The sequence below is a fragment of the Schistocerca serialis genome, chromosome 1, assembly GCF_023864345.2.
Source record: "Schistocerca serialis cubense isolate TAMUIC-IGC-003099 chromosome 1, iqSchSeri2.2, whole genome shotgun sequence".
Taxonomy (NCBI): Eukaryota; Metazoa; Arthropoda; class Insecta; order Orthoptera; family Acrididae; genus Schistocerca; species Schistocerca serialis.
Window position 1 is genome coordinate 714,533,681 of NC_064638.1, and position 144,179 is coordinate 714,677,859.

The following is a 144,179-nucleotide window of genomic DNA, read 5'->3' on the forward strand; positions in this document are numbered from 1 at the left end:
TAAGATCCCGAGCACAGCCACAATCGGAAGTACAGGACGTGGAGGACCGAGGCGCGCTAATTTTCCTTAGTTGGATAGCTGATGAGCTGAGCAGTTTTCCGAGGAGTCTCATCGGGGCCGCCAGAGAAAGAGGTCGGAAAGTATTAACTGGGCCGCCAGATAAAGAGGTCGGAGAGTGTCGTCTGGGCCGCCAGAGAGAGAGATCGTAAAATCTCTCGGACGACATAGAAGTGATTACGCTCACGGTGGCCCGGACAGAAAAGTTATCTTCCGAATCCATGTGGCTGCAGCTCGTAACGGAGGTCGGTAATCCTGTTTGCAGCCTACAGAACAACCCAGAGCTGAAAGCTGTCTACCCATTACCCGACTTTAAATTTTGCTAAAGTCTTCGCAGCACGAGCAAAGTAGGGACTGGTTTATTAATGCTGACGCTCTCAGCTACATGCACCATCACATTGTGGCCACACCAGGGATTTTTGCAAGTGTGAAACTGTAGATGAGTAATCATGCACCACCACATTGTGGCCACACCAGGGATTTTTGCAAGTGTGTAACTGTAGATGAGTAATCTTACTCAATCACTGTCCAGTTTTTAGTCCATTTGAAATTCCATCCTGTTCACAATAGAAAACAGGGAATGATAGTTACGTACTAGCTCGCCGTTTGACTTTACCTATAGCTCATTCTCAAATATCTTTTGTGGTCGATTATATTACAGAATTATTTAATTATCTATGTGGGCTGGTTACGAACTTCCAGCATGCTGGAATAATTGTAAATCAACAACAGATATTTGTATACGCTGTAACTCTTCGTATGCACTTCATAATACATATACATTTTGACGTGGTTTTTTGCATTTCCGGAAATACCAATCTGACTACGTGTTAGGATCATCTGAAAATGGGTCCCGGCCAGAAATTAGTCATCGAGTAAATAAAAAATGTGAAATTTGCAATTCTGACTGATATTACGTTGCACTGAAATCTCATAGTGATATCCAGCCTATCATTTCAGAAGTTAAGGTACCACGTTTAATATACTATCCCTGTACCACACATTTTTGGGAGACATTAATTAATCATTTTGTCACGAAAATAAATTATGACACAGTTTCTTGTAGCATTAATTATTATCCACTGCGTGATAGTTAAAGTGGTAGTCAAGGGGGAGGATGGGGGGAGAGGAGGGGAGGGTAGAGTGTACTTGACTTTCTGATACAGATATATATGAAATCAGGTAAACAACCCACCTCTCCTCCCTGGCACCTCGCAAGTTACAGTATTCTCTACATACATTCTTACAGTTCAATGTTACGTATGTTCTTGAGCCACTCTCTGGCGGAGTTGGATAGCCAATACATGTCCTTCAGATGACCCTCATAGCCATGCACGCCACACATGAGTAAATGGTCCAATGATTGGATTTCCATGTACTAACATTTAGAGCTGTCCAATAGTCCCCGTTTGTTCATTAGTTACTTATACTTACCAACACTCGTCATGGCACAGTACAAAATTGTCCACAGCTTCCTCGAGAGGCCTAATCTATCGATCTTCTTGTTGGGGTTGTCCACCAATTTCCGGTTCTTATGAGCACCTACAGCCCACATTCCTTCCAAAACTGTCTTCGAGTCGAAGCCTTGTATTTCTACCCCGATTTTCGATGAAAGTGACCTGGATTTAAATCTGTTTATAGGTGCCACGTCTTGGTGTATATAGAGTTCTGGGGCGTCTAGGATAATTCTGTATGGTCTTGTGGCTAGCTGTGATCGCCTAATCTGAGGATAATTTATGTTCGCTAGGACGGGGAGCCAGGCAGATGGGGTAGCCCTGTATGTTCCAGAGATTATCCGCATTGTCTCCTTCAGTTGGATGTCCACTTTAGTTACGTGTGCACTCCTCATCCAGACAGGCGAACACTGTTCAGCCACGCTAGAGCTGAAGCCCTCAGTGTGCTGGCTCCACAATCCCATATCATTCCAGATAGTTTACGGGATTTTAGTTTCTGTTTTGTATTTTCTAGATGTCAGCTATACGTTAGAGTGCGGCCTCCATTCATAGAGAGTAGCAATTTTTTACGTGTTTCTCTATTCTTAAGGTGCATTATGGCATTGGTGGTTTTGTTACGGATTGAATGTAGTTGCCACTTGGAGTAGTGGGTGTTCAGTACTTCCAAGTCTGAATTCAATATTTTGTCGAGATCGTTAAAATTTTTACTTTCATATGCGATGGCCAGGTCGTCCGCATGCACAGGTTAACGGGGTTTTGTGTCTGGCAAGAATGGTTGCTAGTGGCAGATCATGTGGCAGGCCATTATTTAGATCGCCGCTCTTGTTGTTCATGCCATGTAGTGAAGCCTTGATTTTTCCTGTTTTTAACATTGAGTAATGTGTAAGTCTGTTTCCATTTGATGATTCTAGTTAGCGTAAGCAGTAACTCCTCAATCCGTACTGTAACATAAGTAGATGTAGGACCTACGAAAACCAAGGCATTTTCATCTCGCTTTGGAAGCCTTCCTTAATGTAGGATGTGAGGGACAGCACTTCATCGTAACAATTTCTACCTGCTCGAAAACCGCTTGGTATGTAGGAAGGCTAATTTAGGTGTACAGTGTTGGTCAGTAACATTCACCTTACAGCGGGTGGCACAGTGTACTTAGTGTACCCTTGTCCCTTCTCCCTTTTCCTGTTCCAATACGTTTCTCGAGAAGATCGATTGTTAATAAGCCTCCACATGAGATCGCATCTCTCTGATTTCACCTACATGGTCCATTTGCGAGATATGCGTAGTGCGAAGGAATATTGGCTGACTGCTCTAGGAATGTGTACCCTCGGACCTTTAACAGTAATGCGCTCTCTGATGGTGAACACCTCCCGTGCAGCGTCTGACACTCGAGTTGGCTGAGAATCTACATGATCTACACCTACACCTATGTGATTACTCTGCAATTCACAATAAAGTGCCCGGCAGAGGTTTCAATGTACCACCTTCAAACTATCTCTCTACCGTTCCACTCTCGAACGGCGCGCGGGAAAAACGAGCAGTTAAATTTTTCTGTGCGAGCCCTGATTTCTCTTATTTTATCGCGATGATCATTTCTCCCATTGTAGGTGGGAGCTAACAGAATGTTTTCGCAATCGGAGCAGCAAACTGGTGATTAAAATTTCATGAGAAGATCCCGTCGCAACGAAAAACGCCTTTGTTTTAAAGATTGCCACTCCAGTTCACATATCATGTCTGTGGCACTATTCGTGATAGTACAAAACGAGCTGGCCCTCTTTTTACTTTTTCGATGTCATCCGCCAGTCCCACCTGATGTGGATCCCACACCGCACAGCAATACTCCAGAATAGGGTGGACAAGCGTGGTGGAAGCAGTCTCTTTAGTAGACCTGTTGCACCTTCCAAGTGTTCTGCCAATGAATCGCAGTCTTTGGCGTGCTCTAGCCACAATATTATCTATGTGATCGTTCCAATTTAGGTTATTTGTAATTGTAATCCCTAAGTATTTAGCTGAATTTACAGCCTTCAGATTTGTTTGACTTATCGCATAATCGAAATTTAGCGGATTTCTTTTAGTACTCATGTGAATAACTCCTCACTTTTCTTTATTCGGGGTTATTGGCACTTTTCGCACCATACAGGTATCTCATCTAAATAGTTTTGCAATTCGTTTTCGTCATCTGATGATTTAACAAGAAGGTAAATGACAGCATCATCTGCAAACAATCTACGACGGCTACTCACATTGTCTCCTACGCCGTTAATATAGACCAGGAACAATAGAGGGCCTAAAACACTTCCTTGGGGAACGCCGGATATTACTTCTGTTATACTCGATGAATTTCCTTCTATTACTACGAACTGTGAACTTTCTGACAGGAAACCACGAATCCAGTCGCACAACTGAGGCGATATTCCATAGGCACACAGTGAAGAACGGTGTCGAAAGCATTCTGGAAATCTAAAAATATGGAATCATTTTGACATCCCCTTTCGATAGCACTCATTACTTCGTGATTGTAAAGAGATAGTTGTGTTTCGCAAGAAAGATATTTTCTGAATCCGTGCTATGTGTCAATAAATCGTTTTCTTGGAGCTACTTCATAATGTTCGAATACAATATATGTTCCAAACCCCTACTGCAAATCGCCATAGTGATATGGGCCTGTAATTCAGCGGATTACTCCTACTTCCCTTTTGGGTATTGGTGTGACTTGAGCAATTTTCCAGTCTTTAGGTACGGATCTTTCTGTGAGCGAGTGGTTGTATATAATTGCTAAATATGGACCTATTGTATCAGCATACTCTGAGACGAACCTGACTGGTATACAGTCTGGACCGGAGGCCTTGCCTTCATTAAGTGATTTAAGCTGCTTTGTTACACCGAGGGGTACCTACTTCTATGTTTCTCAGCTTGGCAGTTGTTCTTGATTGGAATTCAGGAATATTTACTTCGTCTTCTTTGGTGAAGGAGTTTCGGAAAACCGTGTTTAATAACTCTGCTTTAGTGGCACTGTCATCAGGGACTTCACCGTTGTTATCGCGCAGTGAAGGTATTAATTGCGTCTTGCCACTGGTGTGGTTTATGTATGACCAGAATCTCTTTGGGTTTTCTGCCAGATTTCTAAACAGAATTTGGTTGTGGAAATTATTAAAAGCATCTCGCATTGAAGTACGCGCCATATTTCGAATTTCTGTAAAACTTTGCCAATCTTGGGGATTTTGCGTTCTTTTAAATTTGGCATGCTTTTTTCGTTGCTTCTGCAACGACGATCTGACACGTTTTGTGTACCATGGGGGATCAATACCATCACTTATTAATTTATGTGGTATATATCTCTCAACTGCTGTCGATACTATCTCTTTGAAAACATTCCACAACTTTTCTACACTTACATGATTAGATCGGAAGGAGTGAAGGCTGTCTTTTAAAAGGCGGTAAGCGCATTTTTACCAGCTTTTTTAAATATATATACTTCGCGTTTCTTTTTGATGATTGTAGGTATTTCGGTATTCAGCCTAGCAGCAACTGCCTTTGATTGCTAATCCCTGTATATGTCACGATACTCACTATTTGTCCAGGATTATTTGTTGCTATGAGCTCAAGTATGCTTTCACAATCATTTACGCTTCGAGTGGGCTCATGAACTAATTGTTCAAACTAATTTTCTGAGAAAGCATTCAGTACAATTTCTGATGATATTTTATGCCTGCTGCCGGCTTTAAACGTATAATTTTTCCAGCACATCTAGGGTAGATTGCAGCCGCCACCGACTATGATTGTCCGAGTGGGGTACCTATTTGAAATGAAACTCAAGTTTTCTTTGAACTTTTCAGCAACTTTATCTTATGAGTCGGGCAGTCGGTAAAACGATCCAATTAATGGTGTAGCACTATTGTCAGGTATAACCTCTAACCATACTATTACGGTATATTAATAATTTTTACTTTATGGACCGTCTGACTACAACTAAATGAAACACAATTTTCGTGGCATACGCTTTTCGCCTTTATTTTCTGCAAGGCATCTTCAGTGTCTTAGAATATGTACATATTTTTGCTATTTAGTTTACATTTTGGTCAATGTACCTATAGGTTATAAACAGTTCTGGTGGTTGGTTTTTGCTATTATGTAGTAATATTTTGAGCTGTACTTACATGTTGCATGGACGATTTTTTACATCTTACGCTCCTGTTGCATTTTTGGTGTTGTTCCTCTTCTTATAAATGACAATTTGCGTTTTTTCGCACATTTCACAGCACTAGGAACTGAACACATATTTTGATGCAATGTTTTTTGTTGTGTTGCCGACTGTCAGATGTTAGTGCCAAGGATCGAATGTTACTGCCAACCGTCGGAATGTAATTATTGAAGTATTTGTGATCTGTTTGTGTATGCATTGTGTGTGTGCGTGTGTGTGTGTGTGTGTGTGTGTGTGTGTGTGTGTGTGTGTGTTCAGAAGATGTTTGTCATGGTTGCCTATTCTCGTTATTTTCATTTCTCGTTGCATGTGGTTATGGTGTTTTAAATGTTCTACAAATGGGGAGTGGTCTGTTTCGTACTTCCAACACCTGAGCTGTTCTTTGTATCGTGTTTTAAAATTCCTGCATGTCATGTCAATGCATACTGCATCACAACTTTGACATTCAAGTTTATATATTCCTCATTGTTGGAATTTGTCCCTCTTGGTAGCTGGTTTGCTTAGGTGTAATTAGGTTTTTGCCCAGTCTTATATGCTATTTGGAAGCCGTGTCTCTCTAGGATGTGTTTGTTGAGCGTGTTTATAAGTTTGCAGCTTGTGAGTTCTCTTGTATTCTGGAAATGTTGTGTTTGATTTGTATTTGTGTTTTTGTTTTTTTTTTTCTTTGGATTGTATCTGTCTACCACATATGTGTCATACCCATTGTTCAAAGCTATTTGTATGATTGTAGTCATTTCTTTTTCATAGTTTCTCTTGTTGAGTGGGATTCTGTTTAATCTATGCAACATATGTTTTAATGCTGCAAGTTTCTGGTTGTGAGGATGGTTAGATGTAGAGTGTATCATTGTGTCTGTAGCTGTTGGTTTTCTAAAGATGTTAGATGTAGGTTTGCCGTTTTCATTTTTATTGTAATGTCAAGAATATTTATTTGATTTTCTTTTTCTTTTTCAAGTGTGAATTTTACCTTCTGATGAGCTTTGTTGATTTCCGAGTGGAGTTCATTAGTTTTTTCACTTGGCTCATCTACCAGACAAATAATGTCATCCACTTATCTGTGCCAATATATAATTTTGACACTTTCATTAGTGGTTATCTTTTCAAATATCTGATTTTCTAGATGACTGATGAAAATGTTTGCTAATGTTCTTGCCATTGGGGTCCCATGGGCAGTCCATCACTTTGTAGATAATATTCATTCTAGAACTGAAAGTAGTTTTTGGTTTGTAGAAAAATATCCGCTACCAGTCACAATAAAAGGTTGTTTATTTGTCACACGATCGGTTTCGGGCTTGCGCCCATCTTCAGGTGTTTATACATTCATGTACATGTGTGTACTGTTGGAGATCACTGTATAAATACAAGAAAAATTATTTGCTGGTGACTACACAGATACAAGTGGGACAATTGTAAGTGGCAAGGCAACATTTGGCGAAAATATATCTGTACTTAGAAAAAGATGAAGCACCATTATTACAGTTGTGCTGTGGTGATAGTTTTGCCACTTAGTTACACACTTATGGTCATTTTCACGTACATATATCAGTTTTACCAAGTATAGCTTCATATTACACTATTATGATGTGCACTCGTGAAATACACTATGTTTACATACAAACATGTGGGCTGTGGTCAAAGAACTTAGATGTAGCAGATGTAAAGATGCTGCTCACACACAAACTTGTACGTTCTGGTCAAAGAACTTAGCCACAGGGAGTGCAAAGGTGCTGCATATATAGAAATTTAAAAAGCTATTATATACTGCAACGTTTCTTGACACACATTATTAAATTTTTTGATTCACATTTTTGATGGAGAACTTAGATCTAGGAAGTACAATGTTGTTATATATATGAAATTACTTAAAGCTATCATAAATTAAAAAATGACAGCTAGAACTGTTTTGAGCCACACTGTTGTCAGAGAACTTAGTTCTAGGAGGTACAATAATATTACACATATGAAATTTTTGAAAGCTATTACACATTATAGAATGCCAGTCACAGCTTGTGTTTACAATATGACTATTAAAAATTATGATAATGACACTTGGACTGTTGTGACTGCTACATCGAATTTCCATAGAGTATTACTTTGTTATTATATTAGAGGATAATTATTTTCTGTTTTTGAATATTTCATGAAATATGTGAAGATAGGATTTGTTTGCAAGTTCCACTTGTTCATTCATAACAAGGTCTGGTGAGTTAGAGCTGTGGATATAAATTTCTAGCTCTTCAAGCAGATTCATTTTCTTTCCTTTGGTCACAGTATGTAGTGTTTGTAGGTGTTTCTGTAATGGCTGTGGCTGAGTGACCATGGTCTTTTAGGTGCATTGCAAAGGTGGATTTATCAAAATTATTTAGCTGGAAGGCATCCAGATGCTCACGGTATCTTATAGTGAAACTCCTTCCAGTTTGGCCTATGTAGAACTATGGGCAATTGTCACATAAAAGTTTGTAAATACCTTATTTGTGGTGGCATTGGTTGTTTGTCTTACTGTTGTGGATGATGTGCTGTTGTAGCTTGTTGTTAGTGCTGAAAGAAATTTGAATACCAGTTTTCCGGAAGAGGTTGCCAGTTTGGTATGAAATTTTACCTATAAATGGTACGCAGGCGAATGTGTTTTTTCCTTCTTGTGAATCTGATTTAGTAGGCGTGCATTGTTTCTTTTTGATTTTGTTGTTAAAGTTTTCAATTACATATGGGTTGTATCCATTTCTCCATGCAATTTCTTTTATAATGTTAATTTCTTTTTGTTCATCATGGGGGCTGAGTGGGACTTTGTGTATAGATTAAGTGTGAATCTGAAGAATGCCATTTTGTATTGTGCTGGATGACAAGAGGAGTTCAGTTGTCAGTCTGAGCATATTTGTTATTTCTTTTATTGCTTCTGTGGTGAGGTTGCTGTGGGATGAAAGATTTTGTTCTATGATTTCTGTTGTTTCTGTGGTAGGGATGGAAGTATACTTATTGTCTATGTCGAGTGAATTCAGTGATGCTGCGTGTGGTACCTGTATGTTTTGTGTGTGTTCTATTAGGTTTCCTGTGTTTATCACTGTGCTGTTGTTTTCTACTTTATAATGTTTTGTAACTAACTTTTGGAGGTGTTTGGCTATGTGGTATGTTGGGGCTTTCTTGAAGTTGGTAACAGCTCTCATTGGCATTCCATCTTTATGTACCTTTGGTTGACTACAGAGTGTTGGTGCTTGTGAGTTTTTCTGTGTTATGTAGTATTTCTGTTTGTATGTGAGTGTGTGTTCAATGTTTTTCAGTGTTCGTTTCAGGTTTGCCTTGAATCGTGTAGTTGAATCTTACTTCAGTTTTTGTATGGCGTTGGTGTTTATGTATTCCTTGGTTGTTGTGATGTTTTGTTCTTCGTCCATGAGTACTGTTACATTTCCCTTGTCTGCTCTTGTTATTAATATATTATCGTTTGCTAAAATTCGTTTTAACCTTTTCATGGTGGCTGCTCCTGTTTGATTGTCCTTATTGTAAGTCTGCTGTGTTTGTTTTATTACGCCTTTTATTTCTTTTTTTACTAGTTCTCTTGTCAGTCCTATGTTTATTTCACTATTATTTTGTTGTTCTTCACTTGTAAGGATGTGTTCAGTTTCTACTGTGAGATTTTCTATTTATTTGTGGTTATTTTGCTATTGGGACAGCGTTTCAACCGTTTTTCCAAGAACATTTTTTCTTTTTCGTGTATTTCAGCTCTGTTAGGTTAACTAAACGTGGCTGGAATGTGTGTTGGTGTTCTTGTGGTTTCAAGGATAAAATGTAAATATCTTTTTGTGTCTTTTTTAGTGTAAGTTTCATTATTTTCTGTTTATGCTTGTTTTGTAAGCGTTTCGCTGCTTTGTGTGTGTTGCGTTGTTTTTTCTATTAGTTGTAAGAAAATTCGAAGAAACTCGTGGAAGGACTGCCACTTATGGTTTAGTGGCTCACTGAGGTCGAAGTCATTAAAGAAGGAACGTTTTCCCAGTTGGATGAGAACCGGGAAAGAAGAATGCCGTGGCGTTTTCAAGGAACCAGCCTGGCATTCAGTTTAGAGAAATCACAGAAAACATAAATCAAAATAGCTTTTGAAGGGATCTGAACATTGCTCTTCCCAAACCCGAGTCCAGTGCGTTAAGCACCCCGTATCATTTATGGAATAGACGAAAGTTCTAAGGCAAATTTTGGTTGCATGGTAGGAAGAAAGGAAGATTAGTGTTTAGCGATGAAAAGTCAATTAGAAACCACTGAATATAGAGGTCTTCTTTGAGGCTGCAGTGAGACACTGTGAAAATCATCTGCAATACTGTTTTCTGTTATCTGATGCAGACCTCCAGATTATTTGATCCTTTTGCCCCACGAAGGTCTGATGCAGACCTCCAGATTATTTGATCCTTTTGCCCCACGAAGGTATTATTTGTGAGCTGTTGAGACTGACGTCTTTCATACCCCTGATTACTAAAATGATGAGAATCTCCGAGTTTTCTTCAGTTTTCTTTCCACTGTGAAGGTTTTACAACCATTTATCAGTAAGTCCTCACGATGATACAAATATAAATACATAAATACACTGACAGAAAACAATCCCAACACCAAGAACGAATTGTGCTAGATAAGCGAAAGTTGGTAATCGTGTTTCTACATTTGAAAGATGACATCTACTCAAACTTTGCTCCACTAGCATAAGAGTGGTGCTAGTAGCGTGTCTGGTTGGCTTTAAATACGCGCTCTGTGCGATAGTTACCTGTAAAACTGAACGTAGTGCGTTGATGTTGGTCAAGAATGCCTTTAAGGCGACAAAGACGCCATTATCAAAAGCTTACTGAGTTTGAACGACGTCATGTAACAGTGTCACGAGAAGCTGGTTGTTACTTCGCGATATTACAGAAAAACTTGGTGGGAATGTAGCCACTGTAAATTGTTGCTGGTGAGTTGTAGACACTTGTGAAAAGCGACACTTGTGAGAAACTGGAATGTGGCGACACTTGTGAGAAAGGGGACCGGTACAGGGTGTGTCGCAAATGCTGCACCACTACCTGCTGCCGCTTGGTGTGACTGAGCGCTCGGCTTGTGCCGGCCCGGGCAGCTGCCGTGGAACATTCACACTCCTCCAGTGCAGCCAGGTTACATTATTTCAGAATTTTTTTGGGCAAGTCAAATTAGAAATCGGAGCCGATTTTGTCCCCTCGATATACTGTCAACCATTAGTTGCAGCACAGTTATGCGTAAGGCCTTTTTCATTGGAATTTTTGTTCTGATTAACCTTACATGGGGCATAATTTTCGCTCAACCTCATAGTTAACGATGTATTTTAGAGAAACTATAGAAACCGAAAATGTTTTCCATCTTTCAACCCCTCACCCAAAATCTGATATGATAGGAGTGGCAACCTTTTACCATATATTAAGAGGAGCCAACTAAAGAATTTGGTTCTCGGCAGAAACATTTTTCTTTAATTAATTCGAAATAAACCTCAATTTTCCCATACCACGCAGGGAAGTCTACTGCGGTCTAATGTGAGTCCTGCTAGCAATTAGCGTTAAGGAATGCAATTTATGTATTGAAACAAGATGTATTCATCGTCCACTCAAACAGTCATTGTTGCTAACATTCTCTACACAAAAATGCTGATTGTGATTGTTAGAAAAGCTATGACTTTTCAGACTTCATTAGTGAATCTTTTACAATTTGCAAGAGACATTTAGCCGACTTTGTGTCGTTTCCAGGGAACACCACGACGAGGTAGTCTCTCTTCGTCTCCCATTATATTTATTTGCAATATTTACAGGATGATTATTTACAATTTTTACAATAGTGCGATCGGTGTGAACTGAACAACCCCTTTTCAATATTTACAAGTGTTGCTGTAGCTTCAGCCATTTCCTTTTCATTGTAATTTCTGTGCATTGGCCAGGCAAGTAAGAAATGATTTTATATTGCCGTCAACTTCGGAGTCTTGTAAGGGCCTTAGAAACTATCTCATCTGCCTTAATTGCGGACTTCTTTCTTCTTTTCCCACCTACATTTAAAACTAGTCGGCCAAATTGGTGCCCATGATATTCTGCGGCCTCTCAGAATTTTTACTAAGGAGTAAAAATTTGGATGAACCTTCGAAATTAATGTATTTATCCTCCGATCCCATCCTTCTGAAACGTTGTTGGTGCAGTGACGCCTTCCTGCACAGTTCCATATATCCGTTGGCATGTTTTCATTATCCAGCCATTGTTCAACAAAATAGTCGTAAAAATCCTACAGTTTTTCATTATCTGGCGTGTTCTCCTGAATGCATAGCTATCCATCATCTAACACGTCCAGGGGGATGTGAGCCAAAGGGGAACACAATTTTATGTGAAAACGAATTTCTTCGTTTTCCTTGTAGGCAGAAACAAGGCCGCAATCCTGCACTTGCATCCACAAGCACTAATTGAAATGGTAGTTGCAGCCATTAATCTTTGCATCAGGAAACAAATGTGTTACTAATTGGATGATTGCAGCGTCAAAATCCATCATCGTAGCTATAGGATTCCATCCAGGTACGTTGCTCTTAACAGCTGTGAAAAAGCGATCGTACCTTTCTCGCTTTTTATTGGGTAGCAAGGCTAACACGGCTGGAACTGCGTTTGTTTCCTCCTCAGAACTAGAAAACTCGGCGTGAACAATAAATAACTGTCCAAACTGCTTGCTGGAGTTTTTGAACGTTCCATCGACAAAGAACGAATTGCAGTCTGTTAAACAGAATTCTCCCCTTTCGCTGGCGAACACCAATATCCTATCATTTGGTCCTCTTCGTCATCTGCAAGTAATAATTTGCTCCAATCATTCATTAGCAAATGATGTTCTTGCAGAAATATTCCTGCAGCATCGGTCGGATCTTATGTAGATCACATGCTTTTTTGCCTAATGCGTTGCCGCGATCGTTTTGCACTCCTGTGTGACGGCAGTGACGTGACGATGTCGAGCCCTTGACTGAACAGCGGCCCTACTTCTTCAGTGCAAACAGAAGATATTGAAGTGTCCGTTCCTTTTGCACGCCTTTTGGCGTTTGCCACATGTTTACAACAGCAGTACTGAACTGCGGTGAGCTGCCTGTTTGGTGTCCCTGTAGACCGCCCGCTACCTGTTCGGCTGGGTCTCCTCACAACTGTCGCTCCTCACAACTGTCGCTCCTCACAAGTGTCCCAACGCCGTTGCTGGTGGCGGTGGTCACGGGACGGTGCGGTCAGAAGAAGACTGAGGATGCGGACGGCCACGTGGCACTACGGAGAGGGAAAACTGCCGTCTTCGGCGTCTGCAGCAGCAATTCGAGCAGTTGGCACCTCAGCGACGCAAGGAACTGTGACAAATCGGTTACTTTGGTGATAGCTCCGATCCAGACGCCCAGTAGTGTGCATTTCGCTGACCTCAAATCACCGCCATTGGCGCCTCGAGTGGTATCAAGCGAGCGATCATTGGATGGCAGGGTGGAAGCATGTTGTGTTTTCTGATGAAAGGTGATTCTGTCTCGGTGCCAGTGATGGCCGTGTGTTAGATAGGTGGGGTCAAGTAGAGAGTCAGCAACCAACAAACCAATCTGCGTGCTAGACTCACTGGACCAACACCTGGGGTTATGCTCTGGGGCGCGATTTCGTATGATAGCAGGAGCACTCTGGTGGTCATCCCCCGCACCCTCACTGCACATCTGAACGTGAGTGTAGTGATGCGACCTGTTGCGCTGCCAGTCAAGGAAAAGCATTCGAGGGGGTATTTTCCAACAGGATAACGCTCGCCCATGTACTGCTGTTGTAACGCAACATGTGCTACAGAGTGTCGACATGTTGCCTTGGTTGCCTCTGTTTCCAATCGAGCACATATGAGACATCATCGTACGACAACTCCAGCGCCATCTACAAACAGCATCAACCGTCCCTGTATTGACCGACCAAGTGCAGCAGGCATGAAACTCAATCCCACAAACTGATATCCGGCACCTGTACGATACAATGCATGCAGATCTGCATGCTGCTTTCTACATTCTGGCTATTACACAAGTTATTACTGTGCGAGCATTCACATTTGCGATGGCTTTTCTCGCTCTTACATTAAGCTGTGATCTTAACACGTTACTCACTTAAATATGTTACCTACACAAACTTATTCCAGAAATTTCATTAAAAAATGCGTCAAATGGCTCTAAGCGCTATGGGACTTAACATCTGAGGTCATCAGTACTCTAGACTTAGAACTACTTAAACCTAATTAACCTTGGGAAATCACACACATCCAGGCCCGGGGCAGGAATCGAACCAGCGACGTAGCGCCAGCGCGGTTCCCGACGGAAGCGCTTAGAACCGCTCGGCCACTGCGGCCGGCGAAATTTCATTACACTATGTCAATTATTTCTCGGTGTTGGGATTTTTGGTTGGCTCTGAGCACTATGCGACTAAACTTCTGAGGTCATCAGTCGCCTAGAACTTAGAACTAATTAAACCTAACTAACCTAAGGACATCACACACATCCATGCCCGAGGCAGGATTCGAACCTGCGACCGTAGCGGTCACGCGGTTCCAGACTGAAGCGCCTTTAACCGCACGGCCACACCGGACGGCTTGGGATTTTTCCATCGCTGTACACGAAAGATAAAACGCCAAGGAGAGTTAGAAAACACGTCTACAGAAAAATCTCCTGGGCACTATTGTTTACATAAGTTCCCCAATTTATACGAAAGAAACGGTTTACGAGTGCAACTCCAGAGCACGCCATCTCGACAACGGGGCTGTTGCTGCCACCCTGCACAGAGTGGAGCAAGGGAAGGAATGGAGTGTGTGGGTCTGCGGGCGCCGCCGTGGGGCGCTAATTGCCGCCCTTACCTGCTGCCTAATGCCAGCGCCGCCATTACGGCAGCCGCTAACCTTTGCCAGCGGCGCTTGTCGCCCAAAAAGCGCACGAGCCGCAGACACGGCTGCCGCCACCAGCTGTAAAGAGGCCCTGCAGGTCTGTAGCTCCGCACCATCCCAGCCACACTGCGTTCGTTCCCAACGCGGCTTGACTCGAGTTGTCCTCTGCAACCTTGGCCTTGCTGGTTGACTAAAATCATGGGTAATCAGCTGGCTAGAGGATCGAGCAGTAACATTCCAATAATTCCAGGGTTGGGTACTGGACGAGGTCGTAATTTGTTATTCTCCCGACCTCTCCCCAAATGAACCTTCCGTCATTCTCAGTTTTAACTTCTGCATCTGTACTGCATCAGTTACCTTATGGCGCGTGATGGAGAGTACTTCTCGTGGCCCCTTCGCTGTTCCACTTGTGAATGGCGCAGAGGATGAACTATTGTCGGTAAACCTTCGTTGTTCTTGTTGTTGTTTTTGTGGTCTTCAGTCCTGAGACTGGTCTGATGCAGCTCTCCATGCTATCCTATCCTGTGCCAGCTTCTTCATCTCCCAGTGCCTACTGCAACCTACATCCTTCTGAATCTGTTAGTGTATTCATCTCTTGGCCTCCCTCTACGATTTTTACCCTCCACGCTGCCCTCCAATACTAAGTTGGTGATCCCTTGATGCCTCAGAACATGTCCTATCAACCGATTCCTAAACGGTTCAAATGGCTCTGAGCACTATGGGACTCAACTGCTGTGGTCATCAGTCCCCTAGAACGTAGAACTACTTAAACCGAACTAACCTAAGGACATCAGACACATCCATGCCCGAGGCAGGATTCGAACCTGCAACCGTAGCAGTCACACGGTCCCGGACTGCGAGCCTAGAACCGCGAGACCACCGCGGCCATCCGATTCCTTCTTCTAGTCAAGTTGTGCCACAAACTCCTCTTCTTCCCAATTCCATTCAATACCTCCTCATTAGTTATGTGATCTACCCATCTAATCCTCAGAATTCTACCGTAGCACCACATTTCGAAAGCTTCTATTCTCTTCTTGTTCAAACTATTTATCACACATGTTCCACTTCCATACATGGCTACACTCCATACAAATACTTTCAGAAACGACTTCCTGACATTTAAACCTATACTCGATGTTAACAAATTTCTCTTCTTCAGAAACGCTTCGACCATCATCAGTTATTTTGCTCCCCAAATAGCAAAACTCCTTTACTACTTTAAGTGCCTCATTTCCAAATCTAATTCCCTCATCATCACCCGACTTAATTCGACTACGTTCCATTATCCTCGTTTTGCTTTTGTTGACGTTCATCTTATATTCTCCTTTCAAGACACTGTCCATTCCGTTCAACTGCTCTTCCAAGTCCTTTGCTGTCTCTGACAGAATTACAATGTCATCGGCGAACCTCAAAGTTTTTATTTCTTCTCAATGGATTTTAATACCCACTCCGAATTTTTCTTTTGTTTCCTTTACTGCTTGCTCAATATACAGATTGAATAACATCGGGGATAGGCTGCAGCCCTGTCTCACTCCCTTCCCAACCACTGCTTCCCTTTCATGCCTCTCGACTTTTATAACTGCCATCTGGTTTCTGTACAAATTGTAAATAGCCTTTCGTTCCCTGTATTTTACCCCTGCTACCATTAGAATTTGGAAGAGAGTATTCCAGTCAACATTGTCAAAAGCATTCTGTAAGTCTACAAATGCTAGAAACGTAGCTTTGCCTTTCCTTAATCTATTTTCTAAGATAAGTCGTAGGGTCAGTATTGCCTCACGTGTTCCAATATTTCTACAGAATCCAAACTGATCTTTCTCGAGGTCGGCTTCCACTAGTTTTTCCATTCGTCTGTAAAGAATTAGCTTAGTATTTTGCAGCCGTGACTTATTAAACTGATAGTTCGATAATTTAAACCTTCGTATTAACTCTAATTTCTCAGATTTTCTCGATACATATGAGCAAAGAGATGATACGTTTAGTTCCCTTTATATTTGCGCATAGATTTTACAATAGTATTAGACATGACTTGTTGCAAGTTTTATTCAGAGTAAATAACATTTTTTATGGTTTTATCTTTGATACAGATAAACAGTTTTTTAACATAATAATGCTAACAGGTAAGCAGCAGTAACCATGTATCGTACACTGCTATGTAAAACTTAAGAACGAGATAGATAAAGTAACATAACATATTAACTACTCCGTAGAGATGAATGAAAGTGCGTGAGCATGTTGCCAAAAGTCTCCCAGTCGTGCACAGAAAGCTGTGCGTTGTATAGTCAAGAGCGCCCATGCCCGGGGATCCAGGTCAGGCGGTAGCAGCCCCTCCCAAGCTCTCAGGGATAGGAAAAAAATATAGCGCAATCAAGCTTTTTTCTTCGAGAAAATAATTTAACAGTCATTATTAACTAGGTCTGAACTAGAACTTTTTTATGGCTACGCTCAAGTCACCATTGGTGTTCCAAAATATTAAAAATAGTCCATACGGTCAGGTCTTCTCCCCCCCCCCCCCCTCCACCCTCACACAAACTATTGTGAGGCCGCCCTTGCATATTGTGTGGAGTCAGTGTGACTATGGCGCCAAATGTGGCTGGCCCCGTAACACGAGGCAGCTCAAGGAACGGGAAAAGACTGTATGGTAACCAGCGAGCAGTTGCCGTGCAAAGTGGTGGTGTTCTTCGCTATATCATAGCTCAGAGACAGCATTTGAATGACTTCGCAAGGGAAAGAGTCATCGAGAAACTATCAGAAGAACAAATTGTGAAGAATGTACCCCCAAGAGCTTGCTACTGGTCACACAGTTGTATCATGTGCACGGTGAGCGTTCCGAACCTGTGGCACTGCTCCCCGAAGAAGAGGAGCTGGTCGACCAAGGTCAACTACGACAGCAGACGACCGCTGCTTTGTGCATTAGGCAAGAAGGAAGCCACGTACAACAACAGGTGCAACTGCAGCTACATTTAAGAGAACTGTAAGTCATGGAATCTCGCCTCCACAATGGCACAGCGACTGCATGTGGATGGTCTCTTTGCCTGACGATCAGTATGTTGTGTTCCATTGACACCAGCACACCGACAGCATCGTCTGCGATAGTGCCAGTAACATGGCGTCTCGACCAACGAGGAGTGAATTCGCGTGCTCTTTTCAGATTGGAGCGGATTCACTCTGAACAGTGATCCTGGGCGTATCCTCAAATGGCGACAGGCGGAAATACGTAATACGTCCAGAAATATTGTCCATCATGGTCGTTTTGGTGGTCCTGGTGTTATGGTGTGAGGAAATATAAAGCTGCATGGACGTATTGATCTCTACAACTTCGAACACGGTACACTCATCAGCAAACATTATTGTAAAACTGTACTCCTTCCCTAAGAGCGTCTTTTCAGATGTTCATTCGGACCTGACTTCATTTTTATAGATGATAAGTGCACCACCTGCTCTTGTGATTTTGAGGAGTGTATTCGCTATCACCAGCTGAAATTTATTCAAGGTTAATTGAAGTAGATCCTAGAAGTCTAAGATTTCCCATACCATTATGAAAAATGCTTCTGACAATAACAGTTTTAGATGTCTTCGTATCAAATAATGTATTGTGAAATGTCGTTAGCATTCCACTAATAAAGTTCACTTTATGTAGAATACTATCACCCCCAACCGTAACAAGAGATAGTATAGGGAAACATATTTATATACAGCCAGAAAAAGAGTATTTACTATTAGATAATTCTGAGAAGTTGTATTTTAAACTCTCGGTGGATCAGTAAAATGCAAAGACATTGTTAAGGTCAAATAGAGTGTTAATAAACCTTTGTAATCTTATTCACGTGTGACGGGAATGAGTGTAAAGTCCAACTATTGCAAAACAAATGCGTTTCAAAGAATTGAGCCTGAAAGTTAAATACGAACCTTACGAAACAGTTTCTGTACACATATTAGTAATAACAGCAATAAGCCCAAAGGAACAAAGTATGACCATTTTGTGTGAATAACAGGTTTCCAGGGATATTTATCTATAAGTTGTGGCATTGCTAACTTTTCAAACAGACTGCAAAGACTATGAATTACAAGTGTACATCCAGTCAAATATCATAACACAGACCATTGCCACTAGGACGGACATAGTCCCAAGTTGTTGTTGTTGTGGTCTACAGTCCAGAGACTTGTTTGATGCAACTCTCGATGCTACTCTATCCTGTGCAGGTTTCTTCATCTCGAAGTACCTACTGCAACCTACAACCTTCTGAATCTGCTTAGTGTATCTCTTGGTCTCCCTCTACTATTTTTCCACTCCACGCTGCCCACCAATACTAAATTGGTGATCCCTTGATGCCTCAGAACAGGCTCTACCAACCGATTCCTTCGTCTAGTCAAGTTGTGCCACAAACTCCTTCTCCCTAATCCTATGCAGTACCTCCTCATTAGTTATGTGATCTACCCATCTAATCTTCAGCATACTTCCGTAGCACCACATTTCGAAAGCTTCTATTCTCTTCTTGTGTAAACTATTTATCACACATGTTCCACTTCCATACATGGCTACACCCCATACAAATACTTTAAGAAAAGACCTCCTGACACTTGAATCTATACTCAATGTTAGCAAATTTCTCTTCTTCAGAAACGCTTTCCCTGCCATTGCCAGTCTACATTTTATATCCTCTGTACTTCGACCATCATCAGTTATTTTGCTCCCCAAATAGCAAAACACATCTACTACTTTATGTGTGTCCCTTCCTAATCTAATTCCCTCAGCATCACCTGATTTAATTCGACTACATTCCATTATCCTCGTTTTGTTTCTGATTATGTTAATCTTATACCCTCCCAAATATTACAGTTGAAATTGTTTGTTGATGAGAATTTATATATATAATGTCTAGGTTAGACTACCTACAGCTTGTTGGAAAAGACTGGAGGATGTGGAACAGCAGATTGACTAACAGCAAAGAGAAATGGACTCTGAGAGAAGAATCCGTTCTATAGTTACATTTAGAGACTTAATCGTTACTATTACAATCTGGCACCAAGTGACTAGCTGATACCTGCACACGGGCTGAATGTTCAGGAACCTTCTAGAAGGTTCTGGAAGAATATTTACGAAGACCTTCGAAAGAGTCAGGCGACATCTCTACAAGAGAAGTTCGTGTGAAAGTCCCTGAAAAAATAGTATATAAACGGCCAGTGCACAGGACCAAGTCAATCGGTACCATGAGTAAAAAGAGGTGGTAATCAGGAACCGGCTGGTAGCAGCGCAACAGCCGGAACGTCGGGAGCAGTCGCTGTAGAGTGATAGTTTTGTTCCAATACAGTTAAAACCACGAGAAGATTGTACGTAATCGAGGGAGGACAAATGAGTTTCCGATAAATATCCATTAACAGTTATTATCGTGAATTTTCTGCCTGTTAGAAAGGAATAGACTTTCTATAGTTTAGTAGTAGCAATGTGTCGTCTTCGTCATTTTCTTTTTCTTTCTCCTTTGCCTTTATCCCGCGCCTACACGGGAATAGCATGGTTATTATCAGATTTGGTAATGTTAAAATTAGAGGGTTGCCAGATGCCCTTCCTGTCGCCACCCCTTTACCCCCAGGGATAGAACTTGTGCACCCCAACTCTGCACATGTAGCGTGTGAAAATGTTTTCTTAAAGTTTGTGAATCGCGTAATTCATAAACATGGGTACCAGTCCATTATTCACCTCGTCAGGTGTGCGAAACCGCCCAAAATCCACGTCCAGGCTGGCAGGCACACAAGTGCTCGTCGTTAATCCACCAGCGGATGCGATCTCCTGCACACCTGCCCGAATCCCGGAAGCACCATGCTATAAGGCGCGGCTATCTGAGCAGGTAGTAGTCGCAGCAAAGAATAGCAGTTGACATTTTCTGCGTGTCTCGCTCTTGAGTTTCATTGTAGTTAAGTTGGTTGGGTTGGGTTGTTTGGGGGAGGAGACCAGACAGCGGGGTCATAGGTCACATCGGTTTAGGGGAGGACGGGGAAGGAAGTCGGCCGTCCCCTTTCAAAGGAACCATCCCGGCATTTGCCTGGAGCTCTTTAGGGAAATCACGAAAATCCTAAATCAGGATGGCCGGACGCAGGATTGAACCGTCGTCCTCCCGAATGTGAGTGTGGTTAAGTATTTGATTGGGTAGTGCTGGAATGATTTGCAAGCAGAGTACTCGTCTCTGATAGCGGAGTGTAGAACTCAGGAACCGAGAGATGCTGGAAAGGACCAACATACATGAGGCAACTCAATGGCCACCGCGCTGACCATGAATCCCGGTTGTTCCGCTGCTCCAAACAAGACCCCATACGGCCACCCTGGTCGCTAACTGCTCGGCACCAGTGGCACTAATTGCGCCTGACTTCGATGTTTCCAGCGCTCTCTCTCTCTCCCTCAACGAGAAAACTGCCTGTTGATTTGGGGCCACCTAGTGAATGCCGCAGGACCTCTACTGCCCATCCTCAGAATAACTCCACAGTCTTAGCTGTCTCTGGCACCAGTTGGCAATTTTAAGTCTCCTTTTATTAGAATAGCATGTTCAGGAAACATACGATATTTCACAAGTTCTTCCTGTGGTGCTCTGTCACTATAGCTGCTGATGCAGGTGGTTAATACTGATTACCACTTTTGGCCCACCTCTGATGCTTCACTTCACTGACATTATACCAACGTCTGAATCAATAATAACCTCATCACATATTATTGAATCCTGAACTGCAATAAGTACGTCTCCATCATTGGTGAATAACTTATTTTAGCGATATGTGTTTCAACTTGCATTTAGAATAACATTACAGTTACCTTCCTCTTTCAACTAACCTTCTGTTCCTAATACTATCTGTGTATTATTATCTAATTACCTAATCAGTATACTGCGCAAGCAGTAAAGGAAACAAAAGAAAAATTCGGTGTAGGTATTAAAATCCATGGAGAAGAAATAAAAACTTTGGGTTCGCCGATGACATTGTAATTCTGTCAGAGACAGCAAAGGACCTGGAAGAGCAGTTGAACGGAATGGACAGTGTCTTGAAAGGAGGATATAAGATGAACATCAACAAAAGCAAAACGAGGATAATGGAATATAGTCGAATGAAGTCAGGTGATGCTGAGGGGATTAGATTAGGAAATCACACACTTAAAGTAGTAAAGGAGTTTTGCTATTTGGGGAGCAAAATAACTAATGATGGTCGAAGTAGAGAGGGTATAAAAAGTAGAGTGGCTATGGTAAGGAAAACGTTTCTGAAAAAGAGAAATTTGTTAACATCGAGTATAGATTTAAGTGTCAGGAGGTCTTTTCTGAAAGTATTTGTATGGAGTGTAGCCATGTATGGAAGTGAAACATGGGCGATAAGCAGTGTAGACAAGAGGAGAATAGAAGCTTTCGAAATGTGGTGCTACAGAAGAATGCTGAAGATTAGATGGATAGATCACGTAAGTAATGAGGAGATGCTGAATAGAATAGGGGAGAAGAGGACATTGTGGCACAACCTGACTAAAAGATGAGACCGGTTGGCAGGACACGTTCTGAGGCATCGAGGGATCACCAATTTAGTATTGGAGGGTATCTTGGAGGATAATTATAGTAGAGGTAGACCAAGAGATAAATACACTAAGCAGATTCAGAAGGATGTAGGTTGCAGTAGGTACTGGGCGATGAAGAAGCTTGCACAGCACAGAGTAGCATGGAGAGCTGCATCAAACCAGTCTCTGGACTGAAGACCACAAAAAAAACAACATTATCACCTTTAATAAGTGATAATAATTATGAGAACTTACCATGGATGTTACTAAGTTTACTAATATATTAAGCTTTTCCACTTCCGATATGTGAGGACGAGCGGTCTTTTCCAATTCCAATTTGTGAGGGCGATCGTTCTCTGAGAGTAATGTTGATGATCTATCTTCAATTTCGGCACCAAACTGACTATAACGATAAATTCTTGTAATCTAAAAAAGCCAATGTGGACGCCACACGTGCTGTGCTGCCTAAGTACTCCTTTCCTGCGAACAGCGCACGCGTGACCTGTTATGCGGGCATAACAGCTCTCCACCGCATAGGTCGAGAAATTCGCATCCATTGTCGTCGGAAAATAGTCAAAGCTTCTGATTTAAAACCTCCACTCAGTTTCAAAACAAAGGATCACGATCGACTGTGGGTCCGATGCTGCAAATAGTAGTGTTAGACTGCATCCCTTGTGTGCCTTCACTTCTTTAGCCGACAACCTAAAGAAACGTCACATATCCTCAGAACCTTAGCGACAGGCGTCATTCTTATCGAGATAAGATACCATTTGCAGCCGGTTGCACCCAGTGCGTTCTATAGACGCCGACAGCGCCTTCTCCACATCTCAGATGAGAGCTCGCAGCAAACATACCGGGCGCATACTGTCCTACTTTTCTGACATGACCGCTATTTCTCCACCATCCCCTTAATGTGGATCTCCTGAGAACCAGAATACCATACCTTTGCACTTGGCTCGATACCTCAGGAAAATCGGCCTCTAACCCAACAGACGAGGCATGCCATGATGGCTCAGATGTGTAATCAGCACTGGCTATCACCTCATACGTACTTCTAAAGGCGTAAGGGTGCAATCGTACAGCCAGTTCCCACTTGCACTCTCTGCCCAGAAATGTCGCTCTCCAACACTCAGCCTCGAGTGAAGATAACACAGCCAGATGCTGCGTGTCGGAAGTCAGTTCACAACAGGGTTTGCAGATGATTACAACGGCACCAAACGTGCCTCAACTTTCGCCACTGGTGTCTCAATGTCAATTAAAATTTTGGAGGATATGAGTTTGAGAACTGTGGCTACCAAACGATCTTCGGTGAGGCTCTCGTATGTAGGAATCTGTTTGGGATGAGTGGTGTATCGATAGAGCAGATGGGTATCGTTAATTCAGGTTTGGTGGGAGGAGGGTTAACTTTACATTTATAGGAGTAGGTTGTGTGCGATAGGTTGCAGGTGTTACAAAGAGGTGGGGATTGTAGAGTCGAACACTGTTTCACGAGTGAGGAAACGTGGGAAGGTTATTACAGTCTTGGGTGAGGCGGTCTTTGTACACTAGGCTTTTGAAGATCAGTACGATTTCGTTTGAGATCTGGAGGAATAATGCAGCGTCTTCATTGATAGATGAAAGCACTGTTGATAAAATGCGATCGATGGTTGCAGTGGATTCTGAGATTACACGGACTAGGAATGTGTGGCCAGAGTTCTTGGGGATGGGTTGAGGTTTGTCGATCTGGAAATCAGAGATGGTTTTCAATTGTAGCCCTGCTTCATCTTCTATGATCTCGAGGTCAGCTCTTTCGATCAGAACAATGAAGGCGGATGGACGTCGCCTGTGGAAGCCTAAGCTCGCACACACTCTAAGAGAAAGAAAACACACACACACACACCACAGAAGAATTATCGAAATTGGACAGAAATTGGTAGACGTGGTGAACATGTACAGGCAAACAAATGATTACCATTTCAGAAAAAATTGGATGATTTATTCAAGAGAAAGAGTTTCATAAACTGAGTAACTCAGTAACTTTTTGGTTCACCTCTGGCCCTTAAGCAATCAGTTATTCGCCTTGGCACTGTTTGACACAGTTGATGGAAGTCCTTCTGAGGGATACTGTGCCAGAGCCTGTCCAGCTGGCGCTTTAGCTCGTCAAAATCCCGAGACAGTTGGAAGGTCCAGCCCATAATGCTCCAAAAGTTCTCAGTTGGGAAGAGATCCGGTGAACTTGCTGGCCTGGGAACGGTATGGCAAGCTTGAAGACAAAAGTAGAGACTCTCGCCGTGTGCGCACCGCCATTATTTCGCTGAAATGTAAGCCCGGGATGGCTTGCGATGAAGGGCAACAAAACGGATTGCAGGATATCGTCAACATACCGCTGTGCTGTAAGGGTAGGACCCCTTTCCAGCCGCGGCACCTTCACAACAGGGCGGTACGACGACCGTCGATATTCTTGTCCTGCATAGCAAGCCATCCTGGGCTTACGTTTCAGCAAGATAATGCCCGCCCGCGCACGGCGAGAGTTCCTACTGCTTGTGTTCATGCTTTCTAAATTGTGCCGTGGCCAGCACGGTCGCCGGATCTCTCCCCAATTGGAAACATTTGGAGCATTACGGGCAGGCCCCTCCAGCCAGCTTGGAATTTTAACGATCTAAAGCGCCAGTCGGTCAGAGTTTGGCACGGTATCCCTCAGGATGACTTCCGACAATTCTGTCAAACAATGCCAAGTCGACCAACTGAATGCTTAAGAGGCAGAGGTGGACCAATGCGCATTGAGTTACTCAATTCGTGAAACTCTTTCTCTTAAATAAATCATCAAATTTTTCTGAAATTATAATCAATTGGGTGTCTGTACATGAACATCGCATCTACCGATCTCTGTCCGAAATGTATACTTCTTTCCTGATGTGTCTTTTTTATCTTAGAGTGTAGTTCAGCAACAGACAGAACTGTCCCGTGACTGCGCCTTCGACCAGGATGAACAAAGCGGTCTGGAGTGTAACAAGTGGCCGCAGAGAGACGGGCCGCGGCGGCAACGCCCTGGGCCAGCGGCGCCGGCAGGTGACCGGGTCATCAGGTTGCGAGCTGCCGGCCAGGCCGTCCGGGCCCGCCGCTGCCGCCTGCGCTGTGCACCACCGCCATGACCTTTCGGGGCACGCCGCCTCGTGACGTCAGCGGAGACCTCGCGCCTGCATCAGGCGCCGCAGGCCATTCGCAGACTGCGCCTCTTCTCCGCCTTCCGCGGTGTAACATTATCTAACTCGCTCCCTCAATTATTTCCTGTGTGCACACACAGCTGGCTGGCTTTGCAGCATCATTACTTGACATCGCAGCTTCCATCAATACGCGCGACCACGGATCCTGATCTCCTTTCCAGAAGACGCCAGCCTCGCGGTTCAACATATTTCGAATGTCGTCCAGTTCTGCAGTGATAGAAGGTACTGCAAATTTTATGAGGCTACGAACAGCATGAGAGGCAGGGATGTAGTCTTTAGCCACTATGGTTCAATCTACACTACTGGCCATTAAAATTGCTACGCCACGAAGATGACGTGCTACAGACGCGAAATTTAACCGACAGGAATAATAAGATGCTGTGATATGCAAATGATTAGCTTTTCAGAGCATTCACACAAGGTTGGCGCCGGTGGCGACACCTACAACGTGCCGACATGAGGAAAGTTTCCAACCAATTTCTCATACACAAACAGCAGTTGATCGGCATTGCCTGGTGAAACGTTGTTGTGATGCCTCGTATAAGTAGGAGAAATGCTTACCATCACGATTCCGACTTTGATAAAGGTCGGATTGTAGCCTATCGCGATTGCGGTTTACCGTATCGCGACATTGCTGCTCGCGTTGATCGAGATCCAATGACTGTTAGCAGAATATGGAATCGGTGGGTTCAGGGGAGCAATACGGAACGCCGTGCTGGATCTCTACGGCCTCATATCCCTAGCAGTCGAGATGACAGGCATCTTATCCGCATGGCTGTAACGGATCGTGCAGCCACGTCTCGATCCCTGAGTTAATAGATGGGGACGTTTGCAAGATAACAACCATCTGCACGAACAGTTCGACGACGTTTACAGCAGCATGGACTATCAGCACGGAGACCATGGCCGCGGTTACCCTTGACGCTGCATCACAGACAGGAGTGCCTGCGATGGTGTACTCAACGACGAAACTGGGTGCACGAATGGCAAAACGTCATGTTTTTCGGATGAATCCAGGTTCGGTTTACAGCATCATGATGGTCGCATCCGTGTTTGGCGACATCGCTGTGAACGCACATTGGAAGCGTGTATTCGTCATTGCCATACTGGCGTATCACGCAGCGTAATGGTATGGGGTGCTATTGGTTACACGCCTCGGTCACCTCTTGTTCGCATTGACGGCACTTTCAACAGTGGACTTTACATTCCAGATGTGTTACGACCCGTACCTCTACCCTTCATTCGATCCCTGCGAAACCCTACATTTCAGCAGGATAATGCACGACCGCATGTTGCAGGTCCTGTACGGGCCTTTCTGGATACAGAAAATGTTTGACTGCTGCCCTGGCCAGCACATTCTCCAGATCTCTCACAAATTGAAAACGTCTTGTCAATGCTGGCCGAGCAGCTTGCTCGTCACAATACGCCAGTCACTACTCTTGGTGAACTGTGGTATCGTGTTGAAGCTGCATGGGCAGCTGTACCTGTACACGCCATCCGAGCTCTCTTTGACTCAATGCCCAGGCGTATCAAGGCCGTTATTACGACGACCAGAGGTGGTAGTACTGGGTACTGATTTGTCAGGATCTATGCACCCAAATTGCGTGAAAATGTAATCACATGTCAGTTCTAGTATAATATATTTGTCCAATGAATACCCGTTTATCATCTGCATTTCTTATTGGTGTATCAATTTTAATGGCTAGTAGTGTATGTATCGAAGAAGCAATGACGGAAATAAAGGATAGGTTCATGAATAGTATAGTATTAAAATTCAAAGTGAAAAGATATGAGTCCATGATTCGCTGATGATATTGCTATCCGCCGTGAATGTGATGAAGAATTACAGGAATGGAATGAACAGTCTAATGAGTACAGAATATGGACTGAGAGTAAAACGAAGAAAGACGAAAGTAATGATGATTAGCAGAAATAAGGGCAGCGAGGAACTTGACCTCGGAACTGGAGATCACGAAGTTGACGAATTCTGCGATCTAGACAGCAAAATAACCCATGATGAATGGGGCAAGGAGGACATAAAAATCAGACTAACACTGACAAAAAGGGCATTCCTAGCCAATACAAGTCTACAAGTATCATACGTAGGCCTTAATTTGAGGGAGAATTTTCTGAGAATGCACGTTTGGAGTACGGCATTGTATGCTAGTGAAACATGGACTGTGACAAAACCGAAACAGAACACAATCGAAACATTTGATATGTACTGCTACGGAAGCATGTTGAAAAATTAGTTGGTGAGGAATGGGGAGGTTCTTCACAAAATCGGCGAGGAATGGAATATATGGAGAACAATGAGAAATAGAAGGGACAAAACATCAGGGGATAACTTCTGTGTTACTAGAAGGAGCAGTAGATGGTAAAAACTGTAGAGAAAGGTAGGAACTGGAATACTTCTAGGAAGTAATTGAGGACATAGGTTGCAGGAGTTACCCTGAGATGGAGAGGTTGGCGCAGGAGAGGAATTTTTGGCGGACCACATGAAACCAGTCAGAAGACAGATGACAAAAAAAAACTAAATTTGAAATAGACATACTGAGCTATTATTTTATTGTTGGATGTGAGGTCCATCAGTTATGCAAACCATCGTTTTTTCTCAGTACACAAACATGTTTCGGCGCCACTGTGCCATCCTCAGGGGGTTTTCGTTTTTATTTATTCTGCAATGTGAACATTTTTGTTAAATGATTATACAAGGGTCACTCCCAAAGTAATGCAGACTATTTCTTTTAAAATCCATCTTTTATTCTGCATGTTTGAAAGTTTTACAGTGTGTAGATACATCCTTTAGGAACAATATTTGCATTTCTCCACATAATTTCCTTCCCTCTCAACTGCCTTACGCCATATTGGAACCAGCGCCTGTATACCCGCATGGTACAGTTCTGGACCAACCTGTTGGAGCCATTGTTTGGCAGCGTGCACAAGGGAGTCATCATCTTCAAACCTTGTTCTACGAGAGAGTCTTTCAGTTTCCCAAAGAGATGATAGTCACACGGAGCCAGGTCAGGACTGTAAGGCGGGTGTTTCAGTGTTGTCCATCCGAGTTTTGTACCGCTTCCATGGTTTTTTGACTGACATGTGGCCGTGTATTGTCGCGCAACAGCGAAACATCCTGCTTTTGCCGATGTGGTCGAACACGACTCAGTCGAGCTTGAGGTTTCTTCAGTGTCGTCACATATGCATCAGAATTCATGGTGGTTCCACTTGGCATGATGTCCACAAGCTCTTGCTCTTCGGAATCGAAAACACTGTAGCCATAACTTTTCCAGCGGAAGGTGCGGTTTTAAATTTTTTTCTTGGGTGAATTTGCGTGATGCCACTCCATTGATTGCCTCTTCGTCTCTGGTGAAAAATGATGGAGCCATGTTTCATCACCTGTCACACTTCTTCCAAGAAATTCATCTCCACCATTCTCGTAGTGTTCCAAAAGTTCGCTGCATACCGGTTTTCTTGTTTCTTTGTGAGCCACTGTCAACATCCTGGGAACCCACCTGGCTCAAACCTTTTTTAACGCCAACACTTTCAGTATTCTGCAAACACTTCCTTCCCCTATCCCAACGTAGCGTGACGATTCGTTCACTGTGATGCGTCTGTCGGCAGTCACCAATTCGTTAACTCTCTGCACACTGGAGTGTGTGCAGTACGAGGCCCGCCGCTGCGAGGACAATCCTCAATACTGCCGTGCCCGCTTTCATCATGTGACCTGCTTGCCCACCGACTAACTGTACTGCGATCGACAGTAGCATCTCCAGACACCATTTTCAACCTCTTGTGGATGCTTCACACTGTCTCGTTTTCACGGCACAGGAATTCTATGACAGCACGTTGCTTCTGACGAACGTCAAGTGTAGCAGCCATCTTGAGGACATGCTGTGACGGCGCCACTCACGGGAACAGGTTGAACTAAGTTTGAAAACAAGCGGGAAGGATGTATCTACACACTGTAAAACTTTCACACATGCAGAATGAAAACTGTATTTTTACAAAAATAGTGTGCATTTCTTTTGGAGTGACCCTCGTAAAATTATGTGCATCTTTAGTCCAAACAAAAGATCGTTTCTTTTTGTAAATACCTTTACATTTGGCGTGCATGAATTTTCTGGATCAGTTGTGTGATAATTACTACAGGTAGCTTGTCATGCAACCAAACGATGTTGATGAGAAAGTTTTTTGCTAGGAATTAACCTATGTTCTAGAATGTAATTTAGTTCGTCGCGATGTTTTCGCGCCTATATTCGTTTTTACTTAGGTTTTTGTGTGGCAAGCACTTCCATTCTCCGCATCATGCCGAGGTGTTGTGATGCACACGTAACTATAACAAGTATTTTCCACAAATAACGTAGTAAAACACTTTTCACCTCACCAAAACGCAGTGTGATTATGGTTTGTTGTGTGTCCCAGCCCAGTCAGTGTTCATTTGTTCACCAGAGAGTTCGGCGCCAAATTTGAATTTTGTTTGCATTTTATCTTTGTGTGTGTGTGTGTGCGGGTGTGTGTGTTTTCTGTACGCCGAAACATGTTTGGGTACTGAGAAAAAACTGTGTTTTGCATAACTGGCGGACATCACATCCAACAAGTTTAACTGAAAACACAGCCAATATGAGGAGCTGCAAATCAAACTTATGAATATTATTTTATTGATTAACCGTAGCGAACCACTACGTGCAAGTGCTGGAATGCCTAGATTAGTACGAAATAGCAATTTGGTCTGTTCAGACGTAAATGCAAGCTAAATACGTTAAATAATTACAAGACAAATCTCAAAAGTTCTGTGAATGGCATCCATTAGCAAAAAAAAAAAAAAAAAAAAAAAAAAAAAACCTGTAGCTGTTTTATCTTAAACTTTGATTACCTTTCGAAGTAACCTCTACTGGTCACAGTATCATTTTAACAATGTTTGTGACTGTCAGAAAAGACTCCCTTTAGAATCGGTTGAAGCAGTGATGTCTCTGGATGTCTGTCGCGGTGTGGTACAGAGAGGTGTACGTTGCCACTGTGATAGTTGTCTGCCCTCCTGCAGTCCGAGCTGGCACCATCAGGTCTCATCCTTGGGATGATGGTTTCCAGAAGCCAACTTGTCCTATAAGTCTGCTCCAGTTTCCATCTGTGCTTTCTTTCCGACATTGAGTTTGAGTGGCAAAATGCTGGAACACTATCGTGAAGAATACCGTCGTCGCTAATTCTAGTCCAAGAAGTAGGAGCTGGTCCACGTTCCAGCCTCTGTCGAACTTGCTCCTGTTGTTTACCGCTGTTCTGGCTGACAGTCGGCCCAAACTATCCTATTCTATCCAAAAGCGTTTGTACTGACAGTAAATTCGTTTTCTGTTATTTACATTTGTAAGACATCACGTGTTGTCCATCTTTATTATTTATTATCTGATTCAGTCCCCCATTCACGTTATTTGTCAACCCTCTTCTCAACTATCTGCTTCCCTTGTAAATCTTCCCTTCCGGTGTCCATTCAGCTACGATGGATAATAATAAAGCTTTAATTACCATTAAGTGAATTTTCCGTCGGTGCTTCGAAGAACATGAGAATACCATTAAAAAGGAAAACATTTCCCGGTGTTCTGCAGAATTATATTTATTTGGCCACAAACCATTTTTCGGCTTCTCAGGCCATCTTTAACTGACAACGGAATGTCGCAAAAGCAGATAAACATGCTGTGCAGCTTACGCAGATAAACATGGTGTGCAATTTACGCAAATGTTATTTGTACAGAAGATGCAAAAATGACAGAGTGTTTATACGTAGGAAAACATTACATTTTCTGTCACATAGAAATAATTACATGAACTAAAAAAGAGCATTTAGCAACTGATGAGAAATAAAATGAATTTACAGCTTGAATCTAGTGTCTCTAACAAAATCTTAATTTAATAAAGTGATAATGGAAACAGTCTGATCATTTAATATTGGACTGTGTAGTGTGTTTGTTGATTTCCAATAGGGTCATCTTTCTAGTTTTCTTAATAGAATGTAAAACTTTACGTTCTACGACATATGAATGGTTTTTTGCCAAAAAAAAGATGATCAGCAGAGGTCGAAACGTCCTTCCTTAATCTTCAGCTCCTCTCATGTTCACATACGCTAATTTCCAGAGCTCCGCCTCACTGACCAATATACATTTTTCCACACTACAGAAGTTGCGAGACTTTAACTTTTTTACAAGTTTGTCTGAAATGTTGCCAGTTTAAGAGATTTTGGACCAGACTTTGTAACTATTGCGTGACTGCTGTAGGCCAGCGTACAGTAGTTATGTAATTTTATGCATTTTCTGTTTTCGTCATACATTAGCAATCAGGGCAGAGCTATAAGCTATTGCTGGAAGCAACATGTTTGACGGTCTGTAGTTCTGTGTGAGAGACTGATTCAGATAATGGAACAGATATGAGGCGATGCACCATCGAATGAAAAGCTGCATGTTTGTACCTGTGTTGATGCTAGGAACTTGCAGGTGCTACCGTACCAGTAAAGCACTTCGTCTTCGGGCAACAAGTGGCCCATCGGGACCATCCGACCGCCGTGTCACCCTCAGTTGAGGATGCGGATAGGAGGGGCGTGTGGTTAGCACACCACTCTCCCGGTCGTTAGGAAGGTTTTTTTTGTGACCGGAGCCGCTACTAATCTGCCGAGTAGCTCCTCAATTGGCATCACGAGGCTGAGTGCACCCAGAAAAACGGCAACAGCGCATGGCGACCTGGATGGTCACCCATCCAAGTGCCGGCCACATCCGCCAGCGCATAATTCGATGACCTGATGGGAACCGGTGTATCCACTGCGGCGAGGCCTTTGCCCACCGTACCAGTAGCTATGGTTTTTTTCTGTAAATGCTAAATAAGTATCTTCTTGTATTAAAAATGTGTATATTAAGATCCAAGAAGAGCCTCCCAGTTAGCCCGCATCTCGTGGTCGTGCGGTAGCGTTCTCGCTTCCCACGCCCGGGTTCCCGGGTTCGATTCCCGGCGGGGTCAGGGATTTTCTCTGCCTCGTGATGGCTGGGTGTTGTGTGCTGTCCTTAGGTTAGTTAGGTTTAAGTAGTTCTAAGTTCTAGGGGACTTATGACCACAGCAGTTGAGTCCCATAGTGCTCAGAGCCATTTGAACCTCCCAGTTCCATTGTAAACTGAATTTTCTTATGTTTCGGTTTTAAATGCTGAGTTTAAAAGCTTTAATTATAAGCTACAAAAAATAAAGTTGCGTAGTTAATTTTATAAGTGTTAGTTTGCAGGCAGATACTTGCAGTACTGGAAAGCAAAGTAGTCCCCGCGCCACAGTACCTCAGCAACCCGCTAGATGAGCCAAAACAAAGTTACGCTGCCCATTGATGGAGTATTGTGCGATAATTCTTCTTCTCCATTTGAAAGAGAACTACACTGCCACAATCCTTTCTGAATTGATGAAAGTGTACGGCAACACTGCATCGCATTACACAGACGGTAGTTGGCACAGACTCTCCCAGCGTGGTCAAACACCTGTGAATGGCCAAGAACGAAGTGGCAGGCCATCTCTGTGTGACCAATCGGCACTGGGAAATGCAGGCCATGGAGCTCAGGAACCGGTGTTTCGCAATCGAGGTGATGGCTTCTTCGAGCCGTAAATAAATAAATAAAAATAAAATAAATAAAAATCGAGGTGATAGTAGAAATAGTAGAAACCGGTAGTGGATCAGTTTTCAACGTGTTGCACGACATTGTGAACATGACAGAGATCACCGCCTTCTGGGTTCCGTGACTGCCCACATCCCTCAGATCCGAGGCAGGAACAGGAATACCGTACCTGTACCACGTTCACTGCTCAGTGTGTCACTACAACCCAGAGACAGTGGCACGAAACAAGCAAGCGGAAATATGCGAGTTCACCATCGGCGAAAATGACGTAGATCCATCATCGGACAAGATGACGCAAAGTGTTTTTTTGGAGAGAAGGAATATTAGTGTTTAACATCCCGTCGACGACGCGGTCATTAGGGATGGCACACAAGATCGGATTAAGGACAGACTGGAAAGGAAATCGACCGTGCCCTTTCAAAGGCACCAACCCAGCAATTTGCGGAAATCGTAGAAAACATAAACCAGGGGATTTTGTACCGTCGTCCTCCCGAGTGAGATTGCAGCGTGCTAATCGCTGTGCTACCTCGTTCGGGCCGGCCGGGGTGGCCGAGCGGTTCTAGGCGCCACAGTCTGGAACCACGTGACCAGTACGGTCGCAGGTTCGAATCCTGCCTCGGGCATGGACGTGTGTGATGTCCTTAGGTTAGTTAGGTTTAAGTAGTTCTAAGTTGTAGGGGACTGATGACCTCAGACGTTAAGTCCCATAGTGCTCAGAGACATTTTTTTTAACCTCGCTCGGGAGCTGCGGTGCTAACGTATTATGCTCGTAATGGGCACGCCGTCACAGGAGCATACTACCAAAATCTCCTGGTGCGTTATGGAAAGCTGTCAAGGCGAAGCGTCACTGCAAGCTGTCCAAATTGGTCCTTTTGCTCTACGACAACGTTCCAGGTTATTTTGCGGACGACATAGTCCTACATGCTGCTTCTCTGTCCGAGTATATGTTGTCCCACGCTCCTTATTCTCTTGACATGGCTGCTGTGCTGATTATGGGTTTAAAGAGGCCAAAATCTAAGGTTCATCGGTCTCTACTCCTCACCACTCTGGAAGAAATCATCTGCCTGCATCTAGAATAAATTCCATGTGCAAATGTGAGAAAGTGGTCTAAATATTTGCATGGCGTGTATCTGTGTCGATATGTGGGTACCAACCAGGTATCCACTTAGGGGGATGTGGGAAACCGCCAAATAACCACATACAGGCTAGCCAACATACCAGCCTTCGTCGTGAATCCGCCGGGGGGGTGGGGGTCGAACCGGACCCGACAAATCTCCCCGGAAGCGGGCGCTTTAACGCACACAGCAGTCTCAGCGGGTCCTTTCAGGACACACAGTGTCATCTTAGTGTTTCATCGGTGGAAGAAAAAACTGCGTCACTGGTATTTCCAAAATAATAAGGTGATTTCTTAAGATCGAACATCATCCACCATTGGGGAAAATGTGTCACATTGAGGGTGAATACATAGGAAAGAAACACTGGAACACGTGAAGCAATACTGACCTTACGACTTATCTTAGAAGAAAGATTAAGGAAAGGCAAACCTACGTTTCTAGCATTTGTAGACTTAGAGAAAGCTTTTGACAATGTTGACTGGAATACTCTCTTTCAAATTCTAAAGGTGGCAGGGGTAAAATACAGGGAGCGAAAGGCTATTTAGAATTTGTACAGAAACCAAATGGCAGTTATAAGAGTCGAGGGACATGAAAGGGAAGCAGTGGTTGGGAAGGGAGTAAGACAGGGTTGTAGCCTCTCCCCGATGTTATTCAATCTGTATATTGAGCAAGCAGTAAAGGAAACAAAAGAAAAATTCGGAGTAGGTATTAAAATTCATGGAGAAGAAATAAAAACTTCGAGGTTCGCCGATGACATTGTAATTCTGTCAGAGACAGCAAAGGACTTGGAAGAGCAGTAGAATGGAATGGACAGTGTCTTGAAAGGAGGATATAAGATGAACATCAACAAAAGCAAAACAAGGATAATGGAATGTAGTCTAATTAAGTCGGGTGATGCTGAGGGAACTAGATTAGGAAATGAGGCACTTAAAGTAGTAAAGGAGTTTTGCTATTTGGGGAGCAAAATAACTGATGATGGTCGAAGTAGAGAGGATATTAAATGTAGGCTGGCAATGGCAAGGAAAGCGTTTCTGAAGAAGAGAAATTTGTTAACATCCAGTATAGATGTAAGTGTCAGGAAGTCATTTCTGAAAGTATTCGTATGGAGTGTAGCCATGTATGGAAGTGAAACATGGACGATAAATAGTTTGGACAAGAAGAGAATAGAAGCTTTCGAAATGTGGTGCTACAGAAGAATGCTGAAGATTAGATGGGTAGATCACATAACTAATGAGGACGTATTGAATAGGATTGGGGAGAAGAGAAGTTTGTCGCACAACTTGACCAGAAGAAGGGATCGGTTGGTAGGACATGTCCTGAGGCATCAAGGGATCACCAATTTAGTATTGGAGGGCAGCGTGGAGGGTAAAAATCGTAGAGGGAGACCAAGAGATGAATACACTAAGCAGATTCAGAAGGATGTAGGTTGCAGTAGGTACTGGGAGATGAAAAAGCTTGCACAGGATAGAGTAGCATGGAGAGCTGCATCAAACCAGTCTCAGGACTGAAGACCACAACAACAACAACAAGATAGGAAAGGACTGACACCGTCATCACATTTCGTGGTCGCACCTTGATTTTTTCGAGCAGATCATTAAAACTGTACTACTACCCGGTGTATACTTTTTAGCAGCGGTTCATGTCATAATATCGACCCAACCATTCTATCTCTACCTCTCTGTTCTTTATCTGGCATTTTTTTCTCGTAGATTCATTGAAAGAGTCCCACTAGCGAATCTGTCTTCACCGCCTTTCGTTGGCTACGCTCCATACGGAAAGCACTGCCAAGTGGCCACACGACATTAGTCTTCGTAAACGTTAGAGTCGGATTTTCTGGCAGAGCTGGGAGAATATACAGAGGGGTTCGCCAAGGATTTGGTACTCTAGTCCCTGCGACAGTAATCAGAACCCTTTAGACCATACCAGACTTTGGCATCCTGACAGTTCTTTTTTTCTTTCCTGGACACCCAGAAGGAGACTAGGCAGAATTTTAAGTGGAAATCGTCCTTCATAGGTTGTTCCCAGCTCGGTAGTGACGCCTAGTGGTTTATCTAAGGATAGTCAGAAAGCTATTCGGCTGCAATCAATCTTAACATTAAATGTAAATATTATTATTGCAAAAAAAATTAACTTCCACTGTCCAGCGGATTTTGCACTGATTTGAAACTTTGTGGCAGACTCCAACTGTGTGCCTGACTGAAACTCCATAAGAGTAGCTATTCGCCGTCAAGTTCTCTACCGACCGTGCCATCCAGACACGACTAACGACCCAGCCTCATAACTTTACGTACTTCCGCCGGTACGTCTCTCCTATTTCTCCTACTTTCCGCACTTCACAGAGGCTCTTCCACATAACATACGACACTAGTACTGATGGAAAACAGGTTATTACAGAGAAAAAAATGGCTCTGAGCACTATGCGACTTAACTTCTGAGGTCATCAGTCGCCTAGAACTTAGAACTAATTAAAGCTAACTAACCTAAGGACATCACACACATCCATGCCCTAGGCAGGATTCGAACCTGCGACCGTAGCGGTCGCTCGGCTCCAGACTGTAGCGCCTAGAACCGCACGGCCATTCCGGCTGGCTATTACAGCGACATGGCTCAGTCACACCATAGAGAATGGTTCCGAAAATGAATATTCATTCTGCAGTGAAGTGTATGCTAATTCGAAACTTCAATCAATAAGTGTAGCGGTACACACTAGTATTTTGATCAGTACAGGCACACATACAGCTACAGAAGAAATGGTAAAAGTATCACTCAGTGGTTTTCTGCAAATGGTCTCACTCTCGGTTTTAAAAAGACACTATACCGATGCCTCTTCTTTAGTCTTTTTCTTCTTCTTGTTATCTTGTGAAGAGACATGATACAACAAGTTCCGTAGTGGTGTAGGACAATCAATGAAGTTACACAACAGTTAATAATTTAGCTTTTGAAACTGCCGGTTTATTGTTATTTATGGAAAAAAAACACTCTCATATGCTCATGCGGTCAGCAAACTTCATTTAACATTTTGTGTGTGTAATGGGCCTTTCTACGTCGCAAATCGCTCTAATGAATTAATTAAGCTGCTTTACAGTGTTGCTAGGCAACGTAATCAACAACGTGATACGTTTCTCAATTGAAACTGGGCCTGGATACTTTGAATAAACATTCGGTTCATTTTTTGGTAAAATCAGCGCGTGTCTCAAAATTGATTTCCAACTTACAAACGCATTTACGACTATTGTACTCGATTTACTGAACAGCTCGATCACGCACTGGCGTGTAACGTATTTCAAATCGAGCGCACTGGTTTTAGTTTTTCCTAATGGGCTAAACGATTCTTTTGTGATACCGTGATGTGTGTTCAGATTACAGTCAACTCGTGTCTGGACGATGACGTCTCGAATCGACACTTGCTTGGAATGAACAGTAAACCTGCACTGAAAAATACTGTCGTTGAGTTACTTTTATAACAAATTTGGTGCCCCTTGCATCACTACACTGCCCCAAAATCTGTAATGTCGCGATAAGATCGATGACGTTAAAAAATTCACTGGAGTGTGCTAGGGTTGTGTACTGAGCTGTTATACTTTAGTTCAGCCATCCCAAGATTCATATCACAAGTTGATACATACACTTTACATCAAATTTTACATGTGTAATTGTAAATGGGGGCTAACAGAAACTGTCCGTTTAAATGAACCTCAAAAAATCAATGAATTCGTTAGAATTTCACTTTCTGACACGATGTACTTCACACTCACTACACAACACACATACATTTCACTATTTGGTGAGCAGTCCTTTCAACTGGCTGCACAAGGCAGGGATTGCAGAAAATGGATAGAACTGCGACCTCCACCGTGCCGTATACGCAGCTATAGTCGGCTCTGTCATCTTCTTTTACCTTGCTTTTCAAACGATCCGCGTACAGTGTCGGGTCGAATGACATATGAGCTGGTAACATCATCTCTGCTTCTCCATCGTGTGTCTTGCGATTCTCTCTCGACTCACTGGAGCAAGTACTGTGTCTTCGCCTGATATTGTTTTGTCAACAGAAAAACGAAGTGAATGCGCAATTTTCCAGTTATTCGGTGAATGTGTTTCATAATTTATTTAATAACGATTATTTCCTTGAAATTTGGATTACAGCATTTTTTGTCTGTTTCATGGCTTGAAGTTGCTTACTGCAGGTTGGGATTATTCTCGTCGTTGTGTGTATCGTGATATACGGCTGTGTTTAAAGGGTTTCATTCGTTAACCGTCAAGTGCTGGTTTATTGTTTATTGTATAAAAGCGTCCTACAGATTTGCTTACGTGTTTTTCCCTTATTGTGCCAATTTGAGTGTTCGTCATAAATACTGTGATTATTGTTCGCCTGTGCTTGTTTTGGTGCATTTGTTTTCTTATTTGTCGTATACATTGTCATCCAATATTGAAGTTTGCTCCGTCACATAATTGTCCTCATCTTCCTACCATCGTACCTTCATTAGATTTGTATTCATTTTCCTTACCATAATGGTTATCAGTTCATCATGAAATTCAAACAATTACTTCCGTTTGTTTTCCATCATACTTTCATTGTCTTCAACACCTGGTTTTCTTCTTATTATGCTTTCCAGATTATAACGTCGATTAGACAGTTATATCAGATTCCTTTTCATTCCTTTCTCATATTTCCTTTAGCTTTGATACATAAATATACTTTCTACCATTAATACATATAAAATTCCGTCAACAATTCATAAACATAAAATATTTATGCCTCTAGGGTAGCATTCTTTTAAACTTAACTAATGACCCTGCTGTCAGTTGATCTTGCTTTCTCTTGTTATTCAATCTATTAACTGCTTCTTTCTCTTTTCAGAAATTATCTTTTCTGTGAACTTCTTCATTTTAATCTTCTTAAATTAAATTATTGTGGTATGTTTGCCATGATACATACATTATATTTAATAACAATTGAATAAAATAATCCTTGTAACTATACATAAAATAATGAACAAAGTAATACATATTGTAGCTCATCCTGTGGTTCAAGTCTGATATTGGCGTCCTGTTAGTAAATATGCTTCTCAGTCTCTTTTCCTTCATTTCCTCTTCATAAACGGTACATATCTTCTCATTGATAATATTTCTTTATCTCTGTGTGGTGGAATAAATCTTTTATCACATCAGAATTACAGTCAGCAAGTATATAACTTCCTTCATGGGGAATTTGTATTATTCTGTGTGGTCCAGCATATAAATACTGCTGTTTCTTACTTAACATTTTCTTTATCAACGCCTTTGGATCGTTTCTCACCAATATTTCTTCTCCAGCAGCATAGGTTATTAACTTCTTCATATTTTTATCGAATTTTGCCTTTCGTAATTGAGCTTGATGTTGTAGACTTAACTCAACTTTCTTCGAGATGCCCTCCTTAGCGAGATTGTCACCTTCAATTTGTGGCCATCTCTTATATCCTGTAGCAGTATGAGGCAAGTCGCTGTAAATCCTTTCAAATTTTGATAACCACTCGATCCATTTGTAACATTGGTGTGTGGTGTAGGTACATAGAAATCGATTTAATTCGCGGAACAATCTTCCGACTCGATTCCCACAGGGATAAAAACGTTATATATATATATATATATATATATATATATATAAGGTTAATATAGTATTACTTCATAGTCTCTCTCCAGATTCTGATGGTTTAATAGGTAGCATTGTCAGTATCATCTTCGGTTTTCCAATCTCTGTTATGAAATCGTTGAAAAATTTTTTTAACATAGGACGCACATGTAGATCCTCAAAGGATACAATTTAACATACTTCTAAAAAATATCGTAGAATGCCAGAATATACTTAAATCTTCCACGAGTAGTAGGACATGGTCCACACACTTCACAAGATATCAATGTCAAAGGTTGGTGTGGTATGATTGGAAGTAATTAAATTTTTCGGCAATATTTGATGGGTTTAGTTTTCCGGCAAATCTTGCATTTCTTTAGAATGTCACTAGCCAAGCGTTCTAAGTCGGATGGTAGCGATATTGGGCTAACTTGGTTTTGCATTTTAAAGTTCAAAGCGTCCCCACTTCAGATGTGTATACCACAGTAAAGATTCAAGATGTTCTTTTGTAATGCATACTTTCCATCGTTCGTCATGAGTTTTTCTTCGAAATAATATATTAGGTTGTAAAGTATATAGACTACCAGAATAATTCATATCTCCTTGGCTGATAACACATCGAATAGATTTCCAATAAGGATCTTGTTCTTGCAACTGCGATATATTGTGACACAACTTTGAAATTTGTTTCTCACAAAATGCAATAGAACGATTCATTATTTTGAAATCTAAAGTCTGCTCCTCATATTCTTCACTATCCTGTCTTCTAGGCAAACGAGATAGAGCATCTGCTACAACGTTGTCCTTCCCTTTTATATAATTCATTGAAATGTTATAATCTTGAAGTAGCAAGGCCCACCTGGTTAACCTCGAGTGAAACATTCTTCCCATTAAAATATAATACAAAGCTTTATGGTCACAAAATATGGTTATTCTTTTTCCATAGACAAAATATATAAACTTTTTAAGCGCGCATACCACAGCTAGTACGTCTAACTCTCACATTTAGAGAGCATTCTACTTACGAATCCCATAATCTTAATGGTATTCGTATCTTGTGGATCATCCATTTGGAAAGATGTAGCGCTTAGGCCTGTTACAGAAGCATCAGTGCCAATGCAAAAATCCAGTTCAAGTTTCAGATGATGTAACAACGGGGCATTAACTAAAGCGTCTCGGATTTTGTCAAACGCTTGACTACACTCAGGGGTCCGTTTCCACATTATGTTCTTTCGCAATAACTGTCATAAACATTCTTAGCTGATTAATTGATTAGGCAAAAATTGGCGGAAAAATGAGGCTAATCCCATGAAAGATTTTAATTCCTTTTTATTTTTAGGATAGGGCACTCTTTGATAGCACTCATTTTCTTAGGGTTCGGCATAATACCGCCCGGCGTAATTATATGTCCTAGGAACTTCAGTTGACTTCTGACGAATCTAGATTTCATTCAGTGTACTGTTACTCCATACTCTAAGAATTTCGCAAATACTTTTTCAAGCAGATCAAGATGTCCTCCCACGTTTCGGTAGCGATCAATAAGTCGTTCACATGCAAGGTAACTCTATCGAGAAAATCTCGTCCAAGTACAGTGTCTAGCGCCGATATAAATACACCTCCACTAATATTTGGTCCAAATGGCATAACAGTGAATTGGTAACTTCTCCCCATAAAAATAAAAGCAGTATACTTTCGCGATTCAATATAGATTTTCGTTTGCCAGTACTTCTCATATCAAGGGATGTGAGGAATCTAGCACCACAGAATTTCTGAATTAACTCATCCAAATTCTCAGGTCTTGTCTGTACCGGTATGATTACCTTGTTTATCCCTCTAGGGTCTAGAACTAATCTGACGTCACCATTCGCTTTGAGGACCGCCAAAAGAGGGCTACAATATTCAGAATGAGAGGGCTCTCTAATTCCCCACTCTAACATTATGTTAATTTCTTTCTTGACTTCCTCTATCTCTGACCAAGAAACAGAACAGGAAGTGCGACAAAAAGATTTGTGTGGATATGTCTTAATGTCGTATTCAAAACCTTTGATTATTCTGGGACGTTTGCTAAATACGGGCAGATATTTACTTAACAAGCAACACAAATCTTCTCGTTGACTTCCAGATAGGTATTCGGATTTAGAGGTTTTTTCCTGAAGCGTACCTTGAATTATTTCTTCTCCAGTATATTCAATGTAGAAAATATCACCAACTAAATTACAGTCAGTACCAATATAGCTAACCATTAACTTCATGCAATACTAATCTGGGACTATTTTGCCCTTTATCATAGAGACTTTAAAAACGTCACCTTCAGAGTCTAAAGTAAATGTTCCTTCTTTTAAATTGATGACTAATCCAGCATTACACAAAAGATCTAGACCCCAAACACACGGTTCGGTCATTCTTGAAAAATCAAGAAGGTACTTTCTATTGAACCCCCCTGCATTATATTGTTGACTTGTGCCTGCTTTGAGACCTTTTGCGCTTTCGCACTAAATGCTCAAGACACAGTACATCCAGTAACAGGAAATGTAAGCACTTTTGCTGCTCAACTAATTTGTTTAAAACAATCTTGCGTCTTTACGCTAATAGTTGCTACAGTACAATCAAAAATTAAATATCAATACCATTTATTACTACTTGAACTACTGCCTGAAAAATTCGACCACACTTATTCGAAATGTAAGGTGTTTCTTCAGTGTGTTCCTCCCTTAGATCCAGATCATCATTATATCTCAGTACATTCACTTTAAAATGATGCCTGCCCTCCTCATCCTCTCCAGTCATCTTAGGAAGGCTTTCGTTGACCGGCTCTAAAAAATGGCTCTGAGCACTATGGGACTCAACTGCTGAGGTCATTAGTCCCCTAGAACTTAGAACTAGTTAAACCTAACTAACCTAAGGACATCACAAACATCCATGCCTGAGGCAGGATTCGAACCCACGACCGTAGCGGTCTTGCGGTTCCAGACTGCAGCGCCTTTAACCGCACGGCCACTTCGGCCGGAGTGACCAGCTCTACTTTAATCTTTAAGGAGATGTCATATTCGGTGGTTCAGGTACTTCAGCAGTGCGTACAGTATGGTCGGAATTTGGTATTTGTTCCCTTCGCGACTTTATTGCTCCGTTAGCAAGTGGTATCGGTCCTTGTGGTTGTTGGACTTGTTGAGTTACATTTGCATCTACCCATCGAACTTCATGTGTCGAAGGGTCTTTCCAAGATTGTATACTATCAGGATTATCTTCTGGGTATATATCACAACTGTGTGAATTACCATACTGATTATTCGAATCATTCTGTCTGCGTTTGCGATTTGCTTTTCCTGTACTAATCTGATTCCCCTGATTATTATTATTTCCATAGGTTTCTTTAGTATAATAGGTGTTACGTTTTTAATGATTATTATTATTGGCTTTACTATAGCCATAAGATGTCGCTTGTCCTCCTTTATGTAGTATAGGTTTAGTATTCCTATCTCGGATGTCGTTATTGTTAGTACTATTATTATTTCTCTTTCCTTTCTCAGACGTTATGTCTCGTTAAAAATGGAAAGTGACACGGACCTTGATCAAGCGTGACTTCCTTTTAACTGTACGGTATATGTTACATTGCATTTAGGAACGTTCGGGTAACTCAACATGCATAAATAATTACAGATTTCTGTAGTTGTATATGTACGTTTGGATGTAGCTGTATTGCGTTGATGTACTGGTGGATATTGTGTGGTATGACTCCTGTAGTTGATAGTATAATTGGTATAATGTCAACTTTATCCTGATGCGACATGTCCTTGACTTCCTCAGCCAGTTGGATGTATTTTTCAATTTTTTCTCCTGTTTTCTTTTGTATATTTGTTGTATTGGGTATGGATATTTCGATTAGTTGTGTTAATTTCTTCTTTTTATTGGTGAGTATGATGTCAGGTTTGTTATGTGGTGTTGTTTTATCTGTTATAATGGTTCTGTTCCAGTATAATTTGTATTCATCATTCTCCAGTACATTTTGTGGTGCATACTTGTATGTGGGAACGTGTTTTATAAGCTTATGTTGTAAGGCAAGTTATTGATGTATTATTTTCGCTACATTGTCATGTCTTCTGGGGTATACTGTATTTGCTAGTATTGTACATCCCCTTGTGATGTGATCTACTGTTTCTATTTGTTGTTTGCAAAGTCTGCATTTATCTGATGTGGTATTGGGATCTTTAATAATATGCTTGCAGTAATATCTGGTGTTTATTGTTTGATCCTGTATTGCAATCATGAATCCTTCTGTCTCACTGTATATATTGCCTTTTCTTAGCCATGTGTTGGATGCGTCTTGAGCGATGTGTGGCTGTGATAGATGATACGAGTGCTTGCCACGTAGTGTTTTCTTTTTCCAATTTACTTTCTTCATATCTGTTGATGTTATGTGATCTATGGGTTGTAGATGTGGTTATGAAATTGCAGTGGTGTAGCTGATGTATTTATATGAGTGATTGCTTTGTGTATTTTGCTAGTTTCTGCTCGTTCTATAAAGAATTTTCTTAATTGTCTACCTGTCCATGATGTAGGTTTTTTATGTCGATAAATCCCCTTCCTCCTTCCTTTCTGCTTAATGTGAATCTTTCTGTTGCTGAATGTATGTGATGTATTCTATATTTGTGGCATTGTGCTCGTGTAAGTGTATTGAGTGCTTCTAGGTCTGTGTTACTCCATTTCACTACTCCAAATGAGTAGGTCAATATTGGTATAGCATAGGTATTTATAGCTTTTGTCTTGTTTCTTGCTGTCAATTCTGTTTTCAGTTTTTTTGTTAGTCTTTGTCAATATTTTTCTTTTAGTTCTACTTTAATATTTGTATTATCTATTCCTATTTTTTGTCTGTATCCTAGATATTTATAGGTATCTGTTTTTTCCATCGCTTCTATGTAGTCGCTGTGGTTATCCAATATGAAATCTTCTTGTTTATTGTGTTTTCCCTTGGTTATGCTATTTTTCTTACATTTGTCTGTTCCAAAAGTCATATTTATATCATTGATGAATACTTCTGTTATCTTTAGTAATTGGTTGAGTTGTTGATTTGTTGCTGTCAGTAGTTTTAGATCATCCATGTATAGCAAATGTGTGATTTTGTGTTGGTATGTTCCAGTAATATTGTATCCATAATTTGTATTATTTAGCATGTTGGATAGTGGGTTCAGAGCAAGGCAGAACCAGAAAGGACTTAATGAGTCTCCTTGGTATATTCCACGCTTAATCTGTATTGGCTGTGATGTGATATTATTTGAATTTGTTTGGATATTAAGTGTGGTTTTCCAGTTTTTCATTACTATGTTTAGGAACTGTATCAATTTAGGATCTACTTTGTATATTTCCAATATTTGTAGTAACCATGAGTGAGGTACACTATCAAAAGCTTTTTGGTAATCAATGTATGCGTGGTGTAGTGACCCTTGTTTAGTTTTAGCGTGATATGTCACCTCTGCATCTATTATCAGTTGCTCTTTACATCCTCGTGCTCCTTCGCAACAGCCTTTCTGTTCTTCATTTATAATTTTGTTCTGTGTTGTATGTGTCATTAATTTCTGTGTAATGACTGAAGTTAATATTTTGTATATTGTTGGTAGGCATGTTATGGGGCGATATTTTGCTGGGTTTGCTGTGTCTGCTTGATCTTTAGGTTTCAGGTAAGTTATTCCATGTGTAAGTGTATCAGGAAATGTGTATGGGTCTGCAATGTAACTGTTAAATAATTTAGTTAGATGTGAATGTGTTGAGGCGAACTTCTTTAGCCAGAAATTTGCTATTTTATCTTTTCCAGGGGCTTTCCAATTGTGTGTTGAATTAATTGCTCGGGTGACTTCATGTTGCAAAATTATCACTTCGGGCATTTGTGGTATCATCTTGTATGTGTCTGTTTCTGCTTGTATCCACTGTGCATGCCTGTTATGTTGTACCGGGTTTGACCATATGTTGCTCCAGAAGTGTTTTGTTTGGTGGGTTGTCTATTTTAATGTGTGTGTTATCTATTGTCTGATAAAATTTCTTTTGGTTTTTGTTGAATGTTTGGTTTTGTTTCCTTCTATTTTCACTTTTTTTGTATCTTCTAAGTCATTTGTCCAATGCTTGTAATTTCTGCTTCTTTTCATCTAATTGCTCTATCGCTTCTTGTTGTGATATTTTACCTAACCTCTTTCGTTTTTTGTCTGATATTACATTTCTTATAAATTGTGTTAGCTGTCCAATCTCTTTTCTCAGTTTTTCTATTCTTATCTGTAGCCTGTGTTGCCATGCTGGTTTTGTGCGTTTCTTCTGTGTGTTGGTTTGTTCTGATCTCTGCCTAGTGTGTATGTTTAGTGTAGCGAGTGCTCCTATATAAAACAGTAGTTGTAACTCTTCCATAGTTGTATTTTCATTTATTTTGTTGTGTATGATTGTGTTGATAGTTGTTATTGTTGTTTCGACTTGTGGGTTATTTGGTGGTCTATGCAAGAATGGTCTAATGTCTGTATTTGTGCCTTTGTATTCTATATATGTTAGCTGAAACCTTTCTTCTATATCTAACATGTATGTCACTTCATGTTCTATTTGTGCTTGTTCTGGTGGCCGTCTTAAGATGTCGTTTTCCTCCGATTGTTTAATTGATCGTGGTGTTCTTTGTTTGTTTGCTCTGATCTGTTTGAGTCCATTACTGTATTTTCTACTTCTTCTGATTGCACATTATTTTGTTCTAGTATTTGTTGTACTTGTTGTTTGATGTTTTCTAATTCTGACTGGGGTATCCTGTTATTTTTGATTATTACACGGATCTGATCAGCTAGTCGTTGTTCTGTTAAAAATTTTAATTCTGGATATCTGGTAATGAATTTTGTGTATACTTGTGATCTGCATCCAGTTGTGTTGGTTCCTAAGTTTGTTGCTTGGTAATAACAGAACATGAGGTGTCGGTTAACTTCATCTGACCATCTCATCCTCTGTCTTTGTTTTCCTTCTAGAGTAGTTGAAGGAAGCATACCCTGCAAAACACCCCTATTTGGATTTAAATCATTTTCCGTGTGGCTAGCAGTGTCGTTACCATTGTGGACGGGCATAGGGTTCAGGCGTCGTCCCCGACCATGACAGCGCTTCTCCGAGGCTTCATTAGTTCTGTCCTGAACTAACTAATCACACTAAAAGGGGGGTTAGCCCTATTAGTGGTTTGTTCTTTTCGTCGCCTTTTACGACTGGCAGAAAATACCGGAGGCCTATTCTTTTCCCGGACCTCCACGGGTACTATTATTATTATTATTATTATTATTATGTTGTGAGACATTTGATTATTATTCCATACTCTGGCATCTTCTAGTATCATATCGATCGAATCCACCTCGTCATAGTCAGGGACATTTATATGTTTCTCACGTATATGAATATGTATCACTTCTCTATGGAAAATAGGATCACTCCAGTACCTCACTTTATTAATGTATTTCTCGAAATACTCTCTTAATGAACCTCGTTTACTATTATAAAATTTCGGTTGATACACCTCCTTTCGTAGCCTCTCTTGTTTGGTATTGACTTTCTCTTCGATTTCCTTAGTTTTAACTTCTATCCACTCAGAAAGATCATCATCTAATTTTTTAGTTTGGTCCTTTAAATATTTATCTATGTACTTGCAAGTGTTTACTTCAAAATCAGAAATCTTTTTAGACAGATCCTCAATTTGCACATTAGCCTTCAAGTAACTACTTCCACAGTTACAGATTTTATCTGACAAATCACTATGCCCCTTTGAAATAGCTCCACATTTCTTCTCCATCTCATTAATTTTACCCATAAATTAGGTGTGTAGGTTAGTCATACCCTTGGTAACTTTTATTTCTAATTCACTAAATTTAGTATTTAATCGTTCTTCCCACTCTACTTTTAAGTTATCGAATTTCTCATTTAATTGTCCATTGTCATCATTATCGTCAAATTTTTCATTGAGTAAACCGATTTGGGTGTCGAATTTTTCAGTTTGGGAGTCTTAATTTAGTATCAAATTTCTCATTTAAACGTCGCATATTCGCAGTAACTGATGTTGCATAGTCGCCATGAATTTAATAATATCATGATCTTTAAGCTCTGTAACATTTGATGTAAGATTCACACTTTCCAGTGTAACTTTGGTGTTTATAGATTCCTGTATATTACTACTTCTACTTGTACTCGGGTCTGCTTCTACTGTCACCTCCACATCAATGATATTACTATCACTCAAATTATGTGATTGCTGTCCTACATTTATGACCCGAAAAATTCCAGCCATCGTTGCCGATGGACAGCAGTCAGCATAGGCTCTTGAACCAGCCACCTACTGTGGTGGCCCATATGCAGTACAGTTCGCTGAACGGTTGTTGGGCGGCCAGTTGATCAAGAATTGTACGTCTATTCGCCCGTACGCTTCTCCACAGTAGTTGTTCACTCCTGTCATCTATTGCCTATGTTGCACAACTGTTGCCTCAGCACCGATGTTGGGTAGCACCATTTTGCCATGCACGGTATACTTTAACCATGGTAGCACACCAACAGTTTACAGACTTAGTCGTTTCGGAAATGCTTCCACACTTTACCCAAAAGCCAATGATCATGCCCTTTTGGACCGATAAAGAAATTGAGACTGCAACGACTGCACTGTTTCCCGAGGCCTCCCCCCCCCCCCCCCTCCCGACACGCATTACGTATCCTCCACTGCTACTGCTGTCACCAAACGTCTTATTGCACGTTGACATCTAATGCAGACAGTGGTCACATTAATCTGAATGGACCTGTATGAGGACAGTTTATGCAGCAGGTTTGTCACTGAGAAATCACATTTGAGTGGTGGCTGCTCGTGAGAAGATTGTGTTATGCTTCGTGTAAGGTGGCCAAACGTGTGTCTGCTAACACGAGTAGGAATTTGACAGCTGCAAGATCGTGGCCTAACGACACTGCAGTTTATCATTCCGCGATACCGCTGCTCGCGTTATCTGGTATCCCATGGCTTTCTTGTGAATATGGAATAGGTAGGTTCAGGTATGCCACACACTCTGTGAGTAGCGCCAGAGGGGACAGACATAAGTTATAGTTCAAACTGCCGTGCAGGATCGTAGGGCTACGTCTCGTACTTTGAGCCAGGAAATGGGTTTGTTTGCAACATGGTAATGCGACGACATCTGAAGCACCGCGGACTGTCAGCAAGTAGACCATTGTTGCGGCTTCCATTGTTGCAGTAACAGCGAGGCGCGCAGACAATGGTGCGCCCGAAGACAAGCAGTGCCACAAAGTTGCCTGTCCAGTTGAGCCACGGTTCTGCGTACACCATCACAAAGGGCGTATCTCTGTGTAGAGGCTCTGAGTAGAACGAGTGACGCCAGACCGCAGTCGTCGTTGTCAAACAGGCAGAGCAGCTGGGATGGTGGTTGTCGTCTCACTGAGCCCACAACATAATCACCTCTGGTTCGCATTGCAAGAAACGTACAATAACTTTCCGATAAAAGGTGCTACCGAGATGACGGTTTGAGATTCAGTACTTCTAGAAGTACCGATGCCTAATCGCTCAAGGACTCTGAATTGAGACGGTTAAAAGCAAAGGGATGTAGGTGACAAAATCACGATTCTGAGAAAATGAGCTTCAAAGTTTGCACCAAATGTAAAATTCTATGTTTATTTGTTACATTCATAAGCCAAAACATTATGACCACTGCCCAACGCGACGTTGGATGTTGCCAGGTGGCGTTGCGGGAACGTGACGCGGCAACAAAATAATGCAAGCGGAGCAGACACGGATGGGGATCACCCTAGCGAAGATATGGGCTGAAGATGGGGAAATCATTTGAGATAAGCGACTCTGAAAAGGGCAGATTATTATTACGCAGAAATTGGTCGAGTGTTCATGTACTACTGTCTTGAGTATCCATGGAAAGAGTTATGACAGTGAAGCTACAACTAGGCATTAAGTGGTTGGGCACCCACGACTCTTCAGAGGACGTGAGGTTTGGAGGCTTGTGTGCTCTGTGAAGTAGGACAGACGGTGATATGTGGCATCTCTGAGAAAGAGAACAATGCTGGTGGACGCGCAAGTGTTTCGTAGCACATCGTTCATTGTACATGTTTGAACATGGAGCTCCGCAGTAGACCACCCCTATGTGTTCACATGTTGACCCAACGACATCGTCAAGTACGATTCCAATGGGCATAGGACCATCGGGATTCGACCTTCTATCAATTGAAACTTGTCGGCCCTTCGAGTAAATCAAATGGTTCAAATGGCTCTGAGCACTATGGGACTTAACATCTGAGGTCAACAGTCCCCTAGAACTTAGAACTACTTAAATCTAAGTAACCTAAGGACATCACACATATCCATGCTCGAGGCAGGATTCGAACCTGCGACAGTAGCGGTCGCACGGTTCCAGACTCAAGCGCCTAGAATCGCTCGGCTACCTTCGAGTGAATCATTTTTCGCTACACTAGGTCGCTGGTCGTCTCTACAAACGCCGTCATCGAGGTGAACGGCCACTCGAAACGTGCAACCCTTCACGAATGCAGGATGTATGAGCAGTATTATGCTATAGGAGACATTATCCTGCGTTTGCTTGGGACCTGCGGTAGTAATCGAAGACACGCTGACAGCTGAAAACCACCTGCACCCCCCATGACTGATGTCCTCCCCGACGGCGATGTCATCTTTCAGCAGTATATTGCCAGTGTCTCGCAGCCTGAACCGTGCCACAGTGGTTTGAGGAGCTTTGAAGTGTACTCACGTTGATGTCTCTGGTACCAAATTCGCCAGACGTAAATCCTATGCAACCCATCAGGGTCACTATCGGGCGCCATCACCGCGTACGCGAATCAGCACATTACTTGTGCGTAGACATCTAATGTCACGTACTACCACAAACCTACCAACAAACTGACGGATCCGTGATACGCAGAATCAATGATAAGCTATTAAGCAGGTGGTCATTATGTTTTGGCTCATCAGTGTGTATTGTCTACATTAAGCATTATATGCAGTGGCTATTCTGCAGCTATGCATACAGTATCACTAATTAAATTCAGAATTTTATGCTCAGCAATGTCTCAATAACTGATCTAGTTAGCACCTACACCCCTCTGCCTCCGATGATATCACTTGCACCCTCTTGATTATCGTTAATGTCATGTTTGGATTGACGTACAACAATTTAATACAAATTTTGTCCCATTTTCACGTATTGCTTTAATCCATACACAACTTTTATTTGTTATACATTACATAGAACGGAGTGTATAAGACAAATGAATAAACAATGTTGCATACAGAGCATAAATTTCCTAGCAAGCTGTAAGTACATACACACATAAATACTCCCTTGTCTTTTATTATGGGTAATTTCTATTCCGTGTCCGACATAGCGTCATTCACAGATCGTGTGCTCGGCCCGCCACTTGATGGTGATCTCCTACATGCTTTGGAGAGATATGTTTTTCACAAGGACATGTATGTCCACTTTTATATCTTTGAATCCAAAGGAAAAACACTTCTTGTTAAGTAATTCTTCAAATAACCAATAGGAAGCCGTTCAAATTACCCTGTTGTCCGTATCCCTTTGCCACAAAAAAGATCTGTTCTTCCACTACAATATGGTGCTCGTATCTCCAAATATTCAATATTGTAACTTACAACCCTTTGCTTATAACCACCACAATTGTAAGTGCAGCATTTGACAGTACAAAAACATGAAAAATACAGTGAAAATGTGAGACCTTGTATGCTCTCAGAACAGCAGGAAGCAAGGCACCTTTCACAACATCGTCCACAAGGAAAAACGTATAATTAATTAAAAGAGTTACTGTCTTAGTTTTTAGGGCATCACGTATCGTCACTCACCCACTACCTTTTTAATAATTTTTTTAAAAATTCATTTCACTATTCCTGTTGTATTTCGTTTTATTCCTGTAACAACTTCCAAGTTTTATTTCCAGAACACTTTTTTTCTTAATTGTACGTTTATCCTTGACTGTGCGTACATATTTGCCGACAGGTCCGCAGTAGCAATGCCTCAATGTTTAGTTAAAATATATGTTGTGTGTGTAGCAGCAGAGAAAATCAGCACCGTTCATATTATGACTCTACCGACCTGTGGTCTGGCCTGAGCTGTTAACTATCAGAATGGAAAACCCACAACTGCAACTTTCGAACGGGTAAAGATCTAGTGACAAGTGTTACTGTGAAGAAAATAATCTCGCAGTTCGAAGCCAAAGGTTGTTTAGATGATACGCGCACGTAACCGCGACCATACCCAAGTGTTACTGCTGCTCGAACGGTTCAGGAAGAAATGGAGATTTTAGCGGGTCCACTCCCGCATGGTGAAGACAGGGCGTCGCATCGGCATTCCATGCGCTGTTGTATGGAGAGCACTAAGATGTACCCTCCAATGCTTTCCACACAGAATCCAGCATCATCATGAACTGTTAGCCGCCGATTTTGTGACGCAGAAAGCATTTGCGGTGTGGGCACTTCGAAAATGGGGGAAGACGTCGACTGTCCGTCTAAGGTGTTGTGGACCGTTCAAGTCTATTTCACATTCAGGGGTCTATCAATACCCGCAGTTGCAAAATTTGGGCTACAGGATATCCTAGACCTCTCATGGTATCCCATTGCTTGACGGGAAAGTCACGGTGTGGTGCGGATTTACCACATCAGTCGCGATCGGATCTTCTTTCTTCGAGGATATTCGGGGCGCTGCTTTTCAAACTGTCAGCCTGACGGGTGCAAGTCACGCCGGTATGTTACAGAACTTCACCATCCCTAACCTGGATGATAAAGACCGCTGAAGCTACGACTTTTATGCAGGGTGACGCTCCACCCCTTTTGCTACACGTGTGAAAGATCACTTGCAGACGTCGTTTTGTGGGGATCGTGTGCTGAGCTGCCACTTCCGTCGTATTTGGCACCCCAGGTCACCAGAAGTCGTACGTCCATTGCGATCGACCGACCTCATTAGAGATGCTAAAAGACAACATTCAACGCTAATTTCACACCATACTACTGATTTACAATACACAGAGGTTTACAACATTGTCCCTCGACTGCAGTATTGTGGATGAATGAGAGCCGACCTTGTAATATTTCTGGCTTTTTCAGCCATCATATTAAGCTCCAGGAAGCTATTCCCAGGGCAGTGGAGATGCAAGAAGCATAGAGATGACGCAAAGTGTGATGAGGTACCGGTGACATATGTTAGATTCGGTACCATTCCCGTGAGAAAGACCGCCTGCGTGATGCTGCTGCTCTGTAATTGGCTGCTGTGTTCGGCGGTAGGGCGCCAAAACGTTAAACTTTAGTTGCTATTATTAATTAAACCTGTCATCCAAATTACTTCATTTTTTTAAATAAATATCTCTCTACAGCCAGCTATCAATCAATAATTTCAAAATTATTAAAATCAAAGTATTACTAAAACAAAAGACTGACGATATTACTGCCGATGCACTTCGGTGGCGTTTGGGTCACGCCTTGCTGGCTTGGCGCGCGAAGTGTCTCGGGCAGTCCGGCTCTCCAGTTCTGACCGTTCCAGTAGACAGACATGTTCTCTGTTATAGCAGTATTTGTTTAATGCAATTTTATTTACTACAGTTCCGACGGTCGCTAGGTACAGACATGTTGCCTGTAACAATAGTATTGATTCATGTAATTTTATTCTTTAGCTCTGACGGTTCCAATAGACAAACATGTTGTCTGTGGCGGGATGTATTTCATGTTATAGCCAGATATAATGACTGTGGAAAGATATGTTCAATACGTTGTGATCAAGACTAGTTTCTCGTGTCTATATCAATAAAAACGCGAGTAGCATCCCAAATGAGTTATAGTTTATTCGTAGCAGCAGTTCCTTGCGAAGTTGATATCAGCCTCAAGAAAAAGAACCCACGACCCGCTTGCTGTTTTTCTGCGCTGGGGACATCATCATCATGAAGCCAGCAGGTTAGTGAAGTGTTCAAGAACTTACGTATTCCACACAGGGCAATGGAAACAACTAGGCACCTCACGTGTACTGCATGCACAGTACAAATGTGCTCAGTGACACGTCATCAGCAGTAATGCAGAGGAGGTAAAGAAGGATGAAAGTATTAACACTATCTTACTTTTATTCCTTTTTTCTTGCCGCAACCTGTTGTGCGTTTGTTATAAAGAATATCGTCCTTGCTAAAAATCAGTTATTATGCTAATTATTGCCAACGGCCTTACCGCAGTGGTAATGCTGGTTCCCGTCAGATTACCGAAGTTCAACGCTGTCGGGCTGGGCTAGCACTTGGATAGTTGGCCATCCGGTCTGCCGAACGTTGTTGGTAAGCGGGGTGCACTCTGCCCTTGTGAGCTAAAACTGAGGATCTATTTGATTGAGAAGTAGCGGCTCCGGTCTCGTAAGCTGACGTCACGGCTGGGAGAGCGGTGTGCTGACCACATGCTCCTCTATATCCGCATCCAGTGACACCTGTGGGCTGAGAATGACACGGCGGCCGGTCGATACCTTTGGGCCTTCCAAGGCCTGTTCGGACGGAGTGTTTATGCTAATTATTGCTTCTGTATCCTATGAAGTACCCTCTGTTGGCTATTTTGTGCAATGTTCCAGTAAAACCCCAAGTCATTTCAAGCTTGTGTGTAAAATTTTACATCTCTATCTACATTATTCTGTGAATAACGGATTTTTGTGTTGCCATGTGTACTGTACAGCAGTTGCTTTTCGTTTCCATTTTTTGACTTGATTTTAAGCCGCTCATTATCGACTAATATCATTAGTCTGACGGTAATTTGTGGTCACTGGCTGAAATCAAAGAAAGAAAAATGGTCTTGTATTGCCTAGGCATTCCTGAGACAAGCATCAGTGTCCGTCTATGGCATTGGTTCCCAAACGTCATGAGACAATTATCCCTAAGTTCAATCAGATATTAGCTATTACCCCTCTCCCCACCCCACCCCCCACCCCAAGCAACTTCAGAATTGCCCCTTAGTGGAATCAGGTATTAGCTAATACGCCCTCCCCCCCTCTTAAAATGACAAGATAAACGATATTTAGTTTATGTAGATGTTTCATTAAACCACGAACTTCTGGTCAGGGAAATAATCGGTATTATTTATTTCTAAAAGTATTTTTCATGGACTTATGGAGGAATCATCAGTGCATCACGAGTGTTACCGAAAACTCCTCCTCAGAAGAAAGTTAACTATCCACATTTAAGATAGAGAGTTGTTACAAAATGTGCTACCTCTGCACTCACTACACTTCCTAGTGACACTTCCTGTATCCACGCATTACACCCCACTTAAAATTAACATGTTTAAATGTTTACGTTATACTTACTGTTCGTGAGCCACTTGGCTCGCAGAAATTGCAATTCTTGTGTCTGACTACTGCCGCTAACAATAATAACAATTATTATTATTATTATTATTATAACACTACTGTGTGGGCCCTGCAGGAGTGTACTAACCATTATACACTTCCTGTTGTCCCTGTCGTGTTGTGCTGACTGTTTGTTTACTGTTGTGAAATGGATAACGAGGTAATTTCTGTTCTATTGTTGGAACTGCTTTCTCGAGATGTTCAAGCACATGTGATATATATATGTTGCATTTCCATTTTTCTCACGAGGAAAATATTCATACATTCGTTTCATAAGCTGTAACTTCCATCACACTGAAAAACAACGTAATTAATGGTTGTGTTGTTGTTGTGGTGTTCAGTCCTGAGACTGGTTTGATGCAGCTCTCCATGCTACTCTATCCTGTGCAAGCTTCTTCATCTCCCAGTACCTACTGCAACCTACATCCTTCTGAATCTGCTTAGTGTATTCATCTCTTGGTCTCCCTCTACGATTTTTACCCTCCACACTGCCCTCCAATAGTAAATTGGTGATCCCTTGATGCCTCAGAACATGTCCTGTCAACCGATCCCTTCTTCTAGTCAATTTGTGCCACAAACTCCTCTTCTCCCTAATCCTATGCAGTACCTCCTCATTCGTTATGTGATCTACCCATCTAATCTTCAGCATTCTTCTGTAGCACCACATTTCGAAAGCTTCTATTCTCTTCTTGTCCAAACTATTTATCGTCCACGTTTCACTTCCATACATGGCTGTACTCCATACAAATACTTTCAGAAATGACTTCCTGACACTTAAATCTATACTCGATGTTAACAAATTTCTCTTCTTCAGAAACGCTTTCCTTGCCATTGCCAGTCTACATTTTATATCCTCTCTACTTCGATCATCATCAGTTATTTTGCTCCCCAAATAGCAAAACTCCTTTACTACTTTAAGTGTCTCATTTCCTAATCTAATTCCCTCAGCATCACCCGACTTAATTCGACTACATTCCATTATCCTCGTTTTGCTTTTGTTGATGTTCATCTTATATTCTCCTTTCAAGACACTGACTATTCCGTTCAACTGCTCTTCCAAGTCCTTTGCTGTCTCTGACAGAATTACAATGTCATCGGCGAACCTCAAAGTTTTTATTTCTTCTCCATGGATTTTAATACCCACTCCGAATTTTTCTTTTGTTTCCTTTACTGCTTGCTCAATATACAGATTGAATAACATCGGGGAGAGGCTACAGCCCTGTCTCAACTCCTTCCCAACCACTGCTTCCCTTTCATGCCCCTGGACTCTTATAACTGCCATCTGGTTTCTGTAGAAATTGTAAATAGCCTTTCGCTCCCTGTGTTTTACCCCTGCCACCTTCATAATTTGAAAGAGTATTCCAGTCAACATTGTCAAAAGCTTTCTCTAAGTCTACAAATGCTAGAAACGTAGGTTTGCCTTTTCTTAATCTAGCTTCTAAAATAAGCCTTAGGGTCAGTATTGCCTCACGTTTAATGGTAGTTTATGTAATTAGTAGTAAAGTCTTACGAAATAATGATAATAGTAATGAACTTTTAAAAATAATTTAGTTTACCCCTCAGATAATTTCACTTTATCCGTTAGCAGGTAATTATCGCTAGATTGGGAACCACTGGTCAGTCGGATCTTTCTGAATTCCTTTCTGTGGATTGACGGGCGTATTATTTTGATTGTGCGCCGTGTGGTTTGGCCCTGAAGACAGAGCAGCATTCGAGCTAAGCTTTCGTTGCGTGTTCAGTGACACTGCAGCCGCCGTATCTATGAAGAGATCATATTCGTCTGCTAAATATGCACTGCAGAAAAGTGTATAGAGTGGTTTTAAGTAGGCGTGAATCTTGTCGCGTGATGAATACTTGAAGAATCTTTTTATGCGGCTACGGCCTGCCTCTTCGAGGTAGCTTTCTTTGCATATGTAAAGTGTGCCTGAAATACAGGCAATGGCGATTCCGTGCGAATCTGCAGCCTGCAAGATTGCCTGAACAGACCGATAAGAGTGAAAGGTCAGAGTGAGATTACACGCGCTAAAAGAAACTCGCCTAAGGAACCACTGTGGGTTCAGCGAAATTCAACACACACCAGACAAACATCCATGATATAGCGAGGTATACCTACGCTCAATGAACTCACACGCGGCATGTGATATTAGGCGATTGTGCTTATTTTTATAATTCAGATTCTGTTGAGAAAGCTGAGAAATAACTGAACTAATAGACACACGCAGTCGGCAGGAAAACAGTCATGAAGAGTAAGATTTACTGTCCCAACAAGAACGAGATTATTAGAGACGGCGCAATTGCGAGGTAACTTGAAAAATTGCTTGTGCTATCTTCAACGGCGCTAGTTCCGCATTTGTTTTATGTGTTTTATGCAAACAACAGAGAACGTAAATCTCCTCTCTCCCCCCTACGCACAATCGGTAAAACACTCTTTTCCACATCGATATTACGTTAGAAGTTGGATGAGTGCTGACATTGTTCTCCAAAGTAGGGCGTTAGTTCATTCTTATTATTATTTCCCCGTCTTAGTTATGTTTCGGGTGATGATTACAAGAATTGTGCTCAAAAAGGAAAAGTTCATATCAGTCTAGTGAGCAGTTACTTATGTTCTGCATGATGCACGTCCTGGATGTACATTATACTGAATAGGATTTTCAATACCAAATACTGTGTGGTATTTGTTTCGTAACTGAGCTGCCTTGTTAAAAATCAGAGCATGTAACTCATCACCGTATCGCATTAGAAGAGAGCTACGTGGTCCCTATTCTGAGCAATAGATCGCACTTGCTGGTAGTAATATACACTGCTGATAATTAGTATATCATCATCTACAAATACAGCAAATAACGAAATACACTCTTAAGACCAAAAAGCACGACACACCACGAAGAAATTATCCAAATGGGACGGAAATTGGTAGATGTGATGTGCATGTACAGACATTCAAGTGACTGCAGTTGCAGAAAAAACTCTATAATTTATTCAAGAGAAACAGCTTCACAGACTGAACAAGACAATAACGCTTTAGTCCACCTCTGGTCCTTAACAAGGCAGTTATTCGGCTTTGCACTGACTGTTAAGTTGTTGGATTTCCCCTGGGGGATATCGTCCCAAATTCTGACAACTGGCGTGTTAGATCGTCAAAATCCCGAGATGGTTGCAGGGCACTGCCAATAATGCTCCAAAAGTTCTCAGTTGTGGAGACATTTGACGAACTTGCTCGCCAAGGTAAGGTTTGGAAAGAATGAAGACAAGAAGTAGAAACTCTCGCCACGTGCGGATGGGCGTTATCTTGCTGAAATGTAAGCCAGGTATGGCTTGCCACGAAGGACAATAACACGGGGCGTAGAATATCTACATTTACATCTACATACATACTCCGCAATCCACCATACGGTGCGTGGCGGAGGGTACCTCGTACCACAACTAGCATCTTCTCTCCCTGTTCCACTCTCAAACAGAACGAGGGAAAAGTGACTGCCTATATGCCTCTGTACGAGCCCTAATCTTTCTTATCTTATCTTTGTGGTCTTTCCGCGAAATGTAAGTTGGCGGCAGCAAAATTGTACTTCAGTCTGCCTCAAATGCTGGTTCTCTAAATTTCCTCAGTAGCGATTCACGAAAAGAACGCCTCCTTTCCTCTAGAGAGTCCCACCCAAGTTCCTGAAGCATTTCCGTAACACTCGCATGCTGCCCAAACCTACCAGTAACAAATCTAGCAGCCCGCCTCTGAATTGCTTCTATGTCCTCCCTCAATCCGACCTGATAGGGATCCCAAACGCTCGAGCAGTACTCAAGAATAGGTCGTATTAGTGTTTTATAAGCGGTCTCCTTTACAGATGAACCATATCTTCCCAAAATTCTACCAATGAACCGAAGACGACTATCCGCCTTCCCCACAACTGCCATTACATGCTTGTCCCACTTCATATCGCTCTGCAATGTTACGCCCGAATATTTAATCGACGTGACTGTGTCAAGCGCTACACTACTAATGGAGTATTCAAACATTACAGGATTCTTTTTCCTATTCATCTGCATTAATTTACATTTATCTATATTTAGAGTTAGCTGCCATTCTTTACATCAATCACAAATCCTGTCCAAGTCATCTTGTATCCTCCTACAGTCGACATACCGTTGTGCCTTAAAAGTGTCGCGGTTGACGACCAAAAAGCTTCTGCTATGAAAAGAAATGGCATCCCAGGCCATCACACCTGGTTATCGGGTCAGATTGGTATCACACTACTGTCTGGAGCGCCTCCAGACACGTCTTCGCTGATCATCGGGATTCAGTTTGAAGCGGGACTCAGCACTGGAAAATCTGCTCTAGTCGATGAGATGCCAGGTCGTAGTGGTGGCTGGAGACGCTTCGGACAACGGTGGGATACCAACCTGACTATCATCCGCCATAGGGCCCGATAACCAGGAGTGATGGTAATTTCTTATCATAGTGGGACCCCTTTGGTTGTCATCCGCGACACCCTAACAGGAAACAGCAGTACACCGACGATATTCTCTTCTCAGTTTTGTTGTCCTTCATGGGAAGCCATTCTGGGCTTACATTTCCGCTAGGTAATGCACGCCCGCATATGCCGAGAGTTTCTATTTGTTATTTTCATGATTTCCATACCCTACCTTGACAAACAAGGTGGCCGGACCTCTTCCCAATTGACAAAGTTTGGAGCATTATGGGCACGGTTCTCCAACTAGCTCGGAATTTTGACGATGCAACGTGCCAATTGGATAGAATGTGGCACGATATAGCTCAAGATGACATCAAACAACTCAGTCAACCAGTGCCAAACCAAATAACTGTTTCCATAAAGGGATCAGACTTGGACCAACGCGTTATTGACTTGCCTAGTTTCTGAAGCTCGTTTTCTTGAATAAAGCGCGCAGTTTTTCTGACATTACAGTCATTTGTTTGTCTGTACATGCACATTACATCTACCGATTTCCGTTCCATTCGTATAATTCATTCGTAGTGTATCCTTTTTGTTGTCTTAGAGCGAAGTACTCATTTTCCGTATGCAGTATAGTGGGAGGATCACCTTATTAAACTTGAAGGTGATTTTGGGACATGCAGTTCACGGCAGTGCCACCTCTAGTAGGGACAAGGCCTCTAACCAGGAGATGCTTCAAGTGGACCTGAGTTCGGATTACAGATACGGATCTATCTATGCTTCCTCAGCTGTATGCCAGATATCCTCACTCGCAGTGGCTGGCGAGGGGTGGCATGCCGTTCCCTCTGCAGCCCATGACCACCAGCCTTGAGACCTGTTGTCCAAATTACCAGTTATGTGAACCAGAGATGATCTTGTTGGTACTCAGTGGTACTCCATACCGGGTGTGATACAGTCTGGCAGCGCTCGCTCTGCTCGGTGCCTGCACATACTGTACCCAGAACTCGACTGAAAGGACGACGTGGTGCCACACGTAGGTCCAGGCATGACACAGGCCGCACCACTGTCGACGCACATCCGTCTGCTTCCGCGGCAAGGGAAGTCGCAAGAAGAGTTGCTGTGCCAACAGTCCGGTTTATTCCGTACGTCACTGCACTGTACGCGTGGATACTTGTCTGCTAACCAGCCCATTTCCTGCACGGCAGAACAATATGTCTGCCCCCTACGTCGCGGGGCAATTCTGATTTCACATGACGTTAAGTGAGACCTTCCTCAACTCATCGATCCCTTTATCAGCATGAGAGTTGTGGGACCCCAATCAAGACCAGCAGCAATAACGTGGAATGATAATCTGCTGTCCCACATGATATACTGCGAAGTATGGATGAGGGGCAATAAGGATAATCCATTACAATGAAATGAACACCCTTAGTTGCTTACAGGCGTTGACATAAGTCAACGGGGACAGATGAAAATGTGTGCCCCGACCGGGACTCGAAGCCGGGATCTTCTGCTTACATCGCAGACGCTCTATCCATCTGAGCCACCGAGGACACAGAGCATAGCGCGAGTGCAGGGATTTATCTCTGGCACGCCTCCCGCGAAACCCATATTCTCAACGTATTGTCCCGCACTACATTCGTAGTGCAGCCGCCCATTATACTCATTACTCGCGGCGCGTTGCCGATTCCCGTAAGAGTTCGGGCACTGTTTGTGCATTCGCACAGAAGAAGAAGATGGTCAAGTGGCCGGTGAGCCTTAACTATATATATACTAAGATGGTATCCGTTCTTTCGGACATGTCCGAAAGAACAGATACAATCTTAGTATATATAAAGGATAATCCATATTTCTAGATTTCCGGGAAGTGTTTGACGCGGTACCCATTGCAAGCTGCTAAAGAAGGTGCGAACATATGGAGCAAGTTCAAAGGTATGTGAGTGGCTCGAAGACTTCTTAAGTTATAGAACCCAGTATGTTGTCCTGTTCATCAGAGCAAGGCTATAACAGGAGTGCCCCAGGGAATACGATAGGACCGCTGTTGTTCTCTATATACATAAATCATTTGGTGGACAGGGTGGGCAGCAATCTGCGGTTTTTTTGCGGATATTGTGTACGGTGAGATACCGAAACTGTGTGAATGTAGCAGGATACAGGATGACTTAGACAAAATTTCAGGTTGGTGTGATGAATGAGAGAAAAATGTCAGTTAATGTAGAAAAATGTAAGTTAATGCGCATGAGCAGGAGAAACAAACATGTAATGTTCGGATACAGCATTGGTATTAAGAGCCCACAGCGTTAGGCAGTATCACGGAGATGCTTCGGGACCTCAAATGGGAATCCCTGAAGGGAAGGTGACGATCTTTTCGAGAAACAATACTGAGAAAAATTAGAGAACCTGGATTTGAAGCTGATTACAGAACGATTCTATAGTCTCCGAGATACAATGCGCTTAAGGATTACGAAGAAAACATACGAGACGTTAGGGCTCTTACGGAGGTATATGGACAGTCGTTTTTTCTCTGTTCTGTTTGCAAGTGAACAGGGAAGGAAGCGATTGGTGGTGGTACAGGATGCCTTCCGCCACGCGTCGTAAGGTGGACTGCGTAGTATCGATGTAGATGTAGCTACAGATGCAGATGTAGATGTGAGCGATTAGCGTCAGGCGGAATTCTCCTTCCAGTAATGCTTCTTCTCGCTAGGCGATCGACTACTTTGTTATGTGCAGTTCCATGATTTCCCCTTATCCATAGCAAGTGGACATCTATGTCGTTATCCTTACTTCTGTTATTGCATCCAAAATCCAAATATATCTGTTAGTGCGCTTGTCGAATTTTGGATTTTTTAATTTCTGCATAACGCTTTGGAAGTCCGAGAGTAGCAATATGAGCTTAAATATCTGTATGCCATAATAAATATCCTACGTAACAGCCAACAATTCCGAAGTATCATCAGAAGTTTCCGGTGGAAGTGCAACCATTTTAAATCCTAAATAACCACCTTTTGCAGCGTGAACCGCTACGAGATGGGCAGGAAGAGAGTCATTGAGGTTCTAGAAGGTAGCGACAGGGATGTGGAGACCTGCCAACTTCAGTGCTGTGGCCCGCTGCATGCGCGGCCCGAACAGCCTGATCGATGTGGTCCCACAGATTCGCGTTTGGGTTTTAATTCGGGGCGTCTGATTGTCAGGGCAGCAGAGTAAACCCATCCTGGTGCTCTTCGAACCATGCACGGACGCAGCAAGCTGCGTTACATGTTGCATTGTCTACTAGTAGATGTCACTGTGCCGAGGAAAAACAAACTGCACTTAGAGATGGACAGATGCAAGGGTAGATGCATACACGGGGTTGATCCATCCTGCCTTCTAGAATGACCAGTTCACACAGCGAGTACCACAAAAATATTCCCCAGACCATAACGCTCGCTCTCCCAGCCAGGACCGCTTTTCTTCCAGACGTACCATGCCGTACACATCAACGGTCATTTTTCCCACGGAGCATAAAACACGATTCATCTGAAAAGGCTGTCTGCCACCACTTAGTGGACGTCCATTTGCAGTATTGGCGTGTAGATTACAGTCTCCTTTGCCGATAAACAGCAGTTAGCATCGGTACATGAACTAGAATCCCACACGCAGCAACGTTCACTGAACGGTCGTTCAGGAGATGCTGTTGGTCGTCCCTTGGCTCATCCTGATAGTTCTCAATAGCTGCACGTCTGTTCATCTGTACACATCTCCGCACCCCTGTCAGCCATGGCTCGTGGGGCACCACAGTTGCCTCTGTGCTGGTTTTGGACAGTGCCATTTTGCGATCCACGATGTACGTTAACCATGGTGCCAGCAAACGGTTTACAAACTTAGGCGTTTCGGAAATGCTCCCACCCTTGGCCCAAAAGCCAATTGATCATGCCCTTTTAGACTTCAAGATAAATCGCTCTGTTTCCGACAACGACTACACACTGTTTACCACGTCTGACCTCACATACCCTCCAATGCTAGTGCTGCCACCTGCCGACTGCACGTTGACATCGAACCTAGGCGGTGGTTACATTAATGTGACAGGGCTATTAATGTGACAGGTACATAAATCGACAATCGAAAACGAAGTCTATTACTCTAAGTCCAGTAAAAGTTGAAGTTTGTAACTCAAGCTCACAGAATGCAGTCAGCAACATTCCTTGTGCGATCCCAAAATTTGCACCAAGATCAGAGTTAAACATGCTTGTTTCTTTAATTTCGCATTTATCGTTATCTTGTTGAAGGTTTTCCCACTTGAATGCCCATTTAGCGAAATACATAGCATAACGTCCATTTTCATTCACTATTTAGGTGCTTCCTTAACTAATATGTAGTGTCGTATGGTGGTTGATCTGTATATTTCATGTATGACTATTAACATTCAAAGGTGAATCTACTGCTGCTAAATTCAGATATAATACGAGTCTGATGTAATCCATTGCACGACATGTTTCGTTACCTTTTAAAAGTAAATTCGCATGATTGCATAGGGAGATTCACTCCGTTTTCCTGTCACGAAGCCTTTAATTTTTGCATCTCAGGGATATGTACAACTACAGCCACCCCACCTCACCTCACAATGTGATGAAAAAAATGTTTCAAATGGCTCTGAGCACTATGGGACTTAACATGTGAGGTCATCAGTCGCCTAGAACTTAGAACTACTTAAACCTAACTAACCTAAGGACATCACACACATCCATGCCCGAGGCAGGATTCGAACCTGCGACCGTAGCGGTCGTGCGGTTCCCGACTGGAGCGCCTAGAACCGCTCGGCCACCCCGGCCGGCTATGTGATGACCGCATATAATTATGAGACACTACGCTAGAGACTGCCTGGTGCATGGCACCCTCTGTAGGTATAGCAGTGTCCTGTGTCTGACCCAGTACACTGCACAGAGGAATAGATTTCAAGAAGGGACAAAATATTTCGCAGGGAACCATAGGGTTAATGCTCATTTCAATCACTAAATTCTGAGATTAATCGTATATGAAGCTACTGAGTAGTCACTTTACGAACTGGGGAGGTCTTGAACTAGAACGGCCCGCTGACATATTACTCAAGTTGTTGTCTTGTAGGTAATGCTGTTAGCGCCTTCAGTTTCCTCAGTAACTGAATTCATTCGCGTAGTCGTCCTGGACGTTCTTCACGTACAGATTATCCTCTTATTATCGCTTGTTAATGAATGCCCAGCACTCAGTAATACGTCCACTCCCTTTCAAGGCGGGTTTGGAAACTCCCTCTACATAGTCAGCCAACAATTTCATAGTACAACAGTGCTTGACTGATCACACTTCGAACAAAAACGTTGTCACAATTATTTACAGTTTGCTTCCATATCCTTATATAATTGTGAAAGTGTCACCGTGCAGGAGTTTGTGCACAAACTGACTTCTCGATTACGTTCCATAAACGTTCGATGAGGTTCACATCGGGCGATCTGGGTGATAAAACCACTAGCTCGAATAGACCAGAATGTTCTTCAAACACATCGCGAACGTTTGTACCCAGATGACATGGAACTTAGTCAACCATAAACATTTCGTCGTTGTTTGGGAACATGAAGTCCATGTGGTCTCCAAGTAGCCGAATACAGTCATTTCGAGTCAGTGATCGGTTCAGTTGGTCCAGGGAACTCAGTCCATTCCATGTAAACACAGCTCACACTATTATGGAGACACCACCATTATGGAGACACCACCAGCCGGCCGCTGTGGCCGAGCGGTTCTAGGCGCTTCATTTCGGAACCGCGCTGCTGCTACGGTCGCAGGTTCCAATCCCGCCTCGGGCAAGGATGCGTGTGGTGTCGTTAGGTTAGTTAGATTTAAGTAGTTCTAGATGTAGGGGACTACGACCTCAGACGTTAAGTCCCACAGTGCTTAGAGCCATTTGAACCATTTTTTAAGACACCACCAGCTTCCACAAGCCTTGTTGACAAACTGCGTCCAAGCTCGCATGGGGGTGTGCGTTACTACTCGACCCCTATCACCAGCTTTTACGAACTGAAATCGGAACTCATCTGATCAGGCACGGTTTTCCAGTCCAGTCCCGCCGATATGGTCACGAGCCTAGCAAAGGCTCTGCAAGCGATTTCGTACTTTAGCTAACGCTCTGGCGTTGGTCGTCCACTGCCATAGCCCATTAACGCCAAATTTCGCCGCACTGCCCTAACGAGAACGTTCGTTGTACCTCCCACGTTGATTTATGAGGTTATTTCAAAAAAATGGTTCAAATGGCTCTGAGCACTATGGGACTTAACAGCTGCAGTCATCAGTCCCCTAGAACTTAGAACTACTTAAACCTAACTAACCTAAGGACATCACACACATCCATGCCTGAGGCGGGATTCGAACCTGCGACCGTAGCAGTCGCGCGGTTCCGGACTGCGCGCCTAGAACCGCGAGACCACCGCGGCCGGCGAGGTTATTTCAAGCAGCGTTGCTTGTCTGTTAACACTGACAACTCTACGCAAACGCTGTTGCTCTCGATCGTTAACTGAAGGCCGTCGGCCACTGCGTTGTCCGTGGTGAGAGGTAATGCCTGAAATCTGATATTCTCTGCACTGTGGATCTCGCGGAATATGGAATTCCCGAACGATTTCCGAAATGGAATGTCCCATGCGTCTAGCTCCAACCACCATTCCGCCTTACAAGTCTGTCAAATCCCGTCGTGCGGCCATAATCACGTCGGAAACCTTTTCACATGAATCACTTGAATACAAATGACTGCTACGTCGAAGCATTGCCCCTTGATGTTTTGTGTACGCGATACTACCGGCATCTGTATACGTGTATACGTGCATGTCGCTAACCCATGCCTTTCGTAACCTCAGTGTATATATATGTACTGCTATTCCACATGCACAGCTCGAAAATACGAGTAAAAAACACAGTTATTCATGTGTGAAGCCGTAGTATTACAAGAGTGAAATACAAATATGGGTCCAATCATTGCTGGACAATTACAAGATGAGCGAAGAACTAAAAGTCTGAAGTCGACAAGGACATGGAGAACTAATTCAGTGGGGGACTGATGACCTTAGCTGTTTAGTCCCCCCTTAAACATTCCAACAACCAACCAACCAACGAACTAATTCAGTGATCGTCGTACACCCGCGTCCTCATTAAATGGTGACTGTCACGTATACTGAATGGTATTCTAGAAGCCACTTCTTCTCCAGAAAGGAGAACGCTATTCAGGTCTGTTCTATTTTAACCATCGATTGGCCACTTGCTTCCTAGACTCTTCGAACTTCGGAACTCTGCTCGTCACGAGAACTGGAGCGCAGTTAACGGCTGCCTTCCATCGAGTCGGGAAGCGGATTAACGGCAAAACGAAACTAACATCCGTCGCTGGGGATGTAAACAACGACCCCTCACTCCCCTCCCCCTAACAGACTACTCCGAAGATAGATTAATTGGTATACAAGCATGCGACCAGACAGATGGAGATAAAAAAGTGAAATATGAACAGGGACTAGGCGTACGTGCAGTGTACGCCAAATATGCTCACTGGAGTACGCACAGGTGTCGTTTTAGTTACGCAGGTCATATGCAGATAGAGAATTAATCATCTTCTGCCGTTCGCTAGAAAATGACAAGAACTGTAACTTGAATTTGGAACAGAGCCAGTGTAGTACAAAAGACTGCACAAAACGTAACAGGCGCTTTTGTTAGATAATTTGGGGCGTGATATCGTACAGCGCCGGTACAACTGAAAAACCATAATGAGCGTCTTCGGAAAGTTCTTTTAAACGGCTTACCTGCCGAAAAGGAAATAAAGTGTGAGAGTGAGTACTTTCGGAAATATTACTGCAAGGATTAGATATAGCTCATAACATTTAGGGAATAAGGAGGTAAAAGTTTATAAAAGGAAAGGATATTTGGTGAAAGTTAATAGTGCGAATTATTCACAGAACGCCTGCCGAAAAAGACGATATCCGATCTTTAGAACAACGCCATAATAATTTTACTCCATAAGAGAAGGTGCAGAAGGTATAGAAGCAGAACCCGCTAGTCTTCATCTATGGCAAATAAAACCCAAATGCTCACTACCAGTCCATAACAAATATCAGACCTTAAACCATAACAACGCTAAGAAATACTATCAACAAATTCATAAGAACGTGTGTACAGATAATGAAAGAAGTCATATAATCGCAACCAATATTCGCTCTGGTTGGACAGCCTGATATCTGTGAACATAGGAAAGTATACCACTTGCTGGCAACATGGGACTATTACAGGCCCGTATATTAGATTGTGCGCCTAACTCACAAACATATTTTTGTGTATTGTTTGAAAATGAGGAGAAAACCCATCATTATGCAAAAAAATAAGTTTTTGTTTCATATAAAATATTTCACGTATGTAATTTGAGTTTGTATCATAATTTCAGTGCGGATATAGATTTGAGGACGAAAAACTCATTGAAACGTCGGCCATGAAAACCACAAAACAAAGGCATATAGACTGTCCAGTTACATTTGTAAGGTGGCAGATTTTGCACCTCACATTATGCTAAATCAGTACTAATACACCGAATAATAATTGATAATTGGCCCACCGGTAGGAGAGAATGGACACAGAAAAGGAAGTTGTGTGTGTCATGTCAGACTAACTAGATGAGCTCAGAGGCTGGAACACGGCCGGAACCCCTAAGGAAGGTGTTTACGTCATGTCAAACTAACGGAATAGCCGCGCCCGGACCCATTCGTCGGCTGGCACCTCAGACCACCAAAGACGTTGGGAGAGGCTGGGCCATCACAACAAGAAGTGAGAAGGAGCTATATGCGAAAGAGAGAAATACGATTTCGCGCCACAGTGGAAAATTTGCGGAAGACTGTGACGGGATTGGCGCAGAGCGCGTACAGATGCGTGTTAAAAGTTTGGCGGTAACAGTAACCGTGGGAGAATTCTGTGCCGTGGTTGGGTACAAACGCGCACGGATACATGGTAGTCTGTGTCGTGATTGGCTGCCAACGCCCACGGATCCATGCGGGGAAGAACGGCCAGGTTTGCAAAAACTCTGAAGGAGGACTCTGGGATCGGCTGTGGAGGAGAGCAGTCGCGGTGTCTGGCTGCTCTGCTTGGAGAACGTGGAGAGAAGTAGGTTGGGGAAGTTACCGGCATTGAGTCCAGTGGTTACTCTCCAAGTCTCAATAGTTTAGAGCATACGACTCCACACACGTAGCATTATCTGTTCCTCTGAGGAGAGAAACAGATTTGTACTAACTTGTGGTGTTCATACGCAACTGAAGTGTACGTTTGCTACCGCGCACTTGAGTCGACCAACCACTCTTGGCATATGTGCAAGTGAAACGTCCCCTTACAAAAATTAATGAATTACTGTGCTGATAAACCTCTTACATTACTTGATTTTCAAACAGCTGAGCAAAACAGAACATACTCAGACATTACTCTCGTTACTTATTCTATTCAACACTAAACTGACATACAATATTTTTAGCGCAACGCAATCTGACTTTCAAAAATCCCTACAAAAGAATGGCCCTGACTAACATTAACCTATACGTTTCACAAATCACTTACCTCACAAAAATCTTTGTTACTCAAACTACTGCAATACAGCGAGCGCCAACACTGCCAGCTAAATAAAAGATTCAAACTACTGAAGGCACTAACTACTGATAGGCATAGTTAGCAAATGAAAGATTTTGATAGAGAACAAAAAATGTATTTACCTTAATAGTGTTCAAAGTCATAATATATATAGCAGTTCATGACATCCATTCTTACAAATGTACTGTTTCTGATGGACACACGTCCAGATCATCCGCTCTCAAAAATCCGCCAACTCACTTCCCCACATCCACCACTGCTGGCGGCTCACCTCCAACTGCGCAACGCTACGCGCTGTTCACATCCAGCTGCCCAACACTACAATGGCAGACAACAATGCAAACTAGCTACAGACTGCACACAGCACAGCCAGTGATTTTCATACAGAGCGCTACGTGGCGTTACCAATAAGAAAACATAAACAGCCTACTTACACAAGTAGCTTGAGTATTGACTGGTGACAGACTCCGCAATTGAACACTTACGTACAGAAGTTTACGGTCGCAAACCACGTCCACGTTGGAGATTAAAGCCAAGCTCGCTCACGGGAAAGACGGCATCACGACGTTGGCTGGGCCGACCGTCGTAATCATCACGGAGAATTACGGTGATATTAGCAATCATCAGCCAAAGTAGGGCACTGTAATTCTAAATGAGTTCGTATTCCGCTAGCTCTTTGACTGGCGCTCTCTGAGTCTGTGTCCGTTCAGGAACCGGAATAGAGTCACTTGCGGGTTCAGTGTTGACTTAAGTAGTTGGAAAAAGAGGATACATTGTGCCAATGATAGGCTAGTTAGATTAGCGAGTGTATTGTATTGTGATGTTATGCTAGAAAATTGCTCATCCTGTTCTGAATAAATCTTAATTTGGTATCATATGCTAATCACCGCATTATTGATTTCGTAGCTAGCAATCATCATATTTTTGTTTAATAATTAGAGTGTAATGGTCATTTCGATGCAAATTATACTGGGGGCATAACCGTGCATTTAAACAGAGCCAACTTAAGTCAGATAGCAACTCATGGTCGACTAAGACTACCAATAGATATTTTTCAATATAGAGATTATTTTACAATAAACCCCCCGTACGTTGCACATTAATGTGACCACCGAATTTGTTCGACGTCAACGAGCAATAATAACTCACAGACGACAGATGGCAGCACTATCATTGGAGTGTATATAAAGCGTGTCGGGAGGACGGAAAAAATGTGACAATCGTTGTCGTAGTGCGAAAACATGATCATTGGCTTTTGGATCAGGGGTGGAAGCATTTCCTAAAACAGCTAAGTTCGTAGATTGTTGGCGTGCGCTGTGGTGAAATTATACCGTGCATGGCAAAATGGCACTGTACAAAACCGGCGCTGAGGCAATTTAGGTGCACCACGGGCAATACAGGTCAGGGCAATAAATGTCAGGGGTAAATGACGCCTGTGGAGATGAGCACAAGCGAACACACTTTTAACTGAAACTTCCTGGCAGATTAAAACTGTGTGCCCGACCGAGACTCGAACTCCGGACCTGTGGAACTCGAAATCGGGACCTTTGCTGGGTAGCTCAGTTGGTAGAGCACTTGCCCAAGAAAGGCAAAGGTCCCGAGTTCCAGTCTCAGTTTTAATCTGCCAGGAAGTTTCATATCAGCGCACACTCCGCTGCAGAGTGAAAATCTCATACTGGAAACATCCCCCAGGCTGTGGCTAAACCATATCCCCACAGTATCCTTTCTTCCAGGAGTGCTAGTTCTGCAAGGTATGCAGGAGAGCTTCTGTGAAGTTTGGAAGGTAGGAGACGAGGTACTGGCGGAATTGGAACTGTGGGCCAGGAAGTCTCATATCAGCGCACACTCCGCTGCAGAGTGAAAAATCTCATTATAGACTTTCAACTGTTGAGCAGCTGAGCGCCCAGACGAATCAAGGTGCTACTAACAAAGTCTCCTCAATGACCGCTGTTGCGTATAAGCCTCAGCAGCAGCAGCAGCAGCTGGCACTTGGTTCAAAGACCTAAGTTGACTGCTGTTCATCGGCGACGAAGATCGGCACTTGCACGCCAGTGTCGGGATTGGACATCTACTGACTGACGAGACATGGCCTTTCACGTGAATCACGTTTTATACCCCACCGGACAGATGGCCGTTGGTGTGTATGGCGCGAAAAGTCTGAAAGCAAAAAAGGTGAGAGGATTATGGTCTGGGGAATGTTTCGTGGCATTCCGTTGGTGATCTCGTCATTCAGCAAGGCACAAGCATGCATTTATTCTTGGGGACCACATCCATCTGTACATGCAATTTGTTTGTCCTCAAAAAAATGGCTCTGAGCACTATGGGACTTAACATCTGAGGTCATCAGTCCCCTAGAACTACTTAAACCTAACGAACCTAAGGACATCACACACATTCATGTCCGAGGCAGGATTCGAACCTGCGACCGTAGCAGTCTAGCGGTTCCGGACTGAAGCGCCTAGAACCGCTCGGGCACCACGGCCGGCCGTTTTTCCTCAGCACGATGGTATCTACCAGCAGTACAAAGTAATGTATCGTCCATGGTTTGAAGATCACTGGGATGAGTTTACTGCACTTAACTGGCCACCAGGCTCCCGGATTTATAATCAGTCGAAAATCTGAGAGGTCACCTCGTTCAGGATGTACGCATCATAGATCCTCAACCGAAAAACCTAGGGCAGCTGCCATGGCATTGTAGTTAGCATGGCTCAACATACTTGTCCATACCTTCCAGAACCTCACTGGCTTTCTTCCTGCACGTCTCGCAGAGGTCCGCGGTGCAGAATGGTGGTTATCCAAGTTTTTGATAGGTGGTCACATTGGTATGGCTGGACAGTGTATAATCAGAAAGAGAGCGAACCTCATATTCAGTCCATCACCCCGCAGTCAGGCTGGGCAACTGATGGGCGAAAAGGAAACGAAGAGTGCACAGGGTGTAAAAAGAATACCTACCTACACTTTTAGAGTGTTTGGTGGAGATAAAAAGAAATACTTTTTTATGTGACCAAAAGTGCACCGCTTCCCAGCTAGGGCTACTTGAAGGTTATAAGGTAGATGATATCCGGAGGCAGTGTTGAAACTGCCGCGTGATGAATATTGTATCATAGATGTTGCTGACCTCCAATGGATTTCCTTTTGTGTGTGTGTGTGTGTGTGTGTGTGTGTGTGTGTGTGTGTGTGTGTGTGCAGGGGGGGGGGGAGGAAGCATTTGAAGCATTTGCTGTATGAGGCACCGATAGACGCTCCAGAACTGGTTGCCCATTCGGCTGAAGCTGCATCCACTATTCGTGAACACCTGGTTGTTTTTAGCCTGTTAGACGTTCATTAGCTCACGCAGCCCAGGTGTGCATTACAGTGACGACATTTTCAACAACATCCATAAAACAATATTCATTACATGGCAGTTTGAACATCATTTCTGAACATCACTAACCGTCAAAACTTTCTTGAGGAATCAGCCAGTAAACGGTGCACCTGTGAAATTTTTGTCACATAAAACTATTTCTTTTCATCTCCTCTGAACACTCTAAAATTTTGTATACTTAGTTTTTTTTTACGCTCCCTATATATAAAATGGGGATGTGGGTCGTCTTCTTTGTCTTAACCCACCAATCACACTAAGCAACTGTAGGTTGTTTAACCGTGTGCCTGCTAATATGTGATTTACCAGAACTAAAAACTGATCACAAAGTTGTTGTAATTAAGACATTAACAGACATTGCTCCCGAATAGACTTGTCTATTCGCACTTTTAGTACTGTGAACGGACAGTGCCATTACATTAGAGCAGTGGTGGTTAAAGATTTCGGCTCGCAGGCCATGCTCAGGAGAGAGTGCCAGTCTCGCTTCGCAATTTCCCTACCGCCACGCCGCTCTGTCTGTGCCCGAGCAAAAGGAAGACGGGTAAAACAGCGAAAGCGCCACATTTAAATGGCAGTACAGTCTTACTGCGAACGACTTGACCTTATATTTCACATTTTTCAATAACACATATCACAAACAAAACAAGTCTTCACTATAAATTAATTACTTTTGGCGCACAGAAGACACAATATAATTTTTATCTGGTGCAACTATTGGCATAAGGACAGACAGATGATTTGAAAGAGTTTGACTCTTAAGTTGACATGTAATCTGACTTATTTAGTTTCATAATCGAGAAACGTCTATCACACAAATACGTCGATCGAAATATTGTAGTACTTTTCAGTTACGGAGACTTGGAAAATCTGCCTGAGAAAAGCATTGTAGACGTCCTGGATGGTTATAACGTCAAAAGATTTGTAATTAAAACCAGAATTACCTTGCAGGTCAGTCAGTTGCATCTGCACATGTACTCAGGTGCTTTCAACTGAAATGGCAAGCGGTCTCGAAAACAGCTCGAAAATAGATGTAAGACTTGAGAGGCACCCACATGCCTTGCTCATACTGTGGCATCAAGCAGTCAGGCCCGCAAGATGAGTGGTCTGCCAAGCGAGTGGATTCATTCTTAATTTATCGAGTAACATGAACTCACGTACTCACAATTTAGTTACAAATTATCCTCCTGTTTCAATAATACGCAACGGAAACACGCACTGACTATCAGTAATTTACAGAACTCTGACTGTACACTACACACTGGCAATACCACATTTTCTTTTTGTCTTTTATTTAATGGCTTTTGTCAACACGTGGCCACCGCACTGAATATGAATGGCGCACACATTATAATTTCTTGACATTATGACAACATACAATTCGAAGGAAAAGTCCACCAATCTTTTTCTTTTCACTATCTTATTTATTCCGATAAATTCTCTAACCTAAACACACAAATTCTACAACCTACAACAATAACACATGAGAAATTCCGCCCAGTGGGCATGGCCTTACAATGGTGAATCTCTATATTATGGTCTCGTAATTATTTTAACGCTACAGTGCACTTTCTAGATAGGATGGTGGATCTTTTATTATACCTCACACTTCGACTCTCACAATCATCATCACTAAACTTTCCTCCAGACCGAGCGGTACCGAAGGAACAAGCATAACCCACTAATCTTTTGAAACTACCTCGCTACTCTCCCATGCAAACCACACATACCCAAATTACATGACATACACCACACTGCAACATGAAATACTACACAGAGAATAGTCACAACATTATCACTTTCAGTTTTCCCACTTCAATTAATATTTATCCCAGTTTCACACAACACTGCCCCACTTTGTAATTCTACTTTCCTACTATGAACTCTGGAGATATATGCACGTCTTTCTGTGCAATGCAACCCAAGTGACGTTGCTGGATAGACGGCCGACTCACCTTGATTCTCTCTCAGAGATAAATCTAGCGTCACACGGAATCATATCACGCAAAGTAACATTAAGAACATATTCATCACACACGCGAGTCTTCAACTGATACCATGGACGAGTACTTCTCTTTATCCTTTGTCTCATACACAGATTGAGACTCACACAGTACTCACCACGTGGAAGTACTCGTCTCTAATTTCAAGTCCTGCACACGCCATTTCTTAAATATTTCAACTTATGGTACACACGCTATTTCTTAAATATTTCAACTTATTGTACACACGCTAGTAATTCAGCTTAACTTAAGCACACGGAAGTATTTCAACTTATTGCTACACGTGGTTTCATTGTGACCGTTGGTCACTTCCGAAGATTACTACAATCCCATTAATGTTGCCTGCCTGACATTTAATTCTCCCCACAAAAGTTCCTGAAATAGAGAAATTATTATATCAAACTACTCTTAAATATTCCACATGCATACCATGTCTCCACTCTTTCGTCATTACGGAGCACAACTAAAACAGGTCTTAACAGCACAAGGTCCAGTGGCAGAGTGCTGAAACATGGCCATTCTCCAGGTCATCTCCCATCTCTGTCGAGGTGGGGGAAGCACCATGCTATCGTATTGGTCAGCCACACTTCAGGAGCTCAAAGCTCTGGTAAATTTCATCTCTTTGGTCCCACCAAAGGTGGCCAAAGGATCGTCTCAAAGATGATCATATATCCACATTCACTCTCTGTGGTTAGCAGACGACCATACATTCATTCATTTCACAGATCTCACCAAACTGGATGTAGGGATTTACTTTGTGGGAGTGCACATGTGATCAATTAAATAAATAAATTGTCATTCTTTCCCACACTGGTATCCAACTTCGCTGTATTAATTGAAATTGAGTTATTTTACAAAAAAATGTGTTGTTCTGACAAAAATAATGAAGTATGTTGTACCTATTTTCAATGTCGGGCGGTACTGTACCCTTTCACCACCGGCTACCCATGCAGAAAAAAATGGCACGGTACTATCCTTGCAATGCGAGGGTGGTTCCGAAAATTTTTTTAAGAAAGCTGTATTAGAACAAACTTAGCAAGTCATCAAAATAACCAGGAGGAGACCTTAGCCCCTGGTGACCTCAAATTGACAACCAAATGTTGTTACTTTACCAAATTATTGACACAGTTGTTGCATTATTGTACTCTCCACAATGCGGAGTAACGTACACATACAAATTTACAACAATCCACATGACAAATAAAACATTACATCATACAAATAAAAAATAATGGTGAGATAAAAATTGGCTTAGCTACTGGGATTTCCGTTATTTTTAGGAGTAATCCAAACTTCAATAATTCTAAAACAAATAAAAAGATACTAATTGTAGTCACGAAATTTTAAATATCTCACCGTACAAACACAGAGCAAGTAATCTGACATTCATAAATTGCGGGGTAAAACCCTTTACATAGCAAAGTCTAAATACTAAACAAAATCAACAAAAGAAAAAAAAATTGCGTACACTAGCTACATGTAGAATTCAGGCTGCATATCAATACACGCAATAAATAGTTAGCAATAACTGCTTGAATCCACCAGTAGCTCTCGTATCTTACTCTACTGCTCATTTCTCTGTTGTCACACATTTGGACGACAAGAACTTGCATTTCGACTAGCCTTCATTACACTTTAATGTGAAATATCACCACTGTGATAATGCAAATAAGTGGCTTCAGTCAACACACCAACAAGATTATTACTGTCCACGACATCAAAATACATAAGTTAATTCCGATATTTGTTGTGCAATGCAAACTCTTGTCCCCTGTGACAACATTACTGACCAATGCTACAAGAGCCGCTACGTTAGTATTAGGCCACTGGCTAATAATTAAAGCATCATTGTACCAAATATTCTAATAAACATGCTATGTGAACTTGATAACCCAGCACAAACAAAAAACAAACACTAACTATTTTAAACACAAATGTTAATGAAATACAATTACATTTGCTGTCTCTTCAGGAATGAAACACATAAAAAAATTTACACAATTAGAAGTACAAATACATTATTGCCTATCTTGCGAGTCACACAGAAACATTTCATTCTGTGATTTTCTTGGGGTCAAAAAGTTGCTGATAGTTTTCCTAGAAACACTGTCTCGGTATCAAAGCTCTCCCATGGTTACCCAGACTAAAGTCTTTAAGTCACTCAAATCGGCATTTTGAACACGCAATGAACAGTAAACTGTATCTCACATTAAACACAAATGTCATAGTCACTCTCAGCGTACCATCCACACGAATCTGGTCGTCCAGAAATGGCCCTACAACTACTATTACCCACGGTTCTGTCCTTTCAGTTCATGGTGTAATTAAAATTCGTAAGCTCCAACAAACAGCACTTATTCCCGCACCAATTAAAGAAATGTCTCCTACTACAGACGCAAATGTCAATGTCCCACTCTAGTTTCTTGTGTTCATACAATAATTAGTCAGCAAACGACAACTGTCCTCTTTAAGTATACCAAGCGTCCCACATGCAATTCACAAAGCACACTTAACAAGTCACTGCCAAAAGTTTATGGATCCCACCATTCAGTGGTCAAGGCAAAGCAAAACGATCGTCCTGTCTGCTAAAGACAAAATCTTTTCCACCACTCACAACATGCGAACACCAGTCCTTCGCTTTCCACCTTATAGACACGTAACGAGCAGTCATCTTGTTTCACGGCTCCACAGTCCAGTACTAGCTAATAGCTGCTGTTAAAAAATCCCTGCCGGACTCTGCCGCGCGTCGTTCATTCTGCCGTGGCGCCACCGCGCACCCATTGCGCAGCAGAAACCACCCGCTGTTGCCTCCGTGGGGTACTTTCCCCATTCGTAAGGGTGGCGGAACTTATGAATGGCCAGTGGTACGTGCGTGTCGCACCAGGCCGTTGACCTGCTGTAGCGGGCGCGTGGAGTGTACCCCGACCGGCAGTGGAGTGGGGAGTGCCACGCCTCTGTCGCCCGTCGCCATGGCGACGTCAGCTCGGCCCCGCTAGTGGTATGGGTGCGTCCAGTGTAGCCCTCAGCGCTACGACACCCAATCAGTCAGACCCTTCCGTGCATCTCGCAACATTACAGACAAAAGGATATTCTTACAGGATTTAAATACTCATTGACTACATGTATGATCTATTAGATATAATGGTAATAAAAGAATCTTAGTTCTAAAAAACATAAAATCGTACCCCCTAGTTTTCTACACATACAACATCAACATTTATCCCTTTTCTGTATACAGCCCACAGTTGTGCTATAGATTGTACCTGTCGTCCCTCATACAAAACATGAAAGTGTAAAAAACAAAAAACAAAAGGTATAATAAGCAATCTATACTGCCCATAATTACAATATCAAATAGTAGGCTACTCTAACATCCTATCACAGTGAAAATATTAGAAACCGTTGATTCTAAAACTACAATATACAATGAACTTTTGTGCTTGTGACAGACTGAAATTAATACCCCTTTAAAGTGTTCTAACAAAAAAATAAGAAATAATCTACACAGTTCACAATTACCTACCACATGTTGTTAAATAGTAAACTACTTTAACATCCTAACACAACAAACATTTTAGAAACTGATGACTCTAAATCTACAACATACAATGCACCTTTGTGCGTGTGACAGACTGAAATTAGTATCTCTTTATATATTTTACATTTTATTATATATAACAACATTTCTAGGACATGTATGAACCATCCACTTGATGTCAGATCCTGACCCGCCATCGAGGTTCATCCAAATCAAACAATACACAATAATGTTTTAGTTACAGACCGGTAGCATCCCCTTCACAGGAGTGTGCGCATTGATCACACTACTCTACGACTCTCACTCACCAGACATCACATTTTCCTTCTCATTCAATCCATTAATACACTAACAGAATAGGTCTAGAAGTCAGCTAACCTTAACACCACCACACTCACGACAACATACCATACCTTTGCTCCCTTATACTCATAACACCACCACACTCACGACAACATACCATACCTTTCCTCCCTTATACTCAACCACATAACACATGAAGCTGTTTCAGAGATAGCTTTCCAGTCTCCGAATTCGTCCTTTCACTCTGGCACCCCTCTCCATCGGCTTACCTCTGCATTCACATCACCGATTATTCCTCCTGCTAAATATCACTTAGAATTGCGATATTTCATCTAAGAACAAAAAATACCCAAATTATTCATCCTACAAAATAACTGTACACATTCTTGGTACCGTTTTGATTAGTTATACTGGTACCAGGCTTCAACAACAACAACAACAAAAATTATTTTTGCCAAATTGCATATCTTATGGTAAGAATTAGATTTACACTTATATTACATCTTACGACAGTATTCCACAACGTTCACCATCTGGATCTCATACTCCCTTCATGTCCTTTCACGTTGTGCAGTTGTCCTCATCTCTTCATTCGTATTTCGGCTCTCCGTCCGTCCATTACTCCATCATTTCCTGGTCTTCCTTCGCCATTCGCATCTATCTCGATTGCAGCATACACCGGCCTCTCTGTAACATACATCTAAGACATCTCCACATTATTCAATTCTACTCACCTTTATTTACCACTGTTTCATCACGTCGAATCTCTCTTTATTAATCACACTGCTTCACGTCGCTTCTCTCCTTAAATGTCCCCTTTATCCACTACTATTTATCACGTCGCTTCTCTATCTACCATCTTTATCCACTCATTAATCATCACGTCGTTTCTGCTTGATCCTTATTCATATGACAAAAAACACGTACATACACCACTCTGTCGACTCCTGTTCATGACTCATTCGACCAGTCTATTCCGTCATACTTCCTGACATCCCGCCTGAAAATTCTTATGTTCGATTTGACTCTGCACAACGTTACACACCACAAATAAATACACTGACTATCTACCATAACTTGCCTACTTTCGATCTATCCTTCACTTTTCCATAATTTGATGTTAGAAATGTGATGAAGCCCACGAGATTGTTTTTCCTTGATCGTCTCAATCAGTACAGCATTATCTTGGACAATCCGCCTCACTCTGAATGGACCACTATACACAGTAAAGAATTTGCTAGTTAGGAATCTAAGTTTACATGAAAATTAAATGTGTGCAGAGAATATACAAGCTGGGAGAAACGGGACAGCCCAAGTGTTAGAAACTTTGGTGCTAGTGGTCTCTTTCCCTAACACCAGATTCCGAACACCCATACGCAGCACCTCATAACTGTCGCTATGACAATGACATACTACCGATCAGATGGCAGCTAATCTAAAAACTTCGATCACAATGTTGACTTTTTTACATTACGTGTTAAGTACCTGCAATAGTCACATCGCACTAATTATACTGGACTCATTAACATTATTACATAACATTTTAGCAACTGTTTTCTTTGAGGAAACAGTACTTTTACTTTACTGTTCCAAATAAAAATTTGCAAATTTTGCTCTGAGAGACCAGCCTAACAGATTCCATTACTGGTGTTTTATTCTGTGATCAGAAGTATGGTATTTGCACTCCTACATATCAGTAGAGTATGTCTGCTACATAGACAATTTTCAGTGCCAGCTGCATGTGTTTTAAGGCAAGATGCTAAGGGCTGATATGTTGGATTAGTTTCCCCTATTCTTCAATCCATTATGACAAGAATGAAATGCCAGGATTCCATGCTCTCCTGCCATTCTGATAGTTTCTGCCGTTCCTATCCTCGACTCTGTCTGACCTATGAGTCGTTTCGCCGTTCACAATGTTGCACCCATTACCCAGTTCCTGTAACAAGTGTTGAAATGACGCGGAATCGTCTAAGCCTCTGCCTGCTATCACTATATCTCTGCCCAATCTCCCTGGCAACTTCCTTATACAGATCCTAATGTGCTCCCCAGTTTCGTATGGCACATCCAAATACCTATTTCGTCTCAGCATTTCCTGATAGCACGACACGGGATCTCCTATACCACCTTCGTTACGATTTGGCATCATCAATATGCTTTGCGTAACGTTGTCCTGCTTACTTTTCGACCAGAATTCATTTAAATAGCTACTACAGTCTTTAATGACTTCCTGCATTTTCGCTCTAGCCTCGTCCCTCGAATGGTTACACACAATCTTCATTTTGAGGGGCAGTCCCCATGATGAAGGTAATGAATCTTGAAATCGAGACAGCCTTGGACTATACCCAGTTGGGTTTGCCACCTGTTTTATCCGACACAACCGTTCTTCTAACTCTCTGAGTTCGTCTTCCGCTTTCTGCCTATTTTCGTTTTTTGAAATTATCTCATTCTCCCTCTGCAATCTACCTGGTGGTGTGTCACCTTCGCTACTGCACGCTAATTGCAACTGTGCTAGTTCTTCACTATGTTTCCTACTTATTTCTAATTGCGCCTCTTTAAGCTGTAATAGCGATTGTATCTCCCCCTGGTTGGCATAAACCTCTCCCTGCGTACTGTCAGAGCCTGTCTCGCCTCTTATACTGAGCTTTTCTACATCTGCACTAATCGTATTCATTCTGACCACTACCTCTTTGATTCGCTCATCCGGCAACACATCCCTACGTTCAGTAGTATCACTCTTTATTGCAAATACTTGTACCTCCAAATTATTAGCTTTTTCTTTCACAGCGTCACATACTTCCTTCAACGCACCCAGATTCTTCTCCCCCTCATCTAACCGATTATTAACTGTGGGCAGACGCTCATTGATAACTGTATGTAGCTTCCTCATTGCCTCTTTATTTCCCTTATCCATTGCCTCCAATCTTTCCTTATTTGCTTCCAATCTCTCCTTAGTCTCCCTATCTCTCTCCTTATTATCTCTATCCATCCTCTGCAAAAACTACAGTATCACATTGAGAGGCTCCCACATGCCTTGCTCATACTGTGGCATCAAGCAGTCAGGCCCGCAAGATGAGTGATATGCCAAGCGAGTGGATTCATTCTTAACTTATCGAGTAACATGAACTCTCGTACTCACAATTTAGTTACAAATTATCCTCCTGTTTGAATAATACGCAACGGAAACACGCTTTTGACTATCAGTAATTTACAGAACTCTGACTGTACACTACACACTGGCAATACCACATTTTCTTTTTGTCTTTTATTTAACGGCTTTTGTCAACACGTGGCCACCGCACTGAATATGAATGGCGCACACATTATAAATTCGGGACATTATGACAACATACAATTCGAAGGAAAAGTCCACCAAACTTTTTCTTTTCACTATCTTATTTATTCCGATAAATTCTCTAACCTAAACACACAAATTCTACAACCTACAACAATAACACATAAGAACTTCCGCCCAGTGGGCATGGCTTTACAATGGTGAATCTCTATATTATGGTGGATCTTTTATTATACCTCACACTTCGACTCTCACAATCATCATCACTAAACGTTCCTCAAGACCGAGTGGTACCGAAGGAACAAGCATAACCCACTAATCTTTTGAAACTACCTCGCTACTCTCCCATGCAAACCACACATACCCAAATTACATGACATACACCACACTACAACATGAAATACTACACAGAGAATAGTCACAACATTATCACTTTCAGTTTTCCCACTTCAATTAATATTTATCCCAGTTTCACACGACACTGCCCCACTTCGTAATTCTACTTTCCTACTATGAACTCTGGAGATATATGCACGTCTTCCTGTGCAATGCAACCCAAGTGGCGTTGCTGGATAGATGGCCGACTCACCTTGATTCTCTCTCAGAGTTTAAATCTAGCGTCACACGGAATCATATCACGCTAAGTAACATTAAGAACATATTCATCACACACGCGAGTCCTCAACTGATACCATGGACGAGTACTTCTCTTTATCCTTTGTCTCACACACAGATTGAGACTCACACAGTACTCACCACGTGGAAGTACTCGTCTCTAATTTCAAGTCCTGCACACGCCATTTCTTAAATATTTCAACTTATGGTACACACGCTATTTCTTAAATATTTCAACTTATTGTACACACGCTAGTAATTCAGCTTAACTTAAGCACACGGAAGTATTTCAACTTATTGCTACACGTGGTTTCATTGTGACCGTTGGTCACTTCCGAAGATTACTACAATCCCATTAATATTGCCTGCCTGACATTTAATTCTCCCCACAAAAGTTCCTGAAATAGAGAAATTATTATATCAAACTACTCTTAAATATTCCACATGCATACCATGTCTCCACTCTTTCGTCATTACAGAGCACAACTAAAACAGTTCTTAACAGCACAATATCCAGCGGCAGAGTCTGAAATATGGCCGTTCTTTTAGGTTTTCTCACACCTCTCAGTCGAGGTGGGGGGAGCACCTTCTTACCGTATTGGTCAGCCACATTTCAGGCGCTCAAAGCTCAGACAAATTTCATCTCTTTGGTCCCACCAAAGGTGGCCAAAGGATCGACTCAAAGATGATCATATATCCACATTCACTATCTGCGGTTAGCAGACGACCATACATTCATTCATTTCACAGATCTCACCAAACTGGATGTAGGGATTTACTTTGTGGGAGTGCACATGTGATCAATTAAATAAATACATTGCCATTCTTTCCCACACTGGTATCCGGCTTCGCTGTATTAATTGAAATTGAGTTAGTTTTACAAAAAAAATGTGTTGTTCTGACAAAAATAATGAGGTATGTTGTACCTATTTTCAATGTCGGGCGGTACTGTACCCTTTCACCTCCGGCTACCCATGCAGAAAAAAATGGCACGGTACTATCCTTGCAATGCGAGGGTAGTTCTGAACATTTTTTTAAGAAAACTGTATTAGAACGAACTTAGCAAGTCATCAAAATAACCAGGAGGAGACCTTAGCCCCTGGTGACCTCAAATAGACGACCAAATGCTGTTACTTTACCAAATTACTGACACAGTTGTTGCATTATTGTACTCTCCACAATCCGGAGTAACGTACACATACAAATTTACATCAATCCAAATGACAAATAAAACTTTACATCATACAAATAAAAAATAATGTCGAGATAAAAATTTGCTTAGTTACTGGGATCTTCGTTATTTTTATGAGTAATCCAAACATCGCTAATTCTAAAACAAATAAAAAACATCCTAATTGTACTCGTGAAATTCTTAATAGCTCACCATCCAAACACAGAACAAGTAATCTGACATTCATAAATTGCGTTGTAATAATCTTTACACGGCAATGTCTAAATACAAAACAAAATCAACAAAAGAAAAAAAATTGTGTACACTAGTTACACGTAGAAGTCAGGCTCCATATCAATACACGCAGTAAATAGTTTAGCAATAAGTGCTTGAATCCACCAGTAGCTCTCGTATCTTACTCTACTGCTCATTTCTCTGTTGTCACACATTTAGACGACAAGAACTTGCATTTCGACTAGCCTTCGTTACACTTTAATGTGAAATATCACCACTGCGATAATAAAATAAGTGGCTTCAGTCAACACACCAACAAGATCATTACTGTCCACGACATCAAAATGCATCAATTAATTCCGATATTTGTTGTGCAATGCAAACTCTTCTCCCCTGTGACAACCTTACTGATCAATGCTACAAGAGCCGCTACATTAGTATTACGCCACTGGCTAATAATTAAAGCATCATTGTACCAAATATTCTAATAAACATGCTACGTGAACTTCATAACCCAGAACAAACAAAAAACAAACACTAACTATTCTAAACACAAATGTTAATGAAATACAATTACACTTGCTGTCTCTTCAGGAATGAAACATATAAAAAAATTTACACAATTACAAGTACAAATACATTATTGCCTATCTTGCGAGTCACACGGAATCATTTCATTCTGTGATTTTCTTGGGGTCTAAAAAGTTGCTGACAGGTTCCCTAGAAACACTGTCTCGGTGTCAAAGCTCTCCCATGGTTACCCGGACAAAAGTCTTTAAGTCACTCAAATCGGCATTTTGAACACGCACTGAACAGTAAACTGTATCTCACATTAAACACAAATGTCATAGCCACTCTCAGCGTACCATTCACACGAATCTGGTCGTCCAGAAATGGCCCTACAACTACTATTACCCACAGTTCTGTCCTTTCAGTTCATGGTGTAATTAAAAGTCGTACGTTTCAACAAACAGCACTTATTCCCGCACCAATTAAAGAAATGTCTTCTACTACAGACACAAATGTCAATGTCCCACTCTAGTTTCTTGCGTTCATACAATAATTAGTCAGCAAACGACAACTGTCCTCTTTAAGTATACCAAGCGTCCCACATGCAATTCACAAAGCACACTTAACAAGTCACTGCCAAATGTTTATGGATCCCACCATTCAGTGGTCAAGACAAAACAAAACGATCGTCCTGTCTGCTAAATACAAAATCTTTTCCACTACTCACAACGTGGGAACACCAGTCTTTCACTTTCCACCTTATGGAGACATACGAGCAGTCATCTTGCTTCACGGCTCCACAGTCCAGTACTAGTTAATAGTTGCTGTTAAAAAATGCCCACCGGGCTCTGCCGCGCGTCGTCCATTCTGCCGTGGCGCTGCAGCGCGCGCCGTTGAGCAGAAGAAACCACCCGCTGTTGCCTCCGTGAGATACTTTCCCCAGTCGTAAGGGTGGCGGAACTTATGAATGGCCAGTGGTACGTGCGTGTCGCCCCAGGCCGTTGACCTGCTGTAGCGGGCGCGTGGAGTGTACCCCGTCCGGCAGTGGCGTGGGGAGTGCCGCGGCTCTGTCGCCCATCGCCATAGCTACGTCAGCACGGCCCGCTAGCGGTAGGGGCGTTACGACACCCAATCAGTCAGACCCTTCCGTGCATCTCGCAACATTACAGACAAAAGGATATATTTAAATACTCATTGATTACATGTATGATCTTTTAGATACATTGGTAATAAAAGAATCTTTGTTCTAAAAAACATAAAACTATACACCCTAGTTTTCTACACATACATCAACATTTATCCCTTTTCTATATACAGCCCACACTTGCGCTATTGGTTGTACTTGTCGACCCTCATACAAAACATGAAAGTGTAAAAAAAACAAAAGCAATAATAAACAATCTATACAACTCATAATTACAATATAAAATAGTAGGCTACTCTAACATCCTATCACAGTGAAAATATTAGAAACTGTTCATTCTAAAACTACAATATGCAATGAACCTTTGTGCTTGTGAAGGACTGAAATTAATACCACTTGAAAGTGTTCTAACAAAAAAAATAAGAAATAATCTACACAGCTCTCAATTACCTACCACATGTTATTAAATAGTAAACTACTTTAACATCCTAACACAATAAACATTTTAGAAACTGATGACTCTAAATCTACAACATACAATGCACCTTTGTGCTTGAGACAGACTGAAATTAGTATCTCTTTATACATTTTACGTTTTATTATATATAACAACATTTCTAGGACACATATGTACCATCCACATGATGTCAGATCCTGACCTGCCATCGAGGTTCATCCAAATCAAACAATACACAATAATGTTTTAGTTACAGAGCGGTAGCATCCCCTTTACAGGAGTGTGCGCATTGATCACACTATTCTATGACTCTCACTCACCACACATCACATTTTCCTTCTCATTCAATTCATTAATACACTAACAGAATAGGTCTAGAAGTCAGCTAACCTTAACACTACCACACTCACGACAACATACCATACCTTTGCTCCCTTATACTCATAACACCACCACACTCACAACATACCATACCTCTGCTCCCTTATACTCAACCACATAACACATGAAGCTGTTTCGGAGATAGCATTCCAGTCTCCGAATTCGTCCTTTCACTCTGGCACCTCTCTCCATCGGCTTACCTCTGCATTCGCTTTACCGACTATTCCTCCTGCTAATTATCACTTTAGAATTGCGACATTTCATCTAAGAACAAAAAATACACAAATTATTCCTCCTGCAAAATAACTGTACACATTCTTGGTACCGTTTTGATTAGTTATACTGGTACCAGGCTTCAACAACAACAAAAACTATTATTTTTGCCAAATCGCAAATGTTATGCTAAGAATTAGATCTACACTTATATTACATCTTACGTCATTAATCCACAACGTTCACCATCTGGATCTCATACTCCCTTTATGTCCTTTCACGTTGTGCAGTTGTCCTCATCTCTTCATTCGTATTTCGGCTCTCCGTCCGTCCATTACTCCATCATTTCCTGGTTTTCCTTCGCCATTCGCATCAATCTCTATTGCAGCATACACAGGTCTCTCTGTAACATACATCTAAGACATCTCCACATTATTAATTCTACTCACCTTTATTTACCACTGTTTCATCACGTCGAATCTCTCTTTATTAATCACACTGCTTCACGTCGCTTCTCTCCTTAAATATCACCTTTATCCACTACTATTTATCACGTCGCTTCTCTATCTACCATCTTTATCCACTCATTAATCATCACGGCGTTTCTGCTTGATCCTTATTCATATGACAACAAAAACACGTACATACACCACTCTGTCGACTCCTGTTCACGGCTCATTCGACCAGTCTATTCCGTCATACTTCCTGACATCCCGCCTGAAAATTCTTATGTTCGATTTGACCCTGCACAACGTTACACACCACAAATAAATACACTGACTATCTACCATAAATTGCCTACTTTAGATCTATCGTTAACTTTTCCATAATTTGATGTTAGAAATGTGATGAAGCCCACGAGATTGTTTTTCCTTGATCGTCTCAATCAGTACAGCATTTTCATGGACAATCTGCGTCACTCTGAATGGTCCACTATACACAGTAAAGAATTTGCTAGTTAGGAATCTAAGTTTACATGAAAATTAAATGTGTGCAGAGAATATACAAGCTGGGAGAGATGGGACAGCCTAAGTGTTAGAAACTTTGGTGCTAGTGGCCTCTTTCCCTAACACCAGATTCCGAACAACCATACACAGCACCTCATTATAACTGTCACCACGACTATGACATACTATAGATCAGATGGCATCTAATTTAAAAACTTCGCTCACATGTTGACTTTTTACATTACGTGTTAAGCACCTGCCATAGTGAAATTGCACTAATTAAACTGGACTCATTGGCATTATTACATAACATTGTAGCAACTGGTTTCTTTGAGGAAACAGTCCTTTTACTTTACTGTTCCAAATAAAAATTTACAAATTTTGCTCTGCGAGACCAGCCTAACAGATGCCATTACTGGTGTTTTATTCTCTGATCAGAAGTATGGTATTTGCATTCCTACATATCAGTAGAGTATGTCTGCTACATAGACAATTTTCAGTGCCAGCTGCATGTGTTTTAAGGCAAGATGCTAAGGGCTGATATGTTGGATTTGTTTCTCCTATCCATCAATCTATTACGACAAGAAAGAAATACCAGGATTCCATGCTCTCCTGTCATTCTGATAGTTTCTGCCGTTCCTATCCTCGACTCTGCTGACCTATGAGTCGTGTCGCCGTTCACAATGTTGCTCTCATTACTCAGTTCCTGTAACAAGTGCTGAAACGACGCGGAATCGTCTAAGCCTCTGCCTGCTATCACTATATCTCTGCGCAATCTCACTGGCAACTTCGTTATACAGACCCTAATGAGCTCCCCAGTTTCGTATGGCACATCCAAATATCTATTTCGTCTCAGCATTTCCTGATAGCACGACACTGGATCTCGTATACCACCTTCGTTACAATTTGGCATCATCAATATGCTTTGCTTAACCTGGTCCTGCTTACTTTTCGACCAGAATTCATTTAAAAACTTGTCACAAAATATCTTGTAGCTACTACAGTCTTTAATAACTTCCTGCATTTTCGCTCTAGCCTCGTCCCTCAAATGGTTACACACAAACTTCATTTTGAGGAGCGGTCCCCACAATGAAGGTAATGAATCTTGAAATTGAGACAGCCACAGGCATGGATGTTGGTAGTTATCAGGATCCGGAAAACAAGTGTACGTTTGTACCGACACGAAGTGCCTCCTACATTCTTCTTCCGCATTTACGTTTCCCGACCTTGGACTATACTCAGTTGGGTTTGCCACCTGTTTTATCCGACACAACCGTTCTTCTAACTCTCTGAGTTCGTCTTCCTCTTTCTGCCTATTTTCGTTTTTTGAATTTATCTCACTCTCCCTCTGCAATCTACCTGGTGGTGTTTCACCTTCGCTTCTGCACGCTAGTTTCAACTGTGCAAGTTCTTCCCTATGTTTCCTATTTGTTTCTGATTGTGCCTCTTTAAACTGTAATAGTGATTGTATCTCCTCCTGGTCAGCATAAACCTCTCGCTGCGTACTAGCAGAGCCTGTTTCGCCTCTTATACCGATCTTTTCTACATCTGCGCTAATCGTATTCATTCTGACCACTACCTCCGCAACTTCATCCCTGTGTTTATTTAGCGCCACTTCCTTCTGGGTGACTTGAGCTTCCACACTGTCTAATGCCCCTTGTTTATCTGCAAGTAAGTCCTCCACTATCTCTTTGATTCGCTCATCCGGCAACACGTCCCTACGTTCTGTAATACTACTCTCTATTGCACTTACTCTTAGCTCCAAACTATTGGCTTTTTCTTTCACGGCATCACATTCTTGCTTCACTGCATCCAGATTCTTCTCCCCCTCATCTAACCGATTATTAACTGCGGACAGACGCTCATCGATAACTGTGTGTAGCTTCCTCATTGCCTCTTTATTTCCCTTATCCATTGCCTCCAATCTTTCCTTATTTGCTTCCAATCCTTCCTTAGTCTCCCTATCTCTCTCCGTATTATCTCTGTTCATCGCTTCCAATCTTTCCTTAGTCTCCCTATCCATCGCTTCCAATCTTTCCTTATTATCTCTATCCATCGCTTCCAATCTTTCCTTATTATCTCTATCCATCGCTTCCAATCTTTCCTTAGTTGCTTCAAATCTTTCCTTATTCCCCTATCTCACTCCTTATTCTCCCTAACTCTCTCCTTATTATCTCTGTTCATCGCTTCCAATCTTTCCTTAGTCTCCCTATCCATCGCTTCCAATCTTTCCTTATTATCTCTATTCATCGCCTCTAATCTTTCCTTATTATCTCTATCCATCCTCTGTAAAAACTGCAGTAGCACACTGTCATTTGCTGCTATCGGTGCGCTCACATTGTCCGCCTGAGAAACCGTCGCTTCGCTAAGGGTGGCTGCACTTTCACTGCATACCTGACCTAGTCCCGGCTCGCCCGCGTCGTCGGGAAAAGCCCCCGATTGTGAACAAAGCCCGCCCCATAAAGGATTACCTAGCCGCGGTCCGCTGAACAATTCAGCCCCTTCTGAGTGCTTGCCGTCCCCGCTCATTAACCCATGGTCAACAGCTACTTCCTGCTGCACTGCTACGTCCACCCCAGAATCGCTATTCTCCATGGTGGCTACGCTTTTCGACTGCGACCTAGTTACTACGGACATTACGCAAAAAAAATTATACCACGATCTTCCAGCCTTGGACGATATACCAATTAATTACATAAAAAAAAATAAAAGATCCTCACCAATCCAGAAAGAAATTGCAAACAGAAAAAATTTTACTTCTTAGCGCTATCACCATACATTCCATCAAAAAATAAAAAATCTTAACAGCAAACCGTAACAGCAAAATATCCTGGCAGAAAATATCCTGACAACAAAATTATCCTAACAAAAAAAAATCCTGGCAGGGTCGAAATTATGAGAAGCTCCCACATGCCTTGCCCATACTGTGGCATCAAGCAGTCAGGCCTGCAAGATGAGTGGTCTGCCAAGCGAGTGGATTCATTCTTATTTATCAAGTAACATGAACTCTAGTACTCACACTTAAGTTACAAGTTATCCTCCTATATGATTAATACACAGCAGAAACACGCATCTGAAATATCAGTAATTTACAGAACTCTGACTGTACACTACGCACTGGCAATACCACATTTTCTTTTTGTCTTTTATTTAACGGCTTTTGTCAACACGTGGCCACCACACTGGATATGAATGGCGCACACATTATAAATTCGGGACATTATGACAACATACAATTCGAAGGAAAAGTCCACCAAACTTTTCCTTTTCACTATCTTATTTATTCCGATAAATTCTCTAACCTAAACACACAAATTCTACAACCTACAAGAATAACACATAAGAACTTCCGCCCAGTGGGCATGGCTTTACAATGGTGAATCTCTATATTATGGTCTCGTAATTACTTTTAACGCTACAGTGCACTTTCTGGATAGGATGGTGGATCTTTTATTATATCTCACACTTCGACTCTCACAATCATCATCACGAAACTTTCCTCCAGATAGAGCGATACAGAGGGAACAAGCATAACCCACTAATCTTTTGAAACTACCTCGCTACTCTCCCATGCAAACCACACATACCCAAATTACATGACATACATCACACTGCAATAAGAAATACAAAACACTAAATGGTCACAACACTATCACTTTCAGCTTTCAGCTTTCTCTCTCAGAGTTTAAATCTACCGTCACACGGGATCATATCATGCAAAGTAATATTAAGAACATCACACACGCGAGTCCTCAACTGATACCATGGACGAGTACTTCTCTTTATCCTTTGTCTCATACACAGATTGAGACTCACACAGTACTCACCACGTGGAAGTACTCGTCTCTAATTTCAAGTCCTGCACACGCCATTTCTTAAATATTTCAACTTATGGTACACACGCTATTTCTTAAATATTTCAACTTATTGACACACGCTAGTAATTCAGCTTAACTTAAGCACACGGAAGTATTTCAACTTATTGCCACATGTGGTTTCATTGTGACCGTTGGTCACTTCCGAAGATTACTACAATCCCATTAATATTGCCTGCCTGACATTTAATTCTCCCCACAAAAGTTCCTGAAATAGAGAAATTAATATTTCAAACTACTCTTAAATATTCCACATGCATACCATGTCTCCACTCTTTCGTCATTACAGAGCACAACTAAAACAGTTCTTAACAGCACAATATCCAGCGGCAGAGTCTGAAATATGGCCATTCTTTTAGGTTTTCTCACACCTCTCTGTCGAGGTGGGGGGAGCACCTTCTTACCGTATTGGTCAGCCACATTTCAGGCGCTCAAAGCTCAGACAAATTTCATCTCTTTGGTCCCACCAAAGGTGGCCAAAGGATCGACTCAAAGATGATCATATATCCACATCATTCACTATCTGCGGTTAGCAGACGACCATACATTCATTCATTTCACAGATCTCACCAAACTGGATGTAGGGATTTACTTTGTGGGAGTGCACATGTGATCAATTAAATAAATAAGTTGCCATTCTTTCCCACACTGGTATCCGGCTTCGCTGTATTAATTGAAATTGAGTTACTTTTACAAAAGAAATGTGTTGTTCTGACAAAAATAATGAAGTGTGTTATACCTACAGGGTAGCGCAGATGGATCGGGTGGTTTTAAAATACTTGTCAAACTGTCAATTGTAAAGGTATTGGATTGAAATAAAGTGCAAAACGTGTAGTTACAATGGAAGTTTATTAACAAAAAAATAGTAATGTTAGTTTTTAAAAATTACATCCATCAAATGCCCTCCTTCTCGAGCGACGCATTCTTGGAGTCGGTCCTTAACGTTCCGCATTGCCCACTCAAGCACATCACCAGGAATTGATGTGATTTCGGTGTGAATTGCTGCCTTCAACTCTTGAATGGTCCGGGGTTTGTTCATGTAGACCCTTGCTTTTAAATAGCCCCATAAGAAAAAGTCACATACCGTGAGGTCCGGCGAGCGAGGGGGCCAATGGACATCTCCATTACGGGAAATCAAACGGCCAGGGAACAGAGCACGTACAGCTTGCATTGATATCCTAGCGGTATGTGCAGTTGCCCCGTCTTGTTGGAACCACATATTGCCCATGTCGTAATTGTTCTCTTCAAGTTGTGGGAGAAGAAAATCTTCAATCATGTTCACATAACGCTGCGAATTAACAGTAACCGCCTGCTCCCTTTCATTTTCAAAAAAGTAAGGACCAATTGTCCCTACCTTAGAAACCCCACACCAAACCGTCACTTTGTCACTATGGAGAGGCCATTGGTGTAGATCTCTTGGGTTAGTGTCGGCCCAGTAACGGCAATTTTGCTTGTTTACGTATCCGTTAATGTGAAAGTGAGCCTCGTCAGACATCATGATAATCAGGTTTACATCTTCCAATAACTCCAACATCTGTTGGCTAAACTGAAGCCTTTGAAGATGGTCTGTTGGGAGAATCTTCTGTACCAACAGGATTTTATAGGGGTGGAATTTCAGTTCTTCGTTAAGAATCCTTTGAAGGCTCCAACGTGACATTCCAAGAGCTTGAGCACGACGTCTCGTTGATCGACGTGGGCTCGCAGTGACATCGCGTCTCACACGCTCCACGTTCTCAGGCGTTGTTATTGTTGGCGGTCTAGGCGTCCATTTTGGAGCACATGAACCAGTAGTGCGGAAATTATGCACCCAACTCAATATCGTATCTCGCTTAGGAACACTACCGCGAGGTGGGATGTTGAAACGCCGGCGAAAGGCACGCGTCACAGCAACAATTGACTCGTTATTGCGTATGAACTCTTCCACTGCGAAAACACGATGCTCAACGGACCACGTAGCCATCGCGACTGACTGCCAGCCTGCAACTGAAACTTCCCGTCCCCCCCCACCACAGGACGAAGTCGCCGAACACCTGGCTCCCCCCCTCCAGACGTACAGTCCACTTCAAAACCACCCGATCCATCTGCGCCACCCTGTATTTTCAATGTCGGGCGGTACTGTACCGTTTCACCATTGTCATTTGCTACTTTCGACGCGCTCACCTCGTTCGCCTGAGAAACAGTAGCTTCGCTAAGGGTAGCTGCACTTTCACTGCATACCTGACCTAGTCCCGGCTCGCCCGCGTCGTCGGGAAAAGCCCCCGATTGTGAACAAAGCCCGCCGCATAAAGGATCACCTAGCAGCGGTCCACTGAACAATTCAGCCCCTTCGATTGTTTGCCATCCCCGCTCATTAACCCATGGTCAACAGCTACTTCCTTCTGCACTGCTACGTCCACCCCAGAATCGCTATTCTCCATGGTGGCTACACTTTTCGACTGTGACCTAGTTACTACGGACATTACGCAAAAAAAATTATACAACGATCTTCCAGCCTTGGGCGATATAGCAATTAATTACATAAAAAAAATAAAAGGTCCTCACCAATCCAGAAAGAAATTGCAAACAGAAAAAATTTTACTTCTTAGCGCTATCACAATAGTTACCATCGAAAAATAAAAAAAAATCTTAACAGCAAACACTAACAGCAAAATATCCTGGCAGGGTCGAAATTATGAGAGGCACCCACATGCCTTGCTCATACTGTGGCATCAAGCAGTCAGGCCTGCAAGATGAGTGGTCTGCCAATCGAGTGGATTCATTCTTAATTTATCGAGTAACATGAACTCTCGTACTCACAATTTAGTTACAAATTATCCTCCTGTATGAATAATACGCAACGGAAACACGCAGCTGACTATCAGTAATTTACAAAACTCTGACCATACACTACGCACTGGCAATACCACATTTTCTTTTTGTCTTTTATTTAACGGCTTTTGTCAACACGTAGCCACCGCACTGAATATGAATGGCGCACACATTATAATTTCTTGACATTATGACAACATACAATTCGAAGGAAAAGTCCACCAATCTTTTTCTTTTCACTATCTTATTTATTCCGATAAATTCTCTAACCTAAACACACAAATTCTACAACCTACAACAATAACACATGAGAAATTCCGCCCAGTGGGCATGGCCTTACAATGGTGAATCTCTATATTATGGTCTTATAATTATTTTAACGCTACAGTGCACTTTCTGGATAGGATGGTGGATCTTTTATTATCCCTCACACTTCGACTCTCACAATCATAATCACTAAACGTTCCTCAAGACCGAGCGGTACCGAAGGAACAAGCATAACCCACTAATCTTTTGAAACTACCTCGCTACTCTCCCATGCAAACCACACATACCCAAATTACATGACATACACCACACTACAACATGAAATACTACACAGAGAATAGTCACAACATTATCACTTTCAGTTTTCCCACTTCAATTAATATTTATCCCAGTTTCACACGACACTGCCCCACTTCGTAATTCTACTTTCCTACTATGAACTCTGGAGATATATGCACGTCTTCCTGTGCAATGCAACCCAAGTGGCGTTGCTGGATAGATGGCCGACTCACCTTGATTCTCTCTCAGAGTTTAAATCTAGCGTCACACGGAATCATATCACGCTAAGTAACATTAAGAACATATTCATCACACACGCGAGTCCTCAACTGATACCATGGACGAGTACTTCTCTTTATCCTTTGTCTCATACACAGCTTGAGACTCACATAGTACTCACCACGTGGATGTACTCGTCTCTAATTTCAAGTCCTGCACACGCCATTTCTTAAATATTTCAACTTATGGTACACACGCTATTTCTTAAATATTTCAACTTATTGTACACACGCTAGTAATTCAGCTTAACTTAAGCACACGGAAGTATTTCAACTTATTGCTACACATGGTTTCATTGTGACCGTTGGTCACTTCCGAAGATTACTACAATCCCATTAATATTACCTGCCTGACATTTAATTCTCCCCACAAAAGTTCCTGAAATAGAGAAATTATTATTTCAAACTACTCTTAAATATTCCACATGCATACCATGTCTCCACTCTTTCGTCATTACGGAGCACAACTAAAACAGGTCTTAACAGCACAAGATCCAGTGGCAGAGTGCTGAAACATGGCCGTTCTCCAGGTCATCTCCCATCTCTGTCGAGGTGGGGGAAGCACCTTGCTATCGTACTGGTCAGCCACATTTCAGGCGCTCAAAGCTCTGGTAAATTTCATCTCTTTGGTCCCACCAAAGGTGGCCAAAGGATCGTCTCAAAGATGATCATATATCCACATTCACTATCTGCGGTTAGCAGACGACCATACATTCATTCATTTCACAGATCTCACCAAACTGGATGTAGGGATTTACTTTGTGGGAGTGCACATGTGATCAATTAAATAAATAAATTGTCATTCTTTCCCACACTGGTATCTGGCTTCGCTGTATTAATTAAAAATTGAGTTATTTTACAAAAAAATGTGTTGTTCTGACAAAAATAATGAAGTATGTTCTACCTATTTTCAATGTCGGGCGGTACTGTACCCTTTCAGACTGACAGTGTCGTCAAAACCTTCATAAATCTATCGTTGTAATATTTGCAAGGCCACAATGAATTCTTCAGACCTCGCTCTTTCTGTACTGCCAATAAGCTTAGGAAACTGTATTGTTTTTGTCAGATTATGTGTTGTGGACTGACAAGACAGCCAGTCCACAGTGATGGGTAACCGAAAGGCACGCGCTTTAACTCACGCAGGCTGGCGTGAAGTCTGAAACAGGATACGTAATGAATGCTATAAAGAAAAGTATGTAGCTGCTGGAATACTTAACTTTAATCCACAATTGGTGAACATTGGTCTTGTTGATGTATATGCTTCATTAGATACATAGCAAAGGATAAATGGCGCCTTGATAGGTCGTAGCCATTGACTTAGCTGAAGGCTATGCTAACTATCGTCTCGGCAATTGAGAGCGTAATTCTCAGTGAACCGTTCCTAGCAAAGTCGGCTGTACAACTGGGCGAGTGCTAGTAAGTCTCTCTAGACCTGCCGTGTGGCGGCGCTCGGTCTGCAATTACTGACAGTGGCGACACGCGGGTCCCACGTATACTAGCGGCGGCCGATTTAAAGGCTACCACCTAGCAAGTGTGGTGTCTGGCGGTGACACCACATTATGTACCTTCTGCAAAGCGATTTTCTTTTAAATGCGTCCCCATCGAATCAGAAAGAAGTTATGTCGCAATGTCTTACTGTGGGCAGTGGGCAGTCAAGTTCAGTTAAAATGCAAAGTCTGCAATTTATTCCGGATGTTCTAATTTTCGTTCCTGCACTCCTTTTTCCTTCATAAATTCAATAATAGCGTGATTTAAATCGAAAAATCGTTCTGGGCATGCCCCTTTACTTAACTAACGTACTTTGCAGTAATATATGAAGTTCCTAGAATGAACTATTCACTCTACACCGGAGTGTGCGCTGATATGAAACTTCCTAGCAGATTAAAACTGCGTGCCGGACAGGGACTCGAACTCGGAACCTTTGCCTTTCGCAGGCAAGTTAGTAGAGGACTTGCCAATGAAAGTCAAAGGTCTCTTCATTCATTTCCACTGAAAACCGTTACAACTGAAAATGGAATAATGGGTGCGACTTCAGAAATTTTACCAAATTCTGCAAGTGCACCACGCCTGCAAATTTAACACAAAGTGGTTCTTGATGTACAGAACAACGAATCTCTTCTGTCGATCGATTTAATTTTTTGCTCTTTCATTATCATTTATCCGCAGCTCGTGGTCGTGTGGTAGCGTTCTCGCTTCCCGCTCCCGGGTTCCCGGGCTCGATTCCCGGCGGGGTCAGGGATTTTCTCTGCCTCGTGATGACTGGGTATTGTGTGATGTCCTTAGGTTAGTTAGGTTTAAGTAGTTCTAAGTTCTAGGGGACTGATGACCATAGATGTTAAGTCCCATAGTGCTCAGAGCCATTTGAACCATTTGAACCATTATCATCGAAAAGTTCAAATTCTTTCTGCGTTGTTCTATAATGCCGTTTTGTAGCAAATAAGCAGTATCTGTCGCTTACTGAAATTGAGGGTTCTCATCTTCTGTCATTTCCATTCGTTTTAAAGGATAGTAGTCACAGATCGCTAAACTGCCTCATTTTGTGAAGACAGCCAATGGACCTTGTGAATAGCCTTCATACAATGCACAAATAGCGAAGGGTAAATAGTGCTGACAACACGATTCCATCGAACTCAGGAGAGTTGTGCCGAACTCAAAATGCCACACCACAATGCTAAATCAAATGTCTCGCTGTCCTGGGTACTTCCGAGAAGTACCGACCAAAGCCGAGTGACAGGTCGGTCCTTGGCCCGCACGCGGCAGGCACATGCTGCGTGCGTGCGGCCCTGCACTAGAGCTTCGCACGGCAGCTAGCCGCTGGCTAGCTGCTTACTTTGTTGGTCTGTCTCCGGATTACTTAAAACTGTCGACACTAACGGAAAGGTCAGAAGTATACGCGAGTATCATGCTGGTTTTCGTCTACGTGCTTCACTTCATCGAAGCAAGGGGTTCAAACGGTTCAAATGGCTCTGAGCACTATGGGACTTATTACTGTGGTCATCAGAAGATCAAACCAAATTGCAAAACGATTTAGATAAGATATCTGTATGGTGCAAAAATTGGCAGGTGACCCTAAATAACGAAAAGTGTGATGTCACCCACGTAATTTCTATTACACGACAAATCAGTCAAATATAAAGGCCGTAAATCTAGCTAAATACCTAGGAATTACAACTACGAACAACTTAAATTGCAAGAAATATGTAGAAAATACTGTGGGGAAGACTAACCAAAAACTGCGTTAAACTGGCAGGACATTTATAAAATGTAACAGATCTACTAAAGAAACTGCCTACACTACGTTTGTCCGTCCTCTTTTAGAATACTACAGCGCGGTGTGAGATCCTTACCAAACAGGATTGACGGGTTCATCGAGAAAGTTCAAAGAAGAGCAGCACGTTTTGTATTATCGCGTAATAGGGGAGAGACTCTCACTGAAATGATACTGGATTAGGGGTGGACATTGTTAAAACAAAGGCGTTTTTCGTTGGGGTGGAATCTTCTCACGAAATTTCAATCACCAACCTTCTCCTCCGAGTGCGAAAATATTTTGTTGACAACGACCTACATAGAGTGAAACGATCATCATAATAAAATAAGGGAAATCAGAGCTCGGACGGAAAGATATAGGTGTTCGGTTCTTCCTCAAGCTGTTCGAGATTGGAAAAATAGAGAATTATTGTGAAACTATTCGATGAACGTAAATGTAGGTGATATTAGTGATCAGAACAAAGATTCTGCAGCAGGCCACTGCAACAGCACCCCAAACAACATAATGAAGGAAACATTTCCCAACCTGTAAAAAAATAGCTATAGACCAAGCGTATGTATGGATTTATATACACAACTGGCCATTAAAATTGCTACACCATGAAGATGACGTGCTACAGACGCGAAATTTAACCGACACGAAGAAGATGCTGTGATATGCAAATGATTAGCTTTTCAGAGCATTCATACAAGGTTGGCGCCGGTGGCGACACATACAACGTGCAGACATGAGGAAAGTTTCCAACCGATTTCTCGTACACAAACAGCAGTTGACCGGCGTTGCCTGGTGAAACATTGTTGTGATGCCTCGTGTAAGGAGGAGAAATGCGTACCATCACGTTTCCGACTTTGATAAAGGTCGCATTGTAGCCTATCGCGATTGCGGTTAATCGTATCGCGACATTGCTGCTCGCGTTGGTCGAGATCCAATGACTGTTAGCAGAATATGGAATCGGTGGGTTTAGGAGGGTAATACGGAACGCGGTGCTGGATCCCAACGGCCTCGTATCACTAGCAGTCGAGATGTCAGGCATCTTATTCGCATGGCTGTAACGGATCGTGCAGCCACGTCTCGATCCCTGAGTCAACAGATGGGGACGTTTGTAAGACAACAACCATCTGCACGAACAGTTCGACGACGTATGCAGCAGCATGGACTATCAGCTCGGAGACCATGGCTGCGGTTACCCTTGACGCTGCATCACAGACAGGAGCGCCTGCGATGGTGTACTCAACGACGAACCTGGGTGCACGAATGGCAAAACGTCATTTTTTCGGATGAATCCAGGTTCGGTTTACAGCATCATGATGGTCGCATCCGTGTTTGGCGACATCGCGGTGACCGTTCATTGGAAGCGTGTATTCGTCATCGCCATACTGGCGTATCACCCAGCGTGATGGTATGGGGTACCATTGGTTACACGTCTCGGTCACCTCTTGTTCGCATTAACGGCACTTTGAACAGTGGACGTTACATTTAAGATGTGTTACGACCCGTGGCTCTACCCTTCATTCGATCCCTGCGAAACCCTGCATCTGAGCAGGATAATGCACAACCGCATGTTGCAGGTCCTGTACGGGCCTTTCTGGATGCAGAAAATGTTCGACTGCTGCCCTGGCCAGCACATCCTCCAGATCTCTTACCAATTGAAAACGTCTGGTCAATGGTGGCCGAGCAACTGGCGCCGGCCGCGGTGGTCTCGCGGTTAAGGCGCTCAGTCCGGAACCGCGCGACTGCTACGGTCGCAGGTTCGAATCCTGCCTTGGGCATGGATGTGTGTGATGTCCTTAGGTTAGTTAGGTTTAAGTAGTTCTAAGTTCTAGGGGACTTATGTCCACAGCAGTTGAGTCCCATAGTGCTCAGAGCCATTTGAACCATTTTTGAGCAACTGGCTCGTCACAATGCGCCAGTCACTACTCTTCATGAAGTGTGGTATCGTGTTGAAGCTGCATGGGCAGCTGTACCTGTACACGCCATCCAAGCTCTCTTTGATTCAATGCCCAGGCGTATCAAGGCCGTTATTACGGCCACAGGTGGTTGTTCTGGGTACTGATTTCTCAGGATCTATGCACGCAAATTGTGTGAAAATGTAATCACATGTCAGTTCTAGTATAATATATTTGTCCAATGAATACCCGTTTGTCATCTGCATTTCTTCTTGGTGTAGCAGTTTTAATGGCCAGTAGTGTCCAGCTTTTCTCAGTCATGAAAAGAATAGAAATTGAAGAAAGTTAAGCTCTACAGAACTCTACATTAACGCAGAAAACTCTTTGCTCCTTATACTGGACGTAAACAATAACTGTTTACAAGTTATCACAGTGGAGCAGAGGAAGTCAAGAAGAAACAGTCTGATAGCCGGCCGCAGTGGTCGAGCGGTTCTAGGCGGTTCTGTCCGGAACCGCGCGACTGCTACGGCCGCAGGTTCGAATCCTGCCTCGGGCATGGATGTGTGTGATGCCCTTAGGTTAGTTATACGTTTAAGTAGTTCTAAGTTCTAGGTGACTGATGACCTCCATAGTGCTCAGAGCCGTTTGAACCAAACAGTCAGATATAGGGCGCTTGTGATCCATCAAGTTGTGAAACTACTTCAAATTGGTCTACAAAATTTACCTAAGCTGCTGCGCATGCATATCACATGGGATTTTCAGTATTCACTCGCTCTCTTCATGCATACTATTAATCCTGTAGAAAAATGAATAGAGCCTTTTTTGTAAAACAAATTAATGTAGTTCGTTCCTCACTTTTGTGCGTTCTCCTTGAAAAACTAGAAGCTGCGGTGTCTAGCGAAAACATATCCTAGTACAAAATTAAACTACATTAAATTTCCTACAAGAAAAATCCTATTCATTTTTTCGCTAGGACTGACAGTTTGCGCACAGAGAGCAAGAGAATACTGAAACTCACGCAACGTGCATGCACATTAGTTTAGGTGGTTTTTTCAGCTGACTAGAGATAGTGTCCCGAGTTGATAGACTGCACTTTTTCTGTGTCAAATAGTTCATCTCCATTTCTTCTACACTACTGTGGTACACAGTAAACAGTTATCGTTTACATCTTGTATTGCTGATCTTTATTTGAAAAGAAAATCTCAAATTTCAGAAGCCCAATAAACGTTTACATGGTGCTGAATGAGCGGTTACTTCTTATCCTTAGACGTAACTTCGCACTCGGAATACGTTGTTGGTGATAATGTGAGTCAGGCGAGCAGCGGTCTTCTGCCACCACTTGCACAGAGCAGATCGCAAAGCGACCTTTCCCTGTGGCTTAGCTGCCGATTCCGAACCCGCGCGGCAACCTGTCCCGATAGCCAACAGATCCTGGTCGCCGGCCGATGCCTCATGGCAGCGATCCTGATTGCCAGCCGATCCTGACTGCATGGGATGGCTTACAAGGCAACTGTGGAATCGCGCTTCTCTCTGTGCTCTTGTTTCACGCACTGATTTAGCTTGCGGCTCATTCCTTGACTCAGTGCCTCTCTACCACAGTTAAGCTTTACTGGATATTGTTCTTTATCACAATAACAGTATGTACGTACATAATTATTTTTATATTTATGACAATGGATATATATATTGTTTTTATTTAGTCACTTAAGCTGACAAGATTAATGCTTTCAGGACACCTTTTACACTGGATCAGGGTTTTATATGTAACTTCAAAACCTATTGCATCACAGTTACTTAAAGAATCATATTATTTTTAGTATGAGGTGTTTTCTTCTTTTGTTTGGATGTATCAGACATTTGCCTCGGACTTCCTAAAGACATTACGCCCATTGGGTAATAATTCATCATTATTTCGTGTATCCTGTCATTTTCCATTCTTGTGGCATAGTCCATTCAGTTGTTCCTACATTTCTTAATCTGCACAATTAAGCTTTTCAGTCCCTGTCTTCTTTGATGTCAGCAGTCATCCTCGCATCAGATAATGTACACCAAGCTACACTTCTTAGGGCCCGCATCTACAATGCTTCTATTCTTTATTCATTTCTTTTTGTTACAGGCAATGATTCACTTCCAAATATCATAGTTGGCTCTGACATCGTTTTGTAGAACTTAAGTAAAGTTTCCTTTCCTACTTTTGTTCCAAAGTTCTGTACACTGTTCCGTTAACGTAATTCAATCCTTCTGCTTTGTTTTGTATCTCCTTTTCTATCATGAATGAGATAGTATTTCCTAAGACATGAACGGGTCTACTCTTTGTTTTTTCTGATCGTTCATTATTATTTTGCTGGGAATCGGCTCTTGGCCACTGACAGCCCTAACTTCTTTTTTTCTACGAAGACATAGATTATTCCCTTAGCGCTTGTGGATAAAATATTTACGGCTGTCTGCAGTGTGTTCTCCAATGAAGTCATGACGCAGGATATGTAGTGATTGTTGAACTAGGCAAATATTTATCTGAGGCATATTTTCCTAGAAACAGCGCTTCCTTAAACTGCAGGAAAACAATTGATTCTAAAAATATTATGTATGTCAGTGCCCCGTGAGTGTACTTTTTAAAAAGCGTTTTCCAACGACGCACCGGGAGAAAAAAATAGCCTCACTTGGAATAAAACAGATCAAATGTTGTTTGTAAATCACACTACTGAGTAATTCAGATTTTCCTTCTTGGGCACATACATTGACATACTGATTGTCAACGACGACTGGAGATACTTAATTCTAGTTATACTACACTTCCTACATTGTATTTTGTCTCCAATAATATTATTAAAACATAAAAAGAATCAGTCTTACTACTGAATTTTTCCCACTTCATAAAAGATATTTAGGATTTTATTGTAATATTTTTAATTGTTACAGCAGATGAGAAGCAGAACATTTAAATCCCAAAACTTCTAGGGACATAACGTTAGCATACTACTTCTGTTTTTAAGATCTTTCAAATTAGGACTGAACCAGATAAAAATACAGGTATAATGATTCAAATTAATTCAGCAGTGTGACCTTTTATTTACTTATGTGAGTGAATGATGGATTGAGTCACAAAAAAAGCTAGTTCACTCCAATGAGCGAGCAGTTCTGATCAGATACCTGAAAAAAATGGTTTGCCCCTCTGCAGTCACCATGGCGACGCCTCAGTGTTGTCATGTAGAAATCCCCTGTTTTCGTCTGTACCCATTAGTGCTTCGCAGTTGAAAGCTGAAACAGCACTGCGAGCTGTCAAGGATCTTCTTAGGCCATCTCGACGACGGGAACTGGCTGTTTTTTTTTTTATTTTTCTTTTATCGTGAAGCAATGCATTGATCACAAAACGAAGTCGTGGAAATGGGAGCGAGTGGCAACGAATACTTGGCTCAGAGCCCTGATCCCAACTGAAGAGTTTTAAGATGTGTCACAGCGCGGATTGGCATCAGCCCAGAACGCTACAAAACTGCTCCAAAGCTGTCTGCGAAGCTGGAGGACGACTGGAAGAAAGAACGAATAGACCTGTCTACTGCAACACACGCAATCAAATCCTGTAATACTGGCACTTAGGATTCTCGGCATTTAATGAATACATGGTCATTATTGTTGTCCACAAAACTAATCGTTTCTTACAAAAATCTCGATGAAAATATAGGATGGCGTTAAAACTCGTTATGCCAGATATTTGCTACATGCAATACAGGCCATTGAAATTGCGTTAGGCAGATGCCAGGTTTGTTCATCCTAAAAGGCTAAGAACGATTACATGTTCTATCCTTGTCAAACTAGACCTGTCAGTATTTAAATGCTTGTATATACTGTTCTGGCGTAACCACAAGCGCCGGAACGAAGAAGAACAACTCAACACGTCGACCAACAGCCCGCTGACCAGGACGTTGCCACGATAGGAGCGGCATCTAGCCGGAGTGAATGTAAGCGCCGCTCCTGCGAGCCTTGGCTGGACTTCAGTGGACAGCATTAGCACGAGAACAGTTATTAGTAATCCATATCCTTTGCTTGTTTGGTCTTTGTCTATAGTGAAAAATATTACTGTTTGCATGTCTCCCATCGCTTGCGACACCGGTGTAACTCCGAAGTTAAGTATTGTCAATCTACTTTATTGAAATAAAACTACTAATGTTGTTTGGTTGAATTGTTGTGTAACAGTCCGAGAACGCAGCATCCCTTAGGCAGCTTATACGAGACGAGTGGACAAGATCCCACATATGTGAATTCTTTTAACTTTAATTTCATTACATGTCAAATTCCTTAATAAAAGTGTTCCAGGAAATAAAACGACAAGAGCGGTTACTACTTACTATTACTATGTACCAGGTAACGAGGATGGGAAGAGAGTGGGAACGGCAGAGTTATAGGCAAACTCTGAATTAATTAACAGCTAGGGATGCTTTATATTACAATATGGTGCTCTTAGATATGCTGTTAGCTCACCTTTGAGCTCCTGGAGTAAAAGTAAAAAAAAGAAAATGTGTGGAGCTGTAGTTGGAAGAGATCAACAGTAATCTGGGATGGATGAAGTTAACAATGTAGCAACTAACACCGCCAAACACCCGCTCTTCTGAACCACGGAGCTTGTCACCGGTTGCGTGGCTTGCGTGCCTCAGCGATACAGACAGCCATACCGTAGGTGAAACCACAGCGGAGGGGTACCTGCGTAGAGCGCAGACAAACGTATGGTTCCTCAGGAGGGGAAGCAGTCTGGATCATTGACTGATCTGGCCTTGTAACATAAACCAAAACGGCTTAGCTGTGCTGGTACTGCGAATTGTTGAAAGCAAGGGAAAACTACAGCTGTAATTTTTCCCGTGGGCATGCAACTCTTCTGTATATTTAAATGATGATGGCGTCCACTTGCGTAAAATATTCCAGAGGTAAAATAGTCCCCCATTCGGATCTCTGGGTGGGGACTACTCAGGAAGATGTCGCCATCAGGAGAAACAAAACTGGCATTCTACGCATGGCGGTGTGGAATGATAGATCCCTTAATGGGGCAGGCCGGTTAGAAAATTTAAAACGGAAATAGATCGGTTGAAGTTAGACATGGTGGGAATTAGTGAAGTACTGCGGTAGGAGGAACAGGACTGCTAGTCAAGTGAATCCATGGATATAAATACAAAATCAAATAGGGGTACTGCAGGAGCAGGTTTAATAATGAATAACGAAGTAGGAATCTGAGTTAACTGCCATGAACAGCACAGGAAGTGCATTACTGTAGCCATGATAGACACGAAACTCATACCCACCACATTAGTACAAGATTAGATGCCGATTAGCTCCACAGCTAACGAAGAGATTGAGAATATGTGTGATGAGATAAAGGAAATGATTCATACAGAAAAATGAATTGTAGTACGGGACTGGAATTCGATAGTAGGAAAAGAAAGAGAAAGAAAAGAAGTAGATGAATATGGAGCGGGGGAAATGAATGAAAGAGGAAGCCGCCTGGTAGAGTTTTGCACACAGCATAACTGAGTCATCGCTAATACTTGGTTTAATAATCATGACAGAAGGCTGCATACGTGGTAGAGAATGGGAGACACCGGAAGATTTCAGTGTCATTATATAACATTAGGCCAGAGATTTTGGAACCAGGTTTTAAACTGTATAACATTTCCAGGGGCAAATGTGGACTCTGACCACAGTTTACTCATTATGAACTGTAGATTAAAACTGAAGAAATTGGAAGAAGGTACGAAATTAAAAGGATGGGATCAGGATAGACTGAAAGACCAAGATATTGCTGAGAGTTTCAGAGAGAGCATTAGGCGTTCAGTTGACTGGAACAGAGGAAAGGAACACAGTAGAAGACGAATGGGTAGCTTTGAGAGATGAAACAGTCAAGGCAGCGAAGGATCAGACCGGTAAAACGATAAGGCCTAGTAGAAATCATTGGTTAACACAAGATATATTAAATTCAATTGATGAAAGGAGAAAATTTAAAAATGCAGCAAACGAAGCAGGCAACAGGGAACACAAAGGTTTTAAAAATCAGACTGACAGGAAGTGCAAAATGCCTAAGCAGGGATGGTTTTAGGACAAATGTGAGGATTTATAAGCATATTTCATTAGGGGAAATATAAATACCGCCTACAGAAAAATTAAAGAGTCCTTGAAACTTCTCCTTTGTATGTAAGAATGTGGAAAAACTCTTACGTTATTTGATACTGAAAGAGCTGAATAAAACTGAACGTACTGAGACAGTTTTCTCTTTACTTATTCTGATCATTTCTAAACTGACACACAATATTTTAGCGCCACGCAATCTGACTTTCAATCATCCCTACAGAAGAATGACCCTGACTAGCAATAACCTATACCTTTCATGAATCAGTTACCACACAAAAATCTTTGTTACTCAAACTACTGCAATACAGCGAGCGCCATACTGCCAGCTAAACAATGGATTCTAACTACTGAAGGCATTAACTACTGATAGGCATAGTTAGCAAATAAAATATTTTGATAGAGAACAAACAATGCATGTACCATAATAGTGTTCAAAAGTCATTATATTTCATTTTTCTAACGGACACACGTCCAGATCGTCCGCTCATAGTGACCTCTCAAAACTCTGGCATCTCTCCCCCCACATCCAACACTACTGACAGCTCACCTCCAACTGCCCAACGCTACGCGCTGTTCACATCCCACTGCTCAACACTACACTGGCGAATATTCCAACAATGAGTCCAACCAGCCACAGACGTCACACAGTGCAGTCAACGGTTTTCATACACAGCGCTACGTGACGTCACCAACATAAAAACCTAAACAGCCTACTTACAGCTTTAGGAGAAAAGAGAAAGAGCCGTTTGAATATCAAAAACAGAGCTCAAATGGGAAACCAGTCCCAAGCAAAGAAGGGATAGCTTAAAAGTGAAAGGAATGTACAGAGGGTCTGTAATCGATAGATGAACTTGAAGACAATTTTACAGAAAGGGGAGTGGATGTAGATGAAAATGAGATGGAAGATACGATACTGGGAGAAGAATTTGACAGATCTCTGAAAGACCTACGTCGAAACAAGGCCCTGGGAATAGACGTGCAGAAATACTGATGCCCTTGACAGAGTCAGTCATGACAAAGTTCTTCTGTCTGGTGTGAAAGATGTGTGAGACAGGCGAAATACCCTCAGGCTTCAAGAAGAATGTAATAATTCTAACACCAAAGATAGCAGTGCCGACAGGTGTGAAAGCTGCCGAACTATCCGTTTAAAAAGCCATGGTTGCAAAATACTAACACGAATTCTTTACAGAAGAATAGAAAAACTGATAGAAGCCGACCTCGAGGAGGATCAGTTTGGATTCCGGAGACATGTGGGAACAAGCGAGGGAACACTTACGAGTTATCTTAGAAGATAGGTTAAGGTAAGACAAACCTACGTTTATTGCGTTTGTAGACTTAGAGAATGCTTTTGACAATGTTGACTGGAATACTTTCTTTGAAATTCTGAGGGTAGCAGGGGTAAAATGCGGGAAGCAAAAGGCTGTATACAATTCGTACAGAAACCAGACGGCAGTAATAAGAGTTGGGGGTTTGAAAGGGAAGCAGCGATTGCGAAGGGAGTGAGACAGGGTTGTATCTTATTCCCAATGTTATTCAATCTTTACATTGAATAAGCAGTAAAGGAAACTAAACAAAAATCAGGAGTAGGAATGAAAGTTCATGGAAAATAAATAAAAACTTTGATATTTGCCTATGCCATTGTAGTTCTGTCAGAGACAGCAAACGACTTGGAAGAACAGTTGAATGGAATGGACAGTGGTATGAGAGGAGGATATAAGATGAACAAGAACAGAAGAAAAACAAGGATAATGGAATGTAGTCGATGAAATCAGGTGGTGCTAAGGGAATTAGATTAGAAAACGAGAAACCTGAAGTAGCACATGAGTTTTGCTATTTTAGCACCAAAATGTGCTGACTGTCGATGGCAAGAAAAGCGTTTCTGAAGAAGATAAATTTGTTAACATCGAATGTGGATTTAAGAGTCTGGAAATCTTTTCTGAAAGTACTTGTATGGAGTGTAGCCATTTATGGAAGTGAAACATTGAAAATAAACAATTTAGACAAGAATAGAATAGAAGCTTTCAAAATGTGATGCTACAGAAGAATGTTGAAGATAAGACGGGCGGATCACGTAACTGATGACGAGGAACTGAATGGAATTAGGGTGACAAGAAATTTATGACACAAGCTGACCAAAAGAGGGTACTGATTGATATTACACATTCTAAGACATCAAGGGATCACCATTTAGTACTGGATGGAAGGGCGAGCAGATTCAGAAGGATGTAGGTTGTAGTAATTATTTGTAGATGAATAGGCTTGCACAGGATACAGTAGCATGGAGAGCTGCATCAAACCAGTCTTGGGAGTGAAGGCTATAACAATAACAACAACAACTAAAAAAAATCGAAATCTGAAGACGAACGCAAGAATCTTTGAAACGACAATAATATTTGTTAAATTCAGTAATTTCATCTAGTGAAGGTTTACATGTAGATGCAATCATTTAAACTTTTAAATAAGTACTCATCGTTTTTTTCGTTAGTAGATTTGCGTCTGTTCATAAGGAGCGACCTCTGTCGTTCGACTACTGCTCGGAAATAACTTATAAAGGGTGGAAAAATTTCGAAGGTTGTTCAGCTTTTTCTGCTATTTTGTCGGAAACTGACATTTTGAGACCATGGCTGTGCAGAAAATACAGGTTGAGATTCTTGCAGAGAAAAAAAAAACAGCTACCAAAAACTTTTAATAATGCTTTTTCTTCACATATATAGCCCCTTTACAAGAATCGAACTGACAGGTTCATCATCATACGTTAAGATACACTTTATTTGTTTACATTAGTTTTCACAATTTATTCCTCCTTGTGGTGAAAATTACTTAGGGCGGTGGTGCCGTCGAAAATCCTGCGTCATCAGGCCGCAATGCTCGAGTGAGTGTCTTCATGCAGTAGTGAAGACCATATGAAGCGCTTTTTTTTATATAGCCAACGAGTACATACGCGTATGTAAAGCACCACACACACACATACACACAAACACCAAGAAGTTTTGCAACCAGTATAGATGGTTACACATCTTCCCACACGACAAAACTTTTTGGTGTTACATCTTTCTATTGTATGTGTGTGTGTGTGTGTGTGTGGTGTAGGCTATATGTCAAGAGTGCTCCATATAGTCTTCACTACTGCAGGAATACAAACAGCCATCGTTGCAGCGTAATGACGCAGAGTTTTCGACGGCACCACAACCCCAAGCAGTTTTCACCACAAGAAGGATTAAGCTAAGCCATACACGAAGTATGAATAATCTTTTGTAGTAAACCTACCAATACTGCTGTGTATCACCGTTAATGTACGAGTAACACAACCAGGAAAATATATCCCAAACAGAAGCGAGCAGTATTGAATGTAACCCTGAATCCGAAGAAAATGGTGGGCTTTATTGTTGGCGACAGCAAGTAAGGTGAGTGAAAATAAGACACACAGCGCTTACCGTCGATTTTTACAGTTCTCTAGAAATATTTTCATTGCAGTACAAATACAAAGATAAACGAGGATAAAAATCGAAATGAAATATAATTACACTGCCATTAACCACAGGGGACCACGAGTCCTTCATACCAAATCACTCAGAAAACGTGCGAAATTTCGTCAGTGTAGTTGGGTTTCCCCTCCCATACATTCTGTCGTTATGATATGTAAACTTGTTCCCTAATATCCAGAATGGACTACGACAACGCTACATTTCTACAATGTGGTGTCTTACATGACGTTCTAACTCATCCACTGTATCAATAAGGGGCAATGGCCTTGCCGCAGTGGATACACCGGTTCTCGTGAGATCACCGAAGTTAAGCGCTGCCGGGCGTGGCCGGCAGCTGGATGGGTGACGATCCAGGCTGCCATGCGCTGTTGCCATTTTTCGGGGTGCCCTTAGCCTCGTGATGCCAATTTAGGAGCTACTCGACCGAATAGTAGCGGCTCCGGTCAAAGAAAATCATCGTAACGACTGGGAGAGCGGTGTGCTGACCACACGCCCCTCCTATCCGCATCCTCACCTGAGGATGACACGGCGGTCGGATGGACCCGATGGGCCACTTGTGGCCTGACGACGGAGTGCTGTATCTATAAGGGACAGTCAAATAAAAACGAAAGAAACGAAATAAGTAAATAAACTGTTTATTATTACAAAAGTAAACTGGAAGACTTAATTTATATACCCAACTATGAGAGAAGACGGTCAGTGCCTTCATGTAAATTATTTACGTTTGCATACGGAACGATGATTGTACCCAAGCGTGCACCTCGCCGTCCGAAGCAAATTGACGGCACGAATCTATTTTTTCTTTTTCTTCTTCTTCTTCCTCTTCTTCTTCTTTTTCTGCATATCCACTAATGGATTTTAGCGATCACATTGGCCCAGTCTTCTCTATATCTTCAAAAAAAATGGCTCTGAGCACTGCGGGACTTAACATCTGAGGTCATCAGTCCCCTAGAACTTAGAACTACTTACACCTAACCAACCTAAGGACATCACACACATCCATGCCCGAGGCAGGATTCGAACCTGCGACCGTAGCGGTCGTGCGGTTCCAGACTGAAGCGCCTAGAACCGCTCGGCCACTCCAGCCGGCATCTCTGTCTCTTCCTGCATGAATCAAGCTGCCGGGGTCTCTTATACCTGTCCACTGCCTTATGTTTCGGAGCCATGGCATTTTCCTCCTGCAAATACTCTTTTGCCTTCAATCTTCCCCTCGATTAACAGTTTAAGAAGATGTTACATTTCATTTCGTATCACGTGGCCAAAGTAAGCTGCTTTCTTTCGTTTGATTGTGGTTAGCATTTCGCGGTCTCTTTTTACTATTCTCAAGATCGCTTCATTTGTTTTCCTCGCTCTCCATGGAATTTTAAGTATTCTTCGATGTAGCCACATCTCCAATGCTTTCAACTTGTTACAGTGTTCACTTTCAATCTAACTCTGAAGTTAAGATCAAAGTTAGTGCTACTGAACACTTCGTTAAATTTCATGAATACACTACGGGCCTTTTCTGTTCTGCATGACCACTTTTCGCACAACCACAACCCCAAGTAGTTAAATCTATTCTCCCTGTCTACCCGTTGATTATTATGCATTAATTCTGCATTTTGATGCTCATCTGAACTGCGAGTGATTATTATAAATTTGGACTTTTTGGTGATGATATTGAGACTCATATTCTTGCTGTGTTCTCCCACTGTAGTCAGAAGATCTTGCAGATCGTTCATGTTATCTTCAATTAAGGCTGCGTCATCTGCGTATCTTATGTTGTTAACCCATATCCCATTTACTTTTATACCTATCTCACAATCTTCACGCGCCTACTGGAATATATATTTTGAGTATAGGTTAAAGAGTAGTGGTGAGAGTACACAGCCTTGTCTAACTCCTCAACCGATTTTTTGTGCTTCTATCAATTGGCCGCCAGATCTAGCCTCAGCAGTTTGATTCCAGAACAGATTTTCTGAACAACGAATATCTTTTCCGTCTATGTTTAATCTTCTCATAATTTGTTCAAGTTTATGGTGTTGGACTCTGTCAAAAGCTTTTTCATATTCTATGAAGCACAGCATGACATTCTTACTCTGATCATAGTACTTTTGAACAAATAGCTGAGTCGCGACCGTCTTCCCTCATACCAAGACCCCGTCTAAATCCAAACTATGAACGTCCCATATCCCTTTCATACTTGGCTGTGATTCCATATTGAATGATGTTGAGAAATATCTTTAGGGTATGGCTTCTCATGCTAGTTAGTCTCTAGTCTCTGCATTTTCTTACATTGTTCTTCTAGGGCAAAGGGATGAAATGTGACGTCACTCATTTAGGACTCCAAAAATATGTAAATCGTGTGGGAAGACATCGAGACTGAACCGAAAATAGGTAAGGGTTATCCAACTATACCGCTGTAGCATACTCGAAACATGTGGGCGGGCATTATCCTGTCACGTTCCCGTGCGTTTATATTTGATGGTTCACTATACATTTTACGAAGTGTCCATGTACGGATGTGCATTAATGGTGGGGACGTGTTCCAGAAAGTCAGTGAGCGACGGGCACATGCAGTGAAAGAAAAAGGTCATCCTGAGACTTCCCCGGAGATGGCGAGCATGTTGTTTCGACTATGCAACAAAAGTTCCCGTGAGAAGCCCTTGCACATCTTCTGTCAGTTAGTTTAGTGGCTCTGAGCACTATGGGACTTAACATCTATGGTCATCATGAAACGTCCCCTTTGAACAATTATACATGACTGTGCTTAAACTGACACACAATATTTTTTAGCGCAACGCAAGATGACTTTCAATAATCCCTACAAGAGAATGGCCCTGACTAAATTACCCTATACGTTTCACAAATCACTTACCTCACAAAAATCTTCGTTACTCAAACTACTGCAATACAGCGAGCGCCACTACTGTCAGCTAAACAAAAGATTCAAACCACTGAAGCTACTACTGATAGGCACAGATAGCAAAAGAACGATTTTGATAGAGAACAAACAATGTATTTACCTTAATATTGTTCAAAAGTCATATTATATATATCAGTTCATGACATCCAGTCTTACAAATTTACTCTTCATTAATGAGACACGTCCAGATCGTCTGCTCTCAAAATTCCGTCATCTCCACATCCACCACTGCTGGCGGCTCACCTCCAACTGCGCAACGCTACGCGCTGTTCACATCCAGCTGCCCAACACTACAATGGCAGACAACAATGCAAACTAGCCACAGACTGCACATAGCACAGCCAGTGATTTTCATACAGAGCGCTCGTGGCGTTACCAATAAGAAAACCTAAACAGCCTACTTACATAGCCCCCATGCTCCCCACAAAAATTTTTACAAATTGTTTTGGGCACTGGCCAATACATATTTCTTAAAATTTTTTTCACAATTACAATAACAAAGAAATCATATGTACACACTTATCGATACAATGTTGGTCAAAAGCTAAAATTTTCTCACAGTCCATAAAGACAGTCCTGATCATTCATCACAGTAAAATTGCAATTTTTTTTTCTCAAAGTCTGAGCAGTAAAAGGCAATGTACACGGAAGTAGTGGATTTCAATGCAGTCTTGAAGAAGTAGTGTTGTCCTTCCAACAGAAATACAGTGCTGACTCTTGACATGCAGACAGGTAATGGGCCACAACAGAGCAAACCCACCGCAGAGTCAGTCGAAGTTTTGAAGAATATTGGTAGGTAGGTCATCACAGAGCAGACCAACTATAGTCCTGGTAGAGATTACGGTACTGGTGGGCCACCAGCGGTGCAGACCCAGTGCAGTCCTTATAGAAATAATGGTATTGGTGAGTCACCAAAGGTGTAGACCCTCTGTAGTCCTTGTAGAGATTGATAGCTATCAGCCATCTGCTGTGGCTGTGCAGGTGCACAATCACCAGTGAAGAGTCTTGCGGAGAATATAGCAAGTCCATGAACCACCACTCGTGCAGTCACAAAATTTTTTTTTGAAATGTCCTTAGAAGCAGCAATCCTGCTATCAAGTCCCTTGCTGCATTATTAACACACGTGAAAACACTAACAGTCCTTTTTTCACATATTGTGCATATACTATGACAACAGAAATGTGTGCAGTGAAATGAATGCTTGCAAGTTACTTAATTTGATAAACTGGTGTAAATTACAATTTTATAACATGAGAATACAATTACAAAGATACAGAAAAATCATTAAAAACATAATAATACAGATAACATTTGTAGTAGTACAGCCTTTACAAAAGAATCAGTGTTACAGGAATTATGACATAAGTAAATATATAAAATAATGAGAATAGTTTTCGAAACACTAATTTCACATATGAGCATTGAAATAGAACAGAATTAATAATGTCTAAACATCTTTACAAAGTAAATAACATATTATTAATGCAAATTATATTTGAGGATAACAGTATTCCTCATCATAGTGAATGTAGCACAGTACTAGAAAAATTCTACATCATAAATCTTAGTAGCTAAACACATAAAGACAGGAAAAACAAAAATACACAAGAGTACACAAACACATAGCAGAATAACACAGGAGGAAAGGACAGGGTTTATTTTCAGTGTAACGTTTGGTACTGCAGTCCAACCCAAAACTTCATTCCATAGATCTTTCGTCTTATTTCAACATTTGGTTCCACCAAAAAAATCCTATCAAAGCATGCTTTCTGTATTTATATGTTCACATATTTCTTACCTCATTATTTATTTTCCATTATCTTACCTCATCATTTATTTCCAAGAAAATCATACCTATACCTGCTTTCTCTACTTTTCTCGTATAACTTGTCAATGCATTTCTCCCAATCCATCGCAACTCATTCTCTTATATAGTCTCCCCCTCTTAAGCTAACTTAAATCTACTGAGCTCAGGTGCTAAACTAAGGGACGAGGCAATGCAGCAACACAAAACAATTAATACAAACAGCAATGAAAAAAATGGAAATTGTCAAAGCAAGCAGCAGCAAATCTAAATTAGCAGAGCAAATGCAACATTACAACTAATATGAGCCAATGCGCAGCAACAAGAAAAATAAATCAGTAGTAAAACTGGCTTAACAGAGTAATACAAAGTGACATTCAGTAACAGTATGCATGGCAAACAGCAGCAGCAAATGCTATAACTTATACCTAAATATGGCAAAGCTCAAGCAGAAAAAATATTACACTACAGACAACAATGCAGATAAGGGAAATGTCTATTCACATCTTAATGTCTATGTAATTAAAGTGGTGCACCAAAATTTATTCTACGAAAAATATTACCAAGTAGCTGAAAAGAAAATTATGTTTGCAAGACCTATGAAGGGAAATGTCTTTTTGTGCTCCTTCTTTTTTTTTTTTAAATAGATCATAAAGTTATTATGTACTGGATCTGTAGGCATGAAATATCTATATTAGTACATCTATAAAATTTTATTTTAACCAATGCTGCAGTGCAGCTAGAAACTAGATATTAAACAAAATGAGCAAACTCTCAACTAGAAAGACAATAGATGTAAAACGTTTCTCATCATTTCATTAGGCATTTTAGTAAATATCATAAATTAAGAGCTCCACAGTATAATCAAATGTTTTCAAGTTTGAGCATGTCTTATTTGCGATGCTTTCTACAAAGAAATGTCAATAGCGAGGATAATGGCCTCCTTTTTTCTCCACCTGTGCCTCTGAAAGCCACACACTAATGACTTTTTCCCAAGCGACAGTCGTGCAGCTGGATGCCCACGACGCATTACGTGAAGGACACTTAACTTTCTTAACGAAATATTTACGACACCAGTTTGCACTATAGTGACAGTCTCATATAAAAAATTTCACAGGTCGAGAATTTGCGATGCAAATGTGTAGAAACAAAATCCTATGAATATAACAGTGTGCAAAAAATTTTTGCGTGCATTGTGATACATTCACGCATTTACACACATTTCATAACTCTTAAAGTACAATTCTCAGCTTATTGATCATAAACATACCTCAACAGCATAATACACATCGTCATCATAATAATTATATTATAACAGATCAATCACATCTCAGAATCATCGCAACTTCTTCCAATAATTTCAAGACCTTCAAGACCTCAAACGTACTTCAAAAATCATGATCCCTTACCAAATACATCATTCAAAGCTCTCATAGTACCACAATGGTTCCGAAAAATATGAACAGTTCACAAAGTACAGACAAAATGCAATTTCATAAGTGTGAAGTTATCCAACAGCGTAATTACGTAAACATCTGTCACTGATGTAGTAAAATAAATGTTTGTCTCTCCCAGTTAAACGATCAGATAGCTGTGTAATTTATGTTTTAGAGAAATATGGTACCGATGAGTAAAGTTGTATAAGCAAATACCATATTAGCCAGGGCTCCTTGTGCTTGCCAAACACATGGCACACAAAGTAGGCGTGTACGCCCCTGAGGCTTAATGTAATTATACCCTCAGGTGTTACAGATTACAGCAATGGAATGAAATGTATCACGGAAAACCTTTGTATCATTGTAATTCAAAAATCTTTAAAAATAATGTTTTAAGTAAAAAATTAATCACTCAAATACGTGTACTGTAGCGCTGAACTGTGCGTCTTGTTGTAAGATAATCTCTGTGGAAGTGTCGTAGCTATCGTCCTCCGAAAGCTAAGTTCTGCAGAAGTCAATGTACTTCCTCATGATAAACAAAAGTGAAATGCTTTGCGTATAGATATCTTACTTATTACGCTTATTGCCGTGATGGAGAAAGTACTGTGCTGTAACGTATTGTTGTGCTACGGAAAAGGATGTCTCATTGTAGCTATACCACAAAAGTTACTACTAAAACATGTTTTCCTTTCCAGAAGAATTCAGAAAAACTGTGCAGATATAAAACAGAAACACTGCAAAAGCAACATTGTAAATTGTCACTCATTAGTAGCGTCGTGATAAAATCGTGTAGCTGTCACATAAACTAACCACTGTGTCATCTGGTATCTCACAGAAAGTACTTTAAATCCAGAATGTATTTTCAAGTAAACCAAAATGTTGCATTAAAATCTCATTAGCAGTACCAGTATATCTTCTAAGTAGGTAAGCCTGATAGTCGTTAGGTAATCGTCCAACTAACAAGCAAGAATGTACAAATAACAACACTGTGTCGTCTGTTCACTATAACAATGCATTCGTAATTTCTGTTTAAAAATGTTCCCTAGGTTCTAGACTGGGTAGTTAACTCCAAAACATTGTTGCATGTTAACAGTTTCTCAGTGTGACAAATTGTTCTAGTAGCGTGAACTGATAAGTTTTATGGCAAAGACTAAGTTAAAAACAGATTATCTTTCAATAAACGGTTTTACATGTGAAATGTGGTGTAAACCTTTACTCTTCCTAGTACGCAGAGTTTCAAATTCAACGCAATTATCATGTGGTATATGTCGGATTCTGTAAGGTCCATTGTAAACTAGAAAGAATTTGTGACTCAAGTGTTTCTTCTTATGTGACAATGAATGAGCTTTAATGAGAACTTTCTGACCAACATATAATTTCTTTGCATTTGCTGTAGTTTTCTCCTTTTGTCTGCTGCAGATTTTATATTTTTAATAGCCAAGTCAATTATGTCTTTGTGTCGAAGTTTACATGTATTCGGGAAAGGTACAATCTCTCTGATTCTGTTCGATGGTTCTTCATTCTTCAGTACATGAATAGGTGGTAAAGCAGTGGAGTCATGAGGCATTTCATTCAGCACGTTTTGAAATAAATGTGAATATCTGTCCCAATACTGATGCTTTCTGTGACAATAAAGTCTGCAAAGCTTATTGATTTCTTTCATAATCCGTTCAGACGGGTTACAATGTGGTGAGTACAATGAAATAAAAACAGGTTTGATTTTATGGTTCCGAAGCATGCGTGACCAAACAGCAGATCTGAATTGTGGTCCGTTATCTGAAATGACTTTACTAACGTGTCCAACTGCACGTAAGAAATTTTTAACAAAGGCGTTGGATACAGACCGACCAGTGGCTTTACGTAACGGAGTGAAAGAAACAAATTTTGAATTAAGTTCAACAGCGACTAGAACGTACGAAAATCCATTAGATGTTCTCACAAGCGGTCCCAAGACATCAACACCAGCAAATTCTTTTAATTTAGAAAGAATGATAGGAAACAACGGAGCACGATGTGAAGCAGTAGATGGTTTAGCCTTTTGACAAAGTTTACAAATAGGCAAGACTCTTCAAATTCTCTTTTCCATATTGTTAAAATAACAAGTCGTCCAAAGAATATGATAACATTTTCGTGGACCAAAATATGCATAGCTGAAATGAATGTAACAAATGAGCTTATTAACAAAATCGTCAGGAATGCAACGTACCCATAGCTTGTCATCAACAGTGCAGCGTTTGAACAGTATGTTGTTTCTAACCAGATAATAATGCCGAATCTGTGTGTGTGTCTTTTCATGCCATTTACTTTTGATGTCTTTCCAAATCGGATCTTTATCTTGTTCATGAGCAATGTCCTTTGAAGATGTGGTGATGAAGTTTTCAAAGGCGACTTTCTGAATGTAAAGAATACTGAAATTTTTCTGGAGGTTGCCTTCTGTGTTACTTTTCCCAAGCCCACCCAGTGCGCGTGACAGTGCGTCCGCAACAATGTTCTCCTTGCCGGGAATGTAGGCTATTGTGAAGTGGAATTCTTGCAGAAACAATGCCCAACGTTTTAACCTGTCATGATTTAATTTTGAAGACATAAGAAATTGTAATGCACGATGATCACTGTGCTTACCAGAAAGAAAGGAACGGAATTTGTGAAATGCCCAAACGATAGCTAAAGCTTCTAATTCAGTAACGGAATAATTTTTTTCAGATTTTGTTAGCACTCGGCTAGCAAAAGCAATGGTTTTCTGAACAGTAGTGTCATTTTCTATGGCTTATTGAAATAAATGGGCACCAAGACCGACTTTAGAAGAATCCATGCTAATGCAGAAATCTTGTGACAGATCTGGATGAGCTAGTATTGGCTCGTTAAGTAACGCTTCTTTCAAAGAATTGAATTCCAACTGTGCTTGTTCGTCCCAGTTGCAAATAGTACTTTTTCCAGTGAGAGAACAAAGTTTTGCTGTAACTAGATTTTGCTTATTCAGAAAACAACGGTAAAAATTTACGAGACCTAGAAAACTGCGGACTTGTTTCTTTGCGGATGGAACTGGAATGGCTCTGATTGCTTCTAACTTTTCAGGATCCGGCTGAATGCCTACAGAAGAAATAATATGTCCCAAAAACTTCACCTTTGTCCTACCGAATTCAGACTTTTCCAGGTTAACTGTAATTCCAGATTCTGCAAAAATATGTAGCACGCTGTTGAGGATACGATTGTGTTGTTTAAATGAGGCTTCTGCTATCAGAATATCGTCCACATATAAGGTGATGTGACGTTTTAAGAACTCAGGTAATATGGAATTTAGCCCGCGAATGAATACTGCCGAAGAAATGTTCAAACCAAAAGGCCGTTTCCGAAACTGATAACAAACGCCGAAACAAAGGAAAGCTGTGTATTTTCTACATTCTGGATGAAGTTCAATCTGATAAAAGCTGGATCTGAGATCAATAGAAGACAACACTTTTACACCATTAAAATTTTGAAGAAGTTCTTCCAACGTTTGCGGCCTGTCTGTTTCAGGAATGACGATAGTACTGATTTGTCTCGAATCTAAGACAAGCCTGATCGATCCATTTTTCTTCTCAACAACATGTAATGGATTGTTGTATGAGCTTACTGCAGGCTCAATAATGCCCTCCTCAAGCATAGATAGTATTTCTGTTCTAGCACAGTCCCTATAATGTGCCGGAGTTACGTATGGTCTAACACAAAATTTAGTATGCTCACGAACACGAATTTGCTATTGAAATCCCTTGATTGTTCCTGTTTTGTGAGTAAAAACTGTGGAATATGCTTGTAAAATCTCAAAAAGGTCTTGCCTATCAGTGTCATTACAGTGCTCAATTGTTTGAATTTTATTCTGAATTAACTCATTAGTATCAAATGTGCCGTCGATATCATCCCTGTCAGTACCTGCAGAGTGATTGTTAGTGTCAAGTTCCGTCGATTTCCGTCGACAATAGTGGAACAATAAGAAAGTTCATAGAGAAGCTTTGGCTTTGACAAAAGAATTCTAAGTTGGTTTGTTGGCGTACATCTACACTTTTTCCAAAGATTCCACCTTGTAATTTAATCTTACGTAACGGAAGTGTGGGGCAAACGTTCGATTTGTTGCATTTGCTAAAGGCTGTTTCACTAATTACTGAAATGGGACTGGCACAGTCAAGTACTGCCGTAAATTTTACGTCATTTACTGTAATGTGAATACAGGATAGGCAATGTTGTTATGTTTTACGTTGTGTTCCTGGAGTAAGATGTTCCTAATGTCATCCATTTTTACACAATTACTAGCTACGGCAATTGCGTCGTCAGTTTCAAAAGTGCGTTTTGTGGCTGCCAGAGGTATGAGTCATTGCCTATTGTCTCTTTGATGGCGCGTATCGTTATTGGGATTTGGAGACCTAACTTCTACAAATTCACCTTGTCGAGAGCGCCCTACCCTGTTTGATTCCCGCCAGTTCTGATGCAATTCGGGTCTGTCGTTACGATCATATCGCCTGTCGTCACGTCGGTAGATTCCATAGTTTCTTTCTTGTGGGTCACGTGGTGGAGAATTTCTCCCTGAATCATAACTGCGCACTGGACTATTGTGTCTATTCTGTCTCCCTTGATAATAATTATTTTGGTTCCCATATTGTCTGTTTCTCTGATTGTCTCTGTGATAGTCACTACCTCGGTGAGGTGATCTTTCCCTGTAATTATTACTACTCTGCCAACAGTTGTCATACGGGTGGTGTCTGTTTTGGTCACGATTTGCGTTGTGAGAATAGCCTTGTCGTGTCCGCTTACTATTTCTTTCATCACGGAATTGCGACGGATAACATCCTGCCAAAATAATATGTTGTAAATGTTCAGGTAATTTGATTAAGCAAATGCGGATGAGTTCTGAGGGGCTGTATGGGTTTGACAGGTACTGATTCTTGTGCAACATGTCTTCAAAATATTTCACAAGACTGGAAAATTCAGATTGTTCGAAATGTTTCATCATTATGATGCTATGTTTTACTCGGTCTTGTGTAGCTTGAGACCAATATGCTGAGAGGAAGGCATGATAAAATTCTCCTTCACTGTGACAATCGTCAATGACCGATCGCATTCTTTTAGCTGGTTCATTCTCTAAGTAGCCACACATAAATTCTAACCTGTGACCTAATGACCAGTTGGGAGGAAAACAATGAGAGAATTGATGGAGCCACGCTTGTGGATGAATGTCGTTGCCAGAATTCTTAAATGTTTTGAATTTACGTGTAGTAATGAACAGCTTATAGTCAAAATCATCGTGTCGGCGAGTAGCATATCGGTCATTGCTACGTCGTGTCAGCGGTTCCATCTCAAAATTCGGTGCACCTTGCCAATTGCTTTCATAATTTCCGAAACGCCCTGTGTTACTTTTTTGTGGCTTTTCCGTATTTCTAAGTCCTTCTTCCTGTGTTGGAGTGCGAGTGTCCTCTGAAATATATAATTTTTGTATTACTTGTGCCAACTGATCTTGTACTTCCCGGATTTCTCTTATGAGTTGCGTATTAATTTGATTCTGATTTTGTTTCAATTTCTTAATTTGTTCATACTCTCCTGTGTCAGTGATGGCTACAGGTCTTGTGTCATTCAGATCATCATCTACCATTGTAGATAAGTTAGTGAACTGATCCGAAACTTCGGCTACTTTCTCTGATAGTGTACTTAGTGTGTGTTGTGCTAGTGTGTTTTTCTGAACCAAGTTTCAGAGTGTCCATTTGTGTTGAAATCGTATCTACTGTGTCCTTTAAGTTTTCCTGATTTTTTGCAAGTTGCGTAACCGAATCGGTAGATGCAACTGAGTCAATTTTAGCTTGCAAGGTCTCATGATTTTCATGAACAATAGGTTGCAGTTCTTTTATGGCTGCTTCGTGATTCTGTAATGTATTTTCATGCCGCGAAAAAATAGGTTGGAAATGCTCACAAATTTGTGTTTTTACGTCATTACAGACTTTTCGACATTTCGATTCCATTTTATGTAACTCAGTAATTAAATATTCAAGTGTTTGTTGAAGCATATGTTCCACTGAGTCTAACTTTTGATGCTTTTGTTCTACTGCGTCTAACTCTAGCTGTGTTTGTCTCGTGTTGTTCCATTGTGTCTAACTTTTGAAGATTTTGTTCCATTGTGCCTAACTTTTGAAGATTTTGTTCCATTGTGTCTAACTCTTGTAGCTTTTGTCCCACTTGTTGCATTAACTGTAATAACAATGCACTGGTGTCTGAAACATGTTCCTCAGTGCTTTTCGGCAGTGAAGTTGCACCGGCAACATTCACATTTTGACAAACAGAAAATGTGTCTTGACGTATTTGAGAAAACGGTGAGGACCCAAAACCTGAATCTGCAGTATTTGCAAGATTGTGTCCTGTCATTCCCGATTCCTGAGGCGGGCTGTTGCCGACCGATCGATCGATAATGCTTCCCTGTTCACTAATTGTTTCACTGTCTACACCATTGTTTGCCACCCACTCCATTTCCCTATGCACAATTACCAAATTACTATCTTGTACATTAGTTAATTCATTACACGGAGGCGCTAACACACTGCTTTCGTCTTCACTGTCATTTCTCAGTTTACTTTGGAGCCTAGTATTACGTTTTTCACACGCCATAATTGTCACAATATTTCACACGATAACACAGAAAAGCACAATTTGAAGAGCAAAAGGTCGCAGGTTCGAATCCTGCCTCGGGCACGGATGTGTGTGATGTCCTTAGGTTAATTAGGTTTAAGTAGTTCTATGTTCTAGGGGACTAATAACCTCAGATGTTAAGTCCCATAGTGCTCAGAGCCATTTGAACCATTTTGAAGAGCAAAAATAAGAAAACACATTAACATAGCACTGAAAATAATATCTAGTTAATCGCAAGCGCAGCTGCGAAATACTTGGTGCAAATCTACATGCGTGCCACAACTGTTTTACTGTACAACAATGAAACACTGCAACTACAAACGAGATTCTCTCTACAATTACGCGCTAGCAATAAACAAAAGCTACATTAATTACACAAACTACAGAAAAAAATCAGAAGATTCCAGTGAGGTATCCTCGGCTAAGGGTCGACATATGAAACGTCCCCTTTGAACAATTATACATGACTGTGCTTAAACTGACACACAATATTTTTTGCACAACGCAATCTGACTTTCAATAATCCCTACAAGAGAATAGCCCAGACTAAATTAACCTATACGTTTCAAAAATCACTTACCTCTCAAAACTCTTCGTTACTCAAACTACTGCAATACAGCGAGCGCCACTACTGCCAGCTAAATAAAAGATTCAAACTACTGAAGGCACTAACTACTGATAAGCATAGTTAGCAAAAGAAAGATTTTGATAGGGAACAAACAATGTATTTACCTTAATATTGTTCAAAAGTCAGATTTTATATATATATATATATATATATATATATATATATATATATATATATATATATATATATATATATATATCAGTTCATGACATCCAGTCTTACAAATTTACTCTTTCTTAATGAGACACGTCCAGATCGTCCGCTCTCAAAATTCCTCCATCTCTCTCCCCACATCCACCACTGCTGGCGGCTCACCTCCAACTGCGCAACGCTACGCGCTGTTAACATCCAGCTGCCAAACACTACAATGGCAGACAACAGTGCAAACTAGCCACAGACTGCACACAGCGCAGCCAGTGATTTTCATACAGAGCGCTACGTGGCGTTACCAACACGAAAACGTAAACAGCCTACTTACAATCAGTCCCCTAGAACTTAGAACTACTTAAACCTAACTAACCTAAGGACATCAAACAACACCCAGTCATCACGAGGCAGAGAAAATCCCTGACCCCGCCGGGAATTGAACCCGGGGACCCGGGCGTGGGAAGTGAGAACGCTACCGCACGACCACAAGCTGCGGACGCATCCTCCGTACAGCCCCGATCTCTCTCTACGTGATTTCCGTATTTTTGGAGCTCTGAAAAAAGACTTTCATGGCCTTCGATTTGCTTCGAAATAAGAGGTACATGCCTGGGTACAATCGTGGTTCCGTAGGCAACCGCAAACATTTTTCGATGAAAGAGTTGACCGTCTTGTCTCAGAGGGAGTTAAATGAATTAACAGTTACGTCTATTACTTTTGAAATAACGAACAGTTTTAAATGATTGCATGCAAACTCAAATTACGAAGGGAGAATTTTGTGGAAAGACGGGGGATGTTTCACTAGAGAACCGGCCATTCGGTTCACGAAACAGCAACATTGGGAACGACGAAATACACATGGCTCGTATGTGAAGTGATATCAGTAGAACTTCGGCGTGGACATTTGGGCATGTATCGTAGGCGACTTTTTGCAGCATCCTGTCCTAAATCCCACACACTGCCACCCCCACCCCACCCTCCTCGTTTAAAACGGAAGAGGAACTTAGCGTTCCATGTAAACATCCTTCCATTGTATTTACATCTACATCTACATTTATACTCCGCAAGCCACCCGTCGATGTGTGGCGGAGGGCACTTTACGTGCCACTGTCATTACCTCCCTTTCCTGTTCCAGTCGTGTATGGTTCGCGGGAAGAACGACTGCCGGAAAGCCTCCGTGCGCGCTCGAATCTCTCTAATTTTACATTCGTGATCTCTTCGGTAGGTATAAGTAGGGGGAAGCAATATATTCGATACCTCATCCAGAAACGCACCCTCTCGAAACCTGGAGAGCAAGCTACACCGCGATGCAGAGCGCCTCTCTTGCAGAGTCTGCCACTTGAGTTTGCTAAACATCTCCGTAACGCTATCACGGTTACCAAATAACCCTGTGACGAAACGCGCCGCTCTTCTTTGGATCTTCTCTCTCTCTTCCGTCAACCCGATCTGGTACTGATGAGCAATACTCAAGTATAGGTCAAACGAGTGTTTTGTAAGCCACCTCCTTTGTTGATGGACCACATTTTCTAAGGACTCTCCCAATGAATCACAACCTGGTTCCCGCCTTACCAACAATTAATTTTATATGATCATTCCACTTCAAATCGTTCCCCACGCATACTCCCAGATATTTTACAGAAGTAACTGCTACCAGTGTTTGTTCCGCTATCATATAATCATACAATAAAGGATCCTTCTTTCTATGTATTCGCAATAAATTACATTACATTTGTCTATGTTAAGGGTCAGCTGCCAGACCCTGCACCAAGTGCCTATCTGCTGCAGATCTTCCTGCATTTCGCTACAATTTTCTAATGGTACAACTTCTCTGTATACTACAGCATCATCCGCGAAAAGCCGCATGGAACTTCCGACACTATCTACTAGGTCATTTATATATATTGTGAAAAGCAATGGTCCCATAACACTCCCCTGTGGCACGCCAGAGGTTACTTTAACGTCTGTAGATGTCTCTCCATTGATAACAACATGCTGTGTTCTGTTTGCTAAAAACTCTTCAATCCAGCCACACAGCTGGTCTGATATTCCGTAGGCTCTTACTTTGTTTATCAGGCGACAGTGCGGAACTGTATCGAACGCCTTCCAGAAGTCAAGGAAAATAGCATCTACCTGGGAGCCTGTATCTAATATTTTCTGGGTCTCATGAACAAATAAAGCGAGTTGGGTCTCACACGATCGCTGTTTCCGAAATCCATGTTGATTCCTACAGAGTAGATTCTGGGTTTCCAAAAACGACATGATACGCGAGCAAAAAGCTTGTTCTAAAATTCTACAACAGATCGACGTCAGAGATATAGGTCTATAGTTTTGCGCATCTGCTCGACGACCCTTCTTGAAGACTGGGACTACCTGCGCTCTTTTCCAATCATTTGGAACCTTCCGTTCCTCTAGAGACTTGCGGTACACGGCTGTTAGAAGGGGGGCAAGTTCGTGAAATCTTCTCGGGTGATCAGCCGAGTAAAGGCGTCGTCTTCTCGCAACGTTTCGAAGGGTTTCGTACCCATCATCTTCGCTTGAAGATGATGGGTACGAAACCCTTCGAAAAGTTGCGAGAAGACGACGCCTTTACTCGGCTGATCACCAGAGAAGATTTCACTAACGGGGGGCAAGTTCTTTCGCGTACTCTGTGTAGAATCGAATTGGTATCCCGTCAGGTCCAGTGGACTTTCCTCTGTTGAGTGATTCCAGTTGCTTTTCCATTCCTTGGACACTTATTTCGATGTCAGCCATTTTTTCGTTTGTGCGAGGATTTAGAGAAGGAATTGCAGTGCGGTCTTCCTCTGTGAAACAGCACCGGAGAAAGGTGTTTAGTATTTCAGCTTTACGCGTGTCATCCTCTGTTTCAATGCCATCATCATCCCGGAGTGTCTGGATATGCTGTTTCGGGCCACTTACTCATTTAACGTAAGTCCAGAACTTCCTAGGATTTTCTGTCAAGTCGTTACATAAAATTTTACTTTCGAATTTACTGAACGCTTCACGCATAGCCCTCCTTACGCTAACTTTGACATCGTTTAGCTTCTGTTTGTCTGAGAGGTTTTGGCTGCGTTTACACTTAGAGTGAAGCTCTCTTTGCTTTCACAGTAGTTTCCTAACTTCGTTGTTGAACCACGGTGGGTTTTCCCCGTTCCTCACAGTTTTACTCGACACGTACCTGTCTAGAACGCATTTTACGATTGCCTTGAACTTTTTCCATAAACACTCAACATTGTCAGTGTCGGAACAGAAATTTTCGTTTTGATCTGTTAGGTAGTCTGAAATCTGCCTTCTATTACTCTTGCTAAACAGATAAACCTTCCTCACTTTTTTTATATTCCTATTAACTTATGATCAATGATTCCCTGTTCTGCACTTACAGAGTCGAAAAGTTCGGGTCTGTTTGTTATCAGTAGGTCCAAGATGTCATCTACACGAATCGGTTCTCTGTTTAATTGCTCGAGGTAATTTTCGGATAGTGCACTCAGTATAATGTCACTCGATGCTCTGTCCCTACCACCCGTCCTAAACATCTGAGTGTCCCAGTCTATATATGGTAAATTGAAATCTCCACCTAAGACTATAACATGCTGAGAAAATTTATGTGAAATGTATTCCAAATTTTCTCTCAGTTGTTCTGCCACTAATGCTGCTGAGTCGGGAGGTCGGTAAAAGGAGCCAATTATTAACCTAGCTCGGTTGTTTAGTGTAACCTCCACCCATAATAATTCACAGGAACTATCCACTTCTACTTCACTACAGGATAAACTACTACTAACAGCGACGAACACTCCACCACCGGTTGCATGCAATCTATCCTTTCTAAACACCGTCTGTGCCTTTGTAAAAATTTCGGCAGAATTCATCTCTGGCTTCAGCCAGCTTTTTGCACCTATAACGATTTCAGCTTCGGTGCTTTCTATCAGCGATTGAAGTTCCGGTACTTTACCAATGCAGCTTCGACAGTTTACAATTACAATACCGATTGCTGCTTGGCCCCCGCACGTCCTGACTTTGCCCCGCACCCTTTGAGTCTGCTGCACTTTCTGTAGTTGCCCGAGGCCATCTAACCTAAAAAAACGCCCAGTCCACGCCACACAACCCCTGCTACCCGTGTAGCCGCTTCCTGCGTGTAGTGGACTCCTGACCTATCCAGCGGAACCCGAAACCCCACCACCCTATGGCGCAAGTCGAGGAATCTGCAGCCCACACGGTCGCAGAACCGTCTCAGCCTCTGATTCAGACCCTCCACTCGGCTCTGTACCAAAGGTCCGCAGTCAGTCCTGTCGATGATGCTGCAGATGGTGAGCTCTGCTTTCATCCCGCTAGCGAGACTGGCAGTCTTCACCAAATCAGATAGCCGCCGGAAGCCAGAGAGGATTTCCTCCGATCCATAGCGACACACATCATTGGTGCCGACATGAGCGACCACCTGCAGATGGGTGCACCCTGTACCCTTCATGGCATCCGGAAGGGCACTTTCCACCTCTGGAATGACTCCCCCCGGTATGCACACGGAGTGTACATTGGTTTTCTTCCTCTCTCTTGCTGCCATTTCCCTAAGGGGCCCCATTACGCGCCTGACGTTGGAGCTCCCAACTACCAGTAAGCCCACCCTCTGCGACCGCCCAGATCTTGCAGACTGAGGGGCAACCTCTGGAACAGGACTAGCAGCCATGTCCGGCCGAAGATCAGTATCAGCCTGAGACAGAGCCTGAAAATGGTTCATCAGACAAACTGGAGAGGCCTTCCGTTCAGCCCTCCAGAATGTCTTTCGCCCCCTGCCACATCTAGAGACGACCACCTACTCTACCACAGGTGAGGGATCAGCCTCAATGTGGGCAGTATCCCGAGCAGCCAAAGTCGTAGTCCGATCGGGGGAAGCGTGGGACGAGCTGGCCGTCCCCGACAAACCCCCATCCGGACCCCCACAGTGATGCCCATTGGCAACAGCCTCAAGCTGTGTGACCGAAGCCAACACTGCCTGAAGCTGGGAGCGAAGGGATGCCAACTGAGCCTGCATCCGAACACAGCAGTTTTAGTCCCTATCCATGCTAAAAACTGTTGTGCAAAGAACGTCTGAACTAATCTACAGAGAGCACAAACAATTCGACACAAAATTTAAACGGTTATTAAAATACAAGATTGCCTAGTAAATGCAGTAATGCTGCTACTTGCGCACTGCTGACACACTACTCTGCGGCGGAAGGAGACTACGCGATTTTGCACTATTCAGGTACAAAAACGCGATGCTACAACTCTCAAATACTATAATACGCCGGAAATTTATGAATTAAACAATGCAAATACCAAAAACACACAAATTAATTAATCAATTTAATTAAGTAGTCAATCAAATTGATTAGAGTGAGAGGGAAGCCTATTCCAGTAACTCAGACCTGAAAGTGTACCTGTAGCAGTGAGGGGGAGGGGGTTGGGGTTGGAGGAGGGGGTGGGGGAACAATGTGGTTAACCTCTCAACCACCAGTAAAACCCCCACTCCTCCCACAGAAAATGGCAGGAAGTTCAAGTTCTATCAGGACAATGCAACATACCACAGCTACCTACATTAACCTAAGAAAATGGCAGGAAAGAAAGGGCACTTGGACTACCTCCACTAACCTGTCACCCTACCACCACTTCCTCCTATGGATTGGTACGAAAGTTCAAATTCCATTGGTACAATGCAACACACCACAGCTACCTCTACTAACCTAATAAAATGGTGGGAAAATAGGTCACTTGGGCTACCTCCACTAACCTGTCACCCTACTGCCATCTCTTCCTAGGGATTGGAAGTTTGAATTTTGGAGGGATGATAGGTCAGTTGAGCCCAACTGACCTAAGAAAATGGCGGGAATGAAAGGGTAATTCCACTAACCTAAATCACCTGACTGCCACCTCGTCCTAGGGATTGACAGGAAGAGGACACTACCTGTGTAGGAAATAAGTCTTTATTATTTTGCCTGCACTATTTATTTAAACAGTTTGATGCAGTACAGCTATCCAGTGTGTTCTCCACGAGGTCTGGACTCCAACTGACCTAGTACACAGTACCAGAGGCCGCTGTCGTCCATTCTGTGACGTAATCCAAGATGGCGATCATGACGTCAGCTTATGACGCAAGTTGTGTTATCCAAGATGGCGGGAAACAGTGTGTTCATCATGAGGTCTCGGCCTAGTACACAATACCACCACCAGAGGGCGCTGTCGACGTCTGTTCTGTGACTTAATCCAAGATGGCGGGGGAAAATAGCAGCAGACAGTGTGTTCACCACGAGGTCAGGACCTAGTACACAGTGCTGCCATCAGAGAGTGCTGTCGTCCATTCCGTGGCGTAACCCAAGACGGTGGGGGAAAATGGCTGGAAAAGGACTCTTCCTATACTGGACGTCAGTCTTTATTTTGCAGGCTGTGTCTCTACCATAAGATCTAGAGTCCAACTGACCTAGTTCACTACAGTGTCACCAGAGGGCGCTGTCATCTCTCCTGTATCGTAATCCAAGATGGTGGTCTGGGGCGAAAATGACTCAGCCTGCACTGGGCTGCTGAAGAGAGTAAGGAAGGAGTGTACTTTATTTTGGAACAATTTATTTAGGGATGGATTTTGAAAGATAGTATATTTATCACATCGATACAGAACACATGCTCTGTCATGCTTGGGGTCATGCCACACAGCCCACAGGCCTGTAAATTACTCCTAAAAAACCCTCTGCAGGCACACAAACAACTCCTAAATTACCCAAATAATTTCAGTACAAACATGCAAACTCCTCCTAAATAATGCAGTATACTGATGTGTTGACATGAAATCAACTCAAACTGTCAAAATAACGCATAGAACTGCCTACAGACCAGTTAGCAAAATAATGCAATAGTCACGCACTCAATGTGCGCAAGCACCGTCCGCCACCCCATGTCCACTAGACCGCACAGGAGGCTACCAGCAGCCCCCGCGAAGTAAAGCGGCCGTCAGCTGCAAACCACGCACAGGTGCCCTCAAGCATGAAGTGGCGACATCCCTTTCTTATAGGCAAGAAAAGAGGTTCATTGTACTTTCAATTACCTAGTTTCAACTACTTTTCAAGGTCATCCAACCCCTCGCTTCGAGCATACGAAATACAGGCACATAGATCAATGAATTTAGGAAATGTCTTTGGATTTTTGGTAGGTTAGCGAAGAAGACAGGTAAATATTCTCGTACAAAATATTTATTAACTCTTGCATATGCATTTACACACAGAAAACAACTCTTTCCTTATTGTTGTTAGGTGTAGTTTTAATAATGTCCAATTTATCTTTTAACTTATAGCTTAAATCCACATCGGAATCATCTGTTTCTTTCTCCAACCAGTAATTTGGCAAATACAGAGAATTCTAACACATATCTATTTTTTTCTGTAAAGTACTTGTTTTATGGCTTTAACTATTACTTCTGATCCCTCCTGCAGTTCTTCTAGGCGAGAGCATTCGGGGATTTTAATTTTTCCTCGTATTTCCTCCATGACGCTATTGTTAAAGCGTTCCACGTCTCCCTGTGTGTGTCGGTAACTCTTCTGCTCCACATTCTGGCCGAATTTCTGAATAGAAGTTTAAGCTTACAACCTTTGCAAACGAGTTGTCATTAAATGTAGTTATTCCATCAGTTTTAAACTCGGCAAATGGCTCTTCTGTTGCTAGGTGGACAACATCCAGCTCGCTACACTTAGATAGAATATAAGCATCCTTTTTAAGCCGATCCAAATGGGAATAGAGCTTAATAAACACATTTTTCGTGTATCCCTTAATACAGTAAATGTTCTCGATTCCACTGATTTCGGCCAGTACACCAACACGTGACCAGTTTCCATGGCTGTTTACTGTGAATGCCAATATTTTGTATTCCCATTCGTAGTCAGATCTTCCCATACAGAATGTTTAAATCCGTACGTAAACCTGGCCTGCACATCAGCAATAGCTTCTCCCTTTTCCAATTGCAGCTTATTATCTTCCTTTATAGCAGCTGTCTTCTCCATGTACTCCAGTTTCCTTTTCTTTACTTCGAGGTCCTCGATTTCCAGTTTTCGTTTGCGTACACTTAATACATTAACTGCACTTAAAGGAGTAATTTCTTTAATGGGGAATGCTTTAAGTCTGTTTGATACATTGGTCCTTTTTCTTAAGACTTTCGGTATAAGATTATTTGTAGGAACTAGTCCCAGTTCGCCGATATCTATATCTGACGGTATTGTGGAGAACAGGGTTCCAGACTGAGAAAAATAAGTTTCTCCTGCTTTAACATAACACTTACGCGTAATACTTATATTGTCTTTGTTGGAGTTAAGACCCTCCACGTAGTTTACAGGTAGATAATTAAAACTGTATGCACACGGAGCATAACTTATAAGCTTTTCTCGGTCCTGAGAGACCGGCAGACTTACTTGCACACCAGTCAATTTTCGAGCATTCTTATTACCCCAGTAGACAAATTGCAGAACGTTGTTAAACACACACAGCAACTGTTATGTAAATTATTAGCTAGCTGACATCACATGGATGCAATTGGCACAGAGTAAAGTGGAGCACATTGTAAATACTGCTTGTTGGTGTCTAATACACTTAAACAGCTTTGCACTGGGTCGAACACGCGATCCATTCTGTAGTTGTATGTTGTAGCCTCCAGCATGGTAATGCCATGCTCCTTAGCCAAAAAAGACGTAAAAGTTTCCCGTTGTCACGTGTCTGGAAACTTTATAAAATCTATAAGAAGGTTACCTATAACTTTGTTTACTCCTTTACTTGTGATTTGACATATACATTTCTTACATACCTTTACCCTACAATTGGAGCTCATCCACGTTAAACAGTGTATTCCAACTGTTTTATCGTTGTCTACTATCACATTGCTGCTTACCTGATACTCTCCTTCCATGCAGACGTCGTGGGTTGATATTAGGTAGTCGCACATGTCCATTTTATTAAAAATTCCGGCAAAGTCTTGCGTTATGTCTAAATCCAAAAGGTAATAATCGTCTACAAGTATCTGCTGCAATATTCCGGGCAGTCCCTCCATTAGATCATCCAGTTTAACGTCCACTAATTCCACTTTATATGGGATAGCCACAGGATATTTATATTTATTCGAAATCATTTCCAGTGCTTCCGTGCCGTTTTTGTCCAATATTCCTCTTGCTGTCACACTGTCGCTTCCATGTAGGAGAAGTGGTAGCTTCGCCTTGACACCATGTCTTGAGGTGACGAACTTGGAGAATTTACCACGTAGATAATAGTTAAATGAGCCACACATCTCCTTCTCTAACATTACAGACCATCCCTTCTCTAATTGCTCCTGACAGTCCCCTTGGTCACAGATTTTAACTACCATAATGTTATCGCAAAAGGGTTCTGTAAAAAGAGTAAGTACATTTAAATTCTTCTTGCTAAGGAGCGTACCATTGTCGGTGTAACTTATGTTGCCAATGTCAGAAACAAGATTGTCCGGGTTCTCCAGTAGTAGCCATAAACCAAAGCGTTCGTCAGTTGGTCTCGTCCTCCTCCCTAATAGTTGAGGCATGTTAAGGACTTTGGAGGAATCCATGTTGACACTTTCAACTAGCCACAGAAGACTAATCGGTTGCAGCTGTCATGCATCCTTTTATACTCTTAAACATCCACGATGTCGGCACTTCCGGTCACGTGATCCTCCAGTCATAGATTCTAAATTTAATTGTATGTACAGTCCAAGCGTAAACTCCTGGCTATTTTGTACGCAAGGTGTCCGTTGGAGGGAAGGCGACTGACCCCCGCGAGTACATGGACCCTCTGTCGGAGGTACGAGTCCTCCCTAGGGCATGAGTGCGTGTGTGTATGTATATGTGTGTGTGTGTGTGTGTGTGTGTGTGTGTGTGTGTGTGTGTTGTTCTTAGCGTAAGTTAGTTTACGTTAGATTAAGCAGTGTGTAAGCCTAGGGACCGAAGATCTCAGTAGTTTGGTCCCATAGGAACTTACAACAAATTTCCACCCACATCCTGTAACGACAAATATATTTTGACGCCATTGCACTGTTAGTACACGTAGATTATTTCGTAGTTTGGTTTTTAACCGACAGATCGCTAAATTCAAATCATTCAGTACTATGGTGGTTGCTGTTGTGGTCTTCAGATTGATGTAATGCAGCTCTCCATGCTACTCTGTCCTGTACAAATCTCTTCATCGCCGAATAACTACTGCCCTACATCCTTCTGAACCTGCTTAGCGTGTTCGTCTCTTGGTCTCCCTCTACGATTGTTACCCTCCACGCCTATCTCCAGCACTAAATTGGTGATCCCTTCGTGCCTCAAAACGTATTCTACCAGTCGATCCCTTCCTCTAGTCAACTGGTGCTACAAAATTCTCTTATTCCCAATTCTATTCAGTACCACCTCATTTGTAACGTGATCTACCCATCTAATTTTCAGCATTCTTCTGTAGCACCACATTTCGAAAGCTTCTATTCTCTTCTTGTCTAAATTGTTTATCGTCCATGTTTCACTTCCATACATGGCTGCACTCCATACAAATACTTTCAGAGATGACTTACTGACACTTAAATCTATACTCGATGTTAACAAATTTCTCTTCTTCAGAAACCCTTTCCTTGCCATTGCCAGTCTACATTTTATATCCTCTCTACTTCGACCATCATCAGTTATTTTGCTCCCCAAATAGCAAAACTCCTTTACTACTTTAAGTGTCTCATTTCCTAATCTAATTCCCTCAGCATCACCCGACTTAATTCCATTATACTCCATTACCCTCGTTTTGCTTTTGTTGATGTTCATCTTATATCATCCTTTCAGGACACTGTCCATTCCGTTCAATTGCTGTTCCATGTCCTTTGCTGTCTCTGACAGAATTACAATGTCGTCGGCAAACCTCAAACTTGTTATTTTTTCTCCATAGATTTTAATTCCTACCTCAAATTTTTCTTCTGTTTCCTTTACTGCTTGCTCATTATACAGATTGAATAACATCGGGGATAGGCTACACTCCTGTCTGACTCCCTTCATAACCACTGCTACCCTTTCATGCCCTCTACTCTTATAACTGCATCTGGTTTCTGTTCAAATTGTAAATATCCTTTCGCTCTCTGTATTTTACCCCTGCCACCTTCAGAATTTGAAAGAGGATTCAAGTTAACATAGTCAAATGCTTTCTCTAAATCTACAAAACCTAAAAACGTTGGTTTGCCTTTCCTCAATCTATCTTTTTAGACAGGTCATGGAGGCAGTATTGCCTTGTGTGTTCCAACATTTCTACGGAATCCATACTGATCTTCCCTGAGGTCGGCTTCTGCTAGTTTTTCAATTATTTTGTAAAGAATTCGAGTCAATATTTTGCAACAGTGATTTATTAAACTGATAGTTTGGTAATTTTCATACCTGTCGACACCTGCTTTCTTTGAGATAGGAATTATTATTGTAACACCCCACCCGTCACTTATCTGGTTTTGGTGTGTTCACCCCAGGTAACTGACTAACAGATCAACAGAGAGTGCAACACTGCCGTAATGTCGGATAACGCAAAGAAAGTAATAAGGCCCCGTGACTCCTGATTGAACTGCAGTGGCAGTGTTGACATTAATTGATTCACAATTGATCCCTTTTAATTAAAAGGAGTGCACATTGATGTTATATTCAGCTATTGAACACCAGATGCAAATGTTGAACTTAAAATTAATTAAGAAAGCGACTTGGGATTTCAACTACTTGATTGAAAACAGATGCAGTCGATTAGCACAGATTTATTTTTAACTCACAATCTTCAATCATCACATTATATGACTCTCCTAACAAGCAGTGGTAATAAATTGGGTTTGCGTGTAATAAAGTGCAATAACTCAAAAGTAATTCCTATCGATTGCTCCAGGCGTAATGCGAAGTGCGAGAAAAATTCTACACTACACAGACCATGAAACCCTCGTGGAAACTTTGCCGACGTGATCCAACAAATTAATCAGTGGCCGGACAGGGCGCAATATCACTGAATACAGCGTGGCGGAGCAGCGTCGTTGTGCAGATGCCGGCCGACCTCGTGGTGCTGCAAGGCTGCGCTCATCTATTCACTCCTACCTATCTTGCTCAGTACATAGCTGAACCAAAACTTCCTATCTCCAAGCTCAATCGTCCCATTTGCTATTTCCTAAACTGCAGAGATACTCACTCGTTCCCAGGCAGGCAGAGTAAAGAACGCCACACCTGCACTCTAGGCAAGCTGGGAATGGTAGACCTCTATGGAGACTTCTCACAGTCCGCTCTTCGCCTCGGTTTCCCCTCCAGCAAAATCACTTACGCCAATTGCAGCGCAAGTCACATTAATTATTCGTCACTTCCCAGCGCCGACAAATGCCTGCTCTGGGAAGTGAACAAATTCCCACAAAATTTCCCTTCCTCTCAACTTCTGTTATTTAGCTCCTCCCAGGCCACCCATCAAGGTTAGCGTCTGCATAACACCAAGTTTTCTGGGATTCTGACTCCCAGGAGAGTACTTCAAATTCCTTGGTCCTACGTTCCCATCGGAGGCCGGCGTATTTCATTCTGTTGCTCTTCACCTGATTTGCTTCAGACTCTGCAGACAGTGAATTCAGCATGAAGTTGCTATAGTCACGAACACACATAGTTTGACCTCTGTTGACCACTCCACCATAGCTTTGCGCAGCTTTCTCGCATTTTTCACAGAAAACGGGACGACGGACAATTATCAACAGGCGTACAAGTTCTCCGTCTGTTTCCTGGTACACCAGCATGGAGTCGGGGTCAGCCGCCCACTCACTGTCACTCATCTTAAGGCGGCTGGAGGCCGCGCACCATTACTACTTTCTCAGAGCTTGAGGCGCCCTAAGCTGCCTATTGTCGCTTCCCTTAGCCACTCCACCGGAGGCCACGGTCAATTCTGAGTACCTCCCGGGGTAAACTAGCCTCCAGTTAATCAATGCGTTTCCACAAAGTTTTCATGTCGTGTGAATTACTGTAAAACCATCACCTGACATTAATTATTCCAATATGTCCATACTATACTACTATACCCTCTACAAGATGCATTGTGCCTTGTCAGTCATTTTTGATCAGCCCTACTGTTTGCTCAACGTGAGTTAGGTGATCTTTAATGACTTCATGTAAGGGGCATAGTTCTTACCATCTTACATAGACCCTCTCTTCAAATCAATTTTGTAGTACAGGTGATGACTCCTATGGTGTTACCACCTGTGGTACAAAATTAATATCTCCATAACTGTTATTTTAATCTGTTCGCGTGGTTAGTTACGGGTGATTGATTACCACTGCCTCCTCTCTGATGCAAACTCCCACTCATTCCTAGGGTACCTGCCTTCAATGACTGGATCTACTGTTAAAGATGTGGTCATTATTTAGTCTAATTTTACTTTAATCTCTGCCGATTTCTGAGACAATTATTGGTCAGAATACTCAAAAGAAAACTACAATTATATTACAAGGACACACATCGCAAAGGGCAAATACACATGTTTAAGCACCTCTGTGCTTGTCATTTGAATGGCAAGAACCGCAATTATAACTTAAGGTACATTCACCCTCAGTTATCCATCCCTACTCGACTTAAATTACTAAAAACATACAGGAACAATATTCGTGTAACATTCTGTGAAGTTGATAGTGGTTGCTCTCATTCAATTATATGTGAACGCCTGTTTGACATTTTCTAAATAAAGGTTTTTTTTGTGTGTGTGTCTCACTGTCTCTGGACGTTTATATTATGCATGGTGTAAGTGTCATTTTTACACAATTCAACAAGATCTGGCCCAGTCCAGTGTCTGGATTGTGTACACACACACACACACACACACACACACACACACACACACATATATATATATATATATATATATATATATATATATATATATATATATATATATATATAACACAAGCAAAATGACAAGAATCATTGCGTATTGAGCAACCACTGTTGTGTATTTGTAACAAGGTATAAGTATGAAATCTTATTCTAACACAAACAGACGTGGCATGACAAATACAGGGCTATTACAAATGATTGAAGCGATTTCATAAATTCACTGTAGCTCCATTCATTAACATATGGTCACGACACACTGCAGGTACGTAGAAAAACTCATAAAGTTTTGTTCGGCTGAAGCCGCACTTCAGGGGTCTGCCGCCAGAGCGCTCGAGAGCGCAGTGAGACAAAATGGCGACAGGAGCCGAGAAAACGTATGTCGTGCTTGAAATGCACTCACATCAGTCAGTCATAACAGTGCAACGACACTTCAGGACGAAGTTCAACAAAGATCCACCAACTGCTAACTCCATTCGGCGATGGTATGCGCAGTTTAAAGCTTCTGGATGCCTCTGTAAGGGGAAATCAACGGGTCGGCCGGCAGTGAGCGAAGAAACGGTTGAACGCGTGCGGGCAAGTTTCACGCGTATCCGCGGAAGTCGACGAATAAAGCAAGCAGGGAGCTAAACGTACCACAGCCGACGGTTTGGAAAATCTTACGGAAAAGGCTAAAGCAGAATCATTTCTTAAACAGGAGATGCGAAAACCGATGGATCGGTCTTGGTGGAGATCATGATCAACAATTTATGTCATGGCCTCCACGCTCTCCCGACTTAACCCCATGCGATTTCTTTGTGTGGGGTTATGTGAAAGATTCAGTGTTTAAACCTCCTCTACCAAGAAACGTGCCAGAACTGCGAGCTCGCATCAACGATGCTTTCGAACTCATTGATGGGAACATGCTGCGCCGAGTGTGGGAGGAACTTGATTACCGGCTTGATGTCTGCCGAATCACTAAAGGGGCACATATCGAACATTTGTGAATGCCTAAAAAAACTTTTTGAGTTTTTGTATGTGTGTGCAAAGCATTGTGAAAATATCTCAAATAATAAAGTTATTGTAGAGCTGTGAAATCGCTTCAATCATTTGTAATAACCCTGTATATGACGTTTTAACAAATGGCACATTTATAAAATCATAACCTTCCTATAACATAATTCATAAACAGAACAAATGAGTACGTTCGTTGAGGCGCATGTCATTCATTTGAATCCACACTGACACACTCACACACACGGTACAAGTTTCTTGCAGGAACGGAAGTAACATTAGTTCTGACTAGCAAGTTGAGGGATGGCTAACGGCTGAGAAGAGAGCAACGTCGATTGCGGAGATGGCGCCACAGGCGCCAGCATCTTCTTGAGGCAGGATGACTCTCACCTAAGAGCTCGTTGTTGACATCTTGTCCGACAGGCACAAGACCCCATCGGCGCATCTATGACCGCGGCTCAGCCACAGGTCATTGCTCCTTCTATAGTCTTTTTGGGGCAAGGGAGGGACCGTGATAAGACAAGAGCCTATTTTTTGCTCAGGCCCTCAAAGTTGGTGTCATTAGGCACAAAATGTCAGCTGAGCTGTCGCTCCACCTGACGTGGCGAGCAACAAATATAGAAACCATCTTGGACCTCTTCATTGCTGCCCCTGACCCGTACCGTGTACGGAGACCAGGACCGACCTCTTTGTCGTACACAGAGGTGCTGGATTTCACCTCTCCTTGGCTGCTGAGTTGACCACGGGCCCGTCGATTCAGGGCGTGGTCCGCATGCCATCATCATCGTCAGCTGTGTGCTCTCCTCATTGCTGTCGTCCTCGTTCCTTGTCAGCTCGTGTGTGGTGTGCCAGGTATCGTAGCATCAACTCCCTCTCGCTCAGTTACGCCACCTTAACAAACTAACATGACTAATTTTAGAACATGGAAAGTGCTGATGTTTAACCATCAGTACCATACTTTTTTTTAAGACAATGACATTGTCTCATTAGAAAATGAATGATTTTCTTGTTTCTAAATCAACTTCAGGATCAATTAAAATTGAAATGTAACAGAACTTTTTTTATACATAAACATAAAAAATGTACAAGACAACTTGCTTCACAGTCATTCACACACACACAATCAAGGGATGGGGAATCAAGATTATCTGTACAGGATCCCATCACCATTTCTAACTACCAATTCCTACGACTAACACGGTGTTGGCCAACCCGACTACATATTTACTATTTACTACTTTTTATCTCTAATCTTGTTTTTTCCTCTTAGTTCCCTATGTGGCAGACGTCCCTCTTATTGTGCCTGCGAACATGTATAAAACACAACAAACTTAGACATGTGTCAGTCTTACCAAGATTTTTGTTGGAAGTTTGGATAGCGTCCTTTATCGTGTTCTATTGCGACGCTTCTTCTCTCCTCTATTTTCTTCCCGTTTTCTACTTTTGTCACGAATGGTTTTATAAGGCCTGTGAACATGTTTTGGATCAGCAATGTCACAATGGCACAACACAATTATAGCTCACTGCTCACATTCGCAGTTGTTACACTATCTTGGTATCAACAAGTATTTCTGGCGTATTAATGCTGCTGTTTGCTCTGTAGATGATTACATCCGGTTCTTTTTAACATGCACTGGGTGTGATAATTCACGCAACTGCGCATAGCTGTCCACCTCTTATGTATTCAGGGGCATACGAGATGCGTCGGTGCGTCCTCGTAACGACCTACGGGACTGGCCACCTTAAATATGTTCTCCAATGACGGAGACACAATTACGGGGAACTTTTCTGTAATTTACAAAGTTCCTAATCTATCTTTTTCTAGGGGTACGCCCAGAAATACTTGTTTTCCATTCTTTAATCGTGTGTTTTTACAAAATACTCTAGTGCACTTCATTTTCTCAACATCTAGAGGCGAGATATCATTATTAATAATAAAAACACAGAACATAGGCACATATAAACGAGACATTCTACCACTTAAGATCAGTACATATACAAACAAACAAGACACTTTTAAAAAATCCTTATTCTAAGCCTATATTTACTACGTCTACGCTCTAGTCTAGTCATTTGTAATCCTGCCCGTTAAGGTGGGATGGACCAGCTTCGGAGGGCGGACTTCGACCTCTTCCTGGTTGTTATTTTGGTAACCATTATTCCTATTCCTTCCCGATTGCTGGTTACCGCCCCAAGTTCTTTGTAATTTATTATGTTGCACCGGAGAGTGTCGCTCTCCTTCCATGTACCTTCTTTTCGAGTTTCCATTACTCTTATCTTCATAGTGGCCGTTGTAGTTCGGCACTGGCCTACTACCCCACTGAGGTCCATTATTGCGACGGTTGTTATTTTGTTCACGCTGTCGGCGTTTCTCCCGCGCCTGTCCCTCTTGAAATGCGAATGCCCTTAAATACCTCAGTATCGCTACCACAAAGACCGGCAAGTAATTCTTGGTACGAGATGGGAAGTTTCATGTAGCATAATCTGATGATTTCCGCACCGCTACATGGGTTGTCTAGGTACTGGTTCCTTTTTGTCATATTTTCAAAAAATTTGACCGGACTCCGGTACCCTGCCCCTTCCATATCTCTGGACATCATAATTTCTTGTTTGATCCTTTCTTGGGTTTCTTTAGACCAATACTTGCCCAAGAGGGCATTTTTGAATTCTTCGAACGCTCGTCTTCGCTACATTTCTCATGTACTCAGCGGTCGCGCCCTCCATATGGGAGCACACAAAATCCAGCTGGTACATCAATGGCCAGTGTGGGGGCAAAGATAACTCGAATTGTCCCATAAAAGTTTTTGGATGCAAGCTATTATCTTCGTCCTTGTAGTGATGGAACTTTCGGACTGATACAAAATGCTTGTAGTCAAACCGGTCATCGTTCCAGTTATCATTTCGCCCGTTCTTACGATTCGTATGAACATCGGAAGGTGGACTAACTCGTTCCGACACGCTATCGTCATCTATCCGCTTCTGTACGTTCGACAGTTGTTCGGTACATCTAATCGGCCGACAGCAATTGTGCTCACTGGGCAGCTGTGCACTGTCCTTGTTTACCTCGGTCGTTGCCTCAGAGCTGTGAATCAAGGCGTGGCTCCCGTTGCTTATAGTGTCAACTTTGTCACACCGTGAAGCGGTTATCTGTGTTCCGGCAAGTGACGGTTCAGTCGACGCAGTAATTACACCCTTTTTATTTCCTAATGTCTCTGTAATGAGACGTTTTACCTCGTCCTCTAAATTTCTTTTTAATATCGCCACCTCCTCTTTCAACATCTCGTTAGGCCCTATGTCCGGTTGCTCTTGTTGCTTTTCTTCGACACGTTTTGTCCGGCTTTGTAGCCTTGATAACATGATCTTTCCTACTTGTGCCGTGCTTTGCGTGGAGTCCCGAGTTTCTCTCGCTGTTTTCCTTGCACATTTCGCAATTAATTTGGCTTCAATTGCCGTTCGTTTGATGATGGCAATCTCTTTCTCTACTTTGACGCCAAGATTCTTTACCTCCTCTTTTACTTCCCTATGAACTTCTGTGAGCCTATAGTTCAGCTCCGAATTCACCTTTTTAATTTCGGCATTAAGGTTGGCGCTCTGCTCTAAGTTCACCGTTTGCATCTGTTGCAACAGGCCCGTAATGTTTTTGAGAGTAGCCGAATTTTGATCCTCCTCCTTTTGTGGTTGAAAATGCGACTCTTCTCCTCTGTTCTGAGGAACCCTTCGATATCTAGACAAGTACCGTCTCCGCGCCCCCGTCGGATCACTTGTGAATGAATCGTTTGATAATGGTCGGACACCGTTTTGTTCCAACCCACTCTGATTTCTTAGACTGGATCTTCCATACTTATGGATTAATCCTGTACTCCCTGCGTCCCCCGAGCCCTCAGTATCACTGCCTGAATCAACGTCCTTGCTATTCAGCGGACTAAACCAGTCGTGAGACGCAGTTTCAGGAAGTTGCAACTCGCCTTCATCACGCTCATCGGTACAGCTTTCCCTACTATCACCCATGTTCTCCCGAGTAACAGTCTGATTATATTCTGCTGTTGTCTTGGCTTTTCCCCTCGTTATCATTTGCACTTTTATGTTACACGAAAACTCAAAGCCCAAGTACCCCTTACACTCAATGATTAGATAACGCAAAACATATATCAGGACACAAATTGATACACTGGGTGTGAGCAGTGACCCGACAAATAGTTCATGAAGCATTCCCCCAAAAGGGCTAGTACCAATGATTGTGTTCTGTGTGCTCAGCATCGGCTGATTACGGCACTGCCCATCATAAGTACTCCAACAAATCACAAATACAATGCATAGGCACCTATAAATGTCAATTTGAAAGGACAGCACATGAAGAAGACAATGTAACTTATTGTAGCTAATGCTACCGGTTTTTCAATTAACAATGGCTAAGCAAGGCAAAAAGGCTAGTACCAATGATTGTGTTCTGTGTGCTCAGCATCGGCTGATTACGACACTGCACATCATAAGTACTCCAACAAATCACAAATATAATGCACAGGCCCTATAAATGTCAATTTGAAAGGACGGCACATGAAGAAGACAGTGTAACTTATCGTAACTAATGCTACCCGTTTTTTCTTTTTTTTTTTTCAATTGAAAAGGGCTAAGCAATGGATCACGTGGAAAAATTTCCTTTTTCAAGACTACTTCCTAGCAAATCCCGAAGTATTGTATCCTGGCATGGGTCAGCCATATGTAACACCCCACCTGTCGCTTATCTGGTTTTGGTGTGTGTTCACCCCAGGTCATTGACTAACAGATCAACAGAGAGCGCAACACTGCCACAATGTCGGATAGCGCAAAGAAAGTAATAAGGCCCTGTGACTCCTGATTGAACTGCGGTGGCAGTGTTGACATTAATTGATTCACAATTGATCCCTTTTAATTAAAAGGGGTGCACATTGATGTTATATTCAGCTATTGAACACCAGATGCAAATGTTGAACTTAAAATTAATAAAGAAAGTGACCTGGGATTTCAACTACTTGATTGAAAACAGATGCAGTCGATTAGCACAGATTTATTTTTAACTCACGATCTTCAATCATCACATTAAATGACTCTCTTAACAGGCATTGGAAATAAATTGCGTTTGCGTGGAGTAAAGTAGGATAACTCAAAAGTAATTCCTATCGACTGACCCAGGCGTAATGCAAAGTGCGAGAAGAATTCTACACTACACGGCCCATGAAACCCTCATGGACACTTTGCCAATGTGATCCAACAAATTAATCAGTGGCCGGACAGGGCGCAATATCACTGAATACAGCGTGGCGGGGCGGCGTCGTTGTGCAGATGCAGGCCGACCTCGTGGTGCTGCAAGGCTGCCCTCATCTATTCACTCCTGGCTATCTTGCTCAGTACATAGCTGAACCAAAACTTCCTATCTCCAAGCTCAATTGTCCCATTTGCTAGGTCCTAAACTGCAGAGATACTCACTCTTTCCCAGGCAAGCTGAGTAAAGAACGCCACGTCCGCACTCTAGGCAAGCTGGGAATGGTAGACCTCTATGGAGACTTCTCACAGTCCGCTCTTCGCCTCGGTTTCCCCTCCAGCTAAATCACTTATGCCAATTGCAGCGCAAGTCGCGTTAATTATGCGTCACTTTCCATCACCAACCAATGCCTGCTCTGGGAAGTGAACAAATTCCCACAAAATTTCCCTTCCTCTCAACTTCTGTTATTTAGCTCCTCCCAGGCCACCCATCAAGGTTAGCGTCTGCATAACACCAAGTTTTCTGGAATTCTGACTCCCAGGAGAGTACTTCAAATTCCTTGGTCCTACGTTCCCATCGGAGGCTGGTGTATTTCATTCTGTCGCTCTTCACCTGATTTGCTTCAGACTCTGCAGACCATGAATTCAGCGTGAAGTTGCTATAGTCACGAACACGCATATTTTGACCTCTGTTGACTGCTCCACCATAGCTTTGTGTGGCTTTCTCGCATTTTTCACAGAAAACGGGACGACAGCCATTTATCAACAGGCGTACAAGTTCTCCGTCTGTTTCCTGGTACACCAGCATGGAGTCGGGGTCAGCCGCCCACTCACTGTCACTCATCTTAAGGCGGCTGGAGGCCGCGCACCATTACCGCTTTCTCAGAGCTTGAGGCGCCCTAAGCTGCCTATTGTCGCTTCCCTTAGCTGCTCCCCCAGCGGCCACGGTCAATTCTGAGTACCTCCCTGGGGTAAACTAGCCTCCAGTAAATCGATGCGTTTCCACAAAGTTTTCATGTCGTGTGAATTACTTTAAAACCATTACCCAACATTAATTATTCCAATATGTCCATACTATACCCTCT